Here is a 103876-nt window from a genome sequence, read left to right as displayed (position 1 = left end):
CTGTGAAAAAATTCACAAAGGATTTAAATTGTTTAGTAACATTTTTTCCAACTTATTTTGTTTTTCAGGACCTTGCCACGGAGAAGACAATTTTAATTGCTAAGGAGCAGAGTGGGTTGTATTTTTTAGTGTTTAATGACCAAAGGAACACAAAAATCATGAGTCAAAAGGCTATATCTGAGACGTGGACAAAATCTCAAATATGGTTACATCATCAAAGGCTTGGCATCCTTCATTTAGTCTTATCAAGTCCTTGTTTCCCCACTTGTTTACCAAAGAGTTTGTTGAGTCTTTTAAATGTGATATTTGTCAATTGTCAAAACATCGTCGTGCATCTTATCCTATTAGTCACAAAAAGAGTATTTCTCCATTTGATTTAATTCACTCTAATGTTTGGGGTCCTGTCATATATTCTATTTTCGGAGCGAAATGGTTCGTTACCTTTATTGACGATTATACCCGTGTCACGTGGACATACCTTATGAAAAATAAATCCGAAGTTTTTCAAATTTTTGTTAATTTTTTCCATCTTGTCCAAAATCAATTTGGAAAACATATCAAAAGAATCAGGTCTGATAATGGTACTGAATATGTGAATCATGAATTTCTCAATTTTTTGTCTCATAATGGTATTGTTATCAGTAAATCTTCATCATCCTCTTCCACAGCAGCATCCATCAGTAGATGCTATAATTCAACATCCTCATTATAGCAGCATCCATCAGTAGATGTTGTCATCTGAATCCTCCTAGCATTCATTAGTAAATGTTGTCATCTGATTCCTCCTAGCATCCATTAGTAGATCCTGTCATCACTGCCATCAGAGGAATCTGAATGTGCCACCTCCCCCACTAACGTGGGCCTGGTCCTCGGGCTAAGACATGCAATTGCTATGACGTCCGGGAGAAGCATCATATAACCTAAAACCACTCATACAAAGCCAAATCAAATCCACACCACACAACTAAATCAATTAAAAAAAACAAATTCAGAAACTGAGTTGCCTCCTAGTAAGCGCTTGTTTAATGTCATTAGCTTGACATCATTAAGCTCAATCCGAATTTTTGATGTTGGTGCTCTTCTCTCTTTCATCACACCAACATAACTTCAACAACTTCCTAGTCACCATCTATATTTTCCTAGAATAAGGAGCCTCAATCTCAATAACTCCATTCTCTTTAATATCTTTAATCACCCATAACCTGTTCTTATATCTCACTAGTCTGCCAGGTTTGAGTTCCTCATCTTCATGCACAGAGTCTTGGTGAACTAACTTCGCTTCCATATCTTCCTTCTTCGTCTACTATTGGCAGTCTTCTCTACTTTCAAACCTAAAAAAGAGAGGTTCTGATGATCTTGTGCTTCTAGTACGGATTTTATCCTACATACACTAAAGAACACTTCACTAGAGCACCCAATTAGCCCAAAAAATAAAAAATAAACAAAAATTAAAAATAGTAAAAATAAAATAATAAAAAAATAAAAAAATAAAAAATATAAATAAAATAAAGTCTAACCGTTTAAGAATCACACAAAAGTATAGTTTAAACCACGAGTCCCCGGCAACAAGGCCAAAACTTTTTAACTCATTGGCAAGTGTATCAAATCGTATCAAGTAATATAAAATGGTAAGACCAAGTATCGTATCCTCAAAGACTCACGGCAATAAACAATCGTTTAATTCCTTAACTAATTAAGACTGAAAAACTATTTTGTTGGTTTTTAAATGTAAATGCAACAAAAGTAAATATGAATGCAAATTGATCAATTGAGGCTAAAAGACAAATGAATGGATGGTGTTGATGATATGAGATGATTATGTTGTTGGGGTTTAGATTTCACCTAATCACTTTCATGCGAATTCGTCTTCTTCATTAGAATGTTAATGTCACTTTCTAAATTACTTAGAACCCGATATCACGACGTAAAAATCCTATATTTAATTATTAGACCACAATGTCTTGCATCCCTAGTAATCAATTCTGCATTACAAAAAGAAGCTTAAGACAACCAAATGTTCTATCTTTATGTCTAGGCAATAGTCTCTTTGGCTGAAATTCTCCAGATCATGATTCATAAGATATTTCCCAATACTCAAACAAATCAAACATCATGCTATGAGTGATCAAAACATAACAAGCACTAAGCAAAGGAGAAAATCACTAACAATTAATGAAAGAAGCATAAAATAATTCAGAACATATTCACATACATGAAAGTTCAGAGGTTACATCTTCCCCAACAACAAATGAATTTAGTTCTACATTGTCATGGAGAACCTAGGTGTACAATGGAAGAATGAGATAAAAACCCTAAAAAGATAAGAGGAGAGCTCCTACATCCCTAATTTGCCTCGAAAGGGGCGAAAAGTATGTTTTTATGCTTCAGCCATCAAAAGATATCAACTCTAATGTGAAAAAGCCTTTAAATAGATCAAACTTGGATCATGGGCCAACGTCGCTAGCGCTCAGCGCCCTAAGTAGGGCAACCAGGCGAACTGCGAGAAGACTGGATGGCACTCAGCGCCCTAGATAGGGGCAAGCAGGTGCCCTTGCGAAGAGGTTGGCGCTCAGCGCCCCTGGAAGGGCGCCCAAGTGCTGGTGTGAGCCACCTGGCACTGAAGGCCCCTAAAGGGGGCAACCAGGCGCCATGCACATTCTTCAACCTTCTTCTCTAGTGCTTTTGTTGTCCCTCTTGAGTTTCGACTCCTTGATACTTTTGCTCCTCTTCCAAAACATACCCATAACCTACAAAATTAAAGGAATTTAGTGATAAAATCATAAAGTATAACCTCGATTCACTTATTCACAAAATTAAACTAAAATTAAGAGTTCAAGCAAGCTTGTAACTAAAAAAGAGTTGATTTAATATCAAAATTGCATCACAGATAACGGTATATCCAATTGTTATCACTTAGACGCCAAAATTGTGAGAAGAATGGCACTCAGCGGTAGGGGTGTGCCACCCAACACCATGTATTTTTGCTAGTTCTTTTTGTTTTTTTAGCATTCCTTTTACTTTTATGGTTCTTTAAGTTCTTTGTTTGGCATATAGGTTTCACATAACTGATTTTGGGACATAGTTTGAAGGATGTTTGGTGAGATGTGATTTGAGTAGGTTTACATTGTTACGTTGTATTGAAGGTAAAAGTGGATATTTCATGTATGAAGTTTGTTTCAAATTAGATATGGAAATAACTTATGTATATGTAATATGTAAATGATGTTAAAAGGAGAAATTCTTAAGATGGTTGAATATAAGTGAATGTATTGATTTATCATGCTAGAATTTAGGGGTTATTCTAACACTCTCAAATAACTTCCAGTCTCAAGAAGAGAAGGATAATTATGTGGTAGAGAGTAGTAGGAGGTCCTTAGTCTTATGGTTAATTATTTTTACCATATATGTTTGAAGGACTAACCTCAGAGTGTGGTAACTATGGAGGAAGGAGTTGTTGTTTCACTACCTCTGGGGCAGAAACCCTATAGTTCGATATCAATACATCCAGATGGTTAATCTAGAATTAGATAATGAAATGTGTATAAACATTATTAGTTGTTGATAATTAAAATTATAAATTGATGTTTGTAAGTGATATTATGTGCATTCTTTCATAACATTATCTTACCCTTTTTTCTATCTTTGTGTTTGTTGTTCTTTGGTTCGCAACGATCATCTTTATGATGTGAGTAAATGAGGAGCCTTCATTGGATCAAACTTTAGGTGGCAAAGATGGAGCAGAGAATATTAGAGTTTTTCTTTTCTTTTGTTGGTCATATATATATATATATATATATATATATATATATATATATATATATATATTGTTCTTTTGACAAACTTCTAACTGCTTAAATTTTTCAAGTGTAAAAAGGATTTTGTTGGGTTTCCCTTTTATGGTATATGTCTTACTATTATAGTTATGTTAACTCAAAATTGTATATGCGCCTAAACGCTCTCATGTTTTGAAGTTTAACCAAATAACATTAAAACGAGATATTAATTTGAAAACAACTTAGAATGAAAACACAAAGACTTAGAACCTGAATCCCCAACATAGAAAACCTTAGGAAAACAATCAAGCTCTTAGGAAATAAAAACATCTAGGTCAAAAACACTCAAACGCTTTGCTAACGGTTGTTATGTCTGTCTAAGAGAGTTATAGTTAAACACTTAAAGCTTATAAAAAACAAAACAATGCCAAGACGAGGTCTTTGAAGAAACACACTAAAAGACTAAAATATAAAATACAAAAGAAAACATAAACAAGCTAAAAGTTATTTGTCTAAAGAAGAGACAAAGATCAAAAGAAACATTTACTTGCCTAAACGATACCATGAGCTAAAATAATACTTCATCCAAAGATGAAGTCTTACTCAACGCTTGGTATCTTTAAAAGAAAATATTAATTGTCAAATGCTACCTTAACGATAGGAAATTCAAAAGTACTTTGTTGTTTTGAGCAAGCATTAAAAACTAGTACAATCAAGGGAAACGACAACGGTTATTTTCGCCTATACGCAGCGGTTTCACAACCGAGGTATATACAGGCAAGGCAAAAAGGGGTAGGATTTTTGCCTCGGTTGTGAACCGAGGAAAAAAGGTGCACACTTTTGCCTCGACTCCTACTCAACTAAGGCAGTATGTCAAACTTTACTACGTTGGGTAGGACTTGAACCGAGGCAGTAAAGCATTTTTTATTTTATTTTTTTTACGTTCGGTTTCGCCAGCTTTTTTGCCTCTCGCGAGACCGATCGGTTGTGACCTTCATCCACCGTCTAGTTTGCTTCGAATGTCGAAACCACCATTGCCATACCCAACCGCAAAAGAAAATACATAAGCAAGACCATGAGATAAAAAACCCAACTCGAAACGAAAACCCTAAATCCTTAAATCGTTAAATCAGGTAAAAAGAATAGAAATTCCCAAAACCAGAGAACAATTAAAACCTTAATTTCAAATCTTAGGATGCTCCTAAGCTGTCGAAGTCGCCTCCCTTCCTGCATAAACGAACCAACACCGAGAAGCGAAATAGACTTTTCTTTCCATGCGAAACACAAACCAGAGTTAGAGAAGAGGAAATGGAGGTTCGCGCCTCCCTCACTATGAGGCGAAACGAAACGAGAAGAAAAGAAAAAGATGAAGATGGGTGCTTCCCCCATCTTGTGAAGCCGCAACAGAGGAGTGAAGAAGAGAACAAAACATTGCGCGAAGAGAACTCCAAGGGTGAGATAAAGTAGTGGCGCAAAACCTAAACGAAGGCATTTTGTCTAAAAGTACCTCTCTTCACGAAATTTAAACTTAAACGCATGTTATTACTTCGGTCTGTGGGCAAACTAAAGCATAAAACACGTACAACATTGGCTAAGAGGGAACCGAAGCAATAGAGTTTGCCAAAATGGATTTTGGAACGTTCGAACTGCCTCAGTTTTGAGCAGCAACAGAGGCAGTATATGCATTCCACATCAGTTCTCAATGAACTGAGGAAAAAAGAGCCTACAACATCGGCTAAGAGGGAACCAAGACAATAGAGGTTACCAAAATGGATTTTGGAACGTTCGGTTTTAGAGGATGTGTGCTTGTGGACGGACATAATGAATTAGAACGTTCGGTTCATAGGATGTCTGGTTCTAGCATGAGATAATGCATCAGTTATGAGCAGCAACCGAGACAATATACCCGTTCGGCATCGGTTCTCAATGAACCGAGGCATATAATGTCGTCATAACTACGAAAATGCCACCACGTTTTTATACGCTTCAGTTTTTGAAAAATCGAAGCATATATAGCGCGTTAAAAAGATCACCTTTTACTAGTGAAATGACATTAAATGCTCAACGTTTAAAAACAAAAAAAAAAAGATAAGAAAAGACCTATCTATTGCATGCACAATTTACTCTATTCTTTGCAGAGAAGCTATTCTACACACATCCATAAAGCTTCAGATCAAGTATCAGAAGTGGACGATAGAGACAAAAGAGATGTTCACATAATGTTCTTCACTTGAAACCATGCCTAAAATGACATACTACCTACTTCAAGCAAAGTACTAAAAAAGCATGTTTGTTTTGACAAGTTGACTTATCCAACGATTATTATACACAAAGAAAGAGAAAGCACAAGAATAAAAGCGAACGCTCTATCTAAAAGACATCTATTCAAGAAGCCTTTAAATAGAAGAGCCTTCGAAAGAAAAATCAAGAAGATAATTAAGAGAATAGATAGAGAATAGCAAGAAAAAGCTTACAACGAAACATCTATCCTAGAAGCGTTCAAAAGAGAAGAAAAGAAAAAGCTCAAGAAAAAGATGATATATGAGTTGAGAAAGAGAAGAAGAGGAAAGAAAAGAGAAGAAAAGAGATACTCTCAAGCTTCATTGTTGTATTACTTACTAATTGTAAGAAAGAGAGAAAGAGAAAAGAGAGAAACATCTGCGAGTGTTCATACTGCTTTGTATTGTATTAACATCTTCTCTATGAGAGTAATAGTTTGAACAACTTGTAAACAATCTTTGATTGTAGTTCTGAAGAGAATTAAAACATTTGCAACTAAAATCATTTTGAGTTGAGGAAATCTATGCGTGGTAGTCTAGTACCAGGAGTGATGCGAATACTTAGTGCAAATTTAGGCATGGTAGTCTAGTACCAGGAGTGGTGCAAATACTTAGTGGAAATCTAGGCGCGATAGTCTAGTATCGGGAGTGGTGCGAATACTCAGACCAGAAATGATGAGAATACTCAATTGTAATCTTGTGAAGATTATAGTGGAACCCTCTGCGGAGCAAACTGGACATAGCTCAGTTGGAGTGAACCAGTATAAGAATAATTATACATTTATCTCTTCTCTTACCTAAACGCTTCTCTTATAAAAACTTGCAGTTGTGCCTTTATTTCCAAATACAAGAACTCTCCAAGCTAAATGATTATCTTCAACTAAGGAAGTTCTTATAAAACTCTATAGAGTGCCTTTTGAATAACACGTCAAAAGGAATTACTGTTTACCATTCTTATTAGGAGAAGCATCTAAACTTTCATAAGATATAATTAAAGTTGGACTATGTGTTATATCAAAAGGGTTGCAGAATGAATTTTTTCATTAATACTATTCAACATCTTCTAATATTTTTTAGGTATTTTTCAAGTTATATGTGGATAATCTTATATATGTTTTATATTTTATTGTTCTAGCTCTATTGAACGTGTGATTAATCCTATAATAACGTTAATACTATTAAAATTTTAGGATGTTACATCATAATATTTCTTTATTTCTTTTATAAATTTTTTAGATTTTTTTATAATTTCAAATGTAATAAATAATTATAATAATAATAATAAAACTTAATTAGGTTATTTTTAATTTATTTTATTTACCTATATTTTTTTATAACTGATTTAGGTTTTGTAATAATTTTAAATGTGACAAATAATAATATATAATTTAAGGTTTGAGTTTAACAACAAATAAGAAGAAATGATTGATAACGTCTGCATAACCTTGACCTTTTAAAAACAAATAAAAATAAAAATATAGGATAAGATAAAATAATCTAAAATAAAATAAAATACAATAAAACAAAATCAATGAAAATAAAATAAAATAACCTAAAGTGATACAAAGTAGAACAAACATAAATACCTATAATTAGATATGCCCTTTTTCTCAAATTAATAGATATATTTTTTTATAATTTTTCATTTTGCATTTCCTTTTGCTTTATTTTGAAATTAATTTTATTCTTGTTTTTTTCTTAATGTTGCTAAGACGGAAATTACGTGTTGACAATATAATAATGATACAATGAATTAAAAAAATAATAGAATAATTAATTATTATGTTTTAGAATATTTAGAATTAAAGAAATGTATAATGAAACAAAATTGAAAAGAATTTTTTTTATTAAGGAATATTCTCATCTAAAATATGAGAAGAAAATACATTTAGGGATAATAATTTTATTCGCGTAAAAGAAGGAAATTCAGAGCAAATTTAAAAAGAATAACAAATGAGTTTGAAGATAAGAATATTCCTAAGAACATATTTTTCTGAATTGGTCTCTCTAAATACATTAGTAATATAGTGTTTGTTGGATGACTCCTTAATTAATAAGTTGGCCATTAGTATTATTGAAGAAACAAGACCATAAAACGTGTTTGTTGGATGACTCCCTAATTAATAAGTTGGATAACTGTTAGCGAATCACTTTTGACAACCAAGTTATTATATCCATTGACATGTCTATTTCCATTCCAAGCTTCATTGTAAATAATTCAGCTTCTGCTGCTGAATCAACTCTTAACACACTGGAGAAGAGGCAAAAATAAATTCACCATTAGAATATCTAATAATGTCTCTTACATCGGCCTTTTTTCATCCCAAGTATAAGCTCCATCACAATTAATTTTAATACATCCTTTTGAAGGTGGTAATCCAACAAACTAATCGTGTAAATTTTGAATTGTCTCTCTATAAAAAGAAATGTTTGTTTATCAATTGATAACTAAACTACAAAATATAACAATGTAAAGAGTGAAATGAAAATTAATTTTTTTAACATCTAATTAAAAGTAACAATAAAATAATAATATTAATAACATAATAATAATAACAATAATAATTATTATTATAAAAATAAATAATTATAATAAAAGATTATTTTTATATTGAAAAAAATGACGAGATAAACATGCTCTTAATAAATAAAACATTCAAATAGTCTACTTTCATATTTTTCTTCGATAAGAAAAATATATCACCCTGTTGAAGGCAATATTAAGAATCACATTGAAAAACTTGAACATAACACTAAACATTGTTTACCATTATAAAACAATCAAAAACATTTTAAATCACATTTTTATGTTATTATGTGTTATTACTATTATATATAGAAAATAACATCAATCATCATAATTTGTGAGAACCATATGATTTTTCTTTTTAATTCAAAAGGAATATTCATTTGGAATAAAGATACGTACTAGGAAAATTTTATCATTATTAACATTTTAATACAAAAAACTAAAAGAAATTCACCTTATTGGACATTCTTCACCCTTTGGATAATTGCCATTTATCCAAAATTCACATGTAGCTGATGATGATCTTTAAAAAGTTTTTCTTTCTATCTCCATACTTTATAACAATGAATAGAAAACAAGTTTATTTCTAATTAACTCTTTTGAGGAAAGCATGATTTTCAAGGAAATGATAGTTTTCAAGAAAATGGAAATGATGATTTTCAAGAAAATAATGGTTTAATACATTTTGGATATGTTTAGTGAAGTGAAATAAGAGAAGATAAAGAGTTAGAAATATAAATAAAAAAAATATAAAAAAAGATAAACTCAACATACAATAATAAAAATAAAATAATAAAATAAATTAAAAAGATAATAAAAAGTAAAATAAAGATAACAATAAACCATATTTAATTATTTTATCTTTGATTTTAATCAAACTATTAAAATTTCTTTATTTATTAACATGGAGAAAAAAAGAATACAATTCTAAAGACTTAAAATAGTTGTCCAATATCTTAATTATTATAAAACCCTTATACTTCATTGGAGTTTAGGTTAGGAATGAAATTTAAATCCCCTATTAATTATATTTTTTTTCCAGAATCAATAAAAGTGAGATAAATAATTACTAAATCAGAAAACATAAAAAAAATTAATTACTCAATTAAAAAACACTAGACACGGATATAAATTATTATTACAATTTGTCACACTCAAAATTTCGATAGAATCTTAAACATTTATGAAACAAATAGATAAAAGATAAAAAAACATAAATTAAAAATATCGTAATTAAGTTTTATATTAAGTTTTATTATTATTATACTTATTATTATTATTTATCATTAAAATTTTATGGAAAAGATATAAAAATATTATAGTCCATTAAAAAATTATAGAAAAAAATTAAAAAATAATATACCCAACCAAATTTAAGTCGAAACATACAAACACTTTAAATTATTTAACCTAAAATTTTAATTTAATATATAATTTAGTTTTGAAAATACTTGAAATTGAAATTTGAGACTTAATTGATCACTCTCATAATCTTTTATTTATAAAAAAAATTGATACAAAAGTACATGATAATTAGGATAATCTTAGACACAATATAATCATGATAAATAGGGTAACCTAAACACAGTATAATCATGATAAATAAGGTAACCCTAGACACAATATAATCATGATAAATAGGGTAACCCTAGACACAATATAATCATGATAAATAGGGTAACCCTAAGTACAATATAATCATGATAAATAGGATAAATATTCTAACAAAAATAAATTTTCTCCTTTAATACGATTTATTTATTTTTATGTGAGACTTAAGTTTAGTCATATAATTTATTTGAGTTACTTTCTTCACTTAGTAATTTTATTAACAATCAACACATAATATTATTTATTATAATCAAAAAGATATTATCTTAAACAAAATTTTCAGTTATACGTATTTAAATTTATATATCTTACTTCAATAGGTATCTCACCAAAAAAAAGAAGACAAAATATTAGATATTGCAAATATTTAAAAATGGTTAACATTGTTATCTAACTAAAAAATATAAAAATATTAATGATGTTTAAATATATATAAATATATATATTCGTTTAGGGTTACAGAGAATTTAATTAATTTGGAGTATATTGCACAAATATTTGTTTTAGAATGGTATTTTTTTTATTCTCTTAATAAATAAAGCAATTTTAATGGTTTATTTAAAATCAAAGATAAAATAATTAAATATGGTTGATGGTTATCTTTCTTTTATTTTTTATCACTATCTTTTTGTAATTTATTTTATTTTTATTACTGCGTTTTGATCTTATCTTTTCTTATTATCTTTTATTTTATTTATATCTCTAATTCTTTATGTTCTGATATTTCATTTCACAATTTAAATGAAACATATCCACAAGATATTAAACCATCATTTCCTTGAAATCATCATTTCCATTTCCATTTTCTTGAAAACCAACATTTCCTTGAAGAGTTATCAGTAAACACAGTTGTCTACTTGTCATTGTTACAAAGTATGGAGGTAGCAAGGAAGACTTTTCAAAGATCATCAATGACTACATCTAAATATTGGATAAATGGTAATTGTCCAAAGGAAAAGAATGTCCAAATATAAATTGGTGGATTGACACAACAATTTTAAGAATGATAACGTGAATTTCTTTTATCTTTTTGCATTAAAATGTTGATAATGAAAAAAATTTCCTACTTTATTCTTTTATTCTAAATGAATATTGGTTTTTAATTAAGAAGAAAAGTCATATTGTTCACAAATTATGGTGATTAATGTTATTTTCTATCAATAATAGTAATAGTCAACCATAACAAAGAATTATGGTGATTAATGTTATCTCCCACAAATTGTATCACCAGTGGAAAAATAACATACTATGACAACTTATTATAACACGTGAAAACCATTCATCATAATAGATTGACCTGTGACAGAATTGTAATAAAAGTTAAACATATTATCATATAGTTTTGTACATCAGTCATAGTATGAAATGCGGTGACAAAAATGTAAATAAGTTTAAAACATATTATTACGTAGTTTTGTACATCAGTCATAATATGAAGGACCGCGATATTCCAACAACGTATTTTTAACACTATTTTGACAACGCCACGTGTCGTCACCTGATTGGTTTGTTTGAAAAATAATTTTTTTTTAAAACCTATGACCGTAACCCTTATTTTGAGTGAAAATCCTAAAATAGCCCTTTCTCTGTTCCATTGGAAACGAAGGTCCGTTCTCTTGAGAGGTCGAAGGTCGCGTTTCGTGCCGCTTCGTTCCATTTGCATGGTGTTGTCTCCGTCCAGTTTCGTCTCCTGTTATCGTGCGGAATGGCAAGTTCCGGTGACGATTGTCCGACGACGAAGGTAAGTGGTTTTCCATTCCATGTCGTAGCTTGGTTATTCGGTTTGGGCATCTCGTAGCATGCTTATTTGATTTGGGTTAATGTTTGGGGTTCGTATCGTTGTGTTGTGGTGCTTGGGTTATTCGGTTTCGTTGTTTTGATGATTTGATTTTGGTTTATGCAGTTGAGTGTTCGTCACTCATTTTCGACAAAGTATATATGTACTTTGAACGAACGCTTGACAGAGGAGCATCGGTCATTGATTGTGACGACTCCATTTGCGTGGTTTTTAGATGTCAATATCAATGTTAAAGTAGGTAGAAATATACTGAGTGAGTTATTGGGTAAGTGGGACAACTGTAGTAGTGGTTTTTTAGTTGGGAATAAAGTTTTGAATATAAATGAAAATGATATTTATTTAGGGTTGAGATTGAGTACAGATGGTGCAAATATTAACTTAAAGGAAGAGCGGGGCAATACTGAGTGTGTGAAATACATAGGCAAAGGAACAAAGGAATTGAATTCAATATACAAAATTCTAATGCGAAAACACAAGAAAAAGATCCCTTGTTCTCATTTTTGTAGGCTTTACCTCCTGGTAGGGATAAGTGAGATTTTATTTCCAAAACGTAGCGGGAAAGTGTTTCCCGTAATGTTTAATCTTGTTGACAAGTTAAGTGTTTTGGGTAGTTATTGTTGGGGTAGTGTAGTTTATCGTTTTCTGTTACATAGTTTGTGCAAAGCTTCAGAAGGCTTGAAGAAAGGCAAAGGTATTTCAAACGTTTACGTCGATGGTTGTGTTTACATGCTGCAGGTAATTAATAGTATTTGATGTAATTACTTAAATTGTTTTTTGAATTAAGTTTCTTACAAGTTAAGATGATTTATTTGTCTTAGGTATGGTTTTTTGAGCTCTTTGTTCCACCAAAAGGTCCTATTGATAAATTTCCACGAATATTGCATTGGATGAATATAAGTGTTGGAGACAAGTTCGTTAAACGGTGTATGGAGACAGGTTTGGTAAGTTGTTTGTTATCGAAAGTTTTGTTATGTTTTCATATATTGACAAAAGTTGTGTAATCTGTAATGTGTTGTTAAATTTCAGGTTGTTGACGATGTTTATGGTGGTCCTTCAACGAAGGATAAGGAGGAATACAGACCAACACCTAAAAGAAAAGATGCTAAACCAAGAGGAAAGAAGAAAGAAAAAAGAATTCGCAGAGAAACTTTTATGCGTGCCTTAGAGGAACAAGAATTTCTAATTGAAGAACTTAAAAGGAGGGTTGCAAGTTTGGAGGCACAATTGGCTGAAGAGAAGGCAAGAAGGCAAAATAAAGATGACGTTGGACAAAGTGTGCCTCGTACAGAACCATCGTGAACACTGGTTTTATATCCCCTACTGACATTGACGAAAATGAACAACCTTTGAAGACGTATGTTAGGGTTGGATCACGAAGGCGTTACAAGGGAAGAGCACTTAGGACTCCATACACCGGAACCGTAGTGCTTAGAATAAAAAATGAGTGATCTGTGTATTTAGTTGATTGAAAATGTTATTTGGAAAGTAATGAAAATTGTAATCATTGTAAATAGATTAAGAAAACAATGTTTAATGTATCCGATTTAGTTCAATGAAATAAAATTTGAGTTTTGGTTTGAATTGGTCTCATATTTTATCTATTCAATACCATTGTTATTATGAGTTTTGGGTTTGTGGAATTAAGAATGTCGTAATTTTTTTTGTCTCCTAAGTTGCAGGCTTGTTTGTAAGATGTTGGTGTTTGAGTGGTCATTTTGAGTAACATGTGATGTGAGTCCAAGGAGGGTGGGGAGACCCCTCATGAGTTGGAGGAGCAAGTTGTGCAAGGAATGACTCAGAGTGTTGGAAAAAGGGTCTGGTAATCGTTTACAGCACCCCCGTAAACGATTACCCGAGAGAAAATGCCAATTTGTACAGAAAATCCAACACAGGTACTTAGTCAGGTGAACAGGGGTCACCATTGGAAAAAAACTGACTTTTAGGCACCTCAGCACCTGTCTGAGGCTTGTGCAGGTGTTCCAGTGGTGGGAGAGGGTGGCTGGTGATGTGATGTGAGTCCAAGGAGGGTTGGGAGACCCCTCATGAGTTGGAGGAGCAAGCTGTGCAAGGAATGACTGAGAGTGTTGGAAAAAGGGTCTGGTAATCGTTTACAGCACCCCCGTAAACGATTACCCGAGAGAAAATGCCAATTTGTACAGAAAGTCCAACACAGGTACTCAGTCAGGTGAACAGGGGTCACCATTGGAAAAAAAACTGACTTTTAGGCACTTCTGCACCTGTCTGATGCTGGTGCAGGTGTTCCAGTGGTGGGAGAGGGTGGCTGGTGATGTGATGTGAGTCCAAGGAGGGTGGGGAGACCCCTCATGAGTTGGAGGAGCAAGCTGTTCAAGGAATGACTCAGAGTGTTGGAAAAAGGGTCTGGTAATCGTTTACAGCACCCCTGTAAACGATTACCCGAGAGAAAATGCCAATTTGTACAGAAAGTCAAACACAGGTACTTAGCCAGGTGAACAGGGGTCACCATTGGAAAAAAAAACTGACTTTTAGGCACTTCAGCACCTGTCTGAGGCTTGTGCAGGTGTTCCAGTGGTGGGAGAGGGTGGCTGGTGATGTGATGTGAGTCCAAGGAGGGTTGGGAGACCCCTCATGAGTTGGAGGAGCAAGCTCTGCAAGGAATGACTGAGAGTGTTGGAAAAAGGGTCTGGTAATCGTTTACAGCACCCCCGTAAACGATTACCTGAGAGAAAATGCCAATTTGTACAGAAAGTCAAACACAGGTACTTAGTCAGGTGAACAGGGGTCACCATTGGAAAAAAAAAACTGACTTTTAGGCACTTCTGCACCTGTCTGAGGCTTGTGCAGGTGTTCCAGTGGTGGGAGAGGGTGGCTGGTGATGTGATGTGAGTCCAAGGAGGGTTGGGAGACCCCTCATGAGTTGGAGGAGCAAGCTGTGCAAGGAATGACTGAGAGTGTTGGAAAAAGGGTCTGGTAATCGTTTACAGCACCCCCGTAAACGATTACCCGAGAGAAAATGCCAATTTGTACAGAAAGTCCAACACAGGTACTCAGTCAGGTGAACAGGGGTCAGCATTGGAAAAAAAACTGACTTTTAGGCACTTCTGCACCTGTCTGAGGCTGGTGCAGGTGTTCCAGTGGTGGGAGAGGGTGGCTGGTGATGTGATGTGACTCCAAGGAGGGTGGGGAGACCCCTCATGAGTTGGAGGAGCAAGCTGTTCAAGGAATGACTCAGAGTGTTGGAAAAAGGGTCTGGTAATCGTTTACAGCACCCCGGTAAACGATTACCCGAGAGAAAATGCCAGTTTGTACAGAAAGTCCAACACAGGTACTCAGTCAGGTGAACAGGGGTCACCATTGGAAAAAAAAGTGACTTCTATGCTAATCTGCACCTGTCTGAGGCTGGTGCAGGTGTTCCAGTGGTGGGAGAGGGTGGCTGGTGATGTGATGTGAGTCCAAGGAGGGTTGGGAGACCCCTCATGAGTTGGAGGAGCAAGCTGTGCAAGGAATGACTCAGAGTGTTGGAAAAAGGGTCTGGTAATCGTTTACAGCACCCCTGTAAACGATTACCCGAGAGAAAATGCCAATTTGTACAGAAAGTCCAACACAGGTACTCAGTCAGGTGAACAGGGGTCAGCATTGGAAAAAAACTGACTTTTAGTTTTACAAACAACTGCAGTGTTATTAAGTGGTATTGGTTAGTGGTATTGGTGTTTTACTCACAACTGCCATGGTATTAAGTGTATCATAAATTGAACATTACATAATAAATGTCGAGAATTGGGGAACCATTTTGAAAGTAAACAACTTCATTTAATTAAATACTTCAAATGATCAAAGCAGGAACTGGAGTACATAGTTCTTTAAAATGCAGTAAAGAAAGCCTAAACAAGCAATTTTAAGTCTGAGGATTGTTTCCAGAAGCAGTTGGCAAGTGTTGCAGTTGTTCTTCAATGTTCCCAACGCGCGATTGCAACGCATCAAACCTTGTAGTGATGACCATGTCCATGTTTCCAAATCTTGTTTCAAGGGCATCAAATCGAGTTTCAAAGGCATCAAATCTTGTACCAACAAAGGTTTGAAGTTGTTCTATGCGGTTGATGACATTATCTAGTGTTGTAGATGAACTGCCTTGTTCATCATCTTGTCCTTGATTATGTTGACCTTCTTGTAAGGGGGGATGGGGGGCGTTGCGTTTGGGAACCCATTCTCCTTCATCATTTTGCATATAACCAAATGATGCTACAACTTCACAACCAATTCTTTGCTTGAACTTCAGTTCTGAAATGGGATCACTTTCAGTAGGCACTTCAAAGTGTTCCATGAAGATGGTTATCAAATGTGGATACGACAACTTTGCGTTCTCCCTTAATGCTCTTTTCATCTTATATCTAATAAGATGTCCCCAGTTAATGTGAATGGAATTGAAAAATGCCCATAGCAGCATAATATCCTCTTCGGATGCCTGACCAATATTGGTTGCACGAGGAATTAATACTCTAGTGAGAACGTAATGAAGTATCCTTGGTTGAACCTTCATTTGCCCCGCTAGTATTCTAGATTGTATGGGTGCATCATCTCTACACACTAGTTGCCTTGCAGTGACAGAATCGTATTGTTCTTTCCACTCATCTACAACTTTTCCTTCGTAACAAACACCATCAGATGGGAGCTTAGTCAGTTGTTGAAAAAGATTAGTGCTCACCCTAATTTTTACACCTTTAACTTCGCTTCGAATAACCCCAGTATCCGATATTGACATGTTGCTATAGAACACTCTGACTAATTGTGGGTGGTAATGTCTTCTTAAACACACAAATTCAGTCAGCCCAGCTTCGTGTAATATGTCATAGAATTGAAAATTTTTTCCTTGAAAGTATTCGTCGTCTAGATACTTACTCTCCAAAATTTCCCGATTTACGAAATGTTGGGCATATTTCTCCTGTTGCTCATCCGACAAGAAGAGATCATTGGTAGGCGTTGGAGGGGATGACGATGGTGATGGGGTTGGACTCCGCCGACGGCGACGTCCACCAACGGAAGAAGATGCCTTTTGTTTCTTCGTTCCACGATCAGCCATTGTATTTCGTTTAGGGTTTTGCACTGAGAGAAGAGAGGTTTTCGAAACGAATTTGAGGAAGGATGTGTTTTGGGCGGTTATGAACACGATTGCAAGTTATACACGTTATGCAGTGGAATAATTTGGTTTAATTAACTTAACACAGTAATCGATTACCAGAGCCTCGTAATCGATTACCATAGCCTCGTAATCGATTATCAGAGCCTCGTAATCGATTACAATAACAAATACTGGTGTGGTCATATGCATTACATACATTCATTAAAGGAATTTCATGGATGACCATTTTAACTTACAAAAATAGAAAAAAGTAACAAAATAAACACCAAACAAGTTGTATATATCAGTTGTTGTTGTTATCGAAATTGTTATGTACAGTTGACAACAACGACATAAATCCAAAATGACCCATTTCGGTATCTTGTGATAGTTGGATAGTGTCCGCTTCAAATTGTTCACGGTGATCACATTCAACAACATTACTTGGTCTTTCGCCCTGAAACAACACAACTACTAAGTTAAACATAATTGATAGACTAAAAAGTATTTAATAAATATTTTGACCGTAAATAATGACTCACGCATTGTTCGGTGGGTGGTGTTGAAGTGTTTGTCAATGAAGTTGACTTTCTTCTTTTGGTTTTTTTCTCAACAGTGGACATCAACCTATTTGTGCGTGGACGTCCTTTTCGCTTAACAGTTGCAGGACTGTGTACAAGGACATCAGATGTGCCAACTGGAGTAAGTGGTATTGACGTGCATGCACCAGTATCGTATCTTAGTTGGCCTGCATCACTGATGATGTTATTTGTCATGGAAGAACTGAACCCAAATTTTGTACCCAAACAATTAAGTTCTTTTTCCAATTCAGTACTAGCTTCCTCAGACTCACATGCAACTTCAACAATTTCATAAAAACGTTTGCACAACAGTTTGTATCTTTGCATCCGTGGTTCATTTGTCGAATTACTAGTGTGTGTCTTCTTCGAATGTTTTTGCTCCAGCGCCTCAAAATGTATTGTGAGGGAACACTGTAAACATCTTCTTGGCCAAATACCAACAGGGAATGGCGACATATAATTCCTCTAAACTCAAAGAGGTGGCAAGAGCAAGTGGTTGTCTGTGTGATGGGATCAAATTGAACTTTGTAAAATTTATCCGGTACACGATTACCCTCCCACATTCGTTCCTCTTTTACAGTGTAAGTGTTCCACAAGTCCTCCTTTAAAGTGTCTTTGATGAAACAATTCATCCTTGAACGGAATTCAGTTTGGACCTCCTCAAACTTTGCATGTGTGTATTGCACTTGAAATTGTCTCTCAATTGGTGACTGAGAACCACATGCAATAGTGGTGTTCATGGAGGAGAAGTCGGCTTCTATTTCCTTCTGCGCCTTTACCCTAAGTGCATTGTCGTATTGGACCACAAATTATTGAAGTGTTGTTGTAGAATTGATAAATCCATCAAAAAAGGCATTCATTCCCTCACTTCTCTGAGTCGTAGAAATGCTTGCCCAAAAATCTTTTTTCAAGTAACACGGAACCTATTTATGTCTCTCTTCGTACAAATTACATAGCCATTCATTTTCCTCCAATCCATGTTTGGTAAGTAGTTCCTTCCAACCATTTTCAAATTCTGTTGGACAAACACAATCATATATAAGCGCATGTAGTTCGGTTTTGATAACGGGATTATTTCTATACCCGTGCAATTTTTCAGGCAACTTCTTAAGGATGTGCCATAAACACCACCTGTGCCTCGTATGAGGAAACACTTGTTCAATAGCGTTGGCCATTGCTCTGCATTGGTCAGTAATAATACCTTGAGGACTCTTATTAGACATGCATCTTAGCCAACATTGGAACAACCAGACAAATGAGACAGTGTCTTCCGAAGACAACAATCCACAACCAAGTAAAATCGAGTGTCCATGATGGTTAACTCCAACAAAAGGCGCAAATGGCATGTCGTAATTATTTGTTAAGTAAGTGGTGTCAAAGGAAACAACATCACCGAATTCTTCACATGCAGCACGACTTCTTGCATCAGCCCAAAACACACTACAGATTTTATTCCCTTCATCGAGTGCAATGTCATAGAAGAACTCGTTATTTATATCTTTCATTGACGAAAAGTGTCGTAGCAGTGCCTGACCATCACCATCCTTACATAAAGATCTTCTGTGTTGGCCAATGTAGTTTCGAGCGTCCCGCTCCACAAAGTCCATGTTTTCATATCCCCCCGCATCATTCACAATGCTAAGGAAACTCTTATTTAACCTAACTCCAGCATCGTGGTTGACCTGCAACGTGTGTTTTGCATGCATGCTTAACTTTCTATTGGCTGCAAATAGTTTGGAGTTATTTGGACAAAGATCATGGTTGTGGTCCAGAACAACGGTCCTTATAAACCACTTGTCCTCCTTCTTTGCAATGGTTATCCCAGCAGGACATTGGTTAATTTGACTTGGAAGTGTTTTTACCACTGCTTTGACGGAAGACACATATTTTCCCTCCCTTGAACAAACTATTCTGAGGTAGTAGACGTTGTTGTCTTTATCTTTTTTAGAAGTTCTAGTCCGCACGGCAAACCCACGTCTAATGGCGTAGTTTGTGTAAAAAGTTTTTGCTTCAACCATTGAGTCAAAACACATATGCACTGTTGGGTCAATCTCCATTAAACTTTCATTGGGGTCATCAACATTGTCCTTATAGTCATTCCCTTGATCCCCATCCATTGTGTGCGTTGACATTAAACCCACCTTTAGAGATAAAGCAAATTATATTCACTCATCACACTTACCACTATGACCACTGCCAACTACAAAAATAATCAAAATAAAATCTTTTCAAAGAACTTATTAAAACGTACCCTGCCGGAAAATCGTGTGCCCTTTAATGAAGGTCAGTGGTCCTAACCAACCTCATCTTCTACATTTAAGTCCACCATAAATGATCCTTATGTGCTTCTCACCAAACCTCCGAACTTCGTTGTGGCCCTTGTCTTTAATGAACACCCGGGTAAGTTGTCTGGAAGTGCTTGGTTAATGGAAATAATTGTTAACGTTGGATTCTAACGTTGGTTGTTGACGCAGCTGTGTATTCCCGCCAAAGGTCATATTTTTGCCTTGTCAAACACGTATTTGCTTATCCTGTGAAAGCATGCATTGATGGTTGTCAGCATAAAGTTTCTCTCTCCTAACCCCCAATCAATGCTTTTCACTTTTAAAGGCTACCCATCAAATCAGACTATCTCCCCAACAATTAATGTAACTTGATTTTAATAAGTTAACTTAATAGAAATAGATATAATATTAATATTTTTTTGGTTACATTGATTTCATATAAGTTGATTGTTCACGTACTTGTATTTCAAATTCGGGGAGAAACCAATTGTGTAGGCTTCAATCAGGTGACAATATCTGTAACCCGTTTACCATTGTTTAGTTGTGAGTGACTTCTTTAATCAACCCACTGATGTTTCGTCCTTAACCTAGAATTTTTATGTGGACAGGAAATTTCTGCATAATCATGGATGCATGGGAAGACCTTGTTTATGATGATGATGTCCTTGAATCGTTTTTGAAAAAATGCGATGCTTCCGCAACGCTTATTCCTGGTCCTGCAGGTAACATCCAAGCAGCTTTCATGAATAGAACGGGAACAGAACAACCGAAATCGACACAAGAATTTGCTCGTGATGTTGCTGACGCAACCTATGAACGAGATTTCAACTCCAATGCTTGGAAATGGGCACAGATGTTTATTGAACACCACGGTACACTGAATCTCATACACGTATCCAACAACATTATTACCTTTACTACTTGTAATTTGTTTTCATATTTTTTTATCATAGGTCTCGTAAAAGATGGAAAATTCGAGAACGTTAACTCCCTCCAAGAGGCAAAATCAGCTGAGGTCCTTCCATTGGTTGTTTGCATATTGAAAGAGTGCAAGCCAAATGGGTTGGGAGATATGCAGTTGACTCTTAAGGTAATATTTGTTATATTGAACAACATAACATTTTATGGTACATTACTAACTTATTATACCAATTTCTGAAGGACCCAACTGCCACGATGAAGGCTTCCTTGCACAAGAAAGTTATTCAAGATCCTGAAATTGCAGACAATATCGGAGTTGGTTCCGTGATGATACTTAATCTTGTAAGCCATCAAATTTGTACTTAACTACCATAATTATTTTATTGGTATTTAAGTGTTCTTCTTCTTACAAATTCCATTTGTACATTTAGGTCCACCCCTTCACTGCATTTAGGCAAAACCACTACCTCAACATTACGCATCGCTCTATTGTCAAGGTATTTCCAGCTCAAGTTTCTCCTCCTACAATTGACCTTGTTAAGGAGACACCAAAACCTGTCATTCCACTTCCTATGTAGGCAGAGAAGGAACTCAATGTGGATGACATCCTCCGCAAATTTGTACGTCCATCTGACCAACCATCAATGTCCAATCAAGCAGACAAGGAATAGTGGGTTTAGGATAACTGTAATTTTATATGAACACCATTATAAGTATTTCATGGATAACTGTAATATTTCAAACGTACAATGTATCATTTTGTTGTGTATGTTGTGTACCTGAATCTCTATTAATGGTGTGTTATAATTAATTTATTTATGTCATGCAAAATGGTGCCTAAAAGTCAATTTTTTTTGCAATGGTGACCCCTGTTCACCTGACTGAGTACCTATGTTGGACTTTCTGTACAAATTGGCATTTTCTCTCGGGTAATCGTTTACAGGGTTGCTGTAAACGATTACCAGACCCTTTTTGGAACACTCTGAGTCATTCCCTTGCACAGCTTTCTCCTGCAACTCATGAGGGGTCTCCCAACCCTCCTTGGACTCACATCACATCACCAGCCACCCTCTCCCACCATTGGAACACCTGCACCAGCCTCAGACAGGTGCAGATTACCATAGAAGTCAGCGTTTTTTGCAATGGTGACCCCTGTTCACCTGACTGAGTACCTGTGTTGGACTTTCTGTACAAATTTGCATTTTCTCTCGGGTAATCATTTACAGGGGTGCTGTAAACGATTACCAGACCATTTTTTCAACACTCTCAGTCATTCCCTTGCACAGCTTGCTCCTGCAACTCATGAGGGGTCTCCCAACCCTCCTTGGAGTCACATCACATCACCAGCCACCGTCTCCCACCACTGGAACACCTGCACCAGCCTCAGACAGGTGCAGATTAGCATAGAAGTCAGCTTTTTTTGCAATGGTGACCCCTGTTCACCTGACTGAGTACCTGTGTTGGACTTTCTGTACAAATTGGCATTTTCTCTCGGGTAATCGTTTACAGGGATGCTGTAAACGATTACCAGACCCATTTTTCAACACTCTCAGTCATTCCCTTGCACAACTTGCTCCTGCAACTCATGAGGGGTCTCCCCACCCTCCTTGGACTCACATCACATCACCAGCCACCCTCTCCCACCACTGGAACACCTGCACCAGCCTCAGACAGGTGCAGATTAGCATAGAAGTCACTTTTTTTCTAATGGTGACCCCTGTTCACCTGACTGAGTACCTGTGTTGGACTTTCTGTACAAATTGGCATTTTCTCTCGGGTAATCGTTTACAGGGTTGCTGTAAACGATTACCAGACCCTTTTTGGAACACTCTGAGTCATTCCCTTGCACAGCTTGCTCCTGCAACTCATGAGGGGTCTCCCAACCCTCCTTGGACTCACATCACATCACCGGCCACCCTCTCCCACCACTGGAACACCTGCACCAGCCTCAGACAGGTGCATATTACCATAGAAGTCAGCTTTTTTTGCAATGGTGACCCCTGTTCACCTGACTGAGTACCTGTGTTGGACTTTCTGTACAAATTGGCATTTTCTCTCGGGTAATCGTTTACAGGGGTGCTGTAAACGATTACCAGACCCTTTTTTGAACACTCTCAGTCATTCCCTTGCACAGCTTGCTCCTACAACTCATGAGGGGTCTCCCAACCTTCCTTGGACTCACATCACATCACCAGCCACCCTCTCCCACCACTGGAACACCTGCACCAGCCTCAGACAGGTGCAGATTAGCATAGAAGTCAGCTTTTTTTGCGATGGTGACCCCTGTTCACCTGACTGAGTACCTGTGTTGGACTTTCTGTACAAATTGGCATTTTCTCTCGGGTAATCGTTTACAGGGGTGCTGTAAACGATTACCAGACCCTTTTTTCAACGCTCTCAGTCATTCCCTTGCACAGCTTGCTCCTACAACTCATGAGGGGTCTCCCCACCGTCCTTGGACTCACATCACCAGCCACCCTCTCCCACCACTGGAACACCTGCACAAGCCTCAGACAGGTGCAGAAGTGCCTAAAAGTCAATTTTTTTTCCAATGCTGACCCCTGTTCACCTGACTGAGTACCTGTGTTGGACTTTCTGTACAAATTGGCATTTTCTCTCGGGTAATCGTTTACAGGGGTGCTGTAAACGATTACCAGACCCTTTTTCCAACACTCTCAGTCATTCCTTGTACAGCTTGCTCCTCCAACTCATGAGGGGTCTCCCCACCCTCCTTGGACTCACATCACATCACCAGCCACCCTCTCCCACCACTGGATCACTTGCACCAGCCTCAGACAGGTGCAGATTAGCATAGAAGTCATTTTTTTTTCCAATGGTGACCCTTGTTCACCTGACTGAGTACCTGTGTTGGACTTTCTGTACAAATTGCCATTTTCTCTCGGGTAATCGTTTACGGGGGTGCTGTAAACGATTACCAGACCCTTTTTCGAACACTCTTAGTCATTCCTTGCACTACTTCGTCCCCCTACTCATCACGGGTCACTCCACACTTCTTGCGTTCACATCAATCACCAACACCCATCTCCCCATTCAGAACTTCATCAAATCCTTCCCATTAATTACCATTAATTTTAGTGAAAATGGTCTCGTACTTTTCAAATTTTTATTATAATGCTCCGTTCATTTTTCAATCACTAATTTTGTCATTATAACAAACACAAACACAAAGTAAAAACAATTCATTTCGAAATCCAACCACTAATCTTATTACAGACACATACTGTACATTGTCAAATAACATTAGGTACATATTTGAACATCTTATACATGTCAAAATTTGATAATTTCTTAGCAATCCTAGACAATGCCGTATAGCTGTAGGGCTTCCATTCTTCTAATGTTCTCGTTGTCCAAGATCCAGTCACACACATATTTCTTTCTAATCCCAAGCAGCTCTTCCTGAAACCAACATTTTCCACATTAGAAACCAGGACATACAAGAATATTATCAAACACACAGTTCCAACTTACACTTGTATATTCAGGCATGCTTTTCCCGTTGTATTTTTCATCTCCATCCCAGATTTCCATTGCTTTCAACATTATTACTCCACAATCATGTCTGAAATAATATACCCACAACATCAAATTACTTTTGCCCATATACACCACAATATAATCCGGCAGTACAGTTGAAGAAACTTACAAGTTTGGTTGGGATGGGATATTTGCTTGTTTAACAGTCAAAGGACCAATACTACCTTCCGGTGTATTCATCAAGATGCAAAAAAACCGTGCCATATTTTCAGCCTACCAGTTAACAAATACAATAAATACTTAAACAATACAGGGTTATGTCATAATCACACGGTAATCAACAATGAAAGATGTCGAATCTTACAACGGCTGTGTCTATCCTTTTGCGGTCTCTGATCCCCTTCCCCAATGAGTCAATCACAAAAATCTCCAATCACCTCAATTTCACTAAATAACACCACCAATGATCATCGTGGACAAATGGCAGAAACAACTACAAACAATATAAACAATTTCAGTAACACATTTACAACCAAAAGTCGACAAAATTTGCAAATTCAAGGTTACTCACAAAGTCCGCTGTGGCTAATTCTTGAAGTCCAAAATGATCGGAATGCAAATAACTGTTATAGTTATGAAGCGTGAATACATGGCGATTCTGTGGACGTTTCCTATAATCTGTAAGAATATGGTGCTGTGGACAATTTCAAAATCATCAATAAAAAATCGATCAAAAATACTTTCTTCAATCATAAATATGATACAATATCACATTTTATTTACCGAGTATAACGGACTAAAATGAATCCTCTTAACAACACCGCACAACCTTTTCTCAAAGTACATAAAGATCGTACAAGCAAATAACACCACCTACACAATAAACAATTTTCACATTACTAACATAAACTAAAACATGAAACACAACCAAATGTGACAATACTAACCATGTTATCAACGTATTTCATTGGGGCCAAAGTGTAAATTGAAGTCGTGCTCAAGCTTTGGCCAATTATCTCGCTTACAACCCTAAACATACAAATATTAGTCAATCACAAACAATACATATTCCTCAACCACAACTACAATTCATACCATATACCTGTGTACGTTCATCTCTCTGATGCTGACTGCTGTATACAATTGGTTTACATCAACACTAGTGCTTGGATCACCAACAAAACTGCGCAATGGGGGTATAACCAATGGCACGACCTCCCGTTCTTCTTCATCAGCATCATCATCTATTTCAATAAAATTAATGTTACCAACAGTTTTATCATCCCCTCTTACTTCAGTATGTGCACCTAGGGGGTCATCAACTTCATTTCCATCACCTTGTTCTTCGAAGCCACAATCGGGACGAACTTCAGCCTCTTCGTCTCCCCCAACTTCAGCCTTCTCCTCACCTCCAACTCCATGTCCTTCATCAACTCCACCCCCAACCTCTTCATCAGTGCCACATGCATCTGCTTCATGAAAGATTGGAGTTTGATAAATTTCAAATAACTCTCTAGTCAGAACTCCAATCTTGGCATTCAATGCTCTGATATCTTCATTGTTTTTCCTCAATCTCTCCTCCGCACCTGCTTCCCATGCCCCGTCATCAGAGCTTTCGTCATCATCATCATCTTTGTCAACCTTGGATCCTTCACCCAAGGATCCTTCACTCATTCCTCCGTCATCCATGTTGAAAGTTGCACGGATTTCCGGCCTATGACGATCTTCCTTTCGTACATACCAATCCATATTTAACTGCACCAATAGCACACAACAAATTCAGACAAAATAGACAATCCATTTTAACATACAAAATAACGAAAAACAAAACACTTACATCTCCGGTCATAAAAATATGTTCAATTTTTTCGGTCCTTGATTTAAACGGGAACCACCTCATTATGCGCGGGAAAAACCTGTGCGAAGGATGACCATGCAAAGAAAGTCTTTCAACCGCCCAAGCCTAAAATATCATAAAATTATTTCATCAAACATAATTCACAATGTTCTGCACTACATCAAAATAGTCAACTACATATCATATTACCTGCAACACTGCCACATTGCCACTGAGTGTGACTGACTGAGGGATACCTGCTCCCATAATTTTCTTCTTACATTTATTTAAATTCTCTACAATATGTTTATGTACACCGGTGCACCAATCATATAGACACAAACGGTCTAAGTCATCTAACACTACAAAAGGCATGTTACAAACATGCCTTGATTTCCTAGGGAAATAGAAAACAACCAAACAAACTAATATATATAACCTACACACTACATCAACATCAATGTTTTTATCATCAACAATGACATTAAACATGTCAGTCAAGTCATTCAAACTGATGGTTTTTGATTTGAACATTTCACCAACCAATCCACCAACTACTTCATCAAAGGGAATCTCTAAACCACCTATTTCTAAACCTAAGCTCATGAACACATCAATAACTCTAAAGGGCACCAACTTTTGACTTACTCTAAAACTGTTATCATTCCCAACCCACCTGCAAACCATAACCTTCAATAATTTTAAATTCACCTCCACAGGCCTTTCAATATTCAAACACCACATAAATGGTGTCATCCTAATCCGATCCACATGACACTGTCGTAGTAAACGATTCATTTCAATAATGATCGATGAATCCATCGAGATAAGAAGTCGCCACTACAAAAAAAATCATAAAAATTTATTACTAACTACAATCCATAAGTTAATTAAATAATATATAAACACAATTTAATTTTTTTCTTACACTTGCTTTTTTCCCTTCCATTGAAACGGCCCTAACAAGATAACATTCCACTCTCAGTTATATCATTCAACTTAATGAAAACCAAAAACACAGTGTAAAACACAATGTCAGGGCTCGCCCATTTTTACTTACACCAATAAAAACGGATACCACTGCTCCACGACCTCCTCCACCAGACGCGAAATGCACAACAAAACAACCACACCCGCTTTTCGAATGCCAAAATGGAAGGGTTTCTCTGTGACGACAGACCCACACAAAGGATGGAAGGGTTGAACGCTGTGGGTAGGGTAAAGATGGAACACACAGCCAAAGAGATCCTCCAAGGTTTCAACGCACGTTTTGAAGAAGGAGGAGAGAACGAAAGCGACGATGGAAGCTTCGAAGACGGACGACACAGCGAGAGAGAAGATCGGACGACACAGCGAGAGAGAAGACAGACGACACAGCGAGAGAGCGACACACAAGAAGGTAGGCTTGAACGAACGTCTTTCGCACCCTAAACCGCCAAACCCAAATCTTAAAATTTTAATCTGGAAATCCCAAAATACCCCTCGCCCCATAACCCTTTCTCTGGTTTATTTCCAAATTACTGAGCCAATGAATAACTGCCACGTGCCGTTGTCAAATCTGTGTCAACATTTCGTTGTCCAAATAACATTTTCCTAATATGAAATATAGGGGTAAACTTGTAAATAAGTTCAAAACCTATTATTACGTGGTTATGGACACATGTCATAAGATTGAAATTTTTTTAATGTATTATGACTGATTTTTAGAAAGGACCGCGATATTCCAACAACGATTTCTTAACACTTTTTTTACAACGCCACGTGTCCTATTTTCATTGGTTTGTTTTAAAAAGAATATTTTATAAAAACCTTCGAAATGGAAGTCCGTAACCCTTCTTTTAACTGAAAATCCGAAAATACCCCTTTCTCTGTTTCATTGGAAACGAAGGTCCTGTCTCGTGAAGGTCCCGTCTCCTGAAGGTCGCGTTTCATGCCTCTTCACTTTGCTTTGTATGTGATTGTTCTGTGTGCGTGGTGTTGTCTCCCTCCATTTTCGTAAAGGTGGTGTTTTTCGTACAAGTTATCGTGCGGAATGGCAAGGTCCGGTGACCATTGTCCGACGACGAAGGTAAGTAGTTTTCCATTCCATTTCGTACCATGGTTTTTTGGTTTGGGTTAAGGTTTGGGGTTCGTATCCTTTTGTTGTGGTTATTGGGTTATTGGGTTTAGTAGTTTTGCTGATTTTATTTTGGTTTATGCAGTTGAGTGTTCGTCACTCTTTTTTGACAAAGTATATGTACTTTGAATGAACGCTTGACAGACGAGCATCGGTCATTGATTGGGAAGACTCCATTTGCGTGGTTTTTAGATGTCAATGTGAATGTTAAACTAGGTAGAAATATATTGAGTGAGTTATTGGGTAAGTGGGACGACTCTAGTAGTGATTTTTTAGTTGGGAATAAAGTTTTGAATATAAATGAAAATGATTTTCATTTAGGGTTGGGATTGAGTACAGATGGTGCAAATATTAACTTAAAGGAAGAAATGAGAAATATTGAATGTGTGAAATACATAGGCAAAGGAACAAAGGAATTGAATTCGATATACAAAATTCTAATGCGAAAACACAAGAAAAAGATCCCTTGTTCTCATTTTTGTAGTCTTTACCTCTTGGTAGGGATAAGTGAGATTTTATTTCCAAATCGTAGCGGAAAAGTGTTTCCCGTAATGTTTAATATTGTTGACAACTTAAGTGGTTTGGGTAGTTATTGTTGGGGTAGTCTAGTTTATCGTTTTTTGTTACGTAGTTTGCGCAAAGCTTCAGAAGGCTTGAAGAAAGGCAAAGGTACAACAAACGTTTACTTCGATGGTTGTGTTTACATGCTGCAAGTAATTAATACTTTTTGATGTAATTATTTAAATTGTTTTGTGAATTTAGTTTCTTACAAGTTAAGATGATTTATTTTTCTTAGGTATGGTTTTTTGAGCTATTTGTTCCACCGGAAGGTCCTATTGATAAATTTCCACGAATATTGCACTGGATGAATATAAGTGTTGGAGACAAGTTCGTAAAACGGTGTATGGAGACAGGTTTGGTATGTGGTTTGTTATCGGAAGTTTTGTTATGTTTTCATATATTGACAAAAGTTGTGTAATCTGTAATGTGTGGTTAAATTTCAGGTTGTTGACGATGTTTATGCTGGTGCTTCAACCAAGGATAAGAAGGAATACAGACTAACACCAAAAAGAAAGGATGCTAAACCAAGAGGAAATAAGAAACAAAAAAGAATTCGAAGAGAAAATTTTATGCGTGCCTTAGAGGACCAAGAATTTTTAATTGAAGAACTTAAAAGGAGGGTTGCAAGTTTGGAGGCACAATTGGCTGAAGAGAAGGCAAGAAGGCAAAATAAAGATGACGTTGGACAAAGTGTGCCTCGTACAGAACCATCCGTGAACACTGGTTTTGTATCCCCTACTGACATTGACGGAAATGAACAACCTTTGGAGACGTATGTTAGGGTTGGATCACGAAGGCGTTACAAGGGAAGAGCACTTAGGACTCCATACACCGGAACCGTAGTGCTTAGAATAAAAAATGAGTGATATGTGTATTTAGTTGATTAATGGAAAGTAAATGATCATTGTAATCATTGTAAATAGATTAAGAAAACAAAGTGTAATGTATCGGATTTAGTTGAATGATATAAAATTTGAGTTTTTGTTTGAGTTGGTCTCATATTTTATTTTTTGAATACCATTGTTATTATGAGTTGTGGGTTTGTGGATTTCAGAATGTGGTCAAGTTTTGTGTTTGCTAAGTTGTAGGCTTGTTTGTAAGATGTTGGTCTTTGAGTGGTCATTCTGGGTAACATGGGTGACCAATGTCAAAACCAGTTCATTTGAATCACAATTTGAGTGGGGGGTGATGTGATGTGAGGCCAAGGAGTGTGGAGTGACCCCTCATGAGTGGGGGGAACAAGTTGTGCAAGGGATGACTGAGAATGTTGAAAAAAGGCTGTGGTAATCGTTTACGGACTCCTGGTAAACGATTACCCGAGAGAAAATGCGGTTTTGTACAGAAAGTCCAACTGAGGTAATCAGTCAGGGTGACACGGGTGACCATTATAAAAAAAAGTGACTTTTAGGCACTTTTAGGCACTTTTGCACTTGTCTTAGGCTGGTCCTGGTGTTTCAGTGGTGGGAGAGGGTGGTTGGTGATGTGATATGAGGCCAAGGAGTATGGAGTGACCCCTCATCAGTTGGATGAGCAAGTTGTGCAAGGGATGACTGAGAGTGTTGAAAAAAGGTTGTGGTAATCGTTTACAGACTCCTGGTAAACGATTACCCAAGAGAAAATGAGGTTTTGTACAGAAAGTCCAACTGAGGTAGTCAGTCAGGTTCACAGGGGTGACCATTGTCAAAAAAAGTGACTTTTAGGCCAAGGAGTGTGGAGTGACCCCTCATCAGTTGGATGAGCAAGTTGTGCAAGGGATGATTGAGAGTGTTGAAAAAAGGCTGTGGTAATCGTTTACGGACTCCTGGTAAACGATTACCCGAGAGAAAATGAGGTTTTGTACAGAAAGTCCAACTGAGGTAGTCAGTCAGGGTTACAGGGGTGACCATTGTCAAAAAAAGTGACTTTTAGGAACTTTTGCACTTGTCTTAGGCTGGTCTTGGTGTTTCAGTGGTGGGAGATGGTGGTTGGTGATGTGATGTGAGGCCAAGGAGTGTGGAGACCCCTCATGAGTGGGGGCAGCAAGTTGTGCAAGGGATGACTGAAAGTGTTGAAAAAAGGCTGTGGTAATCGTTTACGACTGCCTGGTAAACGATTACTCGAGAGAAAATGAGGTTTTGTACAGAAAGTCCAACTGAGGTAGTCAGTCAGGGTGACAGGGGTGACCGTTGTCAAAAAAAGTGACTTTTAGGCAGAAGTCCACCTGTAATTGGATGGGGAGGTAATATTTGGTTAGTGGTATTGGTGTTTTACTCACAACTGGAATGCTATTAAGTGTATCATAAATTGAACATTGCATAATAAATGTCGAGAATTGAGGAACCAGTTTGACAGTAAAGAACTTCATTAAATTAAAGACTTGAAATTATCAAAGTAGGAACTGTGGTACATAGTTCTTTATAATGCAGAAAATAAAGCCTAAACAACCAATTCTAAGTCTGAGGATTGTTTTCAGAAGCACTTTGCAAGTGTTAAAGTTGTTCTTCAATGTTCCCAACGCGCGATTGCAACGCATCAAACCTTGTAGTGATGACCATGTCCATGTTTCCAAATCGTGTTTCAAGGGCATCAAATCGAGTTTCAAAGGCATCAAATCTTGTACCAACAAAGGTTTGAAGTTGTTCTATACGGTTGATGACATTATTTAGTGTTGTAGATGAACTGCCTTGTTCATCATCTTCTCCTTGTTCATGTTGACCTTCTTGTAAGGGGGGTGGGGGGCGTTGCCTTTGGGAACCCATTCTCCTTCATCATTTTGCACATAACCAAATGATGCTACAACTTCACAACCAATTTTTTGCTTGAACTTCAGTTCTGAAATGGGATCACTGTCAGTAGGCACTTCAAAGTGTTCCATGAAGATGGTTATCAAATGTGGATATGGCAACTTTGCGTTCTCCCTTAATGCTCTTTTCATCTTAGATCTAATAAGATGTCCCTAGTTAATGTGAATGGAATTGAAAAATGCCCATAGCAGCATAATATCCTCTTCGGATGCCTGACCAATATTGGTTGCACGAGGAATTAATACTCTAGTGAGAACATAATGAAGTATCCTTGGTTGAACCTTCATTTGCCCCGCTAGTATTCTAGATTGTATGACTGCATCATCTCTACACACTAGTTGCCTTGCAGTCAGAGAATCGTATTGTTCTTTCCACTCATCTACAAGTTTTCCTTCATAACAAACACCATCAGATGGGAGATTAGTGAGTTGTTGAAAAAGATTAGGGCTCACCCTAATTTTTACACCTTTTACCTCGCTTCGAATAACCCCAGTATCCGATATTGACATGTTGCTGTAGAACACTCTCACTAATTGTGGGTGGTAATGTCTTCTTAAACACACAAATTCAGTCAGCCCAGCTTCGTCCAATATGTCACAGAATCGAAAATTTTTTCCTTCAAAGTAACCGTACTCTAGATACTTACTTTCCAATATTTCACGATTGACAAAATGTTGGGCATATTTCTCCTGTTGCTCATCCGAGGACAAGAGATCATTGTTAGGCGTTGGAGGGGATGACGATGGTGACGGGGTTGGACTCCGGCGGCGTCGACGTCCACCAACGGAAGAAGTTGCCTTTTGTTTCTTCGTTCCACGATCACCCATTTAATTTCGTTTAGGGTTTTGCACTGAGAGAAGTGAGCTTTTGCAAACGTTTTTTTAGGAAGGACGTGTTTGGGCGGTTATGTACAGGATTGCAATTTATAGACGTTGTATACGTACTGATGCAGTGGGTAGTTTTTTTAATGAACTGAACACAGTAATCGATTACGACATCCTCATAATCGATTACAATAGCAAATTATGGTGTACGCATATGCATTGCAAACATTCATCAATGGGATTTCATGGATGACCATTGTCACTTACAAAAACAGAATAAATTGACAAAAAAACAGCTAAGAAGTTGTATATATCAACTGATGTTGTTATCGAAATTGTTATGTACAGCTGACAACAACGACAAAAATCCAAAATGACCCATTTCGATATCTTGTGATAGTTGGATAGTGTCGGCTTGAAATTGTACACGGTCATTGATAACAGTTGAAAAACTGTTATTTTCATGCTTAAAGTTGATACTAAAAGCAACCTTTAGACTTAGAAACTAGCTTGAAATCATGCCTTTTGTTTATATTTTCATAAATAAGAGAGCTGGACAGGTTTATGCTTGATTTAAGTGTTTTTGTGCAGGTTTTGAGGTGAATTTGGTGAAAGAAGTGAAGAATAAGAGAGAGGACATTAGAAAAGACAAGAAAGAGTGCAAAAAGGAGAAGTCGAAGGCACCGCTCAGCGGCAAACTACCGCTGAGCGGCACTCAAGAGGTGACGTTGGAACCGCTGAGGGGCAAAATGGCCGCTGAGGGGAAGAAAGAAGACGCGCAATCACCGCTGAGCGGTAAATACCGCTGAGCGGCACTTTTTGGGCTTGGACTTTTGTAATCTTTTGTAACTCTAGATTAGTATATAAGGGCTTGCACGTCCTATAGTTAGGTATCTTTGGCAGAAACGAGGCAAACACTCTCTCTTTCACCCCTTTGAAGGAGGATCTTGGATGCTCAGGCTACCTCTTCACCTTTATTGGGTTTATTCTTTCATACTTTCATTGTAATTCATCTAGGTTCACCATGAATATGGTGAACTAAACCTTGTATGTTTGTTGGGGAATCAAAGTAATCTCTTGAAGCTCTCATATATGGATTTGTTGAGTACATCTTTGAATTAAGACATATGCTTTCTTTCATCATTAGTTAGGGTTTTTCCTCTTTGCTCAATGCTTGCATTGTTTAACTCATTCTAATGCATGATTATTGGTTTTGTTGATACGGACACGTACGGGGAAATCTAGATCCGGGGAATTTCTCCCAATATTATACTGACAATATTATATTGGTTGCCTTTAAGCTCCTGCACTCATGAACTAATCATTAGGAATGCTAGGAATTGTATGAACTATTTGATTAGGGAGAAGCCATCTAGAATGGTACATTAGAGAGTGGCATTAACAATGATGATTTGAATGTTGAATTCCTAAGATATATGAGAGTGGATGAGATGAAATTGACCCCCAACAACATATTCATTCATATATTCCATTGAAAGTGTTTATCTTTTGTCTTTGCCATTGATCAATTCATGCATACATATTTAATTTTCGTCTTTGCATATTAAACTTCAATTATTGTGTTCTTAAGTTTTAGCTAATCAACAAATCACATAACTAAACTAGGCCGTGAGTCCTTTGGGAGAACGATACTTGGTCTTACCAAGTTTATTACTTGAAACGATTCGGTCATACTTGCCGATTGTGAAACAAGTTTGTGACATCATATTTTGGTGCTTACAAATTTGTCCATCAAGTTTTTGGCGTCGTTGCCGGGGATTCATGGTTTAACTGGTTAATTTGTGTGATTATTGATTATCTTTGACTTATTTTTTTTATTTTTTTTTAAATTTCGAATTTTTTTTATTATTTTATTTTATTTTTCTGTTTATATTTTTCAGTTTGTATTTTATTTGATTTTATTTTATTTTTCTGTTTTCTGTTTTTTATTTTTTGTTTTTTATTTTTCGGTTTTTATTTGATTTTATTTTATTTTATCTTTTTAGATTAGATTTTATTTTATTTTATTAGATTTTATTTTTTTTATCTTTTTATGTTAGATTTTATTTTATTCTTATTCTATCTTTTAGGTTAGGTTAGATTTTATTTTATTTTATCTTTTAGATTAGATTTTATTTTTTAGATTAGGTTTTATTCTATTTTATTTGATTCTATCTTCTAAATCTTTTATCTTCTTATATCTTTTAAATCTTTAGTTTTTTTCTCTATCTTTTTGTGCTAACAATTGTTTTTAGGGTTTTGTGCCTAATGTCTGCAGAATGCAATTTGGTCAAGAGTTTAACTATAGGGGCACTCAATTCTACCAAAGTAATCTCAACCAATGGTGGGAACCTCACTCAAGCATGGATCAAAGCCAATTTTGGCAAGCTGCTGGACAATTTGAGAACCAACCACAACAACAATGGCAGCAACAACCCTTTCTATCAGGAAGTTTGGATAGGTTGGAGGACACCCTTCAACGATTTTTGAAAAATTCCGACTCTACTCAGAAAAGCATTGAAGAATCATGTAAAAGAATGGAGATGCAACTTCGTCACATTAGTCAGATATTAAATGATGATGTTAATACTGATGTTAACCTTAAGGAGGAAGGGCAAGTCATTATCACTGAAAGTGACAAGATTCTTGATGAGGAAAAATTAGAGGGAGATGAGGAAAGGGTAGAGAGAAAAGAGAAAGAAGAGTTGAGTGAGAAAGATAAAGATGAAGAAAAAGAAAAAGAATTGGTTGAGAGAGAAGAGAGAAAGAAAATTTGTGTGAAGATAAAGAAGTTGAGGAGAAAAAGAGAAAGGAAGAAAAAAATAAAAGAAGAGAAAAAGAGAAAATTTAGGGAGAGAAAAAGGAAGAAAAAGAAGATGAGAGGAAAGAAGAAGAAATCACATGAAAAATCACATCCTCATCTAAAGAAGAATCATAGGAAGGAAAAGAAATTTAAGTGCTTCATGGAAATCTTCAAGAAATTGGAGATTAAAGTTCCTATGATTGAGACACTGCAACAGGTTCCTGGTTTGATCAAATTTCTGAAGAAGTTCAGTAGGAAGAAGAAGAAAAAGAAGAAGGAACTTGAGCTTTACTGGGTCAAGCTAATGACATTAAAAGAGCGCTTGCTGGGAGGCAACCCAGTGAATTTAAAAACTTTTGATTTGGTTTTGTAATTTTTAATTTGTGAACATTAGTTTTGTAAATATTTTTGTTGGATCCAGCATCTACTGAAGGATGTTAGGTTTGTAACACCTACTGATGGGTGTTGGTGAGAAAATTTTGCACCTACTGATGGGTGCTGGTAAGTTGGAAACACCTACTGATGGGTGTTGGTGGAATTTGGGTCAGGCTCGTGACGTTAAACAAGCGCTACCTGGGAGGCAACCCAGTTGATTGATTGTTTTTGTTTGTTTATTTTAGTTAGGGTTTGTATAAGCATTTTTAACATTGAATTGCAGGGAACCTATGAGGGACATGTAGGGAAGGCACGTAGGTCAAGAAAAGAAGGAGAGGAGCACATCACGAAAGTGCCGCTGAGCGGTATTTTACCGCTGAGTGGTACTCTCGCAGACTGGGCTTTAGTTCCCCTTAGCGGGACCCGAGCCCATTAGGGTATTTTTATACCCCAAGCTGCGTTTTAGGGTTTATTTCCAGACTTCTCTCTGCACAAACACTTCCACACACCTTTTCCTAGGTTTTCCACATCTTTTCACTCTTCCCTCTTAAGAAAATCTCTCTTCTATTCACTTTTTCACTAGTGTGCCATCAAAGTTTGGGGTTGGAAGAGAGCATTCTAGTTTGAAGGCATTCTCATTGCATCTAGTATCTCCACCCAAGTAAGTAAAATGCATTTTGTTCATTCTAGGGTTCTTGAATTTGAATGTGATTGTCAAAGCATGAATATTTAGGGGTTTTGATTTCTATGCATGATTTGATGATATATTTGATGTTTGAACCGATTAAACTGCATGATTATGAACTGGAAAACTGAAAATTGCATTTGGGTGGAGTTAGGGAAGCTTTGAAACTGATTTTTCAAAAATCTGCAGAGTTACCGCTGAGGGGTAAATTACCGCTGAGCGGCACTCTGCCAGATTTGCTTTTTCTGGTTTGTTGCGTGTTTGAATGTGGCACTGGTGGCGTTGAGGGGAAATTTTGGCCCTCAGCGGTGGTTTAGCTTCAAAAGGAGTTTTGTTTTGTGTTTACCAATGATTAACATCATGTTCTGTGGTTTTGGATTTATGTTTGAATGCAGGAATGGCATCCTCTTCAGGAAAGAGATTGAAAACCATGGCAACCAAGAGAAAGGAAAAGGAACCAGAGCAGCCCCATAATGGCAGGTTCCTCTCTAGGAAACATGAGAAGCACTTTAGGGTGGTTCAGGACAGGAGACTTCTAATGGAGAGAAAGGTTGGAATGATACCTAACTTTGCTCCTCAATTTGGAGAGCAAGTGTTAGGGAATGATTGGGGAAAGCTAGCCACTTATCCAGCACCTGCCAACATAGCTGTGGTGAAGGAATTCTACACCAATGCAAAGAAGATTGGTGATTATCCAGCTGAGAATTATTTGGGCTATGTTAGAGGCCATGCTATCAGGTATGATCCTGACTCCATCAATAACTTTCTGGATACTGTGTGGGCTGGTGAGCAATGCCAGTTTGCTCTTAGCATGGAGGAAGGTGCTGACTTTGAGGATGTTGAGAGAGTATTGTGCATACCTGGAGGACACTTCCAAAGGAATAGATCTGGCTCAGTGGTTAATATTAGGAGGACAAATTTGACTCCTCTTGCAAAGTATTGGATGGCATTTTCTCATGCCAACATTCAGCCATGTTCACATGTGTCAGATATTACTCTCAGCAGGGCACTCTTCATCTACTGTGCTATCAGAAACTTGAATGTTAATATTGGGCAGGTGATAGCTGAGGAGATTAGTGTGTGTGCTAACACTTCAAACAACAAAGCACCACTGGGACATCCTTCTTTGATCACTCACCTTTGCAAGCTAGCTGGGGTGGACACTTCTGTTCCACCATTTGAGAGGCCAAGAAAAGCTATAGATGAGGCCTATTACAGACAATACTGTGGAGGTGAGGAGGCAGCCCAGCCAATGCCACCACGCCAGGCTCGTAGAGAGAGAAGGCCAGCACAGAGCAGGACTTCTGCTGATACTCATGAGGCAGAACCATTCCAGATGAGGGACATGTATATGTCTCTTATAGGTGCTCAGTTGCAGTCCATCCATAGAGGGCAGGTGGCCACGGCTGAGATGATAGTGGGGATGTATGATACCCCTCCAGCACACAGGTGGACTATGGATGAATTCCATAATGTGGTAGCTTGGCCAGAAGAACCATGGCATGGAGGAGCTGAAGCAGCTGAAGCTTCAGCCCGAGACATGGATGAAGATGAAGCTGAGGAGGAGGATGCGTTTGATGATGATGATGATGAGGAAGAAGAGGAAGATACAGAGGACAGCTCAGACTGATGAGGAGCTGAGATAGCATTTACTGATGAATGCTATCATATGATTATGCTTTTGTGGTTTAAGTTTTCTGAACTTATTTGTTTTTGTTTTTAGATTAGGGTTTGATGTACTCTATTTGAAACCTGGTTTCTTGTGATGGTTTGCTATTAACTGTGATTGTGTGATAAGTAATGCTGAATGATGCTTATGATTAATTGATGTTGAGATGATGTGCACATTAAAATGCTTATATAGGTGATTCACAAGCTTTGTGAACAAATGTGTAATATCATGATTGTGATTGTGAAATTAAGCAGGATGTGCATGTCAAATGTGAATGAGCTTATATGTGAGGTTTTGAGCTCCAGAGTGTTATTGTTGAATGCTATTACTTTGAAAGCATGAATGACTTTGCCCAGGTTTTCTATGATTGAATCAATTGCTTGTTTTGCATCATATGATCAAAGGCCGTGTTTTTGAAACCATTTTTATTGGCCAAATTCATAAAGTTAGCCTTTTAAAAAAGAATACGTTGTGTTCTATCCTTTGAACCCTTAGCCTTAAATATACACTGAACACCCTTGATTGAAAATCTTTACCTTGAGTTAAGTAGAAGATCTTGTGTGGTATTGTTAAATGTTCAAGTTTGGGGTTATTGGGGAAACATGAAAAAGGAAAAAGCATTGAGCTAACAGCTAAAAAGTAAGAATATGCAAAGAAAAGAAAAGAAAAAGAAGCAAAGCTCAATGCAAATGCAAAAGCAAAGGCAAAAGAAAGTTGGGAATGAATAAGAAGATTGTGTTGTTATGATTCTCTTAACTCAAGGATTTTGTGATCCAGAAAAACCAATTTTCTTGTTAGCCCAGCCACATTATAAGCCATTGAAAAGTCCTTGTGATGATGCATGCTTGTGAATGTATTTGATTGTGGTTAAATGAAAGGCAAAGTTGATTCATGTGATTGTGATAGTGGAGTGAATGAGTGAAACACTTTACCTCTTATACACTTGTGTGTTGAGTGAAACACTTTACCTAGTGAGGAAATATTCCATAAGCACATGAACATCCATGCTTAATTGATTGATCATTCATGAAAAATAGCATTTGTTGGAACTTAAATGACTTTGTGAACACTAAAGCATGTGCACATCTTGATTGAACTCTTGGTCTTAAGTTTGAGTGAAGTTATTACTTATCTTGAAAAGAGGATTTTGAATGAGTAAACCATCATATGAATTGGTTGGAGATGGAGTTACATTTTATTTGCTTGAGGACAAGCAAAGTTCTAAGTTTGGGGTTGTGATAACAGTTGAAAAACTGTTATTTTCATGCTTAAAGTTGATACTAAAAGCAACCTTTAGACTTAGAAACTAGCTTGAAATCATGCCTTTTGTTTATATTTTCAGAAATAAGAGAGCTGGACAGGTTTATGCTTGATTTAAGTGTTTTTGTGCAGGTTTTGAGGTGAATTTGGTGAAAGAAGTGAAGAATAAGAGAGAGGACATTAGAAAAGACAAGAAAGAGTGCAAAAAGGAGAAGTCGAAGGCACCGCTCAGCGGCAAACTACCGCTGAGCGGCACTCAAGAGGTGACGTTGGAACCGCTGAGGGGCAAAATGGCCGCTGAGGGGAAGAAAGAAGACGCGCAATCACCGCTGAGCGGTAAATACCGCTGAGCGGCACTTTTTGGGCTTGGACTTTTGTAATCTTTTGTAACTCTAGATTAGTATATAAGGGCTTGCACGTCCTATAGTTAGGTATCTTTGGCAGAAACGAGGCAAACACTCTCTCTTTCACCCCTTTGAAGGAGGATCTTGGATGCTCAGGCTACCTCTTCACCTTTATTGGGTTTATTCTTTCATACTTTCATTGTAATTCATCTAGGTTCACCATGAATATGGTGAACTAAACCTTGTATGTTTGTTGGGGAATCAAAGTAATCTCTTGAAGCTCTCATATATGGATTTGTTGAGTACATCTTTGAATTAAGACATATGCTTTCTTTCATCATTAGTTAGGGTTTTTCCTCTTTGCTCAATGCTTGCATTGTTTAACTCATTCTAATGCATGATTATTGGTTTTGTTGATACGGACACGTACGGGGAAATCTAGATCCGGGGAATTTCTCCCAATATTATACTGACAATATTATATTGGTTGCCTTTAAGCTCCTGCACTCATGAACTAATCATTAGGAATGCTAGGAATTGTATGAACTATTTGATTAGGGAGAAGCCATCTAGAATGGTACATTAGAGAGTGGCATTAACAATGATGATTTGAATGTTGAATTCCTAAGATATATGAGAGTGGATGAGATGAAATTGACCCCCAACAACATATTCATTCATATATTCCATTGAAAGTGTTTATCTTTTGTCTTTGCCATTGATCAATTCATGCATACATATTTAATTTTCGTCTTTGCATATTAAACTTCAATTATTGTGTTCTTAAGTTTTAGCTAATCAACAAATCACATAACTAAACTAGGCCGTGAGTCCTTTGGGAGAACGATACTTGGTCTTACCAAGTTTATTACTTGAAACGATTCGGTCATACTTGCCGATTGTGAAACAAGTTTGTGACATCATATTTTGGTGCTTACAAATTTGTCCATCAGTCATCACGTTCAACAACATTAAATGCTCTTTCGCCTTGCAACAACACAAGTACTAAGTACAACAAAATTGATACAGAATAAAGTATTTAATGAATATTTTCAACATAATTAATGACTCCCGCATTGTTCGGTGGGTGGTGTTGAAGTCTTTGTGAATGAAGTTGACTTTCTTCTTTTGGTTATTTTCTCAATAGTGGACTTCAACCTGTTTGTGCGTGGACGTCCTTTTCTCTTAACAGCTGCATCACTGATGATTTTATTTGTCATGGAAGAACTGAACCCAAATTTTTTACCAAAACAATTAAGTTCTTTTTCCAATGCAGTACTAGCTTCCTCAGACTCACATGCAACTTCAGCAATTTCATAAAAACGTTTGCACAACAGTTTGTATCTTTCCATGCGTGGTTCATTTGTGGAATTACTATACGATGTTGTTATTAGTGTGTGTCTTCTTCGAATATTTTTGCTCCAGCGCCGCAAAATGTATTGTGAGGGAACACTGTAAACAACTTCTTGACCAAATACCAACAGGGAATGGCGACATATAATTCCTCTAAACTCAAAGAGTTGGCAAGAGCAAGTGGTTGTCTGTGTCAGGGGATCAAATTGAACTTTGTAAAATTTACCTGGTACACGATTACCCTCCCACATTCGTTCCTCTTTTATAGTGTAAGTGTTCCATAAGTCCTCCTTTAAGGTGTCTTTGATGAAACAATTCATCCTTGAAGGGAATTCAGTTTGGACCTCCTCAAACTTTGCATGTGTGTATTCCACTTGAAATTGTCTCTCAATCGGTGACTGAGAGCCACATGCAATAGTGGTGTTCATGGAGGAGAAGTCCGCTTCTATTTCCTTCTGGGCCTTTACCTTAACCGCATTGTCGTATTGGACCACAAATTGTTGAAGTGTGGTTGTAGAATTGATAAATCCATCAAAAAAAGCATTCATTCCCTCACTTCTCTGAGTTGTAGACATGCCTGCCCAAAAATATTTTTTCAAGTAACACGAAACCCATTTATGTCTCTCTTCGTACAAATTATATAGCCATTCATTTTGCTCCAATCCATGTTTGGTAAGTAGTTCCTTCCAACCATTTTCAAATTCTCTTGGACAAACACAATCATATATAAGCGCATGTAGTTCGGTTTTGATAACGGGATTATTTCTATACCCGTGCAATTTTTCAGGCAACTTCTTAAGGATGTGCCATAAACACCACCTGTGCCTCGTATCAGGAAACACTTGTTCAATAGCGTTGGTCATTGCCCTGCATTGGTCAGTAATAATACCTTGAGGACTCTTATTACGCATGCATCTTAGCCAACATTGGAACAACCATACAAATGAGACAGTGTCTTCCGAAGACAACAATCCACAACCAAGTAAAATGGAGTGTCCATGATGGTTAACTCCAACAAAAGGCGCAAATGGCATGTCGTACTTATTTGTTAAGTAAGTGGTGTCAAAGGAAACAACATCACCAAATTCTTCACATGCAGCACGACTTCTTGCATCAGCCCAAAACACACTATCTTTCATTGAAGAAAAGTGTCGTAGGAGTGTCTGACCATCACCATCCTTACATAAAGATCTTCTGTGTTGGCCAATGTAGTTTCGAGCGTCCCGCTCGACGAAGTCCATGTTTTCATAGCCCCCGGCAACGTTCACAATGCTAAGGAAACTCTTATTTAACCTAACTCCAGCATCGTGGTTGACCTCCAACATGTGTTTTGCTTGCATGCTTAACTTTCTATTGGCTGCAAATAGTTTGGAGTTATTTGGGCAAAGATCATGGTTGTGGTCCAGAACAACGGTCCTTATAAACCACTTGTCCTCCTTCTTTGCAATGGTTATCCCAGCAGGACATTGGTTAATTTGACTTGGAATTGTTTTGACGACTGGTTTGACGGAAGACACATATTTGCCCTCCCTTGAACAAACTATTCTCAAGTAGTAGACGTTGTTGTCTTTATCTTTTTTAGAAGTTCTAGTCCGCACGGCAAACCCACGTCTAATGGCGTAGTTTGTGTAAAAAATTTTAGCTTCAATCATTGATTCAAAACACATATGCACTGTTGGGTCCATCTCCAATAAACTTTCATTACGGTCATCAACATTATCATTATACTCATTCACTTCATCCGCATCAATTGTGTGCGTTGACATTAGACCCACCTTTAGAGATAAAGCAAATGATATTGACTCATCACACTTACCACAATGACCACTGGCAACTAAAAAAATAATGAAAATAAAATCATTTCGAAGAAGTTAATTAAAACGTACCCTGGTGGAATATAGTGTGCCCTTTAATGAATGTCAAATGGTCCTAACCAACCTCATCTTCTACATTTACGTCCACCATAAATGAACCTTATGTGCTTCTCACCAAACCTCCGAACATGGTTGTCGTCCTTCTCTTTAATGAAGACCCAGGTAAGTTGTCTGGAAGTGGTTGGTTAATGGAAGTAAATGTTAACGTTGGATGTTGAGGCAGGTCTGTAGTCCCGCCAAAGGTAATATTTTTGCCTTCTCAAGCACGTATTTGCTTGCGCTGACAAAGCATGCATTGAATGTTGTCAGCATAAAGTTTCTCTCTCCTAACCCACAATCAATGCTTTTCACTTTTAAAGATTTCCCATCAAATCAGATATATCCCCATAATTAATGTAACTTCATTTTAACAAGTTAACTTTATGGAAATAAATATAATATTATGTTTTTTTTTTGTTATATTGATTTCATGTAATGTGTATGTCCACGTACTTCTATTTAAATTTTGGGGAGAAACCCATTGTGTACGCTTCAATCAGGTGACAATATCTGTAACCCATTTACCATTCTTTGAGTTGTGAGTTACTTATGTAATCATCCTATTGATGTTTCGTCGTTAACGTCGAATTTTAATTTGGACAAGAAATTTCATGGATGCATGGGAAGACCTTGTTTATGATGATGATGTCCTTGAATCGTTTTTGAAAAAATGCGATGCTTCGGCAACACTTATTCCTGGTCCTGCAAGTAACATCCAAGCAGCTTTCCTGAATAGAACGGGAACAGAACAACCCAAATCAACACAAGAATTTGCTCGTGATGTTGCTGACGCAACCTATGAACGAGATTTCAACTCCAATGCTTGGAAATGGGCACAGATGTTTATTGAACACCACGGTACAGTGAATCTCATACACGCTTCCAACAACATTATTATGTTTACTAGTTGTAATTTCTTTTCATATATTTTTATCATAGGTCTCGTAAAGGATGGAAAATTCAAGAACGTGAACTCCCTCCAAGAGGCAAAATCAGTTGAGGTCCTTCCATTTGTTGTTTGCATATACAAAGAGTGCAAGCCAAATGGGTTGGGAGATATGCAATTGATCCTTAAGGTAATATTTCCTTTATTGAACAACACAAGATGTTATGGTACATTACTAACTTATTATACCAACTTGTGAAGGACCCAACTGCCACGATGAAGGCTTCCTTGCACAAGAAAGTTCTTGAAGATCCTGAAATTGCAGACAATATCGGAGTTGGTTCCGTTATGCTACTCAATCTTGTAACCCATCAAATTTGTACTTAACTACCATAATTATTTTGTTGGTATTTCAGTGTTCTTCTTCTTACAAATTTGGTTTGTACATTTAGGTCCACCCCTTCACTACATTTAGGCAAAACTACTACCTCAATATTACGCATCGCTCTATAGTCAAGGTTTTTCCAGCTGAAGTTTGTCCTCCAACAATTGACCTTGTTAAGGAGACCCCAAAACCTGTCATTCGACTTCCTATGTGGGCAGAGAAGAAACTCAATGTGGATGACATCCTCCGCAAATTTGTACGTCCATCTGACCAACCATCTGACCAACCATCAACGTCCAAACAAGCAGACAACCAATAGTGGGTTTTGGATAACTGTAATTTTATATTAACAGCATTATAAGTATTTAATGGATAACTGTAATATTTCAAACGTACAATGTATTATTGTTGTGTATGTTGTGTACCTGAATCTCTATTAATGTTGTCTTATAATGAATTTGTTTATGTCATAGAAATGTTTTGAAGTTAATTGTTCGCATACTTTGTTATCAATTCCCACCCTCTACCACAACTGTAATACCAACATCAACCCCGTAGCACTGCATCTGTGCCTAATTAAATTCCTTTGTCAATACCTTACCTAGCAAGACCTGACTGACTACCTCAGTTGGACTTTCTGTACAAAACCTCATTTTCTCTCGGGTAATCGTTTACCAAGAGTCTGTAAACGATTACCACAGCCTTTTTTCAACACTCTCAGTCATCCCTTGCACAAGTTGTTCCCCCAACTGATGAGGGGTCACTCCACACTCCTTGGGACATCATCACATCACTAACCACCCTCTCCCACCACTGAAACACCAGGAGCACCCTAAGACAAGTGTAAAAGTGCCTAAAAGCCACTTTTTTTGACAATGGTCACCCCTGTAACCCTCACAGACTACCTCAGTTGGACTTTCTATACAAAACCTCCTCTTCTCTCGGGTAATCGTTTACCAGGAGTCCGTAAACGATTACCATAGCCTTTTTTCAACACTCTCAGTCATCCCTTGCACAACTTGCTCCCCCAACTCATGAGGGGTCACTCCACACTCCTTGGGACATCATCAAATCACCAACCACCATCTCCCACCACTGAAACACCAGGAGCAGCCTAAGACAAGTGCAAAAGTGCCTAAAAGTCACTTTTTTTTACAATGGTCACCCCTGTCACCCTCATTGACTACCTCAGTTGGACTTTTTGTACAAAACCTCATTTTTTTCTCGGGTAATCGTTTACCAGGCAGTCCGTAAACGATTACCATAGCCTCTTTTCAACACTCTCAGTCATCCTTTGCACAAGTTGCTCTCCCCACTGATGAGGGGTCACTCCACACTCCTTGGCCTCACATCACATCACCAACCACCCTCTCCCACCACTGAAACACCAGGAGCAGCCTAAGACAAGTGCAAAAGTGCCTAAAAGTCACTTTTTTGACAATGGTCACCCCTTTCACCCTGACTGACTACCTTAGTTGGACTTTCTGTACAAAACCTCATTTTCTCTCGGGTAATCGTTTACCAAGCAGTCGTAAACGATTACCACAGCCTTTTTTCAACACTATCAGTCATCCCTTGCACAACTTGTTGCCCCCACTCATGAGGGGTCTCCACACTCCTTGGCCTCACATCACATCACCAACCACCATCTCCCACCACTGAAACACCAAGTCTAGCCTAAGACAAGTGCAAAAGTTCCTAAAAGTCACTTTTTTTTACAATGGTCACCCCTGTCGTCCTGACTGACTACCTCAGTTGGACTTTCTGTACAAAACCTCATTTTCTATCGGGTAATCGTTTACCAAGAGTCTGTAAACGATTACCACAACCTTTTTTGAACACTCTCAGTCATCCCTTGCACAACTTGCTCCCCCCACTCATGAGGGGTCACTCCACACTCCTTGGGACATCATCACATCACCAACCACCATCTCCCACCACTGAAACACCAGGAGCAGCCTAAGACAAGTGCAAAAGTGCCTAAAAGTCACTTTTTTTGACAATGGTCACCCCTATGAACCTAACTGACTACCTCAGTTGGACTTTCTGTATAAAACCTTATTTTCTCTCGGGCAATCGTTTACCAGGAAGTTGTAAACGATTACCACAGCCTTTTTTCAACAGTCTCCCTTGCACAACTTGCTCCCCCACTGAAACACCAGGAGCAGGCTAAGACAAGTGCAAAAGTGCCTAAAAGTCACTTTTTTTTTCAATGGTCACCCCTGTCACCCTTACTGACTACCTCAGTTGCACTTTCTGTACAAAACCTCATTTTCTCTCGGGTAATCGTTTACCAAGAGTCCGTAAACGATTACCACAGCCTTTTTTCAACACTCTCAGTGATCCCTTGCACAACTTGCTCCTCCAACTGATGAGGGGTCACTCCACACTCCTTGGGGTCACAGCGCATCACCAAACACCATCTCCCACCCTTTGAAACACCAGGACGTTCCACACACAAGTGCAGAAGTCACTCAAACCCATTGGTTTTCACAATGGTCACCCCTGTGACCCTGACTGACTACCTCAGTTAAACTTTCTGTACAAATCCGGAAATTCTCTCGGGTAATCGTTTACCAGGCCATGGTAAACGATTACCACAGGCTTTTTTCTTCCCTCCCACTCATCCCTTGAACACCTTGCTCCCCCCACCCATGAGGGGTCACTCCACACTCCTTGGGGTCACACCCCATCACCAAACACCATGTCCCACCCTTTAAACACCAGGACCTTCCACACACAAGTGCAGAAGTCACTCAAACCCACTGGTTTTCACAATGGTCACCCCTGTGACCCTGACTGACTACCTCAGTTAAACTTTCTGTACAAATCCATAAATTCTCTCGGGTAATCGTTTACCAGGCCATGGTAAATGATTACCACAAGCTTTTTTCTACCCTCCCACTCATCCCTTGAACACCTTGCTCCCCCCACCCATGAGGGGTCACTCCACACTCCTTGGGGTCACACCCCATCACCAAACACCATGTCCCACCCTTGAAACACCACGACCTTCCACACACAAGTGCAGAAGTCACTCAAACCCACTGGTTTTGACAATGGTCACCCCTGTGACCGTGACTGACTACCTCAGTTAAACTTTCTGTACAAATCCTGAAATTCTCTCGGGTAATCGTTTACCAGGCCATGGTAAACGATTACCACAGGCTTTTTTCAATACTCCCACTCATCCCTTGCACACCTTGGTCCCCCTACCCATGAGGGGTCACTACACACTCCTTGGGGTCACAGCGCATCACCAACTCAGAACTTCATCAACTTCCTCGCATTAATTACCCTTAATTTAACTAAAAAAAATGCTCCTCTAGTTTTGAAATAATTATTATAATGGTGCGTTAATCTTTCAATAAATCATTTTTTCATTATATCAAACACAAAGTCAAAACAATTAAATTGAAAAAACAACCAATAATCTTATTACAAACACAAAGTCTACATTGTCAACTTATACATTATGTACATATTTAAACATGTTGTGTTACAAGTCAAATTTGTTCATTTCTTAGCAATCCTAAACAATCCCATATAGCTCTAGGGCTTCAATTCGTCTTATGTTCTCGTTGTCCAGGATCCAATCACATACGTATTTTTTTCTGATCCCAAGCAGCTCCTCCTGAAACCAACATTTTCCCCATTACAAACAAACACATTGAATAATTTTAACAAACACAAAGTTCCAACTTACAATTGTATATTGAGGCATGCTTTTTCCGTTGTATTTGTCGTCTCCATCCCAAATTTCCATTGCTTTCAACATTATGACTCCACAATCATGTTTGAAATAATATACCCACCACATCAAATTATTATTGCTCGTGTATTCATCACAACACAATATAATCCAGCAGTACAATTCAAGAAACTTACAAGTTTGGTTGGGATGGGATATTTGCTTGTTTAACACTCAAAGGACCAATACTACCTTCCGGTCTATTCATCAAGATGTAGAAAAAACAGGCCATATTTTCAGCCTAGCATAACAAATAAAAAAAAATTGTTAAACAATACAGGGTTATCTCATAATCACATGGTCATCAACAATGAAAGATGTGAAATATGTGGAATCTTACAACAGCTGTGTCTATCCTTTTCCGGTCTCTGATCCCCTTACCCAATGAGTCAATCACAAAAATCTCTAATGAACTCAATTTCACTGAATAACACCACCAATGATCTTCGTGGACAAACGGCATAAACAACTACAAACAATATAAAAAATATCAGTTAAACGTTTACAACCAAAAGTGGACAAAAATTGGAAATTAAAGGTTACTCACAAAGTCAGCTGTGGCAAAGTCTCCAAGTCCAAACTTATCGCAACGCAGATAACTGTTATAGTTATGAAGCGTCCAAACATGACGATTCTGTGGACGTTTCCTATAATCAGTAAGAATATGGTGTTGTGGACAATTTCAAAATCATCAATCAAAAATCAATCAAAATTCATTTCTTCAATCAAATATATCATACCATATGAAATTTTACTTACCGAGTATAACGGACTAAAATGAATCCTCTTAACAACACCGCACATTCTTTTCTCAAAGTACATAAACATCGTACAAGCAAATAACACCACCTACACAATAAAAAATTATCACATTACTAACGTAAACTACAACATGAAACACAAACAAATGTCACAATACTAACCATGTTATCAACGTATTTCATTGGGGCCAAAGTGTAAAATGAAGTCGTGCTCAAGGTTTGCCCAATTATCTCGCTTACAACCCTAAACATAAAAATATTAGTCAATCACAAACAATAGAGATTCGTCAACCACAACTACAATTCACAGCATATACCTGTATACGGTCATCTCTCTGACGCTAACTGCTCTGTACAATTGGTCTACATCAACAGTGGTGCTTGGATCACCAACAAAACTGCGCAATGGGGGGATAACCAATGGTACGACCTCCCGTTCTTCTTCATCACCATCATCATCGATTTCAATACAAACAATGTTATCAATAGTTCTTGAAACTATCTCATCTTCATGTGCGGTTTTATCCTCCCCTCTTACTTCAGTATATGCACCTAGGGGGTCATGAACTGCATTACCATCACCTTCTTCTTCAAATCCACAATCACGACCAACTTCAGCCTCGTCGTCACCCCCAACTTCAGGCTTCTCGTCACCTCCAACTGCAGCTGCTTCATCAACTCCACCACCAACCTCTTCATCAGTGCCACATGCATCTTCTTCAGTAAAGATTGGAGTTTGACAAATTTCGAATAACTCCCTAGTAAGAACTCCAATCTTGGCATTCAATGCTCTGATATCTTCATTGTTTTTCCTCAATCTCTCCTCGGCACCTGCTTCCCATGTCCCGTCATCGGAGCTTTTGTCATCATCTTTCTCAACCTTGGATCCTTCAGCCAAGGATCCTTCACTCATCCCTCCATCATCCATGTTGAAAGCTGCACGGATTTATGGCCGATGACGGTCTTCCTTTCGTACATACCACTCCATATTTAACTGCACCAATATCACACAACAAATTTTGACAAATAAGACAATCAATTTTTACATAAAAAATAACGAATATCAAAACACTTACATCTCCGGTCTTGAATATATGTTCAATTTTTTCGGTCCTTGATTTATACGGGAACCATCGCATTATGCGCGGGAAAAACCTGTGTGAAGCATGACCATGCCTAGAAAGTCTTTCAACAGCCCAAGCCTACAATATCATAATATTATTTCATCAAACCTAATCTACAATGTTCTACAGTACATCAAAATAATAAACTACAAATCATGTTACCTGCAACACTGCCACATTGCCACTAAGAGTGAGTGACTGCGAGATACCTCCTCTCATAATTTTCTTCTTACATTTATTTAAATTCTCTATAATATGTTTATGTACACCGGTGCACCAATCGTATAGACACAAACTGTCTAAGTCATTTAACACTGCAAAAGGCATGTTACAAACATGCCTTGACTTCCTAGGAAAATAAAAAACAACCAAACAGACTAATATATATAACCTACATACTACATCAACCTCAATGTTTTTATCATGCACAATCACATTAAACATGTCCGTCAAATCCTTCAAACTGATGATTTTTGAATTAAACATTTCACCAATCAATCCAACTACTGATTCATCAAACGGAATCTCTAACCACCTATCTCTAAACCTATGCTCATGAACACATCAATAACTGAAAACGGCACCAACTATTGACTTACTCTAAAACTATTATCATGCCCGACCCACCTGCAAACCATAACCTTCAATAATTTTAAATTCACCTCCACAGGGCTTTCAATATTCAAACACCAAATAAATGGAGTCATCCTAATCCGCTCCACATGACACTTTCGTAGTAAACGATTCATTTCAACAATGATCGATGACTCCATCGAGATAAGAAGCCGCCACTACAATAAAATAATGATCAATTTATTAATAACTACAATTGATACGATAATCAAATAATATATAAACACAAAATTTAAATTTTTCTTACACTTGGTTTTTTCCCTTCCATTGAAACGGACCTAAAAAGATAACATTCCACACTCGTCATATCAATAAGCTTAATGAAACACCAAAAACACAATGTAAAAGACAATGTCAGGGCTCGACCATTTTTACTTACACCAACAAAGACGAATAACTATGCTCCACGGCCTCCTCCACCAGACGGGAAATCCACAAGCAATACGCTTCAAAATGGAGGAGACAACGACAGAGAAGATGGACGACAGATGGACAGAGAAGATGGAGGAGAGAGCGACATAGAAGATGGAGGAGAGAGCGACCGTTAAGATGGAGGAGAGAGCGATAGAGAAGATGGAAGGGAGAAGATGGAGGACAAAGCTAGAGAGAAGATGGAAGGGCTGAACGCACGTATTGCCCACCCTTAACCGCCAAACCCATTTGTTAAAATTTTAAAATGAAAATCCCACATATACCCCTCGCATGGAAGACACGTGGGCGTTGTCAAAATTTCGTTGTCCACATACCATTTTCCTTTTAGAAATCAATCATAATATTTCTCTTTCTGATTTTCCCATTTCCCTCTCAGTCCCACTATCTCACATTCGCCCCTAATTTCTCTTCCCTCCGTCTCTTCCTCACTCTCGTTCGTCGTTCTTAGAAACCATTAAACAATTCTTCCTCTCTTCATCTCTTCTTCACTCTCCATCATCCGACGTTCACTCAACCATTCACTCTCGTTTTGTCGTTCATCTGCCAAATTTCTGATTCCTGTACCCTCATGAGAAGGTTTCTCTTGTCTCCATCATCGAAGGCTCTGGCCACAGTTCTCATTTGCCACAGTTCAAGCGTTAAGCACTTTCCTTTACCTCTCAGTCTCTCACCTGTATCTTTCACCCTCAACTGCTAGGGTTTCTTTGTATCTTCATCTTCTCACCTTTTGACCGATTGTTTTTCTTTTTTCTTCATTTTTCACCGATTGAAATTAGTTTCCTCAGTTTTTGTTTCAGTCAAGCAGTGATTCGACCCGTGGAGGTAGGAGCTAACCTAGGTAGATGTGGGTGATGTTGCAAGTGTAGTTGTGTGTTCGTTACCCTTTTTTTTTCGTAATTACTCTCCGAGGTAGGCAACATCTTCTTTTGCCAATAATTGATGTCTTCTTAATAGCAACGTGTATACACACTTCATTTATACACACAAAGGCACATATTAGTGTTTTACATTAATTCTCTTGTTGATATTGTTATATATGGTTAAGGGTAGGAGTGGGCAAACTGCCTTATAGTACATTGAACTATAAAAGTTTATGGTTAACTATAAACCAGTTCAGAAAAACTGTACTGAACTAAAAAACAATTCAAAGTAACTGAACTGAACTATTTTTTAGTTCAGTTATAGTGCAGTGCAGTTTAGTAAACTATTTTTTAGTTAACTATAGTGTAGTTTAATAAACTATTATAACTCAAACTAATAGAATGTTTTGGTACTGCTATTAAAGTATTGGACACTTCTACAATACAAATCACTCTAACCGTTATCACTGAGATTTAAAACCACTCTAAACCCTGCTCTGAAGGTGGTATGACATAATGAAATTTGGAGCAACCCCACACATGCTTTGTGGCAAGACATGAGGTTGAAAACCATAGCCTGTTGCTTGAGGTGAGACAAACCCAGGTGTTCCTGGACCAAAATAAGCTAGATGGTATCTAGTAATGCTAGCAGAGAAAGGTGCAATTTGCATATGAGAAAACTGGGCCTTAATACAGTAAAAGAATATATATTATAAAAGGCTAAAACAAGATTCATACAAATTTAAAACAAGATTAATACAAAATTTAAAAACAAGCACACAATCACCTGTACATTAGACTTCCTTTCTTCCTTTCGCTAGGCTACTGCAACATTTATTATCATTTATTAACATGCCGTTAAATTTTTAAATAGCATTCTGAGCAGACTCGTCATTGTCAAAGTGCACAAATCCATACCCTTTTGATTGACCATTCTCATCAACCGCTACCTTACTAGATAGCACAGTTTCAAAGGCAGCAAAAGTGTCATACAGTGTCTTGTTATCTACTGATACATCAAGATTCTTAATGAACACATATACATATCCGCTTTTCCTGGGATCACGATGAGAAAACATACACATTAACACTATATATACCTTCCAATCTGTTACACTACATCTCTCTATATCCTATGTAGCCCACACCATTTTCATATTATCATTGTTCCATCTCATTACTCCCCTTTGACTTCATTTAATTCTGCAGAGAGCTGCGCTAATTATAATCTGCTCTATTATATATGAGATAACGCTCAACAAACTCTCCTACCTTCATTATTCAATTCAACTTTCAACAAAATCCAAACCAAATGCACATTCAAATCTCAGTGCTTTAAGAAACTTTTCTCCTATAAGATTTATTTGAACTTGTTTTATACCAATTTAAAAGCTTGGCAGTCACAATATAATCCCATAATTTAAGCCCATTTTTTCCTTCAAAGCCTAATTACTTAACCCAGCTCACTCCATTGCCTAAAAACCATCAAGTAACCCCATACAAATCTAAGCCTAAAAACTACTGAGTCATGACTGCCTCTCTTCTATAAATAAAAAATGTTGTGTATAGTGCTCTCCATTGACCAAAATATGCTGTCAATGCTACTCTCCCTTTACCAAAAAACAAATAACTTTGCTCTCCCTTTGGCTATTTAATAACTTCTACTCACTCTCATTCCATTCCATCTTTCTTCCTCTTTGTGTATTACCACTGAACTGTAGCATACCACTCTGCTCTTCCTTTACAGTGAACCAAATTGCATCTCACAGCAAATTATTACTCATCCTTGTCAGATGAATACGACTCATCATTCACAAATCCAGATTCTCGAAATATATGAGGAACTACATCTTTTATTAATTTTCTCTAGTTAACTGTACAAAGGTATGTCATGCATCTCAACCAAATACACCATTCATTCACAGAATCTATCCTTATCCAAAAAAAGCAAATAAAATCAATTTTTTCTAAACAATTAAAGCTCCCACAAAATCCAGAAGAAAGTGTTACCACCACTAGGATCATCCAGATGAATACACCCTCATGAGTGTATCGCTTTCCAATTTTATTTATCCCTTTTGAAAGAGAAATGAAAAAACATTAGTACCTTAGAGTGAAATGGTGGTGAAGTTAGGTGACGACAAAGAGCGGAAAAACCTTCGATGGCGGTGAGCCTTCAACGGCGACGAGTCTTCGACGACGGCGAACTGTGGTAGAGCCTTCGATGCGATGACAGAGTACGGAAAAGTCTTCAACGGCCGAATCTTCGACGGCAACGAGCCTTCAACAGCGACAAACTTTCAATGGACGAGTTGAAAAAAGGAATGTAATAGAATGTAAGGGGACAGGGAGAAAATTGTGAGAGTGAATGACCTAAACTCCAGTTAACCCAGTTAAGAGTATAATAAGTTCAGTATTTTTAAATTGAACTATTAAACAATATAATTAAATTTAGTAAAAATAGTTTAAGTTTTTTTAAGTACAGTAGAGATAAATTATAGTTTATGGTTTTTAAGTGAACTGTGCCCAATCCTAGTCAAGGGAATGCTAAATGAAACATCAAATTGGGTAGCTAAGTAAAGGCTGTGGATTATTCTGGTCGTATGAGATAATGGAAGCAAACTTTTGAAGCTTATAGTGACAGTGGTATCCCTACATTACATAAAAGGAAAACAGAACCTATAACTATAATGTAATTACAATGAAGAAATTAACCACTGAAAAAAGAAAAGATGATACACATATTACAGACATAATGTCTCAATAGTTTTATTATTAGCCTTTGTCTTCAACTACCTTTTTCTTGTTACAAGTACGATAGAACGATCGGCAAAGCGAACAGAGAAAGATCTAGAGAGATTAGCAGGTTCATCAAGCGCAGTGCCTTGATCGAAATTCTGAGAGTAAGTGTGTTGATCATAAGGGACCTGAAATGATGGAGACTGAAAAAGCCTTTTTTTCTTTATTTATATTTTTACCTGTGGCATTCTTGCAAATACTGAAGTTGTTGCCTCAAGCTTGCTGCTTCTGTCTGCCAAAACTAGCAAGAAGAGAAATATAGATATCAATTAAACAGTTATTACTTAAGGAAATTATTTTAAATCTAAGAATTGCCGACTAGGCAATTTGAGGAATAACATTGTTAATTTAGAGTTGAAAACCAATGTGAGGATGCTTTTTAAGTCTAAAATTATTGCAGATATGGTCCTGTACATTATTATTCTGCTGCATGTAGTGTTGTTTGTTCTAACCTTGTTTTTTATAATCTGCCTAAGTATATTGTTTCATTAATAGTAGACTTCAGTTAAGTTAATAAGTTACATTTTCATGTTCAAGGAAGTTGAGCTTTGTGAAGCCAATTTATACCTGTCAGTTATCTTATGTTGGTTTGTATTTTTCTTGGATAATTTTTTAGTTTCTTAAATTTTCTGCCAATTTCTCATATTGCCTGTAATATTTGTTATTGTCCTCTTTACATCATTTTCTGAGGATTGTCACTTTTTTTTCTTCATAAACAATAAACCATTCATATTTTTCTTATTTTATTGCTTAAATTATATATTAGAAATATTTTAGGAATACGTACCCTATTAAATATATATATATATATATATATATATATATATATATATATATAAATTTAAAAATCATTAATATTTTTATATTTTTTAGCTAGGATATGAATTGTTTCGGTTGAATTGGTTCGAGGGTCAGTCGTTCTTTCTTGCTCTGCTCTCTTTTGATCTTCAATCCTCTCCGAGAACGCAATCCACTTCAATGGGTTGTTGACGTGCAGAAGACACTCTGACGCTCAAGTCAGATATGTTTCATAAAGATGTCTATATTTTATTAGGATAAAAAAGGATGACTGTACCTGGACATTAATTGTATATTTGTAGGGTCTGTGGCAGGCAAACCCATTGATTAACCATTAGTGTAGTATATTTTTAGGCAATAAAACCCAATAATCAATTATTAATACCGTATATTTGTAAAGTGTAAGGCAATCTGACCTATTAATACCTGATAATTGTCCATGAATGACCATTAACTCCGATCGGTATATTTTATATAGTACATAAGCCCCCCAAGCCCAAGTGAGCTCTTTGTTGAAAGAGGTGCGTAGGAATTATTATGAGCTTTAAAAGAGGTAGTTCATGTTGTATTTAGAGAGTTTATCTTCGATGCGCTTTAACTCTTCATTGCTCCCTGTTCCGAGCGGCGAACTCTAGTAGTTCTCTTTGGAACTGTTCCCTAGACTGAATAGAAAATGTTAGAATCGCTGCAACGGAATTATTAGCGTGGAACAAACCAAGAGGGGGGTGAATTGGTTATATACTTTTATTATGCCTTTTATTATTTTTCTCTTAATTTTTCTTACTGGGCGGATGATTAAATATAAATGACAGAGTAAGGGAAAGAGAAAAATTACACAGGTGATTTTATCCTGGTTCAGATCACTAGGATCCTACGTCCAGTCGCTTATCTCAAACAAGATAAACCTTTTTCACTAACACAAAACACTTACAAATATTAGTCACAAAGAAAAACAATTTGTAAGAGTTTAGAAATACCACCTCTCTTGAAACCACAAGAGACGAACTTACACTTCCTTTGAATCTTCACAAAGGATGACCACCTCCTTCGAATGCTTCACGAAGGATGATTCTCTTCCAGGCACTTCCTCGGACACACCAAGGATGAACAAGCTATTCCTCTATCACCGCAGTAGCACTTCAGGACTTTGCAGACAAGAGTTTCCTTAGCTTCAACAATCTCACAGAGTTCTCAAAGAGTTCAGAGATCTTTTTCACAAGGGAAGAGTTATTTTTGAGATAAAGAGTGAGCCATTTTATAGACTCAGCCTAATACCCTTCCATTCTTCGAAAACGGGCCATCCAACGCATTTAATCGATTAACATAAATATTAATCGATTAATAATGAGTACAACAGCTAGTTTTTCAAATCTGAAACCCCCAACGGCTAGTTTTTCAAATCTGAAACCCCCAACGGCTAGTGTTAATTGATTATTCTCAGGAATAATCGATTAACTAAATAAATCAAATATAAATTACAAGAATCAACCCTAATACATATTTGAGCACTATTACATCAACTTTGATTATTATAAAAGCTTTATAAAATACAGAGATCTTCAATTTGTCTTTATGGATCTTGACTTGTGCAAATCTGTTCATCATCAAAACTTCATCTTTGATTTTTGCTAACATTCTCCCCCTTTTTGATGATGATAAAAAATTCTTCTGATTTAAAGCTTTTAGTAATAATCTGGATAAAACACAACTTATGGAAGAAAAAGTGCATTAGTGAATAAACACAAATAAGCAAATAAGCTTAAATAAGCTTTAAACACTTTCTCCCCCTTTTTGATCATAATTAAAAAGGTGTGTTTGATGTTCTCCCCCTAAGATAATACTCCCCCTTAATAAAAGCATGTATGCATATGAGCTAAAAATATTTCAAATTTAAAGATTCATTCAAAGATACACAATAGGATATTTAAAGTAAATAATTTTAGGATGAAGAACTTATAAAACATTGTTTAAACATACATTGAACTATATAAGATAGGAATTTTAAAGCATACAAAAATATGGCTAGTTTTTCAAAATTGCAAAACTGGAACGCATTTAAAAATTCAATCCTAAGATATTTCTAAAGATTCTTAGATCTCTTCTAATGTTTACCCCTTTAGATATGCCTCCAACTTCGTAATGATAATCCTCTAGATTGTTTCCACATTTTGTTTAGATCTTCATCTTGAGGATTTTCATCATTCTTCGCTTCATTTGTTGTCTTCTACAAATCTTCATCATTGCCTGCATCTAATTCAACTGACTCAAGAGGTTTTGCCTCAAGGTCTACAATTTCATCAAAGACAACATGCACACATTCTTCTATTTCAAATGTTTTCCGATTGAAAACTATATATGCTTTGTATATTAGAAGATATCCAAAAAAATAGTTTCATCGGCCTTGGAATAAAATTTTCTTAAATTTTGTTTTAAAGAAATTCTAAATATTAAACAATAGGTACCCAACTACTTGTATGGGTCCTTTGGGTTAGATTTAGAAAAAAGAAATCATTTTACAACCCAAACATATCTACCACTTGGAACATCATAATGCTTAATTTTACACTTATTTGAAGTATGACCCTTTTTCATACAATAAAAGCATGATACAAAGTTTGTGTTCCTATAAGTTGTTCCTTTTTCTACCCATGTTCTACGGGTTCTATTATTATGTTTATTTTTAATTTTAGGAACATACTTATTTTTAACAACCTTATTTTCGTTATTTTTACTACATTCTCCTAAGGTTGTGTGTTCTAGTAGTTTCTTAAAATTTTCACAAGAAGCACATTCATCACTACTAGTAAATTTACCCTTTTCAAAAAATAAAACTTTATTTTTCAAATCTTTATTTTCTTCAAAAATATTTTCAAAATTTAATTTTAAATTTTTATTTTCTTCAAGAATATTTTCAAAGTCTGATTTCAAATTTTTATTTTCTTCAGAAATATTTTCAAAATTTAATTTTAAATTTTTGAAATCCTTTTTCAATTTCTTATGAGCTTTATCTAATTTTTCAGATTCTACTATTAAAGCAGCATAAGTTTCATGCAATTCATCTTCACTAATTTGACTATAATTATCAGAATCGCTAGATGTACTTACTTGGCTTCCAGCGTCGTCGTTCACCACTAAACAAATGTTTGCTTCTTCATCAGATTCGCTCAAATCGGAAATTGTTTCGTTGTCATCTTCCCATGCAATGTAGGCCTTCTTTTTCTTGAAGAATCTTTTCTCCTTTTTGTCTTCACTCTTCTATTGATTTGGGCAGTCTGCCTTTAGGTGCCCCCTTTCTCCGCAACCATAACACTTATAGTGTGAGGAAGATCCTTGATTTTCTTTCTTTTCGAATTTTAATCTTCCTTTGTCTTTTGATTTCATGAACCTGTTGAGCCTTTTTATCATGAGTCTCAAATTTTCTTCTTCGTCTGAGTCTTCATCTTCCGATTTACCTTTGCTTCTTTCAACCTCCGACTTTAATGCCAAACTCTTCTTGTTGTTTTTGGCTTTTGCTTCTTCTTCATCAAGTCTTCCAAGATCTAGTTCATGTTCCCTCAACTTTCCAAAGAGTGCCGCCATAGTCATGGTGTTGAGGTTCTGTGACTCCGAGATTGCAGTCACCTTTGGTTGCCACGACCTGTCTAAAGACTTCAAGATTTTAATGTTAAGTTCATCGGTATCAAATGACTTACCCAGTCCAATGAGATGATTGACAATGTTGGTGAAGCGTTTTTGAACGTCTGAAATTGTTTCTCCTTGCTTCATCCGGAACATTTCATACTCTTGGATTAAGGAGTTCTTCCTTGCCCTCTTTACATCATCTGTTCCTTCATGCGTCACTCTGAGTACGTCCCACATTTCTTGAGCATTTTTGCAGACAAAGACCCTGTAGAACTCATCAATAGTCAATGCTGATGCAATGATATTCCGGGCTTTTACGTCATTCTGAAATCTTTTCTTTTCTTCAATGGTCCATTGACCATGGGGCTTTGGTTCCTGTGTATTGTTAGTAGGAATAGAAGAGCCAGATGCAATAACATCCCAAATTTCACAATCAATAGATTCAATAAATATTTGCATTCTTACCTTCCATAATGCATAGTTCTCACCTGTGAATAGTGGGGGTCTATTGATTGATGCACCCTCTGCAAAGGTTTGATGTGATCCTGCCATTTGAATGACTATCAAAGCAAGCTCTGATACCAATTGTTAGAATCGCTGCAACGGAATTATTAGCGTGGAACAAACCAAGAGGGGGGTGAATTGGTTATATACTTTTATTGTGCCTTTTATTATTTTTCTCTTAATTTTTCTTACTGGGCGGATGATTAAATATAAATGACAGAGTAAGGGAAAGAGAAAAATTACACAGGTGATTTTATCCTGGTTCAGATCACTAGGATCCTACGTCCAGTCGCTTATCTCAAACAAGATAAACCTTTTTCACTAACACAAAACACTTACAAATATTAGTCACAAAGAAAAACAATTTGTAAGAGTTTAGAAATACCACCTCTCTTGAAACCACAAGAGACGAACTTACACTTCCTTTGAATCTTCACAAAGGATGACCACCTCCTTCGAATGCTTCACGAAGGATGATTCTCTTCCAGGCACTTCCTCGGACACACCAAGGATGAACAAGCTATTCCTCTATCACCGCAGTAGCACTTCAGGACTTTGCAGACAAGAGTTTCCTTAGCTTCAACAATCTCACAGAGTTCTCAAAGAGTTCAGAGATCTTTTTCACAAGGGAAGAGTTATTTTTGAGATAAAGAGTGAGCCATTTTATAGACTCAGCCTAATACCCTTCCATTCTTCGAAAACGGGCCATCTAACGCATTTAATCGATTAACATAAATATTAATCGATTAATAATGAGTACAACAGCTAGTTTTTCAAATCTGAAACCCCCAACGGCTAGTTTTTCAAATCTGAAACCCCCAACGGCTAGTGTTAATTGATTATTCTCAGGAATAATCAGGAATAATTGATTAACTAAATAAATCAAATATAAATTACAAGAATAAACCCTAATACATATTTGAGCACTATTACATCAACTTTGATTATTATAAAAGCTTTATAAAATACAGAGATCTTCAATTTGTCTTTATGGATCTTGACTTGTGCAAATCTGTTCATCATCAAAACTTCATCTTTGATTTTTGCTAACAGAAAATGCTAAGAGTTTTCTTTGAAACTTTTTCCTCTGCAAGAGATTTTCACTCCAAAAAATATGCGTTTAAATAAAATAAAGTAAACGCTTCAATATTTTATAATGGAAAGGCATTGGAACCTGACAAAGCTGAACCTGTTGAGTAGTCGACTGATAGCTCTTTTCCGAACATCCTACGTTGATCGGGGATTTCTGAAGTCCTTTTTTGGACTTCCCCCAAGCGGCTTGAGGCATGAGTTACTTTTCTAACTTCCTGCGTTGAGCGGGGATTTCTGAAGCCCTTTTTCGGACTTCCCCCGAGCGGCTTGAGACAGGAGTTATTTTTCTAACTTCCTACGTTGAGCGGGGATTTCTTAAGCCCCTTTTCGAACTTCCCCCGAGCGGCTTGAGGCAGGAGTTATTTTTCTAACTTACTACGTTGAGCGTGGATTTCTGAAGCTCTTTTTCGGACTTCTCCCGAGCGGCTTGAGGCAGGAGTTATTTTCTAACTTCCTATGTTGAGCGGGGATTTTTGAAGCCCCTTTTCGGACTTCCCTCGAGCGGCTTGAGGCAGGAGTTATTTTTCTAACTTCTTGCGTTGAGCGGGGATTTTTGAAGCCCTTTTTCGGACTTCCCTCGAGCGGCTTGAGGCAGGAGTTATTTTTCTAACTTCCTAAGTTGAACGGGGATTTCTGAAGCCCTTTTTCGGACTTCACCCCGAACAGGGAACATGTTGTATAGGATTGAATCTTCCTGTGCAAACTATTTTTACTCACAAAAAGCATGCATTAAAGCAAAATATTCAATATTTTATTCTTATAATGAGATGGCATTGGAACCTAATAAGATTGAACGTTGGTGTGAACCTTCCTGTGCGAGATATTTTTACTCACAAAAGTAAGCCTTAAATAAAATATTCAACATTTTATTTTATAATGAGATAATATTAGAACCTGATAAGATTGAACGTAGGAGTGAACCTTCTTGTGCGTATCTCGCAAAAATATGAGTTAAACAAATATATTATAATTTATAAATTATAATGAAAAGTGGAACTTGTCAAGGTTGAACGTAGGACTGAACCCTCGTCTGCAGGATATTTTTACTCACAAAAATAAGAGTTAAACAAATATATTATAATTTATAAATTATGATGAAAAGTGGAACCTGTCAAGGTTGAACGTAGGACTGAACCTTCATGTTCAGGATATTTTTACTTTGTAGGATATTTTTACTCACAAAAATATGAGTTAAACAAAATAAAATAAATGATTCAATATATTATAATTTATAAATTATAATAAAAAGTGGAACCTAATAAGGTTGAATGTAAGAATGAACCTTCCTGTGGAGGATATTTTTACTCACAAAAATATGAGTTAAACAAAATAAAATAAATGCTTCAATATATTATAATTTATAAATTATAATAAAAAGTGGAACCTAACAAGGTTGAACGTAAGACTGAACCTTCCTGTGGAGGATATTTTTACTCACAAAAATATGAGTTAAACAAAATAAAATAAATGCTTCAATATATTATAATTTATAAATTATAATAAAAAGTGGAACTTAACAAGATTGAACGTAAGACTGAACCTTCATGTAAATGATATTTTTACTCACAAAAATATGAGTTAAACAAAATAAAATAAATGCTTCAATATATTATAATTTATAAATTATAATAAAAAGTGGAGCTGCTCTGCCATTGTGGTCTCAAGCTGGTTCTTCTACACGCCTCGGCCCCACGGTGGGCGCCATTTGTTTCGGTTTAATTGGGTTCCGAGGTTGTCGGTCTTCAGTCCTAACCTCTTCTGCCTGCAGATATGTCCTTCACTATGTCAATCTGTTCGTCCAGTGTTTAAGTTGTCCTCCCGGCCAAGGGTGGTCCTGCAGAAAATACTTCAACAATCAAGTCAGAAAAAATTGTCCCTTGTGTATTCTAATAGTAATTTGGAATAAGATGATTTTACCTAAACATTAATATTGTATTTATTGGCCTCATAATTGTCCAGCCCATTAATTATATTAATTATTCATTAATACAATATATTTGTGCAATATAATCTGTCAATCACCCATAAATACCATATATTTGCCTTTGATATGGTCATTTAATATATTAATTGGCCATTAATGACATCCATCTTACATGGCTTGCGATAACTGGATTACCGGTTGGTGCAGATGACACTCCCCTCGAACGGTCGGCTACCCAGGTATAGTACATTAAGCCCCCCAAGCCCCGAGCAGCTGTTTGCAAGTGCGAAGGGGTTTTATTAGTCAGGCAGTTAAGTAGTGGTAGGAACAGTTGGACCGAATGCGATTACGGGTGATTGTCTTCTTCTACCAAGGAGCTTTGTGGTCGAAGTAGATTCGTTTGTAGTGTCACCGAGTAAGTCGTCGTTTTGCTCTGGGTAGAGGTGATTCGTCTGTGAAATCACCGAGCAAGTCGTTGTTTTGCTCTAGGTAGAGGTGATTCGTCTGTGGAATCACCGAGCGGTGCATTTCTTTCGCTCTTGGTTGAGATGATTTGTCTGTGGAATCACCGAGCAAGTCATAGTTCCACTCTAGGTAGAGGTGAGTTTTTGGCTGCAAACAATAAGCTAACAGATATCTAAAAACATTTGGTATTATTTCTTGAATATCATATTACAAATTGTACTTAACTGATATGACCCCTAAGAGGTCGTTCCCTACTCCTATTCCTATTGCGCGAATCGTCATGCCGCCGATCAGCCCTATCAAGTTGCCGATTGTCTTCGCTCGGGGCCACCATCACGCTCAGCCCTTAAAGCCGCCACCTCTGCCCTTAGTTCTTGCATCTGCCTTTGCATCTCCCGAAGCACCTATAATTGGAGTTGCTCTGCCATTGTGGTCTCAAGCTGGGTTTCTTATGTACGCCTCGGCCCCACGGTGGGCGCCATTTGTTTCGTTTTAATTGGGTTCCGAGGTTATCCGTCTTCAATCCTAACCTCTTCTACCTGCAGATATGCCCTTCACTATGTCAATCCGTTTGTCCAGTGTTTAAGTTGTCCTCCCAACTAGGGGTGGTCCTGCAAAAAATACTCTGACGCTCAAGTCAGAAAAAACTGCCCCCCTTGTGTATTCTGATAGTAATTTGGAATAAGATGATTTTACCTGAACATTAATATTGTATTTATTGGCCTCATAATTGTCCAGCCCATTAATTATATTAATTATTCATTAATACAATATATTTGTGCAATATAATCTGTCAATCACCCATAAATACCATATATTTGTCTTTGATATGGTCATTAAATATATTAACTGGCCATTAATGATATCCATCTTACCTGACTCGCGATCACTGGATTACCAGTTGATACAGATGACACTTCCCTCGAACGGTCGGCTACCCATGTATAGTACATGAATGTTAACCACTTTTAAATATTTGTCGTATCTAACCTTGTATTTTTTGTTTTTTGTTGTGAGATACATAGTGAAGTGAGGATATACTGAAAATTTTGATTAAAATATTATAGTTTTGATTATAATAAATAATAGGGTTAAATATGTTTTTAGTCCCTTAAGTATCAGACAATTTTGTTTTTAGTCCCTACTCAGAACTTTGATGTTTTTAGTCCTTATTGTTTTGAAACTCTGACTATTAGTCCTTAAAATTAGACGGTGTTAAGTTTTAGTGGATGTGGCAAATGGCGATGCCACGTGATCACTGATCTGCTCTGTTCACTCTCTGCCATGTTCGATGTTTAAGTGTTGAACTGAGATTAAGTCAAGAGCACTTCGTCATCTTTTATAAATGAGATTTGAAGAAGTTGGGTTCTTCTTCGTGGCTGCAGCTGGGGGCAAAAAACTTGGGTACACTGAAGGTTGGAGTTGGTGTTCTTTTCAATATCATTTTCCCAACATCTGAAGAACAACAAGTTGAAAAGGAAATTAGAAGAAGAGAAGAAAGTGTCCGTTGGGTTTTGAATGCTTTGCCACATGTATGTCGTTTCAGAGTCATCTTGTATTAGTACTAGATTCCCCGAATCTAGGAGCTGTAGTGTTCTGTTTGAGGACGTGGATGGTCCAAGTTCAGAAGACCAGCGACTTTTGAATGCATATTCTACCACCAGATTTCCATCCTCCGCAATTCGAAAAACTCCACTAGAATCGGCAACAGGATCTTCTCTGTTGGCAACCCACACCATTGTTTGTTGTTTCAAGCCGTGATACCAAATCCCCAGATATTTCCCTCCACTTTTTTCGCCAGGAGAAAAGAAGCCCAGCTCAAATGTGGCGTTTGATGAAACGAGGTTTCCTTGTGGTGGTCGTTCCGGTGCTCGTGAAATTTTCTCCAATTGAAAAAATTTACTTTGCCCCAATTAAGAACCCTAATTAACTTTGCCCCAATTAAGAACCCTAATTGCCCAATTAAGAACCCTACTTGTTAATTTGATTTCAATCAAGAACGTGGCAGAAAGAGAAGAGGACAACTGGTATTTCACGTGGTAACGTCGTTTGCCACCTCTACTAAAACTTAACACCGTTCAATTTGAAGGACTAAAACTCAGAGTTTCAAAACTATAAGGACTAAAAACCATCAAAGTTTTGAGTAGGGACTAAAACAAAAAGCGTGTGATACTTAAGGGACGAAAAACATATTTAACCCTAAATAATATTATGTGTTGGTTGTTAAAAAATTTACTAAGACGAAGAAAGTAACTCAAATAAATTATATAACTAAACTTAAGTTTCATAAAAATAAATAAATCGGAAAAAAATTATTTTCAAAACTAGATTAGCTTTATATATTCAATTAAATGTAATAATTTTAGGTTAAATAATTTAAGGTGCTAGTATGTTGACTATTCGATTCAAATTTGGTTGAATATACTATTTTTTAATTTCTTTCTATAATTTTTAATGAACTATAATATCTTTTTATTTTTTTATTGATTTTTAAGATTTTGTCATAATTTTGAGTGTGATAAATAATAATAATAATAATAATAATAATAATAATAATAAATATGATAATAGTAAATCTTAATTAAGATATTTTTTAATGGGTTAAATATGTTTTTAGTCCCTAAACTATTGGCCGTTTCTGGTTTTCGTCCCTGTTTCAAAGTAAGGTACAATTTGGTCCTCATTCTTTTCGAAAACGTTCGTTTTAGTCCTCGAAAACTAAACACTGTTTAAAAATTTGGTCCTCATTTAGCAACAAATGAGGACTAAAACCAAAATTTCGAGGACTAAAACGAACGTTTCGAAAAAAATGAGAACCAAATTGTACCTTACTTTGGAAGAGGGACGAAAACCAGAAACGGCCTATAATTTAGGGACTAAAAACATATTTAACCCTTTTTTAATTTATGTTTTTTTATCTTTTTCATAAATTTTTATCTTTATCTTTTATTTTTTTTCATAAATATTTAAGATTTTGTCATGATTTTGAATATGACAAATAACAATAATAATAATTTAAATATGTGTCTTTTAATTTTTATTTATTGAGTATTTAAAATTTTTATATTTTTTAATTTAGTTTTTATGATTTAATTGTTTTGGGAAATGTGATTGTTAATAAAATGGAATTATATCATTAATATAAAATAATAAGTAAGTTATATTACATTAATTGAAAACATCGTGAACAACAAGATCATTAATTATGATATTTAGATAGTTTTCATGTTAGTAATCAAGAGATTGTTACACAAAAGTTATTGTAGTGGTGAAGTAAAATGATCTAGTAAGATAATAGGTACATTGTCCAACCAATGAAAATGACTTAATTAAAAAATATAAAAGATTTAAATATTCATTTGATAAAAAAATTTATCAAAGATTCAGTAAAGAAATTTAAATTTCTGGATATTTTTATATTTAAATAAATCTAATAATAATAGTTTTATTAATATAAAATTTATTAGTTGAAAATCATTCAAATTATTATTTATGATAACCCCTAAATTTAAATAAGTAATTATTTAAAAAATTATTGTTCATCCAATATTTCATTTAGTTGATGTTAACATATAAGATATTTGATGACAAATAATATATTTATGTCAGAGCGGCTGCCCAAAATGGTTTTGCATGGTAAATTGGACAATAATCAAGATGATGGGATAAATTGGTTTCTTGCGTTTTAAAATTTTGCTCTCAATTAAATTTATTAAGCAAATAAAGTTAACTAAGAAAAAGAGTAAGATATAGAGAAATTTGCATAGTTGAATTTTATACTGGTTCGGATCAACAGACTCTACGTCCAGTTGTTAATCTCTAAAACAAGAGAAATGATTCAGTATCACATAACCAATAAACATACAATTACAAAGATACAAGTTTAAAGGTTTGGAAAATACCTCTCTTGACGCACAAGAAATGAGACTCACTTCCCTTGACACCACAAGAGATGAAAACCTCCTCTGAATCTTCACAAAGGATGAACACCTCTCTGACACACAAAAGATGACAGCTACCTCAGAACACCTCCTTTAACAAACAACGGATGAACAATTCTTCTACACCTCCTTCGACACACAAAGAATGACAGGCTTTTCCTCAACAACAGCAGTAGCACTTCAACAACTCTACCAACACCAAGTTTCCCAAGCCTCCAGAGAGTTTCATAAGATCTCTAACTTTTACAAAGTTTCTTAAGTGTTCTGTGAGAAATGAGAGTCTATTTATAGACTCAAGCCATGGAGACCTCCAAAATTCGTTTTCAGTCATTTCTCTCTGTGTTAATCGATTCATTTAAATGTTAATAGATTAACCACTAAAAGACAAAAGAACCATTTATAACAACATCCCAAATATCTAAATCGGCATACTCTAAAAATATTTGCATTCTTATTTTTTAAAAAACATAATTTTTCCCAACAAAAAGAGAGGGTTTTTCAATTGAAGCACCCTCGACAAATGTTTGATATTGTCAAGATATTTTCGAAATAATTTTGAGTGACTATCAAAACAAGCTCTGATACCAATTATAAGAGCGACCACAACAAAATGGTTTTATGTGATAAATTGAATAATAACCAAGATCACATGGTGAATTGGTTTTTGTGCTTTTAAAAGTTCATCTTCATCATTTAGCTAACAATTTATATTTTTTTTCTAAGAAATTGTTCTTTGTGCTAAACTTTTTTTGTTTAAGATTTTTTTTATCATGTAAGGTGTTATTAATAAAATAATCTCATAAAATTTATGATGTAATTTTAGTATTTTTTTTTATATATTCAGACTGATCAATATTTAAAAAAAACTAAATTAAACATTTTAAGATCTAAATTGAGAATTTATCTTATGGAGAAAATAATATATTTGAGTATTTAAGTTTTATTTCTGGCATCAACTGACCATATTTGTATTTGTATTTTTATTTTTATTTTTTTAGGGTGGGTCAGAACGTGCGATCGTTAGTATAAAGAAGAAAAGATAGAGTAAGGAAGTAGATAGGAGAAGAGAGATGAGATTGATATCCTCTTCGACATGCTTCACTTCACTTCCTCCATGTTTTCCATCTTCTCTCACCAAAACCACTAAATCATCACCAAGTGCGTCCACTGTGTTACTTCAGTACATTCTAATTTCATTTATTCTACAACACATTGTCAATCACTGTCTAAAACAATTTTATGGGATGTCTATGCATTTGTAGCAAATCACAGTTTTATCTATTACACGCAATTTCTCTCATGAATTTTTCTTTTTTACAGTTCTTATTGCAATTGTTAGAAGGGTATGTACGAAAACGGAAGAAAATTGTATTTTTGTTTGATTTTTTTTGGACAAAATTGTACTTTGGTTTGAGTTATTTAATTTAAATATATATTATTTGATGAAAGATAACTGCGGTTTCTAAGTTTATAGTTCTTTGCTAGAGTTCAGCATGAGCATGAGTGAGGATCCGGTTCGTGAGTGGATTCTTTCAGAAGGGAAAGCTACAAAGATAACCAAAATTAGCCCTGTTGGTGGTGGCTGTATCAATCTTGCTAGTCGCTATGATACTGATGTCGGTTCCTTCTTTGTTAAAACAAACAGGTATAGCGGATGGGGGAATTGGACCTTCTATTTTTGGTTTAGTGGTTGAGTTGATGAGTTTTGCCTTATGATTTAACTTTTGGATTTGAATGTTTTTGTGTTGTTTCAATCATCTTGGATTGGAGCAAAAGCTTCATTCCTTTGCTTCTTATATATGACAAGTTCTATGTGGTTGAAAGTTGAAACTCTATGTCAGGAGTATTGGACCATCCATGTTTGAAGCAGAGGCTCTTGGTTTAGGAGCTATGTATGAAACCGGGACTATCTGTGTACCTAAGCCATATAAGGTGAGAATACTTAACATTTGTCTGTGACAGCTATAATTTAGTATTTACTATCTATATCATGCTGGAGCGAGCTTGAGTTCACTTGCTGCTAGGAGTTGTAGTTTGGACCGCTACCTACTGGTGGTTCTTTCATCATCATGGAATTCATACAATTTGGTGCATCTAGAGGCTATCAGGTGAGAAACCTAGAAATTACTTCTGATTAGGAAAGTGTATGCTCCTTAATTTTCATTTGGAGCTTCTCAGTCTGAACTAGGGAGGAAGCTTGCTGAAATGCATAAAGCTGGAAAGTCCAGTAAAGGCTATGGTTTCGATGTAGATAACACCATTGGCAGGTTTAATGCACCTTCTTCATGAAAATTATCATTGTCGTTGTAAATGTTACTATTATCAGTTATCATCTTTTGTTTCTTCTAATTGATTGCTGAGAATGTAATGTATATTATGCTGTAGTACTCCACAAATAAACATCTGGTCATCAGATTGGGTTCAATTTTATGGAGAGCATAGATTGGGTTACCAGTTGAAGTTATTATTGGACCAATTCGGTGACAGAACCATTTACGAAAAAGGTCAATTTGTTCTGATACTACTATTCTTCCTATTAATTAATTCTAGCTTGTACATAACATTTTATCCTTGTGAGTCTGTTTAGACGAGTTTTTCCATAAGTTCTTATAGGGGAGATAGAGAAGAAAAAAGTAAATTTGACTTTTCTAAACTTAGTTTATGCAGAGATTATATATTGTTATGGTAAAATCCATATTTGACATCTTAGAAGAATAGGTGGCTTTAAGAATCTCTATTATTATGAAAAGAACAAAAATTACAAAGAAGAATTCTCAATGAATTCTTTATCTCTCTGTGCTCTCTAAGGATTGTTTTTGTCTTCTCTGCTTCATTTGATTTGTTAGAATCCTATTTATCTATTTATATTAGAATACAAGTAAAATAAGCCACTAGTTATGAACGATTCATATCAACCAAACCATTAATTTAATGAATGGTAACTATTGACTATATATATATAAATGGATTTAAGCCATACATTACAAATCTCCATCTTGGCTTGAATTCCATATGTCAAATAGCTTTCCAAGTTCCTCTGTGTTGCTCCACCTACTTCTAATGTCAAGTTACATTTGTAACTCCAACTATGTCCAAACAATGCTTGAACTTTAATGATGGAAGAGCTTTTGTAGTCACATCTGCTGGATTATTAGAGAAGAGCTTTTTGTGATTCAGATTACGCCGATGATCTTGATCGTAGAAGGTCCTTGACAGGTTATATTTTCACACTTAGAGGTAGTGCTATTAGTTGGCATGCAACTTTCCTTTAGTGACCATTTCCTGTTTTCACAATTCTTCTTGGAGTAATCGTTATAAAAAATGTCCTTGAGAGTTTAACTGGAAGTAAGAATGTAGTACCTTGAGGGAAGAAATTAATAAGACATTCTAAACATTTAATAATTAATTTAATCTATAATCTAAGCCTCGGGTAAGAAATGTATTTATGGCAGAAATATTACATAAGAAACTAAGTACAATCAAGCACTATTAGCTATATTACTCAAACTTGCCATTTGTTCATGATCTCTGTTCATTACAATTTTTATTCTTTACTAGTATTGTTGACATATAATGTTCTGTTTGTATTGGAACTCTCAAAATGACAACAGACATATTGCTTGACTTGTTCTATAGGACAGAGACTAGTGAAAAGCATGGGACGCCTGTTTGCCAATGTGAAGATAGAACCATGCTTACTACATGGAGACCTCTGGAGTGGAAACATTAGTTCTAACAAAAATGGAGAACCTGTCATATTGGACCCTGCATGTTATTGTAAGTCAAGCATTTACAAAAGGTTTTGTATGGCAGCTCAAGTTTGGAACCAGATTAGCAGTTGAAATTCGTGTCAGGGATAATTTAACTCCCTAAAATACAGCAACAAAAGCCTTGTACCGTAGGAACACAAAAGCACAAAGGAAAAGTAAGAGGGTCTTGTTTGAATTCAGAAATTTGTGACTTTCGATATATGTGACTCACTATACAATTGGCTGTCAAAGTAGTTGAAATAAATTTTAAATTGCTGAAACTTGGTGAAGTAGACTTCTAAATGAGTTGTAATGCCATGTCTCTAGGTGAACTTTTCAAAGCCATTCGTGGCCCAAAATTTTAGCCTAATTTAATACTTTATTAAACACATTTTGGAAGACCTTCTTGAGTTAAGGATGGGAAGTTGGACGCAAAGCTCAATTAGGTTACATCCCCAGAACTATTAAGTGCCAGCAAGGTCTTCTAAATTTGGCCATAGTGTGGCTAATGTAAACATGGAATGTAAGACTATAATAATCGTACGAGCTTTGAGAAAAAAAGAACTGACAATTGTTGTTTTATTCTGCAGATGGACACAGTGAAGCAGAATTCGGCATGTCTTGGTGTGCTGGCTTTGGAGGCTCATTCTATGATTCTTATTTTAAGGTGATACTGTTTTCCGACTTATGGTATAAAAGATTCATAATAATATTATACCACATTTTCTCACATATGGTTATCTCAATATTTGAGATTGTTGTAATCAAAGTTATCAAACTCGAGAGTTTACGTAAACTCGTGAGAGTCGAGAAAACTCGACTCGTAAACCCGTAAGAGTTTACTTCAGGTGAAAAAACATTATATAAATAATATCTTATTTCAAATAAGTTTACAAAATTATATAACTTTAAATAAATAAAATTTATAGATATATTGTTCATAAAAATAAATATTGTAAAACATAAATACTTGGATTATTGTCATTAATTTTGATGCATTTCATTAAGGAAGTGAGGCAATGGCGATGACCATGGAGAGAGACAGAGGGGTGTGAGAGATAGTGAAAATCAAGTCATGAAACCCTAAACCCTAGACAACCGTGTTTTTCTTAATTTTTTCCCTTTTCAAGCTCGCATAATCTCGCTCCAAACTCGCGATTCTACACGATCCTACCGATTTTACCGAGTTTATGCAAAAAAGAGTTTACTTCCGAGTTAACTCGGAAGCCATGTCTGGAAACGTAAGTAAACTGGTATGAGTTTACGAGTTAACTTGAGAGTTTGATAACCATGGTTGTAATTATTACATTGATTCTATATAGCAGAGCCTGTGTATTTCGAAAACTCGAATTTGTCTCATGTCTCTTGACATGTCTGCCCAGTTTTCTCATTGTCTACTGATGATTTTTTTTTCTTTTTCTGGTAATTGTGTTTCCACTCGAGTTCCATGTGCCCACATTTGTGTCTGAAAGTTGACACTCTTACTACCTTAGTTGTGTATGTCACTAGTAAGTTCAATCAAAATTTTATTTTGTGGTAAACTTCTTAAATTAGACCAACCACAATTTGTGGCCTTTTTTTGTTGATGTAAGATCGGATTATATTAAACAAAAGCTTCCAGCAATGTTTCTCAGGCCAACTAAATCGCGTTTTGTCAACAAACATCTATCTATCAAAGTTAGTTATTTATATGGTTTTTTTGTGAATATGTATTTAGCTTCTCTATTAAACTAGTTCTATCCGGATACAATTACCATGTTTCAAAGAAACACCATCTTGCTTTTGGGTTGGAATGTGAAATGTTGGTTTCATAATCTTCCAAAAGCAACATTTTTCTGAAAACAATTTCACATGCTCTCTGCAGGTGATGCCTAAACAACCAGGCTTTGAGGAGAGGAGAGACCTTTATATGCTGTATCATTATCTAAATCATTATAATCTCTTTGGTTCTGGATATCGATCATCTGCCATGTCTATAATTGATGATTATCTTGGACTTTTAAGTGCTTAGGATTAAGTGCATTATCCTCAAAGTTGTGTATGAATGAGGTTGTACATTTGTCTACATTACATTTCCCCAATCACCTCATTCAATGAAATGGAGATATTCACGTATTGTATATTCCATGTCTTTCTTTTTATGCCCCTTGGTCCTTGACTTTGTATTATGCAGTTTTATATAATGCTGTGCAAGAGAGACTTAATTGTTTTTCGTCTCTAAACTATTATAATTTTTTTTTTGTTTCATTCCTACACCAAATTATGAAGTATTTAATGTCTGAAAATCATGTAAAACATCCTTTCTAATAAATGACATGTAAGGTGTTTCATGTGAGACAAAGTTCTGTTATGGACTATAATATAACTTTTACATGTTTGCTGAAAATGATATTTTAAATGATTTTCATAAAATTAGAGATGAAATATCCTATAATTTAGTTTAAGAACAAAACACAATCTTTTATAATAGTTTTGGAAATAAAAAATATATTTAATCCTTATTTCAATCAATAAGTAAATATTACGGGGAATACTTTGGGCCATACTATGAAAGTTAAATGGTCAAGAATAATCAAAGTGTTGTTGTCATACACCTTTTAATTAATAAAAAAATGTTATATATTGAAATACAGTTCGGGAAAGGTTATTTTGGACTAATCAGTAAACTATCATTACCTAAAGACAAAAAGTATAAACTTTCGGAAACAACATATTCGAAATCCAAATGGCAGAAGAGAATAAGGTCTTAAATTTCTTAGTTAAAATCCGTTACACTAACTTGTTAAATTGCAAAATTATAAGTGTTTGATGAAATTGCCTCTTCAATTAGTTAATATATGTAAATTAATATAAATAATATAGCTAGAAGATATTTTTATATCAATTTCAATTTTTTATAAAAGAATACTTTTGGATAATTATACTTTTTAATTAATTTAGAACTCTTATAATATTTTAATTAAAAAAGATCGATTATTTTAACTAAACCTTAGTTTAATTGTTTTTTTATGCTGTACATTATGCCATGAATTAATTTTACATCTTAAAATATTTTCAACCAAATTAAACCATATTTTCATCGGGCTAATTAATATGGCAATTACCACTGTAATATAAAACTAATATCTAAATTAAGTAATAAAAGACAGAATGAAATAATAAAGTCCTATCTGTGTAAAACAAAGTAAAATGTTTTTAGTAAACATTTAAAAAAAATAAAATACAGGTCAGGGACCCAAATCCTCAATTGAAATAACATTTCACATGAATGCTTCAAGATAATAAAAGCATGTTTGTTATTAAAGATAATTAATATGGTCAAGCAAACTTTTCAATTAGTCATTAGTCAAGCCCATAAACAGTGTCAACAATACTCAATCGAGAATCAGGCAAGACAAAAGTATAAATATAAAAAACAACAAAAAGTCCACAAATCATTATGTGAACTCTATTTTCTTGAAGCTCTCCACAAAGTCCTCCACAGCTCATAACAACAGCATCACTCAGCAATTCTCTACATAATAAGTCAACAAAAAGAAAAGGAAGGATAAGAATGGAGAATAAGCCTGAATGATAATAGGAACCAGACAAAATGTAATATCATGAAGATGCATGTATACTCGTACCATGGATTATTATACATTGATAAGCAGGTATTTAAATCCTCATCACTGAACTTTTGAGTTCCATTTGGAGGATAAAGAATTTCATCTGCTTTGACCTCAGAAATGTTATCTTCTTTTCCATCTGATGGTAGAAGAGGAACGGGAAATGATGGTGGAAATTGCTGACACATCTCGTTAGATGATAGTGTACAAAAATTCATTTCACTTTGTCCTGAAAAATCATCCACACAATAGATGCATGTATCCTCACTGAAAACTTTTCCATCAATATCATTTTCATTGTTCATAAATTCACCAGAGTCAGATGTGCAAACTTGATTTTTTCCAGAAGTTGATGTTTGATCACTTGAATTTAAGAAATCAAGTAAAGGGTTCCGTAGAGAATACTGATGCATGCAATCACAAATATTAATAGGACGGTTTTGTAGTTGACGCCTTTCCCTATTATCATTGTCGGCTTGAAACAGATGTTGTGATCCCATATTCAAATTAGAAGAATGCATATTACTGTGTTGTTGAATTGGACTAACTTGTCTCAAGTATTGCTGAAATAGATAAATATACATATAGGTTATGATTCAAGTACATCATAATGCTCAATCAAGTGGAGACTAACTAGCAGTGTGTTGAAATAATTACTAGGGCTGCAGTCAGCTAAAACATATATGAATCTAAAAATATAAGTTGCAAATCTAGAAATAGAGTATGACAATTTAGAGAGAGAAAGAAAGAGAGTATGCTTCTGTCATTAAATCTTGAATGGCGCAAAAGAAAAGGAGAAAATGCTGTCATCCAAAAGTCTCCCCTTCAAAAATTTGTATTAAAGAGAAAATGCTTAGAAACATGAGGGCCTTTCCCTATTATATTTCCTTACTATTGCAGATAATCTTGCAACCATAATCCCACACAAAATCCTATGAATACTTTGTAACTGACTTTATAATTTCCTTACGTCCTGAACACAATCAATATTGAAACAAAACTCCAAACTATAGTATTTAGCAGCTTCATAAAGCTAGGAAATGAAATATAACTGACTTCATAATCCCACACAAAATTCTATGAATACTTTGTAACTGACTTTATAACTTCCTTACGTCCTGAACACAATCAATATTGAAACAAAACTCCAAACTATAGTATTTAGCAGCTTCATAAGCTAGGAAATGAAATATAGCTGAAACCATATTGCCGACTTTTAATAAGCACAACTAATTTTCAAGTATAGTCTGCCTATTTTGAAACACCTTGATGCGGCAGTAAGGTTTCCGTCATATGACTTGGTGATCATAGATTCAATATCAGAAATAAACTCTTCACTCACAGATCATGCCATGGTATAAGCCTGCATACGTAAAAGGGAATTTATTGAAAAGAAAAGAACAAACCTGGAAATGACTTTCAATATTTTGTATTGCGAGTCCTGACACATTCCTAAGCTGGGTTCTTTGATCTGGAAGAGCTTCTCAAAAGAAAAACAGCAAGTGTTACTCTTATAGCTGGCAGCTACAGCATAAATGACAAATAAATAAATAAGCTAAGACCAAACTTACCACTGATTCCGGCCAATTCAACACCTCCACCTCCTAAGAACTTCACATGTGAATCATAAGTCTGATTGAGCCTTTTCCTACCCAGCATTAATGATTCACTTTGTTTTCCCCCTTTTTCATGTTTCCGTTCTCCAATTATAACACTTTGGAGAGTCTGTCCTCCAGTATTTATGAATGACTCACATTCTCTATTGTTGTTTACAATAGTTTCCTGTGACTGAAACCTCCCAAAACCCTCTACATCTATAGTTATTACTCTTCCATCTTCTATCCTCCATAATGCGTATTTCCACAAACTGTTTAGATCTGAAATCTTAATTGGTTTTTCAAAACATAGTTTAGATCCAAACAGCTCTCCAAGAGTGTTATTATTAGCCGTCATAACTACAGAAACAATAAACAGGCTGTCAATTAAAGATGGAAATCATGAATGACATTTGTGGTTACAAATAAAACAAGCTAAAGATAATTTGAGAACTTAACGGAAATATGGCATGGTTGTTAATTCTCTTATTTTCTGAGATAGCAAAACTATCCCCATGTCAGGTAAGTGAACCTCGACAAGGGCAAGGTTAAGCTCATTCCTCTTCTCCTTGACAATGGATAATGCCTCAGAAGCAAGTGAAGCAGTCACAACTAGTAGTACAAGAAAGTAGGAAATTTTAAAAAATAAACCAATGATTATATACTGTGAAGGCCATCAAGTTCATTAACTAGTGAGAAGAGGAAATAATACCCTCATAATTTTGGCCTCAACTAATAAAATTAGAAACAACTATTATTGCTACACTACATTATGTAATAAAATCATATGATAATCTTCTAAGAGAAAGATCCATGTACGCACAATTTATATGCATAGTCACGGCCAGAGTTAAGTTTTCTTGAATTTTTTTACTCACTTCATTTTGTATGTATTTTTAGAAGCATCATTTTTTAGCTAAACTTTATTTATTGTGTGACTACAATCGTAGTTGTGGATGTTAGAACCAAGTCATATTGGAGGATCTCTAATCCCTCAAACATTATAAGCTTTGATAACAAAACAGGAGGAAATGATTAACGAACAAGATATTCTGACCTAAGCAAGCATATCTATACATGTTATCTTATCAAGTATCATTTAAGCTACTGCGGAACATCTGAAGTTGAGGTTGCAAAGATATTTCAATGCAATTAAACAGTATATAAGCCACGTATATATAAAAGAAAAATAACTTTTAGCTTTCAGAAATATGTGTTCACTGCCACTTACCTTCATATCCTAGGGCTTGAAGCATATTTGACACCGCTGCAAGACATTTCAAGTTATTGTCTAGAACTAAAACTTTCAAGCCCAATACCGGACAATAGTATTTCCTTGAATAAGCTGATTGGAACATATTTGAATCCATTTTAAGGAATACAAGACAGAAAGTATATCTGGGTCAAAAAAATGTCAAGAGTGAGAACAAGAAAGGAGATTTTACATTTATACACATCGCATTAATCAACTATATTGTTTATAAAGAATTTTCAGCAATAAGCCCTTAATTTTGTAACATTAATCAAGCTGTTTTCTCATCCAAACAACAAAAAATCCCTCACAACATTCTGAACTCTCTAACCAACTCTAAGGGGGGCCCCAGGAAATAGTTGAAATCCCTGTACCTGATGTGAGCATGGAGTGTTTTTTTATGCAAAAAAATAAAAATGAGGCAGGAATAACAAGTGACTCTAGAAGACTTCCAAAAATGATACATGAATGAATTGAATACACATCAGAATAAGAGGGATCCAGAGACTGTGTAAGGATAAAACTATACTGTTGAGGATAACTTCAAATATATTTGATTGGTCTACCTAAATTAAAACCCTTCATCTTGAATTTACAATTACATTATGAAGTAATAGAATGAATTAAAAGTAAGTATGATCTCCCTTACTGCACATTGCCTTTCAAGTTGTCAAAGCATTTTAAATTTTTTGAACTAAAGTATAAACAGTCCAATCCTATGTAAACGACAAAAAAGATCATACCAAAAATACCATGAATGAAAAAAGAAGAAAATTTTAATTCGCTTGTGGATCCAATTTTGAAACCAAACGAAACTTCTATGCACATAGATAACTTTATTCATGAAATTAGCATACATCCAAACCCCTTTTTTATTAAAAACAAGTATGCTATAGCATCACTATGCTATGTACTATCTTAACTAGGTTAGTACCCCAGATAACATCAATCAGCTGCAACATATTAGATTATTAGAAGGAAAGAAAACCTATACAAGATCATGGGTCGGGGAAACCAAACCCATCAACAAAAAGCAAAAACCTATAAAACAGTAAATGGTATGTGTCCCTAGAAAAACCAATACTAAGAAAAGAAGGCAAGTAAGGCAGCACATCTATTACACTCTCTCTATATATGTAAACCTTCAACCCCATCTCCTTAAGCAGGCCCATACAATTTAACCACCTATTCAAAAGTAGGAATAATGGGAAACATGATCTCTCTTTTCCTTAAATTTTCATAAGTAGGAATATCGGCATGAATTAATCTCCATAAGATTGCTGATTTTGATGGGGAAATAATGGAATACCATATAAATTTATATATTTATGAATACTATATTATTTTTCCTTTTTTACTTTATCTTATTCTCTAAAGTACAGACTACTATTTTTAATGTGTTTATACGTTTATTATCTCTATATCACTGTTAATCAAATACTAGCTTTCTTGATAGGAATCATCATCTTCTAAATCCAAGTTTTCTTCTTTATCATCTTCACTACACTAATATTTGTAGATTTCATGTTCGGAAATTGAAATCCAAAAATTATACCCTCTCCCAAAAAAGCCCAAAATGTCACTATTAAAAGGGTTTTTTTTAACAGAATCAACCCATGGTGTTGCTATCCTGTCTGCTCAGACCACTACAGTAAACCACTTCGCTATGGAATAGCATGCAGGGGTCATTCCACTCCACTGTAGCTCGCTCTTCAAAATCCAATTTTGGATTAATGTATAGTTGATTTTATACTTACACATCGTGTCTTATATAAAAAAAACTTCATAAAAAAATACATAAAATTAATAGTTAACATAGCATTTATTTAATCGAAACCACTTAGGCCTACATTGAGCCGAATTATAATTGATTTGGTTGATTGATTGATACAATGAAAAATAAAAGAAATATGGAAGAGGACGGAGTTGTTTTTCTTCTCCAAATTTATCCAAGCCAACTTACAAACAACACAAGGTTTAACATCATTAGATACTGTTTTGAAGTGATTCTCCAACCACATCATATCTCTTTATGTGTCCCACAATAATCACAACACAACATACATGCAAGCACAAGCATAACTTAAAATCTTGTTAACAACAATTGTCAAAGGGAACACCAAAAGAATTGAGAAACTACAGTTTCACCTATATTTCATTTCATACAAATCAACTCAGATTACTTATACTATCAAGGAAACTATTTTAATATTGATACTTAAAGACTATTTGGCTTCTTTTTTTATAAATTCAAGTTAGACATCACTCTTACCTTGACAACTCAGATAAGTTGACATCACGAATATACCAATCATTTACAACTCAGATAAGTTGACATCACGAATATACCAATCATTTGTCATCACATGAAAAATATTATTAGAAAAAAGAAAATAAATACAAAAATGAGGAGACCAAACCAAACCCATGTACGTAAAAACAAAGGAAAACTTCCAATCAAAGAACTAAATAACTCTAATGGAGCATCTGGTTAGCAAAACATCACATATTCTTGTTTTGATGTTCTAAAAATAGTTTTCATTTCAATATTTGTTTGGCTCATCACTCTTTTCTACCTCCCCACCATTATCAAGCATGTCTAGTGTCATTGCTTACTTCAAACCACCTTCCTCATCAGATACCTCCCTAATGCAAAAAATGTGACTTGAGACCAACTAGCCTCAAGAAAGAAGTTAATGGTTGTCTAGATGATGTCATAGTCATAAACATTGTCACCAGTGGCTTCAAAGCTAGTGTCGGAACCATTAACAACTTTGAGGGGTGATGGTTTGTTAGGGATTTATTAGTCCTGATCAGGGACTCTAATGGTTGCAATTGATGGGAACACACAAAGAAAATAGATAATGAAAAATAAATCCAAATTTTGGCATGTATTTTAAGACATTTTTGAGGAAAATGTTTTCTAATCTTTAATCAAACAATTTTCAACTTCTTTGGAAATGAACACAAAAAGTGCTTAAAGAAAATATCTTCTAAAGGTGTCTGAACAACCATCAAAAGAAAAATAAAGAAATTAGGGAACATACCTCAATTAGTTCAACAAATTGCTACTAAACTTTGTTGAATTTGATAAATCTTGCAAGCTATTCAGATCTTGTGTTCAAGGAAAAGGGCCGATGCGGCAGATCTTATAAAGAGGCGTAGGGTTCGTAGCTTTGCATTTTCATTTAATACCTAAACATTTGTAATTTGATAAAGTGGAGTAAATAAATGCGTAGTTGACTTTAACTAAAAAATACAAACAAACTTTAAATTCGTAACCGAAGGTATGAAATTACCATTAAAATCATGAATTTTTAGCTAATTTTTGAATATGAATCATAAATGATATCAAGTTGTCAATCCAAAAACAATAAATATAAATAATAAATGATATAAATGTAGAGAGAGAGCGTGTTCCTAGCCTTTCACAATGATGCATATCACTTGGTGGGGATCTCATATCGACTAAAGATAAAGCCAAAGTGTATTATATAAGAGAATGCAAGCTCACCTTCTAAGTTGGTTTTGTAGGATTGAATTAGGCCTAAATCTACTTTCCAAGATGGTATCAAAGCCTATCTTGGTAGATTTGCCAAGTTTATCTTACCATCCCCTACTATAATTTGGGGTTTGGGGACAAGACTGCTTCACAAGACTAAATATGGGGAAACAGAATACAATGTATAAAAAGAGTGACCATGTTAGGAAGGAAATATTGTTAAGAAGTGAACTTTAAGTCTAATTCAACCCCACAAAACCGGTTTGTAAGGTGATGTCTAGTGGAACTAAACATTAATGGGTGATTCCATAGCGGTCTGATAACGGTGGAATGATATGCCCAACAAACACAAATCTCACTACGATAGGATCTAACTCATGGCTTTGAATCCATGTTAAGAAGTGGACTTTAAGTCTAACTCAATACCACAAAACCAGCTTGTAAGGTGAGGTTTACACCCACATATAAACTCTAAATTAACCTTATCTCTAGTCGATGTGGGACTTCCATCAAATATCATATAACACATGTCAATACTTGCTTCCATAATTTTTAACTTGAGAGATAGGGAACCCAATGATCAACGATCAGGCTAGCCAATACCTTCATGCATCGGGTTAAATTCATTGAGATCACTTTGTATGATGTGCCTCCTTCAAATTTTAAGATCCAGATCAAGGTCCAAATACATGGTGTAGCATTAGCATTGAAAAATATCACCTAAAGGAGAAACCAAATATCAAACACTTATGTATAGACTCATCACTTCTAATCTTCACCCAAATTGTCAACAAAGGTTTGACCATATGTGAAACCCCAAAACTCTTACCACGTCCTTATTTAGACATATGTCATGCTTGAGATGAACCCAACCTCTTCAACTGAGGATTCCCAATTCTGTGGTAAGACCATGAAATTACAGAGTAACATTATCAGATGAAACTGAAGCACTCATACTAAATTTTAGTTATTTTAAAGCCATTTCAAACCCTGCCAAATAGCTAAAAAAATAGGTTGAATGATTTCTTGACAGTGCAAATTTTCTTTGATCTGTTGGATTAGTTATCTATAGTTTGATCCAAACTGCTAAACTCCATGATCATTAGACATAGATACCAATGAAAGTTAGGAGTAGGACTAAACTTTGTTACACTTAAATCCCACTATTTTTTTGGTCCTTACCCAATATTATGGGTTAAGTTTTTCAATGAACAAACTTCTGATGGTTAGAAATACCCAGTCAACAACAACATGAAATTTAAAGCTTAAGTTCTCAGATCTTATGTCAGGGCTACCATTACTTGTGGAAAACACTAAAATCTTCAATTTTGTAAAATTAATGTCAATGCCAGTAACTCAATTGATGTTTCATGATTGGTTGAAAAATTAAAAACAATCTAGCAACCATGCAAAGTTTCAATATTAAAACTAATATTTTGGTACAGATCGCAGCAGAACTAACACTAAAAGCAATAATTTGACACAGTATCTTATCATCACTGTATGTTGTTGTTTACACCGTACAAATTCTTCTAAATGCAATCCCCCGGTTCTGGCTTTATAAAAGATATACAGTATAATCTGGATATTAGTTTTAGATGGACTAAGATCAAGAACTTGAAGACTATGAATAACCGCAATTCCAAAAGAGAAAACTATATCCAAACTTGACTAAAAAAATATGGAGAGAAACTGACAAAATAATTGGAACTTGCTTCTGAAACTCATCTAGAGCAGGGTAATGAAACTTGGTATTCGATTTCATGCATTCACTAGCCTGAGATTTACTATAACATAATTATAAGATTTTTTCACTCTCACTTGTTAATGTTTCTCCTAAACTCCTAATGGTACTAGGAAATCCAAAGCACATGAGTTAGATAAAAGGAAACACTTCACACATTTTGAAAGGTTAGAGCTTGAGACTTTCCTTGTTTTCCGTATCCTTATGAGGCCCATTGCCTTCGTTGTCAAAGTTCTTGGATAGTTCTCTTTTTTTATGACTGACTTGGGTAGAATTTTGTCATGTTTATCTGGTTACATTTTTGTTGGTAATGCAGATTTTTCATTTTCTTGGGAAGCATACTTGAACTCTTTCTTATTTCCAAAAATCCTCCCTGTCCTGCAAATTTAAAGGACCAATAAATACTCTTAGACTCAAACTTGCAACAACATAAAGAATAACAAAGAAAAATATAAGTAACTTTAATGTAGACAAACCTTTGACTTAGCAGTAGAACAAATCTAAATCATCTTAACTTCTCTGTTTTTCTCTTTTTTTTCCTTCCATTATTTTCCCTTCAATATCATTTTACTAACTGCATCTCCAGAAAGACGTGAATACCATAGTTAACCAGATTTAGCTCACAGTCCAAGAGAGACACATGTGATTCAAATTTTGTTGTTCACGAATCTATAATGCAACTCCTGTTCCCCTGAACTCAACTACTCGACCCAGAACATAATTATGGAAGCAAAATACGCTCAAACCATCCAAAAAAAATTTTCCAATTTAGAACAAAACAATTAACCAACACTCCTAGAACATGGAAGACCTGTTAAATGATTAAATTATTGTCCCCAAACTGAAAATACTTTTACAATCAATCCCCCTGTACATTTTTTCCAGCCATCATAATTGAAACCCTTTTACCACCACTTCAAGATCTATTTTCTTATTCAATAAAAGTGGTAGAACAGACACCCTAAGTACTATGGGTGTCAACGACATGCTCAGAGTGCCAGCAAAAGCCCTAACTAACTACAAGCTGTTGTATCCTGTTGCAGCCACCCAACAAGTCTCTAGGCGTCAAAAGATCACCTTCAAGAGGGTTTCCCGCCAAGAGGGAAAAGTGGGCGAGAGGGGATTCGAATCCACACCTTGGAAGGTGAGAGTTTGTTTGGAATCCTTATCATTAATCACTTGCATGAACCCACTGTTGTCACCAACAAATCAAGTTGATCCATTAAACTAAGTTCTCCTCACTAAAATTTGCACAATTAAAGAAAGAAATGCAAATAAAAAGAAGGCTAAATGGAAAAGACTAAACTAAATACCTGTTCATGGCAAAGACAGAGACTTTGCGGTGGAACACAAGCACCCACAAGAGATACTTTGCGGTGGAACAGAAGATCCCAAAAGGAGTCCATTCAATGGCCCTCATCTTGTTGCTCACATTTTCTCTTGCCACTTTTCAGTATCAACATTGGTGGCATCCATGGTTTTACATAGCATGGTAAAAGTTTCTAAGACTGCACCACGCAAACTGCTATAGCATCAGCCACTTTTTTCACAATGTCAAGGATCAACGATGGCTATTTACAACAACCTATGGCAGTAACCCTTTGATCAATCTGAATCCAATGTTTGTGCCTTCTAAATTTGGATTATATTCTTCCACAGGGTGATATAAATGAAATTAAAAAAAAAAATCGTATTTTTAAGGTATAATATATGTTTCAGAAAAAATCCATCACATTAATAGAATATGAGAGTGAAAGCGAAGGGATATTCTGAGATGTATACGAAGAGAAGAGCATTTGATTTAAGGGCAAACGTGGAAGAATTGGGTAACATTATTTTCAGACTACTGATAGGGTATAGGATTAGGAAAGAGTAATATGCATGTTTCAATTCAATCATATTTTGTTTTAATTTATAAATTTACTACGGATTTTGTTTTAAGTTTATAAATTTACCACGGATTATTTGTAAGTTCTTTGACTTTATATGATTTTATATATATATATATATATATATATATATATATATATATATGAATTTTATTTTACTCACATGTCACTAATTTTTATTTAAAATATACATGTTATTGTCTTCAAATTTTTAAATTATTCTATTTATTTGCAAGATTACTCGATTAGTTAACATATTCACTTTTTTTCTTTTTTTCAATGGGTTGATTAAGTATTTTTAACTCCTTATCTTCAACTATTCATTTGATTGGTTTGGTAGGCTTCAAGGTTATTTGTGTGTAGTTTATATTCGATGATATTTGTAGAAAGCATTATAATACTTAAGTTAGAAAGAATCTCAACGCAAAGGTATTAAATTCAATCATAAAAGAAATCAATTATTTGGTTTCGGTTTTCTATTTATATAAATTATAAAGGCTTTTTCTTATCATTAACTACGACTTAAACATTTCTTAAACATAATTACTAAGTTGACTTGAACTAACCTATTTTTAGACTAATTGAACAATACTGACATTTCTATCGGTCAGTATCTCTAATAGTCGATCAATCATCTTAACCATTAATGTCAGACATTTATGTTTTGGCTCTTGAATAGGTATGCCCTAGATTCCTCGCTTTTAGGTCCTACATGGTTACACTATCTGATGTGGTCGTTCGCTAACTGATGACTTGTCCTTGTGACTTGGAAAAATATTATACATTAGTCTCCCAAACCCAAGCATTTTCGAGAACTAGGTGAAGGGGTTTGTTCTAGTGATTGTCACCTGGTACTATCATCTAGTGATTGGACGCCTTAAAATGGGCGGTTTCAATTTTGACATGTGATGCGAAGCGTAAGATCTTTTCAACCTTTGGATTGGATTAGATCTGATGGTGTATACTACACAACTATTGGCCTTCTGATTCTATAAATAACATTAGGGTTGGGCTTCCATTTTCATCCTTTCTCTTGCACTGCTCTACCCACAGCGAACGATTTTTCTTTAAGGTAATGATGTCTGCTATTAGCATTTCTTTTTCCAAGGGGTTTTATGGTCAAGAGGGTCGAGGGTATGCTGACGATGTCGGTTCATTGGCGTCATCACTTAAGTCATTTGATAGCTTAGGATCAACCGAGTGAAGTGTATTATGGATCAATACTAGCATGATAAATGTAAATAAGGGGATCAATAATGAGGGTGAGGCTCTAGAGGACCCTACTCATGACACGATGGGTGAAGTTCAAGTTGATGCGTCCGAGGAAAGGGATGAGTTGAACTTGCCTAAAATTTCAAGTTACAACTAGGTTCCTCATGACGTCCGTGGGTATGCCACATGGTTTCTATGAGGGGCTGATAACATTTTGGCAAGTGAATCAAATCATTTCAAGTAGTTAGTGTAAGTTCCAAATATCGTTCTCCCAAGGGATTTGTGTTTTGTTTGTCTAATCATAATTATTTACCAAATCAATTTAGACATAATAACGATTGAATTCATGATTACGGAAATAAATTGTAATAACAAGAAATTTAGATATTTTGGTGGAAAATTTAAGAGAAGCTTCGTTGAAATTAGATTTCATGAATCATATGAAGATAAAACTTTGTACATCATATCATTATTTTATTCAAACATTCACATCAAGGCATATTAGTCCTAATCCCTTATCAACTAGTTCTAAATTCATACATCAAAGTGTTAATCCCTTAGTCAAATTAATATACAATTTGCATTAAATCAAATGCTCAGAATGACCAAGTTATTGAGTCTATCCCTAGATTCCAAATCACTTAGGTGTTCCATGTTCAAAGTTACTTTCTAGTAAGCAAAGACATTCAAATATCATTATATTTCCATAAAATGATAGTAAATTCAAGAAAGAACATATGAACGAACAACGATATATTGCACATGAAATTTACATCATAGTGAAGTCATTACATCCAATTTCAATGAAAGAGAAATCTAGCTACTCCTAGTCATCTAAAACATACACATTTGATGCAAATCAGTGAAGAATGTTGTCTAGATGTCTTGAAGCAGCCTTCCTGGACTTCCTGGAATGTTTTCGTATTTTTCCCTCTTTAGAATTACTTGTTTTTTGTCTTTCTCGAACTAAAAAACTAATCCAGAATTATATAATTCACTCAGCATACAAATATGCATGCGTTCAGTGAAAAATCAACTGATCATCTCTCAACTAATCCCACTCGTTGAGCGAGTGGTACTAGTGTGTTGAGTGAATGATCTTCCTTGTAGCTTAGTGCATGATGACTGACTTAGCGAGAAACTGCTAACAACACTCAAATGATGTATAAGATTCCTGTACAAAGAACTACACAATTTTCCTACTAACTATTACATCTTTTCTATGAGGAAAACACATAATTCATGAATAATCACAACTTTGAGCTAATTAATAAGTATGAAAACAAGAATTTTCCACACTTATCAAGGGCTTGACTTAGAAGATTTTGCCAAACGAGCGTACATACTCGGTGACAACATTAATGACTATGTTGTGAATATTCGAGTTTGTAAAGGGAATGAATATATATGTCACGTTCAACGGAGTTCCAAGTTCGACTTCTTTTCTGTCTATGCTTGCTTTTTAATTGACATGTTCATAAGGATTCCCTTTGACGACTTCTAAGTGAGGGTATTACAGACATTGAATGTTGCCCCTACCCAATTTCATCCTAACGCATGGGCAACCATTTAGGCTTTTCGGGTCTTATGTGCGAGGTTAGGCATAACCCCCACACTTGCTTAATTTATCCATCGTTTTCGCACAAGTTTGAATGAGAAGAAAGGTTGATTGTCTTTGATAAGTGAATCAAAGAAATGAATATTCCAACAATTTATCGCTTCATATAAGGGTTTGAAGATGGGCTTTTTCCAGATTGCCATAAAGGTTGATTGTCTTTGATAAGTGAATCAAAGAAATGACTATTCCAACAATTTATTGGACTCTTTCTCTGAAGTAGTTGACTTCCTAGTGACTCACTTTGATGACACCTGATAAGCGATCGACATTAGAAGTGCTCGACCAAATCCCTCACCCGCTCTGTTACCAATGAAGAGCATTGGTAAATTTGAAGATAAATGATTTTGATGATGCTGAAAGACGATACATTGTTATAGTTGTTTTAGAAGCACTTTGTAGATTATAAATGTATTAGGAAAAGCCTTAAACATGTAATACTTAGAAAATTCGTATTTCTAGAACTGCTACGCATTTAATCGATTAATGAAAGCTATAATCGATTATCCTGAGCCCTTCTGAAAAACCTCGTTGCTCTGGAATAATCGATTATTACTCCAAATAATCGATTATCACTAGTTCTGATGAGAACTGCCAAAGTCTCTGGAATAATCGATTATTCCTCAGGATAATCGATTATCACTTTTTGAAAAACCCTGTAACGGACTCGAATAATCGATTATCACTAACAATAATCGATTATCTGTGGCAGTTATAATTCATCTTTGCGAACTTAGACCAGTTGGGTATATAGGTTAGGTCCAAAACTCTTAGAACATAACTTTGAGCTTTTGAGAATACAGTGTGATCTGAGGAAGTTCCAGAAGCTAGTTCATTGCACTGCCTAGTCTCGTGAAAAGGAGAAGCTCACGCTTTGTGGGTCAAAGGTCGGAGCGATTCTCTTCGAGTTGGCAACGCTGCTGTTCTTCCAGTTCGTTGGTCGAAGGAAGAACTGTTCTGCACTGTTCCGGTTCGTCAGTCGAAGGAAAGTGTAGATTGCTTGCTTCTAGTTCGTTGGTCGAAGGAAGGCTTTATCTCTCTGTTTTTTATTCACTTTTATTGTAATTTGTTGAAACTGATTTTAGTGAAATCGTTAATCACTTTTTATAGTGATTAACAACTGGACGTAGATTCTTTTGAATCGAACCAGGATAAAAATCCAGTGTGTCAATTTTTTTTTCCCTATACTCTTTTCTGTTTTATGCACATTAACTGTTTGATAAATTTTCTCTAATAAAATTATTTTTCTAAAACAGACCATCTTATTACAAGTTTGACCGAACACGCTTTCCACTTTCTATATTTTATTCCGCTACGCGACTCTATAACGATACCGATTGTTCCGACACGCTCTTGATGAGATAACTCCTCAAGTGTTATAGATCTTTAACCCTTTGCAACGATGTGTTTGGTGAGTAGTTTGTAACAACAATAGTGAGAGAACAACAGACCAAAAAAGATAAATTTAAAAACAGAGTAAGGAGTCACCACCATCATTTATTATGAAAAATGGAAAAGCATAAAAATAAATTTATACTCTACAAAATTGGATTTTGAATTCGCGGACCACGCGTTGGAAAAATATTAACTGAATTTAGATAGCTATACATGTGTTCACTTTTTCTTATGATAATAATAAAAAAATAACAATATTATTATTATTACTATTATAATCATAATGTTAAGTATAAATATTTCTTACAATTTTATTGTAAATTTTATTTATTTATTTTGTAGACAAATTTATAATAAAAAATGGTTAAGTTTAAAAAAACATTCAAATCGGAAAAACAGTTAAATTAAAAAAACAGTTACTTAAAAAAATAAAATTGATAAAATAATTTTTTGGTTTAAAAAATATTTAAAAGGTAAAATTTGGAAACAAAATGTGGACATCAAAAAAGGAATTCATTTTATATATGGACTAGTGGAGACACATGTGTTATCAAACCTGTATGTCTGCAATTTCTTTTTTAAAATATTAGTATTATAATACATACACGCTCTTGTACACTCATACATCCATGCATGCACCAACTCCTCCATCCACATTATCAATTTACTAATATTAATAACTTATGATATAATATGAAAAAAGCTATGAAAAAAGCGTACAAACATGGATGATGTAAATGTATGATACTTTTAGTTCATACTTTATTTTTAACAACACACATGCATAGACACATCCATACATGCACCCATACGCACTTACAAACATCCATTCACACACTCATACTATCAATTTACAAATATTAATAACTTATATTATAATATAAAATTTAAAAATGAAAACACAAAAATGTAGCGATACCCATGTTTTTGTTAGTGTGTTATAGTATATTTAGTATAACATAAGATGGAAGTATAATTATGTTTAATTTGTTGAAATCATATAATATCTATGTTAAATTAATTAAAGTAGAGAAAAAATGAATTTAATTATCAATTTTAGAGAGAAAAGAAAGTACAATTATAGTAATCAATGTGTTTATGGTTGTCCTTCGAGAGCTTAATGTCGCTCCTCCCCAATTGCATCTGAATGCTTGGGCTTCAATTCAGGCATTTGCAACAATGTGCTCCGCCTTAGGGATAAATCCTACTGTCCTCATCCTTTTACATTATTTCGACGTCTTCCCCTTCCTAAGCGAGGTTGGGTATCCTTGACATTCGTCTAGGATAGATCATTATTCAGGCCGTATTCGAATTTGTTTAAGAATTTTAAGGTTATAATAAGAGAGGTCGGCAAGTCAGAATTCCACGACGAAGCCGGACATCCCCTGTTTGAACCCGACGAACTTGGAGGCCGTAAGGATCACTAATAGCTTACCCCACTATCTCTCTGCCCGCGACTTAGTTGAATGCTTTGGCCAGGAGGATTTTGACCAAATGACGTTCGGTATGGTATTTTTGTTTGATTGCTTTGATTAGTGCTTTGATGTTAACTTAGCAGTTAAGTTTGTGTGTTCGTTTCAAGCATTATGTCGGTTCCGGCTCCCCGAAAATAGAGCTTTATGTCTTCGAGAAAGGAAACGGGCAGTGCCCCCTCGACCAGCAGGGCTCCCCGGCTACCACCCCCTCTGGTCAAGGTGACCGATGCTGGAAGGAGTTGTCCTCCCTCCTCAAGGAAGGAGGCAAAGGGGTCGCTGAAGCTGGTCAACCTCAACCGAGCCCCATTATTTTCCTCAAACAGTCGTTGGAGGCGATCACCACTTCGACCATCCCCTTGGATAGGAAAAGAAAGGCCCACAAGGAGGGAGACAAGCCCTCCTCCAAGAAGAACTGGAAGGAAGGGAGCTCCGCCCGGCCTCTTCCGGGTGGGTTGTTTAGAACAATTCAATGTTAGTCACAAGACTAACTTTCATATGAGCTTCCTCCAGTGGACATTTGTGGAACCACTTTCCGAAGGTGAAGTGACAAACGCTATGTTGGAGTTGTCCACCCGAGCGTCCATGTTGGCGTGGTATCTTCGGGATTTTGCTAATCGACGCGGTGCCAAGCACGTGCTAGGAGAGTTGGCGGCCAAAAAGAAGATATTTGCCAATCTCCGTGTAGAGGTTGAGGTGTTGCGGGCCGCTCACGACGAATGTGAGAAAAAACAAGCCGACCTCCAACTTGAAATTGATGAAACAAGGCGACAGTTGGAGCAGAACACCGAGTTCCTTCGAGACGCTTGGGCTTGGAACGAGCGTTTGACTGAAGAGTGCGGTCAACTGAAGGTGTCCGCCACCCAGCAAGCTGAAAAGGAACAAGAGCTGGTGGCAGAAAACACGACCTTTCTTGGTCGGTTGCGCTAGGCAGATGATAGGATCGTGACGCTAAATGCCTCAGTCGTGTTTAAGCACAAGGAAGGTTTTAACAAGGCCTTGCGCCAGATGTCTCTTCTTTTAGGGATCGCCGATCCCTACGTCGAGGGTTTTGACATCGAGAAGGACATTATCGATGGGGAGCTAGTGCAGCTCGAAGACACCCCTGCTGATGAAGAGATTCCTGTTGTATAGGAGCAACCGACCGAAGAGGAAGAACCGGCCGACGAGGATGATGGTGGTGTGGGCGAGGAGTAGCTTTAGTTTTTGAAGAGTGGGGGATGTTGTTTTTTGTTTAATTAACTTTTTGAGGCTTGGTCGGGCGACAAACATAGGTTCTGTTAGTTTTTGCCCCATTGGCCTGCTTGATGTATACCCTAACGATACTCTGAATACAATGGCTTTTACCTTTGCATTTTAATGTTGCTTATTATCACCGCCCGATTTTGACTCTTTAAAGCGAAATCTTTGTTGTAACGTTGCTAGGCATCTTGTTCGCGCAATTTTAACTTTTTTGAAACGGACTACGCGGTCGCTATTCTTGTTTGTTTTCTTTTGCCAAGTTGGCGGTTATTCCTCTCATGGAACTCCCCTTTCTCTAACTTGGGTTTTCTTTGAGCCGGACGGTAGTGGTTCGTTGTATGAACTCATCGTTCACCATCCAACCAAGTTAACAGTGGTTCCTTTTCAGAACGCTCTGTTCATCAGCCTGGGCATAAATTGACCCGGGCGGCACTGGTTTGTGGAATGACCCCGTCGTTCACCGTCTGGGCAAGTTGACAGTGGTTGCTTTTCGTAACGCTCTGTTCATCTACTTGGGTTTAAATTGACCCAAACGACAGTGGTTCGTGGAACGAACTCGCTGTTTACTGCCTGGCCAAGTTGACAGTGGTTCCTTTTCGAAATGCTCCGTTCATCAACTTGGATTTTCATTGATTTGGACGTTCATCCGGTAAAAGAATATCATTGTTGACAACCTTAAAGTGCATGGAAGGCCCTATCATTATATTAAATCTTTGCAACATGGGGAGTACATAAGAAAATGACTTTTAACTAAAACAAAATTTGGTTAAACCCCTTTAGTTGTCCTTATTTTTGTGGGTTTTTTCCAGTTTGATCCTTGTTTTACTAGAATCCTCAATTTAGTCCTAAAAAATGATAATTTGAGTCAATTGGGCCCCTGCCGTTAAATTGGCTTAACGGGTTAAGTTTTTTATGAGGTGGAAGGTTGACGTGGCAAGTTTTTTAAACATGGCATTCACAGAGCTCTACGTGGAATTTAAAAACATTTTAACATTTTGATTAAAAAATTAAAAAAAAGTCATCTTCCATTACAGTGAAGCACTACCTAGAAATCCTCTTCCTTGTCCATCACCTAAACCCTAAATTCAGAATTAGCTTTCATTCCAGCATCTGAAATTCCTGCACATTACACAACAATAATCATCATCAGAGAACCCAATCGCGCCTCAAAACCACCATCATCTTCCTCGTGCACCATCAACCTGTAATCAAGTAACCACAAACTCAAAATCGTGACTCCGCCATGTTCGCTTTAATTCATCTCCTTTCCATCCAGCACCGCGAGGGCAAATTGCCACCATGGCCAACGTAACCAGCGCTCAAGCTCTTCCCGCAGCAACCGAACTCATCATCATCTATTTTCTTCTTCGTTAAACCATTTGAAACCTGTAAAATTCCAAACTAGTTATTTTTCCAACCAGTTTTGTTTCCCCAAAATGCGGTCATGGAGTGCCGATCTCCAAGAGGAGTTTTGTTCCGGAGCACGTAAATTGAACTCAAAATTCTCAAAATAAATGGATTTTTTCTGGTTCTCACACAACATTGCTTTTAAACTCCTGCAAAGCCAATGTGTAAATATTCTTGATTTTGGCGTAAATAAGTAGAAATGCATTCACCCAAACGCGGAAACAGGAATTGCTTCCTTTTTTCCTTCTTGATTTTTTCGAATATATGCTCAAAAGCCATTCTAAAACCCCCAAATCTGAAATCACATTCGTTTATGAAAAAAGACAAAGATTCTCGATACAGAATCACAAATCTGAAAACCCCTAAATTAGCCACGAACCCTAAATCGCGCTAGACACAAAACGCGAGACTTTCGAATCTCCATGGAACCTACGAAACGCCTTTAACTCCAATCTGGAACCTAATTTGATTTTATTAAAACCTAATCTGGTGGCGCTTAATTTCATGAAAACCAAAATTCGTGATGAACATAATTGTTAGGGTTGAAGATGATGAATCCTAATTTGGGTTTCAATTTTTAGAAATTTTTTTAATTATATATTCCACGTATACAACGTAGAGAATGCCACGTTTAAAAAACTTGCCAAGTCAACCTTCCACCTCATCAAAAACTTAACCCTGTTAAGCCAATTTAACGGTAGGGGCCAAAATGACTCAAATTAACATCTTTTAGGACTAAATTAGGGGTTCTAATAAAACGAGGATCGAACTGGGGAAAACCCACAAAAATAAGGACAACTAAAGGGGTTTAACCATAAAATTTCAGTTGCGAGGCATTCCATGTGTTGGGGATTGGTCGTCCGTCCGGGAGGGAAAGACGGTAGGCGCTATTTCCGAGGGTGTCTACAACCTTGAAGGGTCCTTCCCACTTAGTCGCCAGCTTGCCATGAGAATGTGTCCATCGCGCCTCACCCGTTTTCCTCCATACTAAGTCTCCTTCTTGGAAGTTTCTGGGTTGTACTTTGGTATTATACCATATCTCCACCATTCTCTTACATGCTTCCGCTCTCAACGCTGCTCGGTCTCTTTGTTCATTCACGGTGTCTAGCTCTACCCTTAGTTCCTCCTCGTTCAGGTGGGTGTCCTCTAGCTGCCGCCGTAAAGAGGGTTCTCCCAACTCAACTGGTAACATGGCGTTAGTGTTGTATGTTAAGTTGAAGGACATTTCCCCAGTCGTCCCGTGTGGGGTGCATCTATTCGCCCATAGGACTTCTGGAAATTCATCAACCCAAGCTCACTTTTTCTCTCCTAGTCACCTCTTCAACTCTGCCACGACCATTTTGTTTACCGCCTCCACCTAGCCGTTCGTTTGAGGTGTTCGACCGAGCTGGTCACATGTTTTATTTCCAATCCTCGATAAAATTCGCCTAGTCTTCTATCAATGAATTGCCTGCCATTATCGGTGATGAGCATTCTGGGTAGTCCAAACCGGCAAATTAGCTTCCAAACGAACTTTTGCGCCTATTGTGCGGTTATTGTTGCCAGCGCTTCCGCCTGTACTCACTTGGTAAAATAGACGATGGCGACTAAAAGAAACTTTTTCTGAGACCGTCCAGGGGAAAACGGTCTGACGATATCCATTCCCCATTACGCGAACGACTAAGGAGAAACTATGGTGTGCAAGGCGGTCGGTAAAGCATGGGTGTCGTTGGAGTGAGTTTAGCATGCTGGGCATCTTTGCACGAATTGCTTGGCGTCTTCTTCCATGGTGGGCCCGTAATAACATGCCCTGACCACCCTTGCTTTCAAGGTTCGCTGCTCGGTATGGATGCCACATACTTCATTATGGAGCTCGTCTAACACATATCGGGCCTTAGGTCCTGAAAGGCACTTAAGAAGGGGGTCGAAAACCCTCTCCTGTAGAGATCTCCCCCTATGACGAGGTAAAGGGCGATTTTCTTAGCGTCCGCTGGACAGACAATTAGCCCGACATCCTGTTGGTCCATGAGCTTTCTGATCTTCATTCTCCAATCGTCCGACTCTACAGTGGCCGCCGTTAGGCATTCTATTGATGGTTGTGATAGCACTTGTTTTATGATCGTGGTTAACTTTCCCTTCTCTTTTCCATTGGCGAGCTTGGGCAGCTTGTTCCCTCGGGCATTATCCCTTCGGGGGATGTGCAATATATCTATTTTTTTGAAGTGTTTGGCCAGAGAGGACCCTTTGTGGAAATATCACAAAAAAGATGGCGTTTTTTACCTGGAATTCGCCATTCATCTACCCCACCACCAGTTGTGAATCAGTCCGACACATCATCCTTCGCGCCCTTATATCCTTGGCTAGCTCAAGCCCTGCCACCAGAGCTTCATATTCCGCCTGGTTGTTAGATGCCTTGAACTGAAACGTGAGGGAGTGTTCTAGCAGAAATTCGTTCGGCCCTTCTAGAATTATTCCGGCTCCGCTACAGGATCTTTCGGATGCGCCGTCGATGTACAGAACCCACTTAAAGTTAGGGGTTGTTGGATGTAATTCCGCCACGAAGTCTACCAGATGTTGGCCTTTGACCGAACCTCTTGGCTCGTATCGAAGACCGAATTCCGACAATTCGACCGTGCAACCCATCATATGGCCAACTAGGTCTGGTTTTCTCAAAATTTTTGAGATGGGGTGATTTGTTGGAACTACGACCTGGTGGCCTTGAAAGTTCGGTAGTAGCCTCCTCGCCGCGTGAAGTAGCGCCATTGCTACCTTCTCCACTTAAGCGTAGTGAGTCTCAGCGTCATGGAGGGTTCGACTTACAAAGTAGATGAGTCTTGGTTATGGTTTCTATTGGAGGAGGACATCATTAATGGCCTCGTCGGATACTCCCAAGTAAATCTCTAAATCTTCCTTCCCGATCAATCGGTTCATGACTAGAGGGCTGGTCAGCACCTCCTTCACCCTCTACAATGCTTCTTCGCACTTCGGATCCCATTTGTCCACTGACGCCTTCTTCATCTTTTACAGGACTGGCTGGATACATTCGGCCAGTTTGGGTATGAAACGGGAAAGGACGGTTAGTCTGCCTACTAATCGCTGGATTTCCTTCAAGGTAGAGGGGCTCTTCATTTCTAATATGGCTGAACATTTGTCCGGATTGGCTTCGGTCTCCCGAGCGGTTAACATGAAGACTAAAAATTTTCTAGCGCCTACCCCAAATTTTTCCAGGTTCAACCTCATTCCGAAGTGTCGGATGCGACTGAGTACTTCCTCAAGGTCCCTCATGTGTTGAACTTCGAATTCAGACCGCACCACCATATCGTTAACGTATACATCCATACATCTCCTGTGTCGCTATCAGTCAACGGCGGAACGCAGATGAAGATCGAACGACTACAATCAGATGAAGGCCAAACACAGTTAAAGGCAGAACACTGTTCATGGCCTAACGCAACTAACAAGACCGAACGGTACACTTCATGACCAAGACCAAGCGGTTAGGACACGAGCGTTCGTGACCAAGAACATAAGACCGAGCGGTATAGTGATGACCAAGACCGAGCAGTGGAGGGCATGACCGAGCACGTAAGACATGTCGATTATCACTTACAATAATCGATTATCACTGACAGTTGTAATGCGTCTTTTCATTTCCAGACCAGTAGGTTATAAATCTCTTTGTCAAACACTTTAGAAGACAACTTTGCGAATTTGAGAATACAGTGAAATCTGAGAAAGTTCTCAAGTGCTACTCTTGTCAAGTCTTATGAATAGGAGAAGCTCGCGCTTTGTGTGTCAAAGATCGGAGCGGATCTTTTCAAGTTGGCAGAGCTGTTGCTTCCGGTTTGTTTGTCGAAGGAAGCTCTTCCGGTTCGTTTGTCGAAGGAAGGTTTTTTCTGCACTCTTTCGGTTTGTTTGTCGAAGGAAGGTGTTTTTGTTATTGTTATTTTCTATTCACTTTCATTCCAACTGTGAAACTATTTTAGTGAAAAAGTTAATCACTATTCATAGTGATTAAGGACTGGACGTAGAATCTTTTGATTCGAACCAGGATAAAGTATCATTTGAGTGATTTTTCTACTCCCTACACTCTTTATATTTTCTGCTTATCAACCGTTCGATAAAACGTTTAAGAGAAAATTAAAGGAACCACTTTTTTAATTGACCGAACAAGCTCTTCGCTTTTAAACAATCCGTATTGTGCTCTATTTTGATATTTCCGTTGTGCAAAATCGGTACCATTTGTTCCAACAATTGGTATCAGAGCTTGCTTTGATATTCTTTCAAATTTTTTGAAAATGGTCGGTCATAAAAATCAAGTATATGCCGAGGGTGCATCCATCAACAGACCACCACTTTTTACTGGTGATAACTATGCCTTTTGGAAAGTCAGAATGAAAATTTTTATGGGGTCTATTGACAGAGGCATCTGGGAAGCTGTACTAAATGGTCCTTATATTCCTAAAAGAACTGTTGATGGTGTAGAAGTAGAAAAACCATACTTTTATTGGACTCCTGAGGAAAATAGAAGAACCCAATTTGATATTAAGGCTCGCAACATTTTTTCATCTACTGTTGTACTTGATGAGTTTTATAGAATTTCAGTTTGTAAGACAACACAGGAGATGTGAGAGGTACGAGATGTTCAGAATGCAACCTGGAGAAACTATTTCTGATGTCCAAAAGCGCTTCACTCTTATTGTGAATCACTTAACTTGGTTGGGTAAGACATTTGATACTAATGAATTAGATGTAAAAATTCTGAAATCATTAGACAGGTCTTGGCAACCAAAGGTGATAGCTATCTCAGAGTCACAAAACCTCACCCAAATGTCGATGACAATTCTCTTTGGAAAGCTTCGTGAGCATGAGCTTGAGCTAAACAGATTGACTAAAGAAGAGAATCAAGGAAAGAAGAAGACCTTAGCCTTCAAATCTAAAATTTCAAAAGGAAAGTGTTCAAGAAGAACCAAGGATGATGACTCTGATGATGAGGAAAACATGAGCCTCATGATAAAGAAATTTTCCAAATTCATGAGAGCAAAAGGAAAGGATAAACATCATGGAGAAAGAGAGGAAACTCAAGAATCTCCATCAAGCATCAAGTGTTATGGATGTGGAGAAAGAGGACATGTAAAAACTGACTGTCCTAAAAACAAAAGAAGTAAGGAAAAGAAATTTCCCAAGAAGAAGAAGGCTTACATTGCTTGGGAAGAAAATGCTTCTAGTACTTCAAGCTCAAGTGAGTCAGATGAGGAGGCAAACTTATGTTTAATGGCTGACTCTGATGATGCAGGAAGTCAAGTAAGTGATTCTAGTTTTGAGTCAAGTGATGATTTTGATTTACAAAAGGTCTTTCTTGAATTGTTAAATGAATCTGAGAAACTAGATGCTGCTCATAAAAATTTGAAAAATGAGTTTAAGGATTTGCAAATTAAATATGAGAAAGCATTAAATGAAGAAGTAGTATTAAGAAACAAAGTTAGTAATCTTGAAACTAAATTGATTGAATCTAATGAAAATGAGAAACATGTTGAGTGTTTATCTTGTAAAAGTCACATGTTTGACATTAATATACTTGAAAATTTACTTTATAAAGAAACCAAGTTTTCTTACATGTTCAAAATAGTTTTAGAAAGAGCAATGTTAGAAATAAAAACATGCATCACCATAAAAAGTCCACAGTTAAGAGACTCGTAGAGTTTGGGTTGAAAAAGGGACTTTTGTGAAAAATAAGGTGCATGATGTTTGTTGTTTTTATTGCATGAAACATGATCATACATCAAACAAATTGCAACATTAAACATTTTGGAGTTCCAAATGGAAAATATGCATGGGTTAAAGTTGTGAAATAATGTTTGCTTGAATGTACTAAACCCAAGGACCCAAATAAGATTGTGGGGACCAAACCTCTATTGGATGGTTTTGCAGGTTAAGTTCTCAAAAGGAGAGGAGAGCTCCATGGTATTATGCTTTTGGAATTGATGCTCTAAACCAGGAAGTGAATCCATCAAGTTGTATCCAAAGCCTTGGTTCGAGCTCCATGTGATTGAGCTAAGTGTTGTTTAAACTGTGTTGTTGCATTTTGGTCTGCTTATCTTTTTGATCTTCCATTATTTGATTACTGTTATATTCATTTGAATGAGCTGGTTGATAGATTTCCATTGGCATTTTTAGAGGATTAAGTTATTTGATGATTGAATTGGCATTTCTGTTTCAAAGATGTTTTTTGTGGAGATCTGTTTATATGCATGCCATATGAGCTATGATTTGTTCCGCATAAGCTTGATTGGCAATGTGAAAATCACAGCAGAATGGTCTTTAAAAGTATTTTTCCGAAACAACATTTCCTTATTTGAGTAAATTTTCTAGTTTCCAATTCTGGTTTACCACTAGTTCTTTGTTGAACATCTTGCAATCATTTCGTAGTGTCTTATTCAAGTTTTCTAAACTGTTTTTGACACAAATTAAGTATCCAGAAGTTATTTGACTCATTATATCTAAAATTGGTTGGTGGTGTTGCTTAATTTAACACATAATTGGATATGGATAAGTGAACCTTAGAAACATTATTGTTTAGCATTAATCAGTTGTGATCACAAGTTCATTTCACTGATCTAAACATTTCATGGTAAAGAATCTTGAGTTTTAACAGCCTTGTGTGTTTTCAGTCACCAAACCATTTTTTTTTTAGGCTTAATTACCTACTTAGTCCCCATGTTCGGAGGTAATTTGCTGTTTAGTACCCGGTTTTAAAAATGTAGGCATTTGATACCTATGTTTTGAAATTTGTATCAATTGAATCCTACCCACTTAACGCCGTTATAAATCTAACGTTTTTCTGACTGTGTATGTGATTTGTGGACGAGCGTTTGTGGACGAGCGACGAGGACGATCGTCCAGCGAAGAGGACGCTCGTCCAGCGAGGCAGAAGAGGACGCTCGTCCAGCGAAGCGAACGCCCAGTCAGGCAGAAGAGGACGCTCGTCCAGCGAAGCGAACGCCCAGTCAGGCAGAAGAGGACGCTCGTCCAGCGAAGCGAACGCCCAGTCAGGCAGAAGAGGACGCTCGTCCAACGAAGCGAACGCTCGTCCATAACCGCTCGTCCACAAATCACATACACAGTCAGAAAAAACGTTAGATTTATAACGGCGTTAAGTGGGTAGGATTCAATTGATACAAATTTCAAAACATAGGTATCAAATGCCTACATTTTTAAAACCGGGTACTAAACAGCAAATTACCTCCGAACATGGGGACTAAGTAGGTAATTAAGCCTTTTTTTTATCTTTTGTTCATAACAAGTTGCTGGTTTAAATTGTTTATTTCTGAGGTTTGTATGCTGCATCTATATTTGTTCAAACTTGTAGCAAAAAGCTTGGTACATGTGCGATATCTAAAATAAACAATTCAAAAGCCACTTTTAAATCATTCTAAAAAGTTGAAAGACCAGTGCAAACTCAATTCTAAAAAGGGGTGATCTCAAAAGAGTTTTAGGAGTCATAGATATGTCTTAGAATTTCGATTTCTGATTTTTTTTTTTATGTTTTTCTTACTTCCAGCATATTTAATCGATTATCATCATGATATAATCGATTCTCCTGACTTATAATCAAAAACTAATTTTGTTAAGATATAGGATATGATAGATGGGGTCTGGAATAGTACCGAATGACAACATAGGCAACCGAACGGTATCAACAAGAGACACCGAGCGGTAACAGAGGCATGCCGAACGGTTTGAACAGAGGAATATGATATTCATGGAGAGAAATTTTTGTTTGACATCTTATGTCATGATCTTGTGCTACCTGGTACCCATTTAAGGGGGAGATATATAAGGTTGTTAGATACCTTGTTATTTATCTATACTCTAGTACTTCATCATGTATTTGCCTCTCATTTTATAAAATTTCAAATTTTGTAATATTTGAATTGCATCTTTCTTTTGTTAAGGGGGAGAACATTTTGAGGGGGAGTATACTTACTTTTTGCTTATGATCAAGCAATTACTACTAACCTGTTTATAAGTTTAAATTTTGTGCAGATATTCAACAATGCTTTTAAACAGGGCATTTTTTATCATCATCAAAAAGGGGGAGATTGTTACCAATGAGCAGCATTCGTGTTTTGAAGTTAATAATTTTGATGATGCTACAAAGTGAAGAATATGAAGACTCTTTCTGCATCAAGTTTAAAAGCATATCTGCATAATGATCAGCGAAGAAAAAGATCAAGAGTAAGATTCAGACCGAACGGCGGATAAGTAGACAAAGACCGAACGGTTACTATCAGTCAACGGTCGAACGTAGATGAAGACCGAATGGCTACAATCAAATGAAGGCCAAACACAGCTAAAGGTAGAACATTGTTCATGGCCGAACGCTACTAACAAGACCGAGCAGTAAGCACAGAACGGTAGACTTCATGACCAAGACAAAGCAGTCAAGACACGAGCGTTCGTGACCAAGACCATAGGACCGAGCGGTATAGTTATGACCAGGACCGAGCAGTGGAGGGCATAACCGAGAGCATGTAAGACATGTCGAGACCAAACAGTTTGGACCGAGAAATGAAAGGCAGTGAAGAATCAAGCCGAACGCTGAAAAGTTGTAAGGAACCTAGACGAATGACAAAAGGTGATAATGACTTAAGTCGGACGCATTTGAAGCCCGAACACAAGTTGAAACACAGACCGAACGACAGAAGGCCATGAGGGCTCAAATCGAACGCTGGAAAGCTGTATGGAACCAAGCCGAACGACATGAGGATGTGTCGAATTAAGTCGAACGGTAGAAGATGATAAGGGTTTAAACCGAACGACAAGAGGCTATGACGAATCAAACCAAGCGGTAGAAGATGAAGAATTCGAGCCGATCGGTTGAAGGGTTAAAAAATCCTAACTATTCCAAGTCTCACATATAATCGATTATCACTTACAATAATCGATTATCACTGGCAGTTGTAATGCGTCTTTTCATTTCCAGACCAGTAAGTTATAAATCTCTTTGCCAAACACTTTAGAAGACAACTTTGCGAATTTGAGAATACAATGAAATCTGAGGAAGTTCTCAAGTGCTAGTTCCTGCTCTTGTCAAGTCTTGTGAATAGGAGAAGCTCGCGCTTTGTGTGTCAAAGATCGAAGCGGATCTCTTCAAGTATGCAGAGTTGTTGCTTCCGCTTAGTTTGTCGAAGGAAGCTCTTCCGGTTCGTTTGTCGAAGGAAGGTTTTTTCTGCACTCTTCCGGTTCGTTTGTCGAAGGAAGGTGTTTTTGTTATTGTTGTTTTCTATTCACTTTCATTGTAACTGTGAAACTGTTTTAGTGAAAAAGTTAATCACTATTCATAGTGATTAAGGATTGGACGTAGAATCTTTTGATTCGAACCAGGATAAATATCATTTGAGTGATTTTTCTACTCCCTACACTCTTTATATTTTCTGCTCATCAACTGTTCGATAAAACGTTTAAGAGAAAATTAAAGGAACCATTTTTTTAATTGACCGAACAAGCTCTTCGCTTTTAAACAATCTGTATCGTACTCTATTTTGATATTTCCGTTGCGCAAAATCGGTATCGTTTGTACCAACACACCCAAGTCAGAAGCCTTGTTCCTGAAACTGAAACTACAGTTTGGCTAAGAAGCTTAACCCGTAGTTTTTTCCTATCCTTGTTGACACCTTGCTGTTTTGGGGGCACAACCCTTTTGGTGCTGCTCTTAGGCTAATGTGTGTCCACTACCGAGCCTTAGGAACCAGAGTCTCTGTAGCCTTCTCTGCTTGGCTAGTTTTTTTTTTCTAGAACATATCCTTATCAGTCCCCATCTTGGTGGCATGTTGGATCATGTAACTTGCAATCATCACAAAATTTTCATATTAGCTTAAAAATATTCAAGTTACGGGTTACTCTACACTTGCCATGAAGCTTAATAACTAGAGGATTGGAAAAATAAACCCTAACAATGTTTTTTGTAGGTAATTTATAAGGAAGCTTCTCTAGGATTCCAACAATCCTCCTATCCTTTTGGACAAAATGTCTTTTGGTCACTCTTTATAGCTTAAAGGATTTCCTGTCTAATAGAATAAAAACTTTGGCTTGCCATCTAAGTATGATCGACCAACCGAATTTACTACTACCCTAAAGAAGTCGTTTTGAAACTTCTTAAACGATTGAAGTACGCATCAAGCACATAAGAGCCTGACTTACTCACTAAAGACAACCAAGTAATCAGATCTCTTCAGGTTAAATAAAAATGAGGAAACATTCAAGGGAAGACGATAGGTAGAGGGTTTGACATACTAATCTAAACGCTTGAAGAAAACTCAAATTGTTTGGATGGACTTGCGTTGGCACAACATTTAATAGACGAAGAACATCCATTGTGAACTCGTCAAACAATAGTCATACGTGGAGTTGTAGGAATAAACATATATAAACGTTTTGTGCTGGTCAAAGGCGGACGATATCATTAATTTTGGGCCTATGCCCAAAAACTATAAATGCAGGTCAAAGGTAAGAGGTAGGTGATCACATTTAATGTGCATTTATTACTATTGCATTGAGCTACCGAACGGACAACTTACTGACTTTAGCATCGGAGAACCTTTGGCAGGTACACCTCCGGGCGATAGATCAAAGAGGAAGACTCGAGTTGAAGACCGAACGATTGAAGAGCAGGAGTTGTGTAGGTATTGCAAGTGAATCGCCCTCATATCTGAAACATTTTGCGCCCACCGTGGGGCTGAGTAACTTGTCAAACCCAATGGTGACCATGAGAAACATGAGCACTAAAGACTCGATAAAGATGACCAGGATGCTGCAACAAAAGATGAAGGAGATGCAACAATGTCATAAGGAGGAGTTGGCGGCCGTCCATGCAGAATGTTCAGCTCGCATCGCAAAGGAAAAGATCCCAGATACGGGAGAGAAGGCAAGGGAAGATCGGGGCAAGGCTGCCCAGGAAGAAGGAACGAAATAGAATACTGTCCGGGATGAAATGTGGAAGCCGACCCAAACGGAGGTTAGGGACAGTTTGACGAAAACCGCCCCAGCTGAAAGTGTCGTTATCAGCAAACAATTGGTATTGAAAGTCGAGAGCTCGTCCATTTTGTTTCCCTTCGTCCAACCAATCATGGACGTCTATATATCCGAACTATTTGTCCCACCCCAGTTCAAAGTATACGATGAGACGACCGACCCTGAAGCCCACGTCAAAACCTTCACCAATACGATGGCATTACACACTAACAATGACGCCATATGGTGTCGGGCGTTCTCCTTGTCACTCGAGGGAGAAGCCTTAGAATGGTTCAACTTATTGCCCCCTAATTCCATTGAGAACTTTG

At 36.4% G+C, this 103876-nt stretch overlaps 9 protein-coding genes across 18 annotated transcripts; 2 read left to right on the top strand and 7 right to left on the bottom strand.

Annotated features, from left to right (window-relative positions):
* Nucleotides 1–17390: 17390 nt before the first annotated feature.
* LOC148191212 (uncharacterized) lies at nucleotides 17391–17994 on the bottom strand. Its single transcript, XM_088101990.1, has 2 exons — nucleotides 17629–17994; nucleotides 17391–17543 (listed from the first exon to the last, which is right to left on the bottom strand). Exons 1-2 carry the CDS (start codon nucleotides 17992–17994, stop codon nucleotides 17391–17393), a joined length of 519 nt encoding a protein of 172 aa, XP_087958116.1.
* A 596-nt stretch (nucleotides 17995–18590) lies between these two features.
* Nucleotides 18591–19784, bottom strand: LOC148191211 (protein FAR1-RELATED SEQUENCE 5-like). Its single transcript, XM_088101334.1, has one exon. It carries the CDS (start codon nucleotides 19782–19784, stop codon nucleotides 18591–18593), a length of 1194 nt encoding a protein of 397 aa, XP_087957460.1.
* Nucleotides 19785–20577: 793 nt separating this feature from the next.
* LOC148191210 (uncharacterized) lies at nucleotides 20578–21544 on the top strand. Its single transcript, XM_088101333.1, has 5 exons — nucleotides 20578–20824; nucleotides 20906–21042; nucleotides 21114–21215; nucleotides 21305–21370; nucleotides 21452–21544. Exons 1-5 carry the CDS (start codon nucleotides 20578–20580, stop codon nucleotides 21542–21544), a joined length of 645 nt encoding a protein of 214 aa, XP_087957459.1.
* A 3459-nt stretch (nucleotides 21545–25003) lies between these two features.
* Nucleotides 25004–27030, bottom strand: LOC148191209 (uncharacterized). Its single transcript, XM_088101809.1, has 6 exons — nucleotides 26419–27030; nucleotides 26209–26334; nucleotides 25474–26126; nucleotides 25319–25400; nucleotides 25155–25244; nucleotides 25004–25042 (listed from the first exon to the last, which is right to left on the bottom strand). The coding sequence occupies exons 1-6, from the start codon at nucleotides 27028–27030 to the stop codon at nucleotides 25004–25006; spliced, it is 1602 nt and encodes a 533-aa protein (XP_087957935.1).
* Nucleotides 27031–40692: 13662 nt separating this feature from the next.
* On the bottom strand, nucleotides 40693–42750 carry LOC148191208 (protein FAR1-RELATED SEQUENCE 5-like). The gene has a single exon (XM_088101332.1). It carries the CDS (start codon nucleotides 42748–42750, stop codon nucleotides 40693–40695), a length of 2058 nt encoding a protein of 685 aa, XP_087957458.1.
* A 4950-nt stretch (nucleotides 42751–47700) lies between these two features.
* LOC148191207 (uncharacterized) lies at nucleotides 47701–49608 on the bottom strand. The gene is made up of 7 exons (XM_088101331.1): nucleotides 48998–49608; nucleotides 48843–48924; nucleotides 48467–48589; nucleotides 48260–48388; nucleotides 48057–48160; nucleotides 47875–47965; nucleotides 47701–47802 (listed from the first exon to the last, which is right to left on the bottom strand). The coding sequence occupies exons 1-7, from the start codon at nucleotides 49606–49608 to the stop codon at nucleotides 47701–47703; spliced, it is 1242 nt and encodes a 413-aa protein (XP_087957457.1).
* An 18262-nt stretch (nucleotides 49609–67870) lies between these two features.
* On the top strand, nucleotides 67871–72767 carry LOC124826063 (Protein kinase superfamily protein). Of its 3 annotated transcripts, none has more exons than XM_088102263.1 (9): nucleotides 67871–68031; nucleotides 68359–68518; nucleotides 68715–68805; nucleotides 68907–68981; nucleotides 69052–69140; nucleotides 69259–69377; nucleotides 70510–70650; nucleotides 71213–71289; nucleotides 72487–72767. In XM_088102263.1, exons 1-9 carry the CDS (start codon nucleotides 67944–67946, stop codon nucleotides 72631–72633), a joined length of 987 nt encoding a protein of 328 aa, XP_087958389.1. In that variant the 5' UTR covers nucleotides 67871–67943; the 3' UTR covers nucleotides 72634–72767. The 3 variants fall into 3 exon arrangements, with proteins under 3 accessions (XP_087958389.1, XP_087958390.1, XP_087958388.1); XM_088102264.1 differs by having other exon boundaries at nucleotides 67888–68031; nucleotides 68366–68518; XM_088102262.1 differs by lacking the exon at nucleotides 67871–68031 and adding an exon at nucleotides 68158–68216 and having other exon boundaries at nucleotides 68366–68518.
* A 1127-nt stretch (nucleotides 72768–73894) lies between these two features.
* On the bottom strand, nucleotides 73895–84074 carry LOC148191206 (two-component response regulator ARR14-like). 8 transcript variants are annotated; one of them, XM_088101966.1, is made up of 12 exons: nucleotides 83637–84074; nucleotides 82800–83515; nucleotides 82481–82701; nucleotides 81409–81476; nucleotides 81183–81299; nucleotides 80125–80272; nucleotides 77057–77223; nucleotides 76285–76437; nucleotides 75802–76185; nucleotides 75637–75710; nucleotides 74249–74793; nucleotides 73895–74136 (listed from the first exon to the last, which is right to left on the bottom strand). In XM_088101966.1, coding segments are annotated over exons 7-12 (1296 nt in total). In that variant the 5' UTR covers nucleotides 77196–77223; nucleotides 80125–80272; nucleotides 81183–81299; nucleotides 81409–81476; nucleotides 82481–82701; nucleotides 82800–83515; nucleotides 83637–84074; the 3' UTR covers nucleotides 73895–74135. The 8 variants fall into 8 exon arrangements, with proteins under 8 accessions (XP_087958092.1, XP_087958091.1, XP_087958089.1 ...); XM_088101965.1 differs by having other exon boundaries at nucleotides 81183–81476; XM_088101963.1 differs by having other exon boundaries at nucleotides 81183–82701.
* Nucleotides 84075–94832: 10758 nt separating this feature from the next.
* LOC148191205 (uncharacterized) lies at nucleotides 94833–95297 on the bottom strand. The gene has a single exon (XM_088101330.1). It carries the CDS (start codon nucleotides 95295–95297, stop codon nucleotides 94833–94835), a length of 465 nt encoding a protein of 154 aa, XP_087957456.1.
* Nucleotides 95298–103876: the final 8579 nt, after the last annotated feature.

This window comes from Vigna umbellata, chromosome 11 (assembly GCF_029865625.1).
Source record: "Vigna umbellata cultivar VRB3 chromosome 11, Vumbellata_1.0, whole genome shotgun sequence".
Lineage (NCBI taxonomy): Eukaryota > Viridiplantae > Streptophyta > Magnoliopsida > Fabales > Fabaceae > Vigna > Vigna umbellata.
Note: the sequence above shows the minus strand (reverse complement) of the source record. Positions and strands in the feature narration are given on the sequence as shown.

Bases quoted from the DNA above. Each gene is read 5' to 3' on its own strand.
- LOC148191212 (XM_088101990.1), bottom strand. From the start codon at position 17,994: ATGCAAAGATACAAACTGTTGTGCAAACGTTTTTATGAAATTGTTGAA. The intron at 17,544-17,628 runs GTGAGTCATTAT...GTGTTGTTTCAG, and splicing joins CACCACCCACCGAACAATGC to GGCGAAAGACCAAGTAATGT.
- LOC148191206 (XM_088101963.1), bottom strand. From the start codon at position 77,195: ATGGATTCAAATATGTTCCAATCAGCTTATTCAAGGAAATACTATTGT. The intron at 76,186-76,284 runs GTTAAGTTCTCA...TTGTTTCTGTAG, and splicing joins AACAACCATGCCATATTTCC to TTATGACGGCTAATAATAAC. The intron at 74,794-75,636 runs GTTTGTTCTTTT...TATCTATTTCAG, and splicing joins ATATTGAAAGTCATTTCCAG to CAATACTTGAGACAAGTTAG.
- LOC124826063 (XM_088102263.1), top strand. From the start codon at position 67,944: ATGAGATTGATATCCTCTTCGACATGCTTCACTTCACTTCCTCCATGT. The intron at 68,032-68,358 runs GTGCGTCCACTG...GTTCTTTGCTAG, and splicing joins AACCACTAAATCATCACCAA to AGTTCAGCATGAGCATGAGT. The intron at 71,290-72,486 runs GTGATACTGTTT...TGCTCTCTGCAG, and splicing joins TCTATGATTCTTATTTTAAG to GTGATGCCTAAACAACCAGG.
- LOC148191211 (XM_088101334.1), bottom strand. From the start codon at position 19,784: ATGGATGGGGATCAAGGGAATGACTATAAGGACAATGTTGATGACCCC.
- LOC148191210 (XM_088101333.1), top strand. From the start codon at position 20,578: ATGGATGCATGGGAAGACCTTGTTTATGATGATGATGTCCTTGAATCG. The intron at 20,825-20,905 runs GTACACTGAATC...TTTTTATCATAG, and splicing joins GATGTTTATTGAACACCACG to GTCTCGTAAAAGATGGAAAA. The intron at 21,216-21,304 runs GTAAGCCATCAA...TTGTACATTTAG, and splicing joins CCGTGATGATACTTAATCTT to GTCCACCCCTTCACTGCATT.
- LOC148191208 (XM_088101332.1), bottom strand. From the start codon at position 42,750: ATGTCAACGCACACAATTGATGCGGATGAAGTGAATGAGTATAATGAT.
- LOC148191209 (XM_088101809.1), bottom strand. From the start codon at position 27,030: ATGGATTCATCGATCATTATTGAAATGAATCGTTTACTACGACAGTGT. The intron at 26,335-26,418 runs GTAATATGATAT...ATGATATTTTAG, and splicing joins GCAATGTGGCAGTGTTGCAG to GCTTGGGCGGTTGAAAGACT. The intron at 25,401-25,473 runs GTATATGGTATG...TTGTATGTTTAG, and splicing joins AGAGAGATGAACGTACACAG to GGTTGTAAGCGAGATAATTG.
- LOC148191205 (XM_088101330.1), bottom strand. From the start codon at position 95,297: ATGGCGCTACTTCACGCGGCGAGGAGGCTACTACCGAACTTTCAAGGC.
- LOC148191207 (XM_088101331.1), bottom strand. From the start codon at position 49,608: ATGGATGATGGAGGGATGAGTGAAGGATCCTTGGCTGAAGGATCCAAG. The intron at 48,161-48,259 runs GTAAGATTCCAC...TTGTTATGCTAG, and splicing joins AAAGGATAGACACAGCTGTT to GCTGAAAATATGGCCTGTTT. The intron at 47,803-47,874 runs GTAAGTTGGAAC...TGTTGGTTTCAG, and splicing joins GCATGCCTCAATATACAATT to GAGGAGCTGCTTGGGATCAG.